Below are 144179 nucleotides of genomic sequence, written 5' to 3'. Positions count from 1 at the left end.
CGTTTTCTTCCTGTTTTACGAAGCTTCTCTCTCTCTCTCTGCTTCTCTGTCTTTCAGTCGATTCCGTTCGAAGAGAACCAATCAGCGATCCCTCGAAGCCCTCTTGCACCCTGCAACCCGCAGCCACGCCTGCCAATATAGGGTAGATACCCTCGTCAGATCGACCCTTATCCTTTTTACCCGCCTTCCTTCTTCTCTCTCTGCCACCGTTGTTGCTGGACCCGATTCATTCCGCAAAATGGATCCTTCCTCTGTTCTTTCCAATGGTATCCTTCGATGCATTGCTCGTTTACAGAATCCTTTCAGATTTCTCTTTGAGAAATTAATCGAGAAATTTTCTCATTTAATTTTATAATATTCAATTTCTTCATGTGGAAGGTACACTAATTCCATAGAATGGTTACTCCTACTGATGTTTTTTGATACATTGCCCGTTTAGAGGATTCTTTGAAATTTCTTTGTGAGAATTAAGTCGGTGAGTTTCTTCATCCAACTTAATAAAATTGTAGTTATCAATATGTTCCTATATTTAAAAATTGATCAATAACATAAATTTGTCAATGAATCTCTTCATCCAACTTAATAAAATTGCAATTATCAATATGTTTCTATATTTAAAAATTGATCAATAATATAAATTTGCCAATGAATCTCTTCATCCAACTTAATAAAATTGCAATTATCAATATGTTTCTATATTTAAAAATTGATCAATAACATAAATTTGTCAATGAATCTCTTCATCCAACTTAATAAAATTGCAATTATCAATATGTTTCTATATTTAAAAATTGATCAATAATATAAATTTGTCAATGAGTTTCTTCATCCAACTTAATAAAACTGCAGTTATCAATATGTTTCTATATTTAAAAATTGATCAATAATATAAATTTGTCAATGAATTTCTTCATCCAACTTAATAAAATTGTAGTTATCAATATGTTCTTATATTTAAAAATTCATCAATAATATAAATTTGCCAATGAGTTTCTTCATCCAACTTAATAAAATTGTAGTTATCAATATGTTCTTATATTTAAAAATTCATCAATAATATAAATTTTCCAATGAGTTTCTCCATCCAACTTAATAAAATTGTAGTTATCATTATGTTCCTATATTTAAAAATTGATCAATAATATAAATTTGTCAATGAATCTCTTCATCCAACTTAATAAAATTGCAATTATCAATATGTTTCTATATTTAAAAATTGATCAATAACATAAATTTGTCAATGAATCTCTTCATCCAACTTAATAAAATTGCAATTATCAATATGTTTCTGTATTTAAAAATTCATCAATAACATAAATTTATCAATGAGTTTCTTCATCCAATTTCTTTCTTCTTCATCCAAATTCTTCGAAAATATTTATCGAGAAATCAATCGACAATTTTCTTGATTTAATTTGCTATTTAATAACGTAGTCGTTAACATCCTTTTGTGTAATTAGTCGCGAATATAAATAAATTAGATTTAGTCGTGTGTGGAAAATTCGTGAATTTTTTTAATTACTTTGTTGCCATTTCGCGAATACATCGGACACGAAGGAAACGTACAATTCATCATTGATGCAACTACAGTTACGAGTTACTGAATATTCGAACATGCTCTGAGAACATACCGTTATGATTAATATCAAACACCGCCATACTGCAATGTTCCCCGACATGGAGTCTAAGCTATAATTTTCCTGATGACCTCGTGTCCTTCCACACGTACGATCCTTTTCTAAAAGTCATTGTGCGAAATTGGACTTGGAATCTAGGCCCAATACATATTACGTTCGAAGTTTAATCAACGACAGAATTGCAATTTCGTGCGAAATGACTGAAAGCCAATTTTTAAATTAATGTTCCAAGTAAACTTGAGCCTTAGATGAAAATTAATCTGAAACCGGAGACCAAACAAAGAAATATATTTGTACAAAATTGGATTTGCTGGAATGAATTCTTAAAATGGAACCTACATTGGTAAAATTGTTTCAGTCCACTGAGCTATAATATCTTGAAAATTTACCTCAATGTTTACACAGAATAATCTTATTATATATTATACAATTCAAATGAATTAAAAGTAGAATAAAATAAATTATAATTAGTTTATTAAACTTATTGTATATTATATGACGCCATTAGTTTTTAATATTTTCCCAAGACATTTCCATATTTTTGATAATTTAACTATAATTTAGCTATAGCTAATTTGAATTTAACTATAGCTGACTCAACTAACGCTACTTTCTTCAAAAATTGCACTTCAATCAATCTGTGCACTGTGAACTCGTTTTACAAATTGTATCAATATTTTCCTCACTTTTAATCATTTTTCTTAAGTACCTAAAATATATAATATTCTCTCATTCTTTCTCTATTATATTAAACCTAACAAAATAAATCTCATAATATACAACAACTCTAATTATTCCATACAAACTTCAAAATCTAATTTCAAGGTATTGAACTATAGCTAATTAACTCTACTTTGTTCCAAAATTACACTATACATCAATCTGTGCACTGTGAACTCGTTTTACAAATTGTATCAATGTTTTCCCAAGACATTTCCTCACTTTCAATCATTTTTCTCAAGTACCTAAAATATATAATATTCTCTCATTCTTTCTCTATTATATTAAACCTAACAAAATAAATCTCATAATATACAACAACTCTAATTATTCCATACAAACTTCAAAATCTAATTTCAAGGTATTGAACTATAGCTAATTAACTCTACTTTGTTCCAAAATTACACTTCAATCAATCTGTGCACTGTGAACTCTTTTTACAAATTGTATCAATATTTTCCCAAGACATTTCCTCACTTTCAATCATTTTTCTCAAGTACCTAAAATATATAATATTCTCTCATTCTTTCTCTATTATATTAAACCTAACAAAATAAATCTCATAATATACAACAACTCTAATTATTCCATGCAAAGTTCAAAATCTAATTTCAAGGTATTGAACTATAGCTAATTAACTCTACTTTGTTCCAAAATTACACTTCAATCAATCTGTGCACTGTGAACTCTTTTTACAAATTGTATCAATATTTTCCCAAGACATTTCCTCACTTTCAATCATTTTTCTCAAGTACCTAAAATATATGATATTCTCTCATTCTTTCTCTATTATATTAAACCTAACAAAATAAATCTCATAATATACAACAACTCTAATTATTCCATGCAAAGTTCAAAATCTAATTTCAAGGTATTGAACTATAGCTAATTAACTCTACTTTGTTCCAAAATTACACTTCAATCAATCTGTGCACTGTGAACTCGTTTTACAAATTGTATCAATGTTTTCCCAAGACATTTCCTCACTTTCAATCATTTTTCTCAAGTACCTAAAATATATAATATTCTCTCATTCTTTCTCTATTATATTAAACCTAACAAAATAAATCTCATAATATACAACAACTCTAATTATTCCATACAAAGTTCAAAATCTAATTTCAAGGTATTGAACTATAGCTAATTAACTCTACTTTGTTCCAAAATTACACTTCAATCAATTTGTGCATTGTGAACTCGTTTTACAAATTGTATCAACGTTTCACGTGGTCTAAAAGGTGAAGCTCGATGAAGATGGTTCGCAGCAGATTCAAAGATCGTACAATAGCTCTGATTTTATCCTAACGTATGGACAAAAAACGTGACGATAACAGGGGACCTCATCGATATCTAGCGATCGGTCGATCGAAGTACCAGATGAAACGTAAGAGTTATAATAATCCATGATAGCAACGGTGGCGATGTCGAGGAGCGGAGGAGCGGTCGTGCTGTCACAAAGGCATGCGCCACCCACCTCGACCTGGACGCTCACATCGTTAATCAACTGCACCGGGACCCTTAACTTTCGAGGCACCGATCCACAGGTATGGCTTCGCCTCTGCTGAACCCGACTGAGTTGCGCGAACGTGCTTTCAAATAGACCAATGAGACTCTGTTGTCTCAGAAATCTCGTCTCTTTTGTCAGCAAAGACCTTGCTGGTGAGTCTCGTGTTCGATCTTTTCCAAGGAGATCCTTTTGTTTCTAATTTTTCACTGGTCGCCTAGAAATAGAATTATCGTTATGTTAGTTTCTTTCAATGAATATGAATATTTTGTAAGAAGAATTTTATAGAAAATGGGCATATACAATGTACTTTTTAGTGAGCTAGATGACTATCAAATTTTTATTTATTTTGTTAATAAAGAAAACAGTAAGAGGTATTTTTGTAATTTTTAGTACTTTCTACTTGTACTTTTTAGTGAGCTAGTTGACTATCAAATTTTTATTTATTTTGTTAATAAAGAAAACAGTAAGAGGTATTTTTGTAATTTTTGGTACTTTCTACTTGTACTTTTTAGTGAGCTAGTTGACTATCAAATTTTTATTTATTTTGTTAATAAAGAAAACAGTAAGAGGTATTTTTGTAATTTTTGGTACTTTTTACTTGTACTTTTTAGTGAGCTAGTTGACTATCAAATTTTTATTTATTTTGTTAATAAAGAAAAAAGTAAGAGATATTTAAATTAGTTCAAGGAATATTCAGTTTCTGAAAAAGTGAGATTTTCAATGTAATTTATTCATAGATTCTTTCTTTCAGAAAACTTGTTAATTATTAAATTAAGTTTGCCAGATGTAAATTATATTTCTTCTAAAGATAAATTTCGATGTTTGCCTGAATTAGACGTCGCTTAGTTAAAAAATAATAAACCTGACACTTATTACACCAAAGGTCAGGATCGCGAAAGAGATTCTGAAAATACATTATTCATTTGTTGTTGTATCAAGCGTACACCATCTTGTACTGTTTCCTACAACGTTAATAGCTTGTAAAATATCACGCTTTGTAATCTTACGTGACTCACTTTACACTTCCATTACACCTTCAGATCATAGCCGTAGCATTAAACCGATATAAAACACGGCGAAACATACCTACTTGATTAAGCATGAAATATTAACAGTAATTCTTATCATCTTACTATTATTCCTAGTTATTACGTAACATACACTAAATGTATATCTTATTAATGCAATCACCATAAAAAATTCCAAAAATTATACTAGCAATAAGAATTCCTGGAAGCATCACAAAAAGGGGAAAAAACGATTCGCACTTCCATCACTATTATTCCTACCTATTACGTAACATACACTAAATGTACATCTTATCAATCTAATGCTCGTAAAAACATTCAAATCTATTAGCAATAAGAACGTCGCAATTCCTAGAAGCGTCACAAAAAGGAAAAAAGAACAATTTACACTTCCATTACTATTACTATTATCCATCACTATTATTCCTACCTATTACGTAACATACACTAAATGTACATCTTATCAATCTAATCCCCATACAAAATTTAAAAAATTCTGCTAGCAATAAGAATACCTGGAAGCATCACAAAAAAGAAAAAAAACAATTCATATTTCCATTACTATTATTCCTACCTATTACGTACCATACACTAAATGTACATCTTATCAATCTAATCCCCATAAAAAATTCCAAAAATTCTACCAGCAATAAGAATGCGCAATCCCTGGAAGCGTTATAAAAAGGAAAAAAAAACAATTCACACCTCCATCAATATTACTATTATCCATCACTATTATTCCTACCTATTACGTAACATACACTAAATGTACATCTTATCAATCTAATGCTCACAAAAGCTTCCAAATTTATTAGCAATAAGAACGCGCAATCCCTGGAAGCGTCACAAAAAGGAAAAAAGAACAATTTACACTTCCATTACTATTACTATTATCCATCACTATTATTCCTACCTATTACGTACCATACACTAAATGTACATCTTATTAATCTAATGCCCACAAAAGCTTCCAAATCTATTAGCAATAAGAACGCGCAATCCCTGGAAACGTCACAAAAAGGAAAAAAGAACAATTTACACTTCCATTACTATTACTATTATCCATCACTATTATTCTTACCTATTACGTAACATACACTAAATGTACATCTTATCAATCTAATCCCCATACAAAATTTAAAAAATTCTGCTAGCAATAAGAATACCTGGTAGCATCACAAAAAGGAAAACAGCAATTCACACTTCCATTACTATTACTATTATCCATCACTATTATTCCTACCTATTACGTAACATACACTAAATGCACATCTTATCAATCTAATACCCATAAAAAATTTAAAAAATTCTACTAGCAATAAGAATACCTGGTAGCATCACAAAAAGGAAAACAGCAATTCACACTTCCATTACTATTACTATTATCCATCACTATTATTCCTACCTATTACGTAACATACACTAAATGCACATCTTATCAATCTAATACCCATAAAAAATTTAAAAAATTCTACTAGCAATAAGAATACCTGGTAGCATCACAAAAAGGAAAAAAGCAATTCACACTTCCATTACTATTACTATTATCCATCACTATTATTCCTACCTATTACGTAACATACACTAAATGCACATCTTATCAATCTAATCTCCATAAAAACTTCCAAAAGTTCTCCTAGTAATAAGAATTTTTGGAAGCATCACAAAAAGGAAAAAAAACGATTCGCACTTCCATCACTATTATTCCTACCTATTACGTACCATACACTAAATGTACATCTTATCAATCTAATGCCCAGAAAAAATTCCAAAAATTCTACCAGCAATAAGAACGTCGCAATCCCTGGGAGCATGACAAAAAGGAAAAAAGAAAACGATTCGCACTTCCATCAGCCAAGTTTGACCCATGACAAGGGAACAAGGGGACAGTGCGACATCTCGGTTGAGGAGAAAGTTCCCGAATCTATTATTGGTATCTAGAAAAGGCTTTTACGAAGGGGCATACGATACGCGGAGAAAGAAGTTGCCAGCCCTAGTTGGCGATGCGCGCCGTGTCGGGGGTGAAAAGGAGGTTGAGGGGTTCCCAGAAAGAGGCGGAGGACAAGGGTTTCCTTTTCTACGGTGGCACCCCTCTATGATATTTCCGAATAGCCGGCATCTTCGTATGTGGGGGGACAGCAGCAGCCCTTCAAGGGTGGTAGAAGATTGGGGGATCAGCGAGAGGGGTAGAAACGAAGCCACCCCACCTCTGTCTGTGCTACCCTCTTTCTTTCCCCTGCAAAGCTTCGAGGTTGGCGTTGCTGCAGGAATCCGACGTAACAGCAACGAACCACGAAGAGAAACGGAGAAAGGGTGGGGAAGAAAGAGACGGAGAGAGAAACAGGCAGAAGGAGAGCCATGCCGGCGGTGCTGCTAGTCAAACCAAAACTCGGCATGATTAATGATCGCGAGAGAGGCACAGCGCTGCTTCAAACAACAAACTTTTCCCAAGGAACGCCGAAGAATATAAGAAAAAATATATAAGAAAGAGGGAACTCTCTTTCTTCGCATCCACCCTTCAGACCAACTAATACCCTCCTAGAGCTCTTTCTCTCCCTCTATTTCGCCTCGCTTCCCCACGACCGTTCGCCTTCGCTCTGACAGCCTTTCATTTCTTTTCTTCCTTCTTTATTTCTTTCTGCCGGTGCTCCGCCACCGCTCTTTTCCTCTTCTTTCGTCTCTCTTGTTCTCCGCGGTCCGACTTCGCGCGATCAACACCTCCGTATGCTTCCTCTCGCGGCCAGTTTGCTTCTCGTTCACGCCACGGATAATGCTCCATGCCCTGGTCAACGTATCTCCAACTTTGTACAATTTTTTATTCTGCACACGTCCTTGAGACAATAACAGAAAAGGTGACGGGAAAGCATGTTCTTTGATCATAATTATGCCGTGTAGTTGAGAATCCTAGTGACAAATTGGCCACACAAACGACACTGTCTTCCTGCAACGATAGACTCACAGTTAGTACAGAGAAGTTGATTTTCTATTTTCAGAATATAAATCAAGTTCTATATCATCGGTTCAAATGGATTTTCATTACCTCGCTGTAGCTTTCCTCATTACTCAGATAAGTCAGATTTTACTCTATTACTTTCCATTACAAAACCAATGAAATTAACAGAACCTCAACTAACAAAGTTTCACTTGCTGTCTAATTAAATGAATTCTGTCAATTAGATCCAATTACTGCAAGCCTGTTACGTACATAAACAATCAGAAGCAACGGAGAGAATAATTTCTACCGCACAAAATGTGTGTCTCCCGCTGCATAAACAGAATTCCGCTGCATTATGAATCTCAAATTTCAGTCTGCTCTGAGATACTTCCTTTGTGAACGTCGACTGCAATCGCCTAACCACGGAATACTGACTTCAGAACGCGTGTAGTCGCAGCTGGCAGGAAAATTGGATCGTCGAAGTGGACGACGTACTCGGTAAAACGGGCAACGGAGCGTCACCGGTGCGGCTGTTCCGTGCTTCACGGCGCGACCTGGCGTCCGCTCGAGGGTAGAACCTTCAGGACGAATTTGCTCGGTCATCGTCGGACGGCTGTGAACGTGGACGGCGAGCTCGGCCTGTGTAACAGTAACTTTCTCTCTCCTCTTTGTGGCCGCGGCTCGTTCTTCCGTATTTACGTACAGTCTCGTCCACGTGCACGGACACCGGTCGAATAATAAACACTTATTAGCTGGCTACCATTTGCGGCCGATTCACCTGATGAGCGGCATTCTCCAATGTTATCCGACATTGTGTCGCGAATCAATTGGCGGCACGGAGCCCTTTCGCAGCGTCGAATTGAAGAAGAAGCGGAGGATAAACGGAGCCGACGCGTCGAAAGGAGGCAGCACGAATATGCGTAGATTGGGACGCGTGAAGAAGTGCATCGAGTGCACAAGTTGCTCGTTTCCTTCTATTCTGTCATTTTCTAATATTCCTGCAAAGGATTTGGTATTTGTAAATTTTGGAAAAATTTGAAATTTCGTACGTAGATAGTTGTCACGGTGTTCGGAATACCTTCGAGCATGTCCCATGCTTTCAGCATTTCGTGTCTCGCTGAAGGATCCTGAGGACGAAATGGCAGGGTATTAATCGCGTTACGTCGGTACCATTTCCAGCCGATTCACCTGATGAGGCTCATTCTTGACCGATAATCGCCGCGAACGGACGAGATCCGTGTAAACCTTGTACTCACTCTGCAGCCTCTTCCTCTTCTTCTTCTTCTTCTTCTTCTTCTTCTTGCACGGTGTATACGAAGGAGCTACGAGGCGCGCGGGCGCGCACACGCCTCACGATGACTAATGACAGACATCGTAAGTCACTCACAAATTGAATTAAACGCGACTGTAAAACCGTGACGCGGCGCAAACAATCAGCGGCTATTCATTGCCGGAAATCGGGTGCCCTGTCCGCGGACTTACGGCCGTAAAACTATGTTTGTCCCTTGCCGATTCTATCGCCTTGTCTTTTCATTATTCGTTGCAATCTTGTTACGATATACCAGGCATGTAAATATGAAACCGGAATTTTTCTATACAAACTACACGTTTATTGTATGGAAATGATTGAAAATATTTTGTTCGAAGTACTGCCCATCGCTAGCTATACATTTTTCCCACCTGTCTGGCAATTGGTGGATGCCAGGCCAGAAAAACTGTCGCTCTTTCGAGGCAAACCAGTCATCGAGCCATTTTCGTACATTTTCGTAAGAAGCGAAGTGCGTGTCCCATCGATGCAAATAAATAGTAATCGGACGGAGCCAAGTCTGGTGAGCAAGCCGCGTGCGAAAGTATTTCCCAACTGAACGCTTCGATCGTTTCCTTGATCGGTTTTGCTGTATGCGATGCTGCATCATCGCGAAGCAAAATTACTTTGTGCTGCCTTTTTTCATATTCTGGTCGATCTTCACGCAAAGCTTGACTCGAATCGATCATTCGTTGTCGGTAGCGCTCGGTATTAACGGTTTCGCCAGGTTTTAACAGCTCATAATGGATCACACCCTTCCGATCCCACCAAACATAGAGCATCGTCTTCCGTCCATAGCGATTTGGTCTTGTAGTCGATGTCGCTGGTTCGCCTGGAGCTACCCATGATCTTTTACGCTTAGGATTCTCAAAATATATCCACTTTTCATCGCCAGTCACAATTCGCTGGAGAAACGACTTTCTTTTGTATCTGGCGAGCAGCATTTCGCAAGTGGTTTTTCGGTTTTCCTGCTGTCTTTCATTCAGTTCGCGTGGAACCGATTTTCCCACCTTCTGCATCTTTCCCATGGCTCTCGAACGTATGGAGACGGCTTCTCGCGTCACGTTTAATTGATCAGCGAGTTGTTGTTGCGTTCGAGCGTCATCCTCATCCGACAATGCTCGCAATTCGCTGTCTTGAAACTTTTTCGGTGGTCTTGCACGTTCTTCGCTCCTCGCGTCGAAATCGCCACTTCTGAATTTTTGAAACCGCTCGAAGCACCGTGATTTACCAAGAGCATGCTGACCGTAAGCTTCGACAAGCATTCGATGCGATTCTGCGGCAGTTCTCCTCGAATGGTAACAGAAAATCAATGCTGTCCGCAAATCGTAGTTTCCAGGCACAAAATTTGACATGTTCAACGCTATTACAAACTATGCTGTTGCGTGAAACTTGTATCGTTCCGAGTGGAAAATGTTGTGAGATGTCAACAAAGACTTTTGGCATCAATGACGCAGTTTAGTGATAACTACATCTATAGGCAAATTCCGGTTTCATACTTACAGTCCTGATACCGCTTTAACTGTATCGATTCTGTCTTCAATTTTAATTGACAAATCCACGTGGCAATTTCGATGAGAAACTCTCCATAAAACCTGCAACAATATTTCCTTCAGATATCTCAGACGCTAACGTATGCAGTAAGAAGGCACGAAGAATACTTGGATCAAATTTATTACCACTACGAAGTTCAGTTTACGGTACAGTTGGAGATGCGAGTGACTGTCGGTCCTCTCGAACGATGAGGCTGTTGGAAATCGAGCGAAACAATTTTTTTCCTGGGCGAAACACGACTGGTTCACGCGCAATGGATTCTGGTAACGCTGTACGCGCACGATGTTCCGCTCGGTCTTCTTGATCGATCATATATTAGAAGGTACGAAGTGTTTCAGTACACCTACAATGCCGCAGAGGAGAGACGATCCATCGTCAATGAACGTCGGAATTACACGGCTAAATGAGATTCTAGCGGCGGTATCAAAGTGGCAGCAGGTGGTCAGGGCCACGGCCATTTTTTCCCGCTGGATACGCTTTGCTGGCTGCCTCGCAGCCCACGGCCATTTCTATCTCTCTCCTGTCTTGCAAAATCCTGAAACGATAAATAAACGACTAACCAGCTTCGACTTCCTTCGTCACGCGTTGCATTTGCATTTCCTGCACAACTTTTTCTTCAATTTTCCTGGCAAACTGGTTCGCATGTATTTGAAATTTGCTTCACTTAAAAGAAATCGGACGAAGTTCTATCAAAAGTTCTGTAAAGCAGATTTTAAATGCATACGAACTAGTTTGCTAGGAAAATTGAAGAAAAAGTTGTGCAGCAAGTGCAAATGCTACACGTCATGAAGGAAGTGGAAGCTGCTTAGTCGTTTACATGGTTCTACTTAAAAGAAATTGGACAATGTTCTATCAAAAGTTTCCTAAAGAAAATTTCAAATACATATGAACTAGTTGTGTAGGAAAATTGAAGAAGAAGTTGTGTAGGAAAATTGAAGAATTTGTGTAGGAAAATTGAAGAATTTGTGTAGGAAAATTGAAGAAGAATTTGTGTAGGAAAATTGAAGAAGAAGTTGTGCAGCAAGTGCAAATGCTACACATCACAAAAGAAACCAAAGCTGATCAGTCGTTTACATATTTCTACTTAAAAGAAACTGGACAATGTTCTATTACAAGTTCCCTAAAGAAAATTTCAAATACATATGAACTAGTTGTGTAGGAAAATTGAAAAAGAAGTTGTGCAGCAAGTGCAAATGCTACACGTCATAAAAGAAATCAAAGCTGATTAGTCGTTTACATATTTCTACTTAAAAGAAATTGGACAATGTTCTATTACAAGTTTAAAGAAAATTTCAAATACATATGAACTAGTTGTGTAGGAAAATTGAAGAAGAATTTGTGTAGGAAAATTGAAGAAGAATTTGTGTAGGAAAATTGAAGAAGAAGTTGTGTAGGAAAATTGAAGAAGAAGTGCAGCAAGTGCAAATGCTACACATCATAAAAGAAATCAAAGCTGATTAGTCGTTTACATATTTCTACTTAAAAGAAACTGGACAATGTTCTATTACAAGTTCCCTAAAGAAAATTTCAAATACATATGAACTAGTTGTGTAGGAAAATTGAAGAAGAAGTTGTGTAGGAAAATTGAAGAAGAAGTTGTGTAGGATAATTGAAGAAGAAGTTGTGTAGGATAATTGAAGAAGAAGTTGCGTAGGAAAATTGAAGAAGAAGTTGTGCAGCAAGTGCAAATGCTACACATCATAAAAGAAATCAAAGCTGATTAGTCGTTTACATATTTCTACTTAAAAGAAATTGGACAATGTTCTATTACAAGTTTCCCAAAGAAAATTTCAAATACATATGAACTAGTTGTGTAAGAAAATTGAAGAAGAAGTTGTGCAGGAAGTGCAAATACTATACGTCATGAAGGAAGTCGAAGCTGCCTAGGCATTTACATATTTCTACTTAAAAGAAATTGGACAATGTTCTATCAAAAGCTTCCTAAAGCAAATTTCAAATACATAGGAACTAGTTGTCTAGGAAAATTGTGCAGGAAATGCAAATGCTACACATCATGAAGGAAGTGAAAGCTGGTTAGTCGTTCAAATGTTTCTACTTAAAAGAAACCGGACAATGTTCTATTAAAAGTTTTCTAGATTAAGTATATTCGATGAGGCGATTAGCGAGATGTAATTTAAGTTTTTTGTAACTTTTGGAGATTTCAGGTAAATCGACATTGGGCCGTGTTCGACGCCATTTTACACGAAATCCTCCGTTCGAAGGATCGCTAATTATCTTCCACCGTGGCTTACCAACGGTACGCTCCTAAGCCAGTGGGCTGGGCGTCCTCCTGGTTCAGCTGGCTAGAAATGGTCACGTAAGAACCACGCTGGAACCATCTTGGCTATTCCATTTTTTTTCCTTTTTTCGGCTCGCTTAGAACCCACAATTAATTATATTTCCGAAGATTTTTCTGACCTCGAGTTGATGGATTTTACAGAGGAAGAGAATGAAACTCGCTGCTGAGGATTCTTCTCTTCCTAGAACTTCACGTGTTTACGTTTATTCGCTCGTTTCCAACGTTTACTTTTTCTCCATTTCTTCCTTCTCATATTTCAAACTACTTATTTGGCATGAAATGAATTTTTTTCCAAGCTTCTCTTCCATGAAGCTTTTTCAAGATTACTTTAATGTTGCACAATTTATTTCACGAAGACAGAAACGAAGAAGAAGAAGATCGTAATTGAGACTGCGATCAACGACGCAAGACAAATAATTGTTCATAAATCAGTGGAATTTCATGAGATGCGCGGCAGCATGTAGCGAACGCATTAAATATTTATGCACTCGTCAGGAATCTAGCGAATTTCCTAAGTGGTTCTCTCTGGACAATCATTAATCGTTGTGCACGATCGTGGAACACTCGATGACATTATTCTTACGGAGTTTCAGCAAATATTCCGTTGCTGCAAAAACAAATCCAACAAGCAAGGTGAGTAATGTACAAACGAACAGACCGAAAAGATTCGTTGGCAAACGTATCTACCAACGACGTTCCACCAATGTGCAACGTTTCATTGCAAACTTCCACTGCAACATATTTCTCCTATGAAATATCCTCTAAGTTCCAGTGAAGAATTTTACAAATCTCAAACTTCACACGAATCTATTTACCCTGTATTCGCAATTCCATGCACTCCACTTCATTCTGATTAAATAGATTCTAGAAACCAGTCGCAATAGTCGAGTAAAGTAACACGAAATCATGCTGAATAAACTACGTCGATCAGATGCGTGAAAAAATAGCAGACTACTCTTAACCTTACTCTTATCCACGTCACCGATACCCATCGCTATTAACAGACTTATCAATATTAATATTAAGCAGCTTATTAATATTAACGAGCACGAGCCGGCGAATCGGCGAGTTGGCCGCAGGAGGACTCGAAGAATTATCGAGAAATTGCATCCCAGTAGAACAAGACAGTCCGGGACAGAACGAAATAGATAGGCTCCTCTAAGGGGGCAAGCCAGTCATCATTAATATTATAGTGCAGCGGCGCTCATCGCATCAGATCTATGCCGACCTCTTTCTGTCCACGTCCGATCCACGTAGATCCACGCAGAGTTCCGAAGGCCAAACGCATCAAAGGGCCCACGACCACCACCTTCCTTCTTTCGTTTCTTCCAGCGATGCTTGTGGTGGTCGCCGAACGTGCGCCACTACAGTTCCACGTCTCTGCCAGACTTTGCGTTCATTATATAGTCTTGATCCTAACCTCAAATTGATGACTATCTGTCCACCTGAAAATACCAGATATCAGTACATCCGGTCCGAACTGATAGTCTTGAAGACCTGATGGTCTAGAAGACCAGTCTTGCTCGACTCTCGTACGCGGCTTCGTGCATAATAATTAAGAATTACGGGGAATAATTAAGAGGAAGACTGGCGAGGGACCAGTTGTGAGATGCGACAGGATAGTGGACCACCTCCGGGCAACGTGCTGCTTTATATTTATTAAGCGATGTCTCCGCGACGAGGGAAGAGATTGGAAGCGCCGAACAGATCGTGCGCCCCTTCGAGATCCATTTCGTGATGGAAGCTTGATTTGCATAGCTATATTGGGTGCGAGATTGTACAGTCTTTAGGTTGTTCTGCAACGATATAACATAGTATAGAAGATGTTACGATTGAGGATCGAACAGTAGAATAGTAGAATATAGTAAACCTCTGTTTCTATGAACTCTATTTTTGTTTGAATGAAATTTTAGTTAGCGCTCAATTATACCTACTATTGTTAATTGAATCCATTTATCTTACTTGTGTGTATGAAACGAAGAGCGACGTGTAGTGGAAAGAATCAGCGAACTTCTGTTACATGAACTCTAATTATATCTGTAAAGTACTTGTCTCGCAAAAGGTTTGTGTAAACTTGAATCTGCACTAGCGTGTGTTACTCTGTTGATAATACAACTAAGATCACCTCCTAGCCATCTGTAAATACGTATAACAAAAATTAGATTACTTCCCTATACGAAATCCTCATCAAAAATAGCTTCATCTTCAACATTCACATACCAAAGTCAATTAATCCACGTAAGCGAAAACCTTCGCTTTTTTAACGGCTAAAGAGTTCAACAAAGAAAAGGAAATATCTAAAGCGGTGAATCACAAAAGATACCAACATCCTGAGCCATAAGTTAGACGTTGCAGGCAGACAAGTTCTGATCAGAGTGACAACTGATGCGGAATTAGCATGATTTGTATCGAACGTGCCTCTGCATAACTCCTCCCTCTTCAGTGCCTCTTTCTGCCGGCGTGTGGCGACGTTTCCAGCTGTCGGAGGATCCATCGTGATCGAGGACGTGCCATCAGTCACCAGCGACGAATCCGACGAGGGTTGCGCTGTTTGCGCCAACTCTCTGTTCAGTTAACCCCGTTCGTTTGCTCCGTTAACCACTCGACGTGACGACGCCTAAGCGATTTCGTACTGCACCACGAAACGATTTCTTCAACGTTTGCATAGTGATGCAAGTGACGATTTTATTATCGAGGCGCCATCAGTCTGCACGATTTTATGACAGTCGATCGTTTCTGTACATTTTGTTATTTAAAATTGATCTACAGTTGCAGTTGGCATTTCTTGCAATTTTTTCTTTGTACTGTTCTTCTTCTAACTTGTTTCCTGTGCCTTTTAAAACTCATAGAAATACCACCAGATATAAATATGAGTAGTATCTTCGTGGAAGGAAGAGTGGAGAAGTAGGTGGAACTTGTAGGTATTTATTTTGTGATTCTTCACAACATTGTTCACATTTAGCGTTTTCTTCTGCCTGGACAATTGGAATAGTAAATTAATAAGAAAGAGTAATAAAATGAAGTTGACAATTGAAGAAATTCTGACACATTTAAATTAAGGAAAAAGAAAAGTAATGTTTTACTTTATTTTCACTTCACTTTGCTTAGTGTTGTACGTGATCATGGTTAAGGGTATTTAGTGTGGCATTCAGAAGATTGAGCTTTTTGTCAAGATAAACAATCTAAATACAATAGTGTATAGAAAGATTGTAGTGCTGACAGTGATCAATGATTTGCTACGAACAAACAAAAGGTGACTGCAACATTAGCCTTAAGATTTATTGCGATCAACTTAATCCACTGGATATTCAATTAAACTCCTTGCCGTTGTCATTAAAAGCAATAAATTACCGAAACCAATCGGTTTTCAGAAATAGATTCTACAAAGAGTCATTATAAAAAAAAATTACAAGACTTTTTTCTCTTATTAAAGCTACGCGATGTGGACAACGCTGTTTTATCAACTGCGCGATGGTAAACAACGGGACGTCCTTTCGAGAATTACTTAATAGGAAGAGAACGTATGAATGGACTAAACGCGGACGATTTGCAACTAATAAAACGGTTGAACCGCAGTATTTTTAATGCAGCGCGGTACAATCCTGCCAGCTAATGAGTAACTGGTGTCAAGCTGGAATGTTAATCGGCTAGAATTCATCAATCATTTCCACGAAGAAAATGTGGAACGACGTAATTTACGAAAACTAATCAGATACGTACGCATTATAACAAGAAAACGAACAGATATAAATCATAATTAGACCGTTGCAAAAAGTCTGCACTCGATATCGTTTCCATCGTACCTTTTTTTCAGTCTCTCTTTTAATCTTCTCTTTTCTAACCCTTCTGTGAAGAAAGCGGCAATTATTATACACGTCGATGGGGCATAATTTGTGAAACTATATTACCTTTGACATTCTTCCCAGTCGCAGTTCAAAAAGCAGCTATTTCAGTTATCGATTAGAACTTTTCAACAACGTTGAAATAAAACGCCAACATGACAAATCCATTTTCGTTAATTGCTTCATTTCAAACAATTTATTACACTCACAACTATAAATTTCCTGAAAGTAAGTGATATATATCTATGAAATTTACCATAACGTTGATAATAAAAGTTAAGTAAACAATCTTCCAAAGAAACATTTTTGGAATGTTCGATAGTAATTCCACAATCGATTAAAAGAACAATTGTGGTAATACATAGAATCGATTATTAAATTTTAAAATTGTTTGTCATATTTTTGTGCTACGATCATCTAGGTTATAAAAACATAATACTTCCTGACAATTTCAAGACAGTAATTAATTACTTTAATAATACTAATATTAATTATTTTAATAAAACTAATTATTTTAGAGCATCGTGCAAAGATAGCTTTAAAAGATCAATCTCGCCTCGATATTTCCAGAATCACATCAACGATCTTTCACATATTCCCAGAAGCAGCAAAAAGAGAAGAAACTCCCTGATATCGAGGTAACGCGAACAATAGCATCATGTAATATCCAGCAGCAACGTTTCATGGAAGAAACATCAACCTCGTAACGGCAAACGCGCAAGGTGTCGCTAGGTTCTCGGCAAATGATTGACAAGCATGGAACTCGGCCGAAGCAAAGGACGCGGCAGAATGAAAAGTAGCAAAGCTATTCCTGCGGTTGGTGTTTCCTCCGGCTGCTCTCGACGCCAGACTCGCCAACCAGCCAACCAGCACCCTCTCCCGCGTGTCAGGCATATCATCAATCTTGTTATGTTTTCTCGCGTACTCGGATGTGGATTTAGACTCGAGACTCCGCCAAGATCTCTGGAATCGTAGGTGAACGCGCCCATCGCCAACCGTTTGTCTTCATTCGACCAAACTGATCAAAACCTGACTGCTGCTCTCTTCCGACGCGACCCATCCGCCGGATGTCGCGAGTGCACCCATTCCAACAAAAATTCCACGAGGAACGCTGCAATTTCTTTTTTGTGAGTGGATCGATGAAAGTTTTGAGTTTTTCAGCGATGTTTTCGTCGTGCTATCACCTCAGTGTGATTGTGGTTATGAAAAATTGCTTTCCAACGAGTGGAAGAAGTATTTTTGGAATAGTGGTGCATTTTATTCTTTTTATACGCGGATAAGACTTTGTTCTATGGTGGAAGTATTGGTTTAAACATGTGTAAAGGTAATTTACATATACATATACGATAATTTTGTGAATGTTTGTAGGTAAATGTTCGCTTGATTATTTTATTCACAGTTAGTCTCTGTCATTGCTATTCAAGAGACTGAGCTGACTGAATTTTATTCGGGGCTCTTCAGAATTCCAAGGCTGCATTTAATTGGTCATGGTACGATTATATTTCAGAGCTGTAATACCAATTACAGCGCGATTTCAATTTCATTTCTTCTCCATTCTGATCGACTAAAGCTACGTACATAACTACGATGCAATAACTTCACGCTTCTTTCACTCGGAGATATCAAACGGAATTACAAGTGCAACGTTATTCAATTTACCACGTTCATTCGTAATTAATATAAATAATGCTACTTCGAATGCCAGTCATTTTCGTAGTTATTCCTCCTTCAGAATATCTCTTGCTTAAGATTGAATCGCGTTGCTGCATAATTGGATCAATCATACAGGACATCCCATAAAATATCAAAGTAAATTTCCCCTATCGAATATAAAAAATCTACTTTCAATCTACCATCGTTGTTCATACACAATATACAATCAAATAACATAGCTTCTATAACTTTGGCTTCATAACCTCAATCTAAAATCATGTCCTTAAAATAAGATTCACCTACCATAAAACACCTTGTACCATGTCACCATGCGTTAAACTTAATTTCCACTGATGACGTAATCGCAACAGACGATCAAATGTGAATCAGGTCATGCTGTTCCCAAACGCTTATTCTGTGATATATCGCATGGAAGCGCAGTTGAATCTCGAGCGCAGGTGCCGCTCGAAAAAGCGCTCGAATAATAAACCTACCGAATGAGAAGCGCGCGAATGCCGGAACGTTCTTGTAAATCGAGTCTAATGGAGAAACGCGCGCATCGAGTTGATGAACGTCCGGTTAGCAGTAACGCGGTTTTTACCGTTTATCCGACACCGTTGGCTCGCGACCATTTTTTTGCAATTTCATATAACTGACGACGTTTTGATGGGGAACAATGTTTACAGGTGAGTTAATGACCTCGAAGTCGAGCTGCTGATTCTAATGAAGAAATTCATGTCGGACCGTTGAGAGAGGCGCTAGCACGCTCTTGTGAAACGAGAGAGTTCTTCTGCCGGCTAAGGACACTTTGATGATGTTTGCGTATTAACTAATGATCCTCTCCACCTATGTGCATTCCCTGATGAAGGAAATTATGGTTGAAATTGATGCGCGTGCCGCTGTTAACGAGCCGTGCGCATCGCATGTTGCCATTTTTGTTTTAGGTTAGTGCAGCTGTTCCATGTTTTCCGAAACATGAAATTCGTAAGATTCTTGATACGAATATTTTGTGAATAATATTATGTTATTATGTAGGTCAACGTTACATACGTTCCGAGTTATTATTCAGGTAATTTGAATTTCTTTGGCGATGATTTAAATCTGAATTGGCGAAGATTAATAAAAGAGAAGAATAAAGGTTAATAAAATTTGAAAAGTAATATGGAACAGATTAAGATCCGAGGAATAAGAAAAAATTATATAATTCCTCGAAAATGACGTTAAGGAATAAATAAGTCGCAGGAAGTTAACCGCCATTATAAACATTTCCTCGTTAATCATAACGACCGGTGCATTGAAACATGCTTCATCGACCTTTGAGCAGGTTTTCTATTAGTCGTGCTCGAGTTTTTCCACGGCTAGCAATTCGCTCTGAATTGCAGATTTTCCATTTTCTTAATTGCAACGCGCGCTGTCACCCCTTTTTTCTTCCTATCGTCCAGGCAATCTGTAATGTGTCAGGATTACATACCGCGATTAGGTACTCACATATCGTAAATACATTAATACATTTTATCGATGGCTTACCTTGATAATTTTTTTACAATGCAAACGGTTTAAACAAGATTTATTTAAAATATAGTCGCATCCCGTCAGCGTAACGTTAAGTATGTGAATTAATCATCATAAATTATTATTTTATAAGAATAAATTAATTTTTCTGTAGGTTTAAGTAAAAGCGTAAATAACTTTGATCTTCACCTTACTTGATTGAGATACGATTACCTGATCACGAGATAATAAAAGTCATCTAACTTACTAAAATCTTCTTAATAGTTATCGAATTGCGAATTTTATAAGTGGGCTGTGGATTTTTATGCAAATTCATAGTTTTATGAACACAACTGAAAAATAGAATCTACATAGGGATTTCTCCACATTTATAAATGTTACGAAATCCTTACTCTGAATAATTTATATATTTTTATAATTTTTGAATTTCGATAAATACACAGCCAATTTATAAAAATACTATTTTACAAGAATATTTTATTGTAATCATAAGTAACAAAAGTGTAAGAAACTTCGATTATCATTATATCACTGTCAATTGAAACAAGGTCAATCAGGAATATTATTGTACAAATAGAATTATTAATCAGAAATATAAAAAAATTATTGAGCTTGTAACTTGATCTTCAGCAATGATCCGCCACGTAATGTATTACATTCGATCTAATTTTACAATTCCGCAGTTCAGCTCGTTTACAGGTTATCGATGATATCATAAACATTGACTAACATTAGAAATAAAAACGAGTCGAGTTGCTCAATAATATCTACTCTCTAACAAGTTTCCATTCCACCGCATTCCAAGTACAATTTCACACAAAGGAAATCACTGGTCATTTAGAAAAATGTGCAGCGCGTTTGCCGCCATCAAACATTCTTTTTCCATCTGAATCGTTACGAAATCTATGGATTTTTTCCCCCTTTTCCTTCGCTCGGTTGTTACGAGCTCGCGCGCCTATGGATAGTGGGCAGGCTACTCGACCGGTAATTACGGCCGTGTATGCACTTCATTAGCACTTACGAACGGTTGCGTAACGACCGGCATGTCATTTTAATGTGAGCACGATCAAAGATTAATGGACGCGTCGCAGCCGTTACCGAAGGATGCAAGAAAACGCGCGCGCGAACGCCACGGCTTCTCTTATGGTCGACCGTGAATAAAAGGATAGGATCTCGAATTGAAAAAGATGAAACGACGGGCCGACTCTTACGCCGTGAACGAATCATTTTCTTTGTCGCTCTTCTGGAAAACGCAATCGGCTTAAATTCGACTTTTTTGTCGGATTGAATCTGGACAACGAGGATTCTTTAGACATTTAAAAATATCAGATAAATTGCATAGTTGTATGGACATTTATAGAATCGCTTACTTAATATTATTACAGATTCTTTGAAAATATGCCTTTCTATATTCAGTATTCTTCTTTTTCTATCTAGAAGCTGTAATGCATCTGAATTCTCAAGAAAGTACATATTCTAACCTTAATTTAAGAATACTATAATCTTCATTGTACAGACAATTAATATATGAAGAATAGATTCAATTCATCGTTATTATTCTCCTATTACAAAACGCATATTGCAAGCCTAATTTTAGCTGAATCTTTGTTATACAAATAGTTATCACTCAACAAGTAAAAAATGAATTCCCAACCGACTTCTCTAGGTCTTCGGCATTCTTTGCAACGTTACACAATTACCGAATTAATTGTAGAAAATAAGAAGCGTTTAACAGACTAACAAACCACGAAAATAGTAAACTTTGTACATGCATCGAAATATACAATATTTCATTCATATTAAAAATAATCGACTGCCACAATATGTAATGAAACTTTGAACCAGCTTGTACGACGTTACAAGAATGTGGACGCTATAATGCAATGTGTGCATCGTGGCGTCAAGTCGGGTCGCCAATTGTAGAGCGCGGTTCATCGTCGACTAGCCTTTCTCTCTCAGTGTATTGTGTGTAGTCGTGGAATCGCGACGAGTTGCTATTAATAACGGTCATTAATTCTTGATCGCCTCTAACAGATTTTTTTTTAGATGGTAGAATCAGTTCGCATAGTTGTAGAACGCGTGGTTGAAAAACGATCGCGAGCAACGAACATGATGTAAGTCTTGTTAGACTACCAGCGTTATTTGCGAGTAATTGCATACCGGGATTAATGAAGACGTTCTCGCTTATGGCAACTGCGTTCTTGCCCCTCGCGATCTCCCGAACGAAGATCGTTCAACGAGAGGAAACGCTTGGAATTTGAAGTATTCCGCGTAACTGTGATTTTAATGATAAAATTCTTCGTTCAAGGGAACGAAATATGCTAGAGAAATCGTGTTACATCAAGTTGATTGGAGACGTTTGTATTACGCAATATGAATTGTTGAAAATTTGCCACAGTAAATTGATTTTTATCGTATTTTTAGAGTACTGTTTGCACTGTTGTTTACATTGAAGATTAGTTTTAAGATTCTTAAAATAGTTATTGGTTCTAATCCAGTTTGATCTATTTAACTAGTCATCTCGACATTCTAGTTGCGATACGTTCTTGTACGCACTTCAGTGACTTTCGCTTTCGTTAATCAATTTCTTATAACCGATTGATGTTTTGAACCTTTTTCTGTTTCAAGAATTTCGTATGAACTCGTAAATTGTGTAATAAAAAATACATTAAATCAAGAAACGGTCGAAAAATTATAAGAGATGATGATTAAAAGTACTCCAAAGATCTATCTAAAACAATAAATTTCATGCTTTTTTAAGTAAGTGAAATTGAAATGTCCTCGACATAATTTTTCGACCTCGATATACAATAATTGGATAATTCCATTGAGACGTACACGCAAAAAGTGTGACCGTTGTTTCGAGACCGCTGTAGCTCTGTATGCACCACACAAACCTCTCTAGAACCGAATTTGTCGCCTCTTATCAAACAAATTCGGATCTACAGGGTAGATGTAGAGCATTAACTGGGCCTTCTCATATCGGCACATAAATCTTACGACACATGTTCTCTTTCCTTATAAGCTTCTTTACGATTTTTAGTAACGCACGTGCCGCTTTTAACTTCTTCGTTGGCCCAGTATGTGATCGAAGGTGTTCAGCTGTCTGTTGCAGTTGAGCTCATTCACCTGAAAATATTTTGAGATCAGTATACTGAAATTTATCATTGAATTTAACAAACTTAAAAGCATAGTGTCTACAAGCAGTTTCTATCTAATACATGCGTTTCGATACGAATTATTCTGTTCCTGTTCCAAGAAGCGAGATGCCTCTGAAAGGATTCGATGAACAGTTAAAAACTGGCGCTCTCACTAGCCAGGATCGAGAGTTGTTGAAGCGCGAAGTCACTCGAAAATAGACCTGTTATGTCAAGTCACCGTTACAACGAACAGGGAAGCATCTATTTCTGCTAAACGTATGGCGAAACGAATATTCTCACAAAGCAAACCTGGCTCGATTACAATTTTCAGAAAAATTATTAATCAAAGAAGCAAAAAAAGAACTAAATGATATTTAATAGAAAAATTTCTAACGGGAAGCTAACTTTAGCATTTGAAAAAGATTTCGATTTCTAATCCAAGCAAATGTTTACAATTCTACATTCAAAAATTCTATGTTTCACCTAAAAATTCATCATACTTTCTTTTAAATTAACCTAAAATAAAACTCCAACCCTTGAATGCGCCGCAAAGTTATAACCCTAAGTTCAACAGTTCAACCCTCAACAGTTAGTTAACAAAGAATAATATTATTTCCATTTTCTCGTTGAAACTTTCTAAACATAGATCGAGTGGATGCATTCGAAGTAAGCCACGAATCACCGAAGCCAGAAACGCAATGGCGGCGCTGGTGATTCGTTCGTTCTCTACTCGAAGGCTTCGATACGCCGTTAAAGATAAATCCTGTTATGTCACTTGGCACACTTCTCGGACGTATATCATAGCAGGTTATCTTAGCGACAATAATCATATTACACCTGCACTACCGATAGTGATTGATGCTCGTCCCTGAGTTCGAAAGCACCTGAGCGTTAACGGCTCGCGGATGACACAGCTGAATGCAGGCAAGGCCGTGTTCTCCTTCGTCCTCTTTCTCCTCCCATTCCTTAGCGGTACAGCTCCTTTTATTTGAGCACGCGTGTCGATGTACCTTGCGTTTCCAGGTTACTTGGTCATCGCTGTTGTGTTTACCTGAAAATCATCGCGGGAACCTCGTTAGATTCGTTGTCTCTTCAACAAAATGTGGATTGATCTTTTAAATGGATTTTGTTATTAGAATGTTGGTAATGAAAGGAAGAAGAGACAGAGGTTTAAGAAGATTGAGTTTGGGAAGCGTTTTAGGACAAATTCACCAAAGTACACTGCATTGCAAATACATGCATATCAAGAAAACACTTTGAAGGGTTAGGTTGGGGTTAGGTTTAATGTATAATTTAAAAAATATTTAAGAGATTGAAAATGTTAATATTATGAGTAAACTGCGTTTATGACAGATTTAAGCGTATAAAAATATATGTATGTATATTACATGGAAAAATGTATAAAATATCCAAAGTATAGTAGCTGTTGTCTGCATAAATATTTGCAGCTTAATTAGAAGAGTTATTCGATTCGAATTGTATAAATATAGAAGAGTAATTTGCTGGATTAGGTGTGTTTCGTAGGTTGTCGAAACATTTAACCTAACAAAATTATTTCGCCTGGAAAATTGAAACCGATAGGTTTGCGAGATTCTACAAGGGTCAATCCTCTCAAAACCTAGCCTTCCCTTTACGAATTGAGATTAACTGGAATTAAGGCGGGTCGAGTCAAAAACCTGGCGTTAAAGTAGACGTTTTATTTGTATGTTTAAGATCTAAAGATTTTCAAAACTTCCAATTACAAAGAAGGAGCTCCTTAATCTTCGAAGATTTCTCAACATTATGCCAATTTTCGATTGCTAATATACGTTACAAGGGGAAAGAAATCGAGCCGTTCCAGCTAGAGATTATATTTTAACAAGCTGTCCGAAATTTGTCAGAAACTTTAATCCCTTGAAAGCCGACTTTGACGATGACATCCGAAACGATTCCTTGGGCGCATACATATTTCTCGCCAGACGTTGATTTGTTCCCATGGGAAGGTTGTAATCTCTCCATGGGGATCAATAAGTCAACACGAATATATATCTAAAGAAGCTCGATCAATTTTGTCTAGGCTTCTGATTACCTAAAAAAACATTCAGAATTTTTCAAATTGAGAAACCTATATTGGGATTACATAATCTATAAAATTATCCCAAATAATAACTTTCCAGAATATTTAATACTCCTTTAAACTAGCCGAATAAGATACACATGACAATCTTGAAAATTTACTACCAATAGTTGCATAAATAACTGGAAAGTTATTGCGAATAATTTTTTAGCTAAAACTGAGTAAACCATATTTCAATTCCACAATCCATAAAATCAACACTATTTCTTCATAGAATTTTAATAATATTTAGCAGTTCTTAAATCTAACCAAAAAAGATATAGGTATGTAGCTGTACATAAGCTAGAGGACAATTCGCTGTTGTTTTGCCTCGGAGTATCAATATCCTTAAAATATACATGATGTAATAATGAACAACTCCGAGCAAAGCAATGTCGTCGCCACGTGTAACCGTCTAACAAAGACGAATGAAATGTATCAGTATCCGCTCGACCAGTATAAGTAAACAAACATGATCGTAAGATGATCTGTTTTTCGGTCTCAGTCTCGAGCGATTTTATCAACACACAATCTTTAGCGAATCATACAGAGCAATCTACGGTTGGCTCTGTATTTATAATTATTTTAAAATATATTTGCCGGTTTCAACATCGAGTAATCTCGTCATTAAACTATCACACGACTAACCATCCCCTGAGATATATGGGTCTATTGAATACTACCAAAACTACGAACTATTTAAAAAAAATAATGATAATAATAAATAATTAAAAGGATATTGAACAAATCGAATAGGATCCAATGAGAATCGTCGAATTTTCCAAAAAGCGTAGAGGGCGTACTCTTGCAGGAAAAGCTCAGCATTCGATGGGTGGAGCGTCGTCGAGTTTCACGATGTCTCCCTCTATCGATTCACCCCCTGGCACGCCATTACTGGCTACGCGGACCGATGTCGGCGACGCTATTATCGCTGCCCCCGCCCCTCCACCGTATTCGCATAATTATCGGCATTAGAACTGTTGCGCAACGGCCGTTGAAAGCTTTCTCGTTGGACTTAACATACGATCGCATAATGGAACTCATGTGAACGACATACACACGCCAATTCCAATACCCGAGAAAATATGATTCGCGGCATGAGCAAATGGGGAGCAGATAATAAGAAAATATGTTACGCATGAAGTACAAATACTGGAAGATTTACATTTCTTGTTGATCAGTTAATAATTACTAGACTGTGGATTTTTAAGTGTATATGGAAAGTGTATACACAAACATATATAAAATATGAGAAGTATAATAATATTATAATATTTCATAAATGAGATAAATCACTGCTTCGATTCCATTTCTTGAATTATTTTTATGAAAATATAAATTTCCATAAATATTATCAACACAGTCTAACAATTATTTAAACTATCTAAACTTTAAACTTCCTATTCCAAATCAAAGTTTAGATAGTTTAAATAATAATGAGTTACATAGGTGGATATCAATTTTGGGAAATTTCAATCTACTTGGAACTATTAATTGGTAATAGTAAAAGACAGAGGAATAAATGATAATTTGGAGAGTTGTTAAATTATGTCGGGATTAGAATTTAAGTTTAAAAATGCTATTTATATACCTGTGATACGAAGACTTTTGTAGCAGAATGTAGCAGAAATTAGATGAAGTTTTGTAATTTGATGGTGAGTGAAGTCACTCCTGAAATAGAGTACAGAGTTAATTTACATTGTCGTTTCCTTTCATTTATATTTACGTACCTGCCGATTGCACAGACGTAATCCAACATCTGTAGAAAATGTTTTGACTCCAACGGTGATGGCCACTTTCAGTATCTAAAATGAACGATTCGAATACATTCAGAATTTCTCTTATATCTGAATTTGCAATTCACTGAATTGAAGGCGTATAAGTTAGAATAAACTCTATTTGAAATGTTGTACAAAGAACATAAACGATATATAGAGTACCGTGTAAGTGGCGATAAAAGCAGTCGAGTCAGCATCAATCAACCCTTTCACCGCTCGAGCCCCTCTTCAGACAATCGACATCCGCACCCTGCCGCCGCTGAAAAATAAACCGACCGTCAAACTTTTACCTCATCAGTGCGTTTTTTAAACGGAAACTTTCACTTTCACACGACGAACGTTCCAACACTCAGGAATGATCGAGAAAATACTATCTTGCGATAAGAGTACAAGTAAAATGAAAAGTAGTACGTCATAAACTACAATGCAAAAAATGTCTACATCTCTAAACAAACATTGCCAAAGTTCTAGAGAACAATATATATTACAATACAAACTACAAAACATAACCACCACATCATAGACACACACTGTCAACCGTCAAAAATATAAATTCACATAAACAGTATATAACAATATTGAACGATTTATCACCTTCAACATTTTATGGCTTCTAAAAATACACAAAAGCACGTGCAATTATCAGGAAAAATTGAAAGAGCAATTCTACCACGATACACCACCATTCACTATATACCATAGATCCAACTAATCTTCTTCTGAACTTCTCGAGTGCTAACGATGTTCTTCGACAACGCAGCCGTGTTTTCCTGACGATCGATGCACCATCGTGTCGCGGTCAAAGTAGAGTAGATAAGACCCGGGCAGTTAAGTCGATCCTCCTCAACGTGAGGAATATAAAGAGGAACACCGGCTGGTCTGATGGCTGGACGGGACGTGATGGCTGAACCGACGAATAAACCAATAAACGGCGCAACCATCTGCTTGCCAGCCGGCACGTCTCTGTCTCTGTTTCCGTCCCTTTCTCTCTCTCGTTCCACGGCCTTTCGTCCTCTCCATTCTTCTCCCCTCGATACTTCTCTCTTCCTCACCGTCTCTCCCTCTCGCTCTGTCTCTCTCTCTCATACACTGTTCTTGTTTCCCCTTGCTCCCCAAGCAGCGTCGTCACTGGCAGCAGCACCATTTTATGCGATCCTGAAATGAAATCCATGCGAGAGGGCTCAGCATTCGTGGGGTACTCCCGCAGCTTTTATTCCACGACAATGAACGAAGCCATCCAGTTTCCCCCGTCTCTTTCTTTCCTTCTTTCACTCTGCCTCTCTTCTCTCTCTCCCTCACTTTCTCTTCTCTCTCTCCCTCTCTCTCTCTCTCTCTCTCTCTTTCGGTTGGTGAAACGCGATTTTCAGTCCGTGTCGGAATTTCCAGCGATAACGCGGGCCCCATGGTTCCTCAAGGGGACCCTCCCTATGGTTTCTATCCTCATCCCTGTAGTTTCTCCCTTTTTGGGGTAGCGGAGAGGCAAGTTGCACTGGGTTTGCGAAAATGAAAGTACGGGCCATGAGATGTTTGAATGGTTGGATAGACAATCGATCGTGAGACTGTTTCCTATTGATGACATAGCGAGATGAAAGTTTGTGTAACTGCGATATGATAGTATTTGATGAAGTTTCTCTGTGTTGGAATTGATCTTTGCTGAGTTTTCATACTGAATCTTTTGAAAAGCAGCTTTACATGTTATAAGTAGGATTTTTATGCATTTGTGGAATGCAAATGCACATAACCTAAAAGTATGTACGAAATGTGTAAAATACAGGTTTCTAGCTGGCTTTACCTAGCTTCCATCTTTTTGCTTATATTCGTAAAAATATGAATTTGCATAATTATCCGCATACTTATGTGCTGGATTAAACAAGGGATTATGTTACTATATAGAACGTAATTCTAAGTTACGTTTATCTTTCTCCGTTAGTTAGTGGATGATCATGGTTGATGGTGTTTTTCAATGTTGTAACTGGTTTTTATTTTTCAGTGGATTGTTTGAACGATCTGTTTCACGTGTTATACCAGTACCGGAATAAACGAGAAACTATTATATGGGATATAATTGTGGGTCACGTTTATCTTTTTGTGTTAGCTTAAACGTATCTTTAATTTGACACGATAGAAGTAATACTACATGATATTTAATATGATCTTGGAAAATATACGCGGCAACCTGATCGTAGATCTTTCAGCGGTAAGCTGACCGAGACTATGCATTATTCATGATAATTAAACGTAACGAGACTAGGCCGACTCGTAGAATAATGCATGTATCAGGAACAAAGCAGACAACTTGTACATATTATAATAACATCTGTACTGAATATCTAATAATAAGAAAACATAACCAGATTTCAGATCTATAACTAAAACTAACAACTCTACTTCCATTTCCTCGACAATTAAATTGAAGTTTAATAATATATGTATCGTTAAAATTGCTGTACAAAAGGTAAAGGGATAAAAAGAAAGAGAAATAATACTTTCTAAGAGTAAAAGTCAACTAAAGTTAAATTTCGAGCATTTGGAAACGTGTAGCTGGCCAACGAATCGAAGGTCAATCGACCGCCATTATTCCCTGCCTATTAACTGCTAAGGTCCACGATACCTGCTCCCAGTCAGGACAAGGAAAAAGTTGAACAATAGTATACACCGAGCATCCCTGTTACACTGCCGCAATAAAACTACGCTGCATTCGTAAAACCGGACGCCGAATTCTCGGAAAATTTTCAGGGGCCCGTTAATTTTGCTATGTAACGTAGTGTCCAACGCTCGTCTAAAAATATCTTTCACAGAAAGCAATAAACGCGAAGATTTATTAGTGAAAAATATTTAGACGCTGTTGCTTTATAGTACTAGTTTCAAACTTCGTATTGTGGAAGTTGCAAAGCAAACGTTTGAGTAATTCTTTTAAAAGAATATATTCCGTTATTGATATTTGTAATCTTAAGGTGAATGATAATACGAAATGTTAAATTGTGTAAAAGTTAATATTCAACGTTTTAAGAAAAATGATTATTTCAAGTTTGAAATTTTGTAAGAGACTTTAGAACAATTTTAGAATAATTCCCATAAAAATGCACGCTTCATTGTTAAGTTTTTTTTTCTATTTATTTATTTAAATTTTACAGTTTGTCCAGTAGGACATTTGGTAAAATGTTATATCTTGGTGTTGTAATAATATAACATGTGGGTGGTTACCCCCAGCGGGGTACCATCTTCGTGTTTGTTAGGTTATGTTCTTTGTGAGATCTCATTGTTAAGTAATAGTCGAAATTTAAAAAATAGTTATGAAGCAGTGTTGCTCAAACTTTATATCGCCCTATATAACGTACTTTTTTAAATTTACAATTCCGATGGTAGAACGTATTTATGGTTAGCAATGGACCAATCCAGAATCGATGATAACTTTTTTATCGAGGATCGCGTACAAAAAAGTGACGGATACTCGGACGCCGGGTAAATTAACGTGCAGTTTGTAGCAGCGCGTATCGGTGTCAGTGGTGGGAATCGACTTGTGCCCATATGGCGAACTATAAAAGACTAACAAGAACTCGTTGCGAGTCCCATGGTCGAATTGCGGCGCATGACGTCACTTCTCGCGGAAACGTGTTAATTTATTGCAGCGATGCTTTAATTTCTTCACTCCAGCCGTCCGTCGTGAAATTGCGCGGAAACAGCGGGAAAGCTTTGCGGGAAAACATTGCATTAAAATTCAGTTCCGTCTTCGTTAGACGCAACACTGCTTCTTAAGAAGAAATTACTAAATTCTTATGTTTCTATTCTTATCAAAGTCCAATTCATTATCAAGGTTCGACATTTTTCGTTTGTGCAAAAATCTTCAAATATTTTACTTTACTGATACTTTGAAACTATAAAATTACCGAGTATGTTTAAAAAAAGAAAGAATATTAGCAAGTTTTTAGATTTCCAGTTCTATCAAATTTCAAAACACTAAAGACCAGTTTGCTATATGAATGCAAAACTCTTACTATTCACAAGTCATTGGTTATTCCAATTTATTTCTATATAAGTATCACAAGTACAAGACTTCGCATCTGAATAAAAAATAAATCTAAATGTCGAACTGGTATCTCGATTTCATTCATTTTTCATCGACACTTTTATCGCGAAATCGACAAGTCGTCACGCGAACGTTGGGGCAAGCGGATCGTTAAATGTTTTAACGGTAGGACGAGCAGCTGTACATTTCAATGAATTCACCGACCACGGTTTAACTTTCGTTGAATGTGCATCGCGCCTACGTTCATTTCCATTTCATCGGAATAAAAACAGGACTCTGACGAGATGTGGCAGCGAACGGTTGGCAGTGGCGGCCTCGCGTGTAGTTACGTTAAAATATTGAAACGGTTATTGGCTCGTATTTCAGACATGATTGCTGGCCGAAAATTGGATCGGTTATTCCAATATCCTATTTGCATGTGAATTTCAAAATTGCTTGAATTATATCCGATTTTCTTTTCATATTTCTATCAAGCGATAAATTCTACATTTGGTAGTAACAGAAATAATATGAACTAACAGTATAATTTAGAAATAATATATAGCCTTGAAAAATCTTGTAAACAGTAACAAACGGATAGTGGAAATAATTTCAAAATGAAAATAAACTTTTCTATAGGAAAAGATACGATATTTGAAACGATAAATTTAAATTTAGTAAGCACGCAGTTATGAATAGAATTACAGAGTGTTGGAATGACGTGTTCAACAGAGAAACAGGTTGAAAGATCGTGAATGGTTCCTTCAATGTGCAAAAATCACGGTGCTTTATATTTCCGAGGACATCGATCATCCAACAGTTTGTCATGTCATGCCATTTTTTGTTCATTCAGGTGCCGATTCACCGGACCTGCCGATATGTTTTAACTAATAACACATTCGAAGAACGGCGCCTACGGTGTAGATCGATTTCACAGTGTCAGTAAACCGATTTCAAAGCGAAATTGAGATAAAGGTGCTTGAAGAATCGATTGAAATATCAACTATCCTTCGCATTCTGTTTATTTCATTTTCATATTCTGATCCTCAAGTTATTTTCGTTAAGCCTAAGTTAGTTTCAACTTTTAATAGCTTCTATTACTCTTCTTCAAATAAATTGACACTGTAAGGATCAGGTCACAATGTCCAGAGAAGAATCATCGAAAACTGTGAAATAATGAAGCCAGGACGAAGATGGACCATAACGTCGAACGTGCCGACGAGTTTAGGGATCGGTGGACTAGACGTGGAATGTGGACCGAGCCGAGTGAGTCCTTGATTGGAGTTATAGCCGGTTTGCCCTCATGCTTACGCATCTACCGAATATTGTCGTTTTCTTGAACAGACTCGAAAACGGCTCATTAAATACAGTCACGTAGGGCGTTGCAAATGTTTTTTGTAGTTGGAAACTCGTTCTAAGAGAAATCATTACGGACGTCATAAAAAAGATATAAGACAAAAATAAAAGTATCAAGGCAATACTATTTAAATCAGATATACTTATCATTCCTCCACTTGGAAGATTATGATCGGAAGATGGTTTTATTATATTTTGCGAATTTTGAAGTACTCTGCTATTACATGGGTCACAGTTACATTCTGCAAACATGGTCAGCCATTGTTCAGAGACTCACAGCGCCATCAAAGATTAACTCACACATTATCTTGAAAAATATCACGGAAAAGTTCGGTCGTATTCGGGTCGAGCGAAGATCGACTATGATACTGGCAATAATGAAAATAACTTTGTGTCTTCCTGAAGTCGAATGTGAAGAACAGATTGGTAGTAATTGCAGTAACTGTAAACACAATAACTTGTTATTTTTTTACTTCAAAGCTTCTCTCGCGTTCTAATGGTTTATTCTTATTATTATAATATTATTAAGAAACAAAAAAATGTACCATTAATCGATATATTGGGTTGGGAACTAAGTGATTGCGGATTTTGTCAATAGATGGTCTTGACACATTCTTTTATTTTGTCAACCTGTTCAAAGCACCTAACCTATTGTACGTCTGACTAAATGACATCGTTAGCATCCTACGTATTCAACAATAAGCTGAAAAATTGACACATCGAGTTTCGTACAAATATTTTAAAAACAACGTCTAGCACTGTTACAAATACCATAAAAATAAAGCTACGGGAAATGAATAGTGTTTCATGTGTAACGAACTAAGTAACTGAATAACTTGTAAAAGAATGGCCACTGTAAACCGCGAAATTATCGGGGGGAAAATGAAAGAGGTATCGCGCAGGGGGTGGTGGATCGATCGGGTCGGCGTATAATTCCGCGGTCACCTTTTCGTTGGTTGCGAAACGAACCGAAACCGAAGTGTGCCGCGGTTGAGGAGCAGATCGATCAGCGTCCCGCCAGATTCCGAGATGTTGGCCGAAGCTCATGAAATCCACCACCGTCGGCGCCACTGAGCTGACTTTTCGCCTGTTCCAAATAGAAACGTAACGACCAACCGGTCCCCGATCCGACGACGACGAGATTTGACTCACCGGACTATTCATCTTTCGCAAAGATTTACAAGGATATCGGTTTATCTGGTATTCTTTGTGTCACAAGGTAGAACTTTATCGTAGAATAAATCGTGAATGCACGAGGTTGTATAAAAAATTAAATGAGCAATAGCAGAAGACTTGGATATTTGATCTAAAGAATATATATATTGAGTGTACAAGAACATTCACATTGGAAGTGATATTTTTTATGATTCGACTGAATTATACTTTATTGTAATTAATTGATCAGCTATAAAAGTCTTAGCTAATTAATTAGCTAACGGTAATTGATTGCTAGACTATAAAAACAATTTTATAATTAGATTTGAATGTATTTCAATTAGATAAATGTTAAACACTCGTTACTGTAGATGATTATTCACAACAATGGAATTAGATTAGTTGGAATGAATGCGATATTGATTTGGTGTTACAACAAATCGGATTTCAGTAGAGAAAATACTGTACAGTTTATGATATGTTAAATTTTGTAAAAACAGGTTGTAACGATAAAATATGATAATTATATAGTTCCATAATAACTTAAAGTAAATTCTACCTGAACCTGTACATTATAAAATAAATTCTATTTTGATAACAAGCATCAGAAAAAATGTAATTCTTTAGAGTAAATAAGCAGCCGCTATCTAGCCCAATAGGATTAAGATTTAAATGCAAGAAGTATCGATCATCGATCATATAAATTAGAGATCGTATACTCACTGGAACGAAAAACATCGGCCCTTTGATAATAGTTTCCAATACATAACTAAAAATTTGCTAGACGTTCCATCAAAATTTCCACTATGTCTGGTCTCGTCCGAAGTGAAATGGTAGCAATGGATTTTCCGCGAGTCTGCGCTCTGAGGGTTGAAAACACATGCATTAACATCGACGTAATTATTGTGACCTCTTAAGGTATCTTCGTACTCTTCTATTTCTACCAACTGAACATGCATATCATCACCAAAAGATCTGCATACAGACAAAAAAGCAGAAGCAGCAAGTGATATTCGTTTCTTCGACGTATCTTCATCCTTGACAATTCCAACATCAAAACCACTATTCACTTCAAACGCGAAACCAAAAAATCAATTTACCAGCGTAGAACAATTTCTTCGTCCACCCAATGACATCCATTTTGTATCTTATCAGCACACAAGACCAGAGGACACCCTTAAACGTCACACCACATCATTCTCTTCTCTTCCCTTAATTACACCATGAAATATTAATCACATCGACAAAATTGTTAAATACAGATTTTTCATTACTATCAATCAACGATTTGATTATTTAAAATGACATTTTAAGGAAACGTTTGGACACGATGCAAGCACAACGCGACATTTGTAGACGATCACGGGTCACGCACAAGCGCCATGGGACGTGGATTCGGCGAGTTTGCGTGGTAGACAGCTGGATCGACGCTGGGCGTCGCCATCGTGGGGTTGAAACGAACAGTATACAGCGGGGTGGCGTTGCTTCAGGACTTGAGAGGGGGAAGTCCGGCATAGTTGCACCAGCAGACAGTGGCGTGTCCGATCGGCTCCACGGAGACTTGCAGACTGTTTCATGATCCGGCCTCGTCCCTCCTCGGGCCAGGAACAGTCATTAACATAAATTGTCTTCGGTGACAGTTATATCCACCACTCTTCGCCACAGTCTCTACCGAAATAATATTAAGCCGCGGAACTTCTGCACTCTGGAGAGGACTCATAATCAATTCGATTTTCTCAAATCTCCGTACGAATAGAACTGGACCGTGTTCTGGTTAAAATATGTAACTAGGTTGTCATGTATTTTATTATTTTATGCTTCTATCGCGGAATATTATGGAATTATGACATGAATGTAATTAAATACATAAATAAATAAATGTAATAAATACATAAAATAAATGTAATGTTAATAACTAACGCTTATAAGAATAAAATATTGCGAACGATATTTACATGAATAATTTTCTTGTAAATATGAAGCCTGTTGTTGCATTTAATCAATTCTACGGTTATATCATTATCGAACTTGGAATCCTCGTTGCTTTGATAACATGGCGTTCGAAATTGTTTGCCATGATTCTTGGTTGTATCGTGTTCTTTATGTTAGCTATTAAACGATGCTATCGAAGATGCTTTCAGTGGCCTTCTTTGTGTCCCGTAATCAACGCGTGTCAAGAGCTTCTTGAAAGCGATAAGATTCTCTCTTGGTAGACAAAAAAAAAGGTCGACGAACAAAATTTGTGCAGTGATCTTGATGCGCTGACTGGTCTGGATCGAGACCTTTTCTTCGCGATTATGCGTCTATTATGCGTCAAGAATGGCTATAGGTTGTTACAGTTATGATTTAATTATTTGGAAGAAAACATAGAAATATTCAAGAGGAATTAAGATCTGCGAATAAATATTATTTCTATTTATGGAGATGAAGTGTTTGTAATGAGATCATAACAGATATGATAAATCGAACTGTAGAGACCGTAAGTGCAATGCAGTGTAAAATAAAAATTATATTTCGAGGTCATTTATATACCGAATAATTGTATGGTGTAGATTGCGGCATCTTGATCCTATTTATATTCCGCATTCCTTATAGCAGTAACTCGTTCGTGATAGTGACCATGACCTTGAGTTTGTCGACGTTTTCTGATGGATAGCCTTCGAAGATTGCATAGTCACGAATAGTATTCCAGTCATTGATCACTGTTGCGAGATATTCCGCTGCGATAGCGGATATTGCTCACCGTGTTTTGATTTAAAGTCTGCGAGCCTTCAGATTTCTATTTTAAAGCCACTTTTAGAATTATGTCATTTTATCTGAATGTGTAACGTAATTTTGGATCAACATTTCTCCTTTCTATTGATCTATCACGCATGGTACTAACACTTCGTTCCTTTCATCCTTAATTTTTCTCTATTCTAGTATTAATATTAAAGAGCGTTCAGAGTAAAAATATATTTCAGAGTAAAGGAATTATTAGTAAATAAAAACATTTCACTAACAATAGGAATTACGCTATTAAACAAAAATACTGTTTACTTTACCAATGTAGCTCTTTAAAGATTGTACAATTGTAAACTATATTAACAATCGTCAAAAAATCAGAAATTTTGCTACGTCGCAGACAAACAATGGTAGAAAACAAAAGACATGCGACTTTACCGATCGTAGATGATATTGCGTGGTCCGTGATCATTAACGGGACAGACGTTAAATGGAACTTTGTGCCTCAAGCTGAAATACCGACCTGGAAAATATCTGGGTATTTCTTACGCCCTCTGTGATTTTATACGGTGAACACAAGAAATAGAAACAGATGTCTGACTCGTTCAACCACAGACGAACCTGCCTTAGGCATGGTTGCACTCGTATAGTCATTATCATGTCTATTCTTATCCTAGTTAATGGCTGAAGTCGAACTGCGATAGTGTTGACGGTCGGTACCTATCTATCGATACAGAAATTGAATATTACAGAATGATAATTTATTATACACATACATAAATTATACGTACATATACGTAAAAGTGTTGTATATAATATAATATTTTTATAGTATTAATAGTTTACTAGTAATAATTACAGATTTTCCGGATGATGATTTTCTGAGTGATGAAAGTTATATTATATTATTAACAATAATGAATATTTTCATTACAAAAAATACATTGATCGATGAGTGCGTTGTGTTTGGTCTAAATAAATATGTGTATACCTTTATTGCAAATTATTATTAATAGATGATATAGTTTTTAATTGAACGAAAATAACAATTGTTACCGACGGGTTTTATTTCAAAATACAGTTCCTCTGGTTCGTCATAGTGTTGCATTTAAAAACGTGCGCTGTGATCTTCACTAACTGGAAATTCGTCTATGTATTTGTAATGTCATAAATGACATATTATGATATAATATCATGTGTACAGAAACAATCTAAATTTGTAAATTCTTTTGTAAATATTGACATAAAAATTAAATTGCTGTCGTATTTACGATTTACATTTATATACATCTACGTATTTCGCGTAATAAGGGGGTTGTTTAATTAATTAGAATAGATCAAAAAGTTTAGTTGGTTTGACGTAAACTTGGATCACAGACAAGTATACTTAGTGCGTGAATTTTAACATTCTTTCGCCAATGTGGTGAGCCCAGGTGGCCGTAGGTCACGCGTAGCCGACTCCACCCTTCGAGTAGTAGGCTTAACCAGAAAGGCCCACCTCTCGTCAACATCGCCCCCCACTTTCTCTTGACATAATTTGATTCATGATGGCTGTACGACGATCAGTGCGCCATCTTATAACGTGTCCCTGAATTGTTGAACATTTCTATCGCTTGGTACTGTAGATCACGAAGAAACATAGATCTACCATCGGCTACGAAACACGTACATACTGTGCTTACAAAATGGTTATCGTTGCTTTCTCGTAGATGGCAGAATTTTTACTTTGTCCAAGTTTCAGCTTTCATACAATTTAGCATTTCTTTCAATGAGTTATAACGTTAAAGTCATCATTTAATTTCTCTAAGAATATCAAATATTTCTTATTAAATAATTATTCTCATTAAATAAGTTGCTGCTCTTCGTATCGTAAGATTCTTTTCACTTATTGAATTTTCAACTTCGATAACTCAAATTTAATAGTAAAAAAACTGAATTCAATGTTAAATGCTATTCTAGGAAACTTTTTAATATGGTATAACTTATAATTAAATTTGTAGGATATCAATTTTATCAACAGATATAACGAAAGTTTTATCATCAACTTTGTGTCAACCACATTTTTAACATTTCATACGGCGTGCTTCTCGTCGTACGTCCAAGCATTACGCAATCTCATAACAACGCTCGTCGGCCTAAACGCGCGAGCACGTGTCACATCACGTTTTCAGTCTTCCTGACACCAGAGCAGTTTTGTTGGCTGAAGTCTTACCTTCGTGCTCCCATGGGGCCAGTATTCTAGAACATGTAACTGACACTGGTCAGAGGAAAGGCATGGTTCCTTCCTCATTGAAACTGACGCTGACTGAATCCGCACAACACAGCAACGTCTGCCCTTTCCTTTGAATTCCATCAGAACAAACTTAGAACCATCCTTGTTGCGATTTAAAAACATCTCGATATCTTGTTTAAAATATTTTATTGCTATTTTTTGATGTCTATTTGGCCCTCAGACGACGAAGGCTGAATCAACTTTCACTCATACGGATATTTCATGTTTATTACTTTCTTTTAGGTTGGTAACTAAGTGATTGGCGATATTGTCAATACCACCTAATGACAAAATCCACAATCACTTAATTGCCAACCCATAAAATGTAACATAAGTTACATTTGCATATCACAATTTTCTGAAATAATACGAACGATTTTACTTTTTAAGTTAATGTAATTATCGCAATGATGTAAAAGGCCTTCCTAACCTATGGTTACGATCAGATCTAGGACTAAGATTAAGATTAAAAATTCCATTACTTGATCACGTATACCAACTGAAAACCATAAATTTGGTTTATAGTTCAGAAAGCCAATCGTAAGCGTAATTCACAAGAGTGAAACGATACTCGAAGCCAACGAGTTAAAATATTCACTACGCATTAAAATGGAAACTTTATTTATTCACATGAGCGTTAAACACGAATCGAGAAATCCTAGATTAAAAGGATCAAGGTCTTGAAACGCAGAGCGTAGAATTTCAGAAGAAGACACGTAATATTTCGCAATGTTAGAGTGGCTGCCAGGCGACGCTGTGTCCCGAAACGAAAACCGTGGCACAGGCATAGTTATAAGAAATGAAAATCGATTAATCCGCAGACAAGTTCTCCCACAGTTTCTCAACGAGTAGAAGTAGAAGGTTCAGGTTCGCTGCCAAGATTCCGGTGACTGGAACACAACGACAAGAAGAAGCGGCATGACAGGCCTGGTCGGAAAGACGCGACAGCTCTGACCCAGACCACGACAATAGCAGTCGGCGTTGACACTTCGATAACTCGTGAATCAATATAGGAAAGAGAGGAAGGCTTTCTTAGAAAAATGACGATAGAATGGACGCAGTTGTTCGCGGCCCCCGCGCTCTTCCCCCTCCTCTTTCTTCCACGCGTTCCGAAGCTGCTGCCAAATCTCAGCCCGTCACCGGCCCGCGTGATTGATATCTACTTCGTCTCGTACGCGGCCCTTCCCTTTATTCCCTCCGATTCCCACCGCAGTCCCGAGGAGAAAACTATTCCCGTTCGCGCTTTTGTTTTAAAACGAAAGCCCCAACTCGATTTCACTCGGTTAAGGGTAGCTCCTGTGTCTTTTCTGAATCGTAGTTCTCGGGACTTCAATATCGATTGAATATCGATTCCTCGATTTTACAATTTGTGGTTCTGCAAGTTGCATTCGGAGATTCGAAGTAAGGTTAAGTCGCATGAAATTTTTATGCATCGATCTATCTTGTCTTTTCTCGATTTAATCTGTTTACTAAGAAGGAAGGGGTAACTCATTATCTCGATAATAACTCCTTTACGATATTTTTTTTTTAAATTATGTCTCTCCACTTATTTATTTATTTATTCGACGCTAGTTTGCAAATTGCGATTTATCATTTGAATATCGATTCCTGGATTTTACAATCTGTGGTTCTGCAAGTTGCATTCGGAGATTCGAAGTAAGGTTAAGTCGCATGAAATTTTCTATCTTGTCTTTTCTCGATTTAATCTATTTACTAAGGAGAAATAAATTTCAAAATAAAATACGTGTTTTAGATAGCAAGTTATCTACGACAAGAGTCTGATCTAAAAATCAGAAAGAACATGGAGATCATTTACGAAAACCTCATAATTTTTCAAACTCTTCAACGCGTTCTCTTATTCTCCGATATAAATACTATCGTTCCATCGTATCAAATCATTTCACAATCCACAAACCGGTAACTCTTTTCTCGGGTCAGTAGCTTTAGTTATGTTAAGAAACATCGACCAGACCGCGAAGGTTTCAACGTTCCATCCTCATCATCGGTACGAACGCAATCCTCGGGACGACGTCGACAGGTTAGGCGATGGAGTGCTAGTCGAGTTCCGCGGCCGTCACGTCGCAGTGACGAGTGCCCTCCCTCTGCATCCCCCGACACTCTGGCAGGCCATCGAACGGGCCAACAACCTAACGTCAGGCAACGCCACCTACAACCACCCTCGGAGGCAGAGGGCCCTCCAGGTTCTCCAGAACCGCGGGCTCACTCCCCCCTTTCACTCTTTGCTTCTCTTCTCTTCTCTTCTCTTCTCTTCTCTTCTCTTCTCTTCTCTTCTCTTCCCTTCCCTTCTCTTCTCTGCTCTGCTCTACTCTTCGTCCGCTGTTCGTTCCTTCAGCCACGGCCGACTAGTAGTCGAGGAATTCGAGTTGCTATAAATCTCCCTTGACGGGCGCGATGCCAGAACGCCGTGGGGGGAGGGGGAAACGTGGGTTACGGAGGGCTACGAGCGTGGAGGAACGGGTGCCGATAGGATGGGCAGACGAAAAGGGAAGGGAACGCGCTTCAGCCGCACCAGGAATTGTAATAGTTTTGCTCGCCAGGGTTAACGCAGCTTACAAATCTACCCCGCGATGGGTAGAAAGAACTCGAAGGTCGCCACTTTTCGCAACTCCTCCCTTTCCTTGTAATCCTCTGTCCGCTGATCGCTTTTGTTAAGCTCCGGTCACCTGTGTCCATGCGAACGTGTTTCTATGAGTTTTGAGGGCAGAAGTTTGGATGAGATCGAGTTAGATGGTTATGGTATCTTTTGTGATAGTTTTAACAAAGCATTGATTAATATGCTATAGTAATTCTATCGAAAATTTCCTGACTTCTGCTATTCGCGTGTTTACATTTTTATTAATTCAATTAGAGGTTAGTTTATTCACCTGTAGAATGTTCAATATCGATGTACTTCTCCCATGTAAATACATATTTTTATTATTACCAACTTCTTACATTACACTTCTGTCATTTGCGTGTTTACATTTTTATTAATTCAATTAGAGGTTAGTTTATTCACCTGTAGAATGTTCAATATCAATGTACTTCTCCCATGTAAATACATATTTTTATTATTACCAACTTCTTACATTACACTTCTGTCATTTGCGTGTTTACATTTTTATTAATTCAATTAGAACTTAGTTTACCCATCCGTAAAGTGTTCAATATCGATGTATTTTCCCCATGTAAATACACATTTTTATTATTACCAATTTCTTACATTACACTTCTGTCATTTGCGTGTTTACATTTTTATTAATTCAATTAGTTTAGTTTACTCATCCGTAAAGTGTTCAATATCGATGTATTTCTTCCATGTAAATACATATTTTTATTATTACCAATTCCTTACATTACACCAACTCTTAATTTCCTGACTTCTGCCATTTGCGTGTTTACATTTTTATTAATTTAATTAGACTTCAGTTTACTCATCCGTAGAGTTTTCAATATCGATATATTGTGTTGGCAACTAAGTGATTCCGGATTTTGTCGTTAGGTGGTATTGACAAAATGTGCAATCACTTAGTTGCCAACCTAAAAGAAAGTAATAAACATGAAATCCGTATGAGTGAAAATTGATTCAATCTTCGTCGTCTGAGGGCCAAATAGTCAGCTTTATACACCAACAGAAGGCTTTTTACACCATTGCAATAATTACATTAACTTAAAAGGTAAAATCATTCGTATTATTTGAGAAAATTGTGATATGTAAATGTAACTCATGTTACATATTATAGGTTGGCAACTAAGTGATTGCGGGTTTTGTCAATACCACCTAATGACAAACTCCGCAATCACATAGTTGCCAACCCAATATTTTTCCCACATAAATACATATTTTTATTATTACCTATTTCTTACATATTTCAGTATATAAATTCAACAATGTATGTTGTGTATCGATCTTTGTTTCCTGGTAGTCGTCTAGTTCTTCATAATAGTACACCATTAAGGAAAAAAACGCGAACGAGCTACAATCCAATGGGGCTATAAGTCGCTCGCAATGAGGGTAAAATAGCAGCGAAAAGTTTGCAGGTGTCGAGCGAGTCGTCGCGGCACGTAAGCCAACAGACAGGTCCCGAGTTCATCAAGTAAGTTGAATTGAAGAAGGACTTGTTTTCTTTGGCTGCGATCTGGTCTTCCGATAAGGCGGTCGTGATTCGACCGCCGCTCTATCTCCTAATGACCCCGCGGTGAATTGCGGCCATCTTTAATTTGCCGATGTTACGTCGATAAAGTTTCCTTTCGGCGATGAAAGCCTGCATTTCTCTGTTGCTTGTAAAACAACGATAGGAACATCGTTGACACGACAATTTCTCTTCTCTCGTTTATCTAATCTTATTGTAGTCCCCAAATTTTTCACGTTCCAATCTCGTTTTAGTTTCAACGAAGAAAACAACTTACCGTACAAATTCCATATTTTTTTCCAATTTAAGAAACTTTTTATTGATAGAAAAAAACTAAAAAATGGTAATTTCTTTCCAGATGCTGCCGTATCTTTCAAATAAACATTTATCGAAGGAAACTGGGAATAATTTTCGTTAGAAAATGCAGCCTAACCTTACCCTTCTTTCATCGTTAGTTTCACCGATAGTAAATTATGCGAGAAAGTTTGCAAAGCATCGGAAAATCGGCACTTTTGATTTACGGTCCAAACACTTTTGCTCGATATTTGTGACAAGGTAGTGGAAATACATAGAAACTGATAGCAGTACAAAAGGAAGGGTTGTCATTTGCATTTGCCACGAGTGACCCTTTTCAGGCTCTCAACGTCCATCCATGGAAAACGAAAATCAATTTGACCCGCTGCGGACCGCTTGCCAAGATTCCGTACACAACTTTACACTTTACGAAGTCTTGGAAATATTTCAAAATTTTCCAACTAAGACAGGGAAATGTTCTTCGATCATAACCTTGAAGATATAACAAAAACAACAACATAAAGGTACAAATACTTTTACGGATGATAACATATCCATCCTCTTAATATTAAATAATATTAAAATATTGAAAACCATCGAAATACCAGAGATATTAAGGTACTGTTCACAATCGCTAACAATTCTATTTTAATTAATTATTTAATTTAATAAATATTTTTCATAACCGCAGTATATTAAAATATATATTTTTAGTCACCGGACATCAAACTGAGAAGACGAAGAAAAATGTGTTTATCGCGCTTCTTCTTTCCTGAGATCTCCGAACGAGACGTTCTAACTATTAACACTTCTTGCGCAATAGTAACGACGGCCTTCGTTTCCCATTAAGAAGCACGGCAATAAACAGGAGAAAAAGTGTTGGTTAAGACAGGAAGGTAGAGAATTGATAGATCGAGAGGGGTCCAGAGGCGGTAAAACGCGGTTGTAAATCGGATTCGCAGCGGGACCGTTATCCGAACCGATGTTACTGAACGGTACTTTTCTCCAAAACGGAGTACCGTCGCTGTATAACCGCGGCCTCGGGCATAAATCAATTAAATTATAAATTACTATACAGAAGTTGAGCAAAACGACCACCTGTTGAGGACAGCAGCAGAGAGAGAGAGAGAGGGAGAGAGACAGAGAGAAGGTAGAAGCGAAAAGGGGGCAAGTAAGGGGGTGGGGGTGGGGAGGCCAGCTATCTCGTAAATTCTCCGCTCCTGCCCCGCTGCTGTATCCATGTGTAGAAGTGTTTACTCCTTACTTCCTTTCTTCTTTCATCGTGATCTCCTTCTAGGAAGTTATTTACGAGCAGCCTATTGTTGCCACCTGTGTTACGAATGGTACGCTAATTGGACTGTTGCGTTTACCGCCTTTGTTTCATTTGCGTACGACGAGTGACGCCTTTAAATCAACTTAAACATAGCGTTTTTGTCGATTTAAAATTGAGTGACAGGTTAATTCCATGAATGGATACTAATGATTCGTTGATCGATGAACATTGTAATCTATTAAGGTAATATATGGCATTGTAATCTATTAGGGTAATATATGGCTTTAAATATAGCTTTTTCAGTGATTGACAGTGTACGAATGTTGACCGAGAACTTTACAGAAACAACTGTCTGTGACAATCATCTTTCATCGAATCACTTTGCTGTCAAAGAGTTGCTACATTACAAGAGACTCGTAACGTAACTCGCTTCATCTTCCAGGATATTAAATTTCAATTTATTTCACGCGTTACGCCTGGCAAAAATTAATCGAACAGAAGAAAAAGAAGCAGTTTTCTAGAAGAAATGAAACGAACCGATAAGAAAGTTCGCTGGAAAATATTTTTACATGTAAATGCGTACACGTAAATTCTCTTTTGCCAACACAGTTCAAATTTCCAACTCTCAAGAAGGTCGTTTATGTTTAAGCTTTGACGCGGATTTGCTAGATAAGCGTATAATTGGGAATGCGAAGAAAGTAGTAGGTAGGGACATTGAGAGCTGCCAGGGATGATTAATTCTCGGCAGGAAAGCGCCAGACCCTTTGGAACTCGCTTGTAGCGCCCGCTCCACCCCGTCTTCTCTACCATTCCAACAACCCCAACCACCGTCACTTCGAACCTCCTCTTCGCTCCTCGCGTACACCCGACAACCCACACCCTCTTCAACCCTCTGAGCTGCTCTTACCACCAAGCAGACTTTCTCGTTTCGTTTGTTCTCCGGCCGTGTCATTCGTTATTACATCGTAGAAACTCGCGGATATTTGGAATTCCGAGTGACGTCTAAAGGCCGCCCTCGTTGCTTTAACCGGTAACCCGGCTTCTTACCGCTTGCGCGGCTTCTTTGTCTGTCTTGACTTCTTTTTTCTTGCCCTGCCGCACCAATTTCCCATTATTGTTAGTCCTTCCGTCATTTTAACACGGAAGTTTTCAAATGATTCTTTTAGGACAAGGACGTGGCTCGCTATAAGTTTGATAGTGGATTGATAGCTGGGTTATTGTTGGATTAATGTGTTTCTTTAATGAATTTTTCTAATTAGCAACGAGATAAAATCGTTTACTATGAATTAATCAAAGAATCTTGAAGATTTTATTGGTAGTCTGAATATTTAAGAATTTACAGTACACGGTAATTTACTAGTTAAATAATAAACCAGAAGTTGACTTTTATTGTTTTAATATTTAACGTGTCATTAGGTAAATAATGGAGTGTTAATCTAATATTTAAGGTTCACTAGTTAAATAATGGGAATTCAGAAGTCAAAACAATCTGTGTATTTTCAAACGCAATGGGCTGCCGAAGGTCCATAAAATTTTATAGCTGGAGTTTATCATCTTCCATGATAATCCGGAAGAATATTTCCTTATTTCGTATAAATTTCTTCTTCAACGAATAACAGTTTATCGAATAGCGGAAAAAACCAATTTGCATGCCACTAGATAACGTCATTGCCAACTTCAGGTATATGTGGAACAATTAAAAAATTAAAAAATTTGAAATCTGAAAAGTAAAAAATTCAAAAATTTTTTTTGTCTCAACAACATCATCAGAATGTCAGGTGGACTTTTAGCCTAAAAATGTTATGGTAAAAATGTTAGGTTATGTGAGAACGCATATATACGTTCATAGCGCTCAAAAGGTTAAAGTACAAAACCGCGCTCTTGTATTAGGTTAGCAAGTAAGTGATTGCGGATTTTGTCAATACCACCTAACGACAAAATCCGCAATCACTTAGTTGCCAAGCCAATATCAGTACACGAAGCTTCCACCGTACGTCTCCTTGCAGAATAGAATGGCGAGGACCATGTATTCTGGTTTTCCCAGCAGCGTGTTGGTAAAATTTTTCCCCGGGTGTCTGGACGAGTAGAGAACGCGAGCGAATCCGGCGTGGGGCCGTGGATGGGGCAGGTTTCTGCCGTGGCCTGCTTCTCCATCAACGAAGCGGGTCCGTGCGTCTCGCGGGGAGTGCTCGCGATATCGCAGCTATTTGCATAAGGCTATCGTCTTTCCTTTGTTGCGGGTTCGCCTCCCACATACGTGGCGAGGCTGTCACTCAGCTCTCGGGCCTCTTTCCACGGCGCGGCCTTCAGTCACATCAGCCGCGGATCAGGGGCTTCTCTCTATCTATCTTGTCGTCTTCTCTTCGCTCTCTTCGTCTTTCCTGCTTTCTTTCGTTCCCCGCTGCCCTGCGCCCTTCTTACTGTTCCGCTCGTCCTCGTTCGTTCGATTTCAAACCTCCCTACGGCAGCAGAAGACCGTACACCCTGTCTTCGCTACCTTGCCTGCATTCCTGCATACAATTACACGGGGCTGTGCTTATGCATTTCGTGCGTAACGTTCGCTGTAGCCGGACTCCAGCGAAGCGAAATAGTCGCTGCGTCGATTTTTGGCTCGAGTTACGCGTTCCGTTCGATGTATAGCAGATGGAGACGATACGGTGAGATTGAGAAGTCTGTCATTGGTTTAGGTTTACATCTGCCAATGTTCGTAACAATCTGTTTGTATTGGTAGGACACGGAGATTCGTTTAGGGCAAGACAAGTTAACACTTTGACTGTTCTAATGGGTCTTGCTTAAATTCAGCATCTAACTAACCTACAAAGTATCTGTGAGAATACCTTGAAGATAATTTCAAGGTCATCAATTCAGTTTTGCGTGTCAATATCTATTTCTTATATCATGTATATAATGTTTTAAGCGACATCAAGACGAATTGAAGATAACTTGGCAACGATGTCGTATGTAACGTTAGTAACTTTTCAAAATCTTCAGTAGCAATAGAAATAATTGAACACTTTGAAATCACATGTTTCGCTGAGGACGCCACGGGGGAATTTTTATTATTCAAAGCATATAATGGCAAAATAATAATAAATTGATGACGTAAGACAACATTCTTCCCCAATGGACCGTTTATCTTATTGGTGGTCACGGGTGGCCACCGTGGCGCCTTGGTAACAGTTGATAGCGACATATTATAACAAGACTTCGTTTATTTCAACAAACCATTCGCATTCGTTGTTTCGTCGTAAGCAAAACGTGCAGAATATATTGTTGAAACGTGTAGAAGATGTTAGTAAACAGTATTTGCTCGTTCTATATATAACAGTAAGGTATGTTCATACTTCTAACCTCAATTATATGATTATAAAGAAGCATGTACGATTATTTTCTATGGTGTGTTTATAATAATATTCGTAGACTACCCGTAGACTACCGTTAAAAGCAGTTCATCCTTTTTTATTCTTTTGTAGTATATGTGAAACGATTTTTCTCCTTTGTATATTATTTTTAATTTATATTTTGGAAGCTCTTGTAATTACTAAATATGAACATTCAAGCGTATTTCTCACATTTACAAATTGTGTCAAAAAAAGATGGCTCTTATCAACAAAAAATGGCAACGATGAAGGAAGTGATACAATGTCATTAAAGGAATGATTTTTTAGTTTAGTTATAAGGCGAGTGAAGTTGAAAAATAACGTTATCCTAGTTCAGGTTCCCAGGAAAGCCTTCCATAGGACAGGTAATTTAAAACACACGGAAAGTCGACTCCTGTGCAGATGTTTTTTATGAGTATCATAGGCTGTAAAAGATTACGTTTAAAGTGGTCATGGAAAATCGTGTTTTTCGAGCGTTTCACCGTGCTTCCAGCTACTTCTCTACTTTCTAACGTTCCGTCCGTGAATCCGAAAGTTCTGGAGCTAAAAATTAATCGCAGGACGTTGTCCAATTAATTACGCACTTTTTATCATCATCGAGTAAATTGTTTCATCGTCAAAGAAATTCAACGTATATCAGAAACATAGCAACGAGAAAGTTACTACCCATTTCATCAACTTTCCACTAAAAATCATCAATGATTTTTTCTACTAGTTAAATCTTAAGACTTTATGGTATGAGTCACATATAACGCTTTAATTCCAATTATACATCAGATACCGAGTTATGGTTTACAAATATAGAATTATTTTTATTCCACTTGATATTTAGCACAAATTCTATGATTCTTAGCTTTTTTATTATTTCCTACTATTTTATTATAAATCTCGTATTCCTTTTGACGTCATACGTATCCTACAATTTAAAATACTAAATTAAATTACAATTTGTTTCTATTTCTCCAACGTGTAAACGTAACGAGTATACGCGCTGATATTTGTGAATTTAGTTCATCTCAAGGAGAAAAGCAGAACATTCAAAAGTTGCGAAAAAGGCAAGGTATGTTAATTACAATATGGTTGGGTATCAGTGGACCGGATTGATATAAAAATTTTGTAATAAACGCAACCGGTAGCCACGGGTGGTTGCATCGTCGCGTACATGTCGATGACTATCTCGCGGACCGATGACGAACTGGGTAACTCGGTCAAACCCATCGGCTCCGCGGGGATTTACATACAAATTGAAGTGGCGCGCGAGAGAAGCATCGATCGCGCGCGAATGCGAATATGGTAATCGGCTGAAGTTGCAACGTTAGCCATCGATGAGTTCGGGAAACGTGCCCGGCAAATTGAATTAGGTGGGTCCCTTGTGTCACGAGACTCGTCGCGTCTTCCACATTGGTTCCCTTCCCGTTTGACTCGACGTGTCACGATCTTCCTTCCGACAGAAAATATCCTTCGTTCTTATGCGAAAAGAGAAAAGGAATTGTTATAAATACAATTAGGAATACAAAGCACGGATTAATAATGCAGAAGGTATGGGAGTATAATAAAGTTCAATATATTCATAATAAATTGGAAAGTTTTATTAACTTACTTTATTCGAAGTATCCGAATATTTGTGTACTGTGTATCACTGTTTTTCTGGGTATGTTGGATATGCGTTTCCGAAGGTTAGGAGTTGATGATGTCATAGATGCAACGGTTAGATTATTCTGAGGATAGAATTACGCAGGATAGAAATTTCATATCAAATATGTCCTTTTATAATTTATATATTTGTTCGAATGTTAATGCCATTTGAAAGATATTTGGCAGGAGGAGAAACATTTTTATGTATATTTCAGTATTTTTTTTAATGTATATATTAGTTTGAATGTTAATGTCACTTGAAATATATTTGGCAAGAGGAGAAACGTTTTTATGTATATTTCAGTATCCTTTTAATGTATTTTTATGTATTTTTTATGTATTTAGTATCATTTTATCAATTATTTCCTCCTACGTTCTTTGCCACATTTTCAAATTGTATTTTCCTTTGGCCAGAAGAAGTTTTAAATGTAGGAAGAACGCGAAGGAATTGCTATCGTGTGCTATTCGCAATTTTTCATTCAGAATATTAACATTAAATAATCGTTGGTTAAAATGAAAGCAGTAGGATTGTATAAGCATTACTTACAGATAATACAATATGTACTAAATTCTACATAAACAATATGAATATGTAGTGGTACATGAGTCGACGGAAGATTCGAATCGAGGGAGGCTCACAGTGTTGTGACTTGAAGTGGCAACGTTGTTTTGGCTCGCTAGGCTTAAAGGTAAACAAACTCCGAGCAAAACATCGTCTTCATTACTTGTAATCGTACACCGGAGATACGTTTACGGTTTCTGTAATACCACCGATCGATACGAATAGACGAACGTGCTCTCTAGGACGATCATACACGAGTTTATACAGTCGACTAGCGAGCGTAGAGTTGAACAGTAACATTGAGCGAGTGATGATTACGACCGGCACACACTATCTCTGTACTTGTATTTAAAATGATTTTAATATACACTGATTATTACAATTTGAAATTTAAAATTTAAAATTAAAAATTTTAAATTTTAAATTAACCACCTCATTAGATAAAACGTTTTGCGTATTTTCGTTCAATCCAAAGACTGATCTCTAAACGTTTAAAATTATCAATCTTTTGAGTGCTCACAATTATCAAAAAACCTAAAAATCTAACATACCGAACAAAGAATACACAACCAATTTTAACCACACAAATCAATAATTCTTCTTTAGACTTATAGTATATTTCAGTGTTATAAACAAGCACAAAAACATCGAAAACTCCTTCATAACTCTATATATATCTCACAATCTCACCTATCGAACTGAACGATTCTTTATCTCTGAACCTGCATCGAATCTACCGGAAGCCTCGGTCCTTCGACCCTTCGATCCAATGCATCGCTTGCGAATTTTTTCAAAAGCGGGACTCGATCCGCGATACCGGGGCGTCAAGACAAGTATCTGCGGACGTTATGGTTGGACAGGCGATCAAAAGCTTGTCCGGAAGGGGGCGCACATCTCATCGGCTGGCAAAAAGCACAAAAGGAGAAACTGGAGGTTCGAGAGCAGGATAAGCGGGTGTTCCCTGTAGCGTGCTGATACTCCACCGGTGGATCGGCGCAGATCGTCGAGTTTCGTTGGCCAGAGGAAGAGTTGCGCCTGGTGTCCGTCCGAGTCTCTGCATCTGTGGAGTGGAATGGACTCGGCGGAATGGGACGAGGACGGAGGCCGCATTAATAAAACATTAAGGTTTTGTAGACGATGTATCGATGTAGTGTTTATATTATCTTCTTTGATGTCGACATGTGAATTGGACAGATTTGTTATTCAGACTCCGTACATAAAAGTGGTGAAGTCTTGCTCCGCTCCGTTTGTGGACAGGGGACGCGGCCACGGACGGACAAACGGACGAACAAACGCGACGCGGACGGACGGACGGACAGACGGACGGGCTCTGCCTCCTTCGTCTCTGACTCTTTCTCTCTTCTTGGTCCCTGCGTCGCCTGTCACTCAACCGATCGACCGCTGATGGAAGGAGAAAGGGCCGCGGGATCGAGGGCCGCCTTTCTGACTCGCCGCGGAAAAACTCACGCTGCCGATCGAGTTATCGAACTTTTCCAAACGCGGATCATCTTGCCGGTGTCTTAGCGGGAGCCTGTTAATGGCTTTCCGGCCACATCGTGCCGCTTTCGAGAATTGCGATACTTTTTCGCCATAGACGTCTGTCTTTCGCATCACAAACCTATCATTCGTTTGCTTCGATTTATGGCTCGCTGTTTCTATGACGAGTTGTCACGTAGTTATAATCATTTTACGACAACATTACAAGATTTTACCATTAACGCGTTCGGAATAAAATCTTATTCACGGGTTGTGCTTTGTTCTGTATATTTTTTACAATAACTCAGATATATTTTTATTATAAATTTTAACTTCACATGCTTCTATTATTTTTTTAATCTGTGGCAGCACTCGACACCAACTATCGTCGAGCGACGACAGCGCAGTGGTTAGCGCCTTAAATTACGAACGTTCGGGACCCGGGATCAAATCCCGGCGACTGTAGTTCGATTTTTATTCCACGATACAAAAATGAGAAGAAAAGCAGCAGTATCCCAGCAGTGACATCTCTACACCAGCAGCAGAACCTATCTCGGCTTCTATACATTGCAACTATCCAATCATAACGCCTCAAATCGACTACTATAGTTACATACATCAATATAAATCCTAATTCGATTTAAAGCGTGACACGTGTGTGACGTTGAACATGTTGATCAAAGATGCCCTGATGGATACTCCAGTTTATCAAAACTAGAAAGAAACCCGAGCTTCACGAATATAATAACGATCGTACGAAAGATGTCCATTTCTTGATACAAACTCGGTAACATAGAAACAACGACTGTAACAGAATAATAACTCAAGTTCATTGCACGAGGCTAGAAGGGCTAACGATTGGCGCTCGTCTGAAACAAACACCGGGCATTCCCTGTGGTTGCACGCGCGACGAGCACGTCTCCGCTTTATTCCCAAGGAACGTGCGGTATCGATACTCGTCCCTCTCGAGAGCTCTCCCGTCGTGTCCCCTACTCTGAACTCGGCACCGTGATCCCGAACCTTGACTCTTCATTAATCACCGCGCGGTATCAATGACTGACTGAGTGACTGACGCCAGCCCAGAGGTATTATATACCTACGGCGTTCTGCGCCAAACGCTTCACGCTTTCTGCTACGAGTTTTCCCGGAGACGAGGCTCGCTTACCCACCAAGAAAATCCTACCTCGAAATCTTGCCAATTTTCTATCGTTTCATGTAAACTACTTTGTTTCTAGCGTTTAACGAACACACGAGGATTTCTTCAGGCTTTTACTAGCAAACATGGTGGCGAACAGCCTTTACGAACAGGACATCTGTAAGATGTTTAGACACATTTTATGGTTTTATAATTGCGGTATTTTTTAAATGCTATTTGTCATAATTAATGGTTAGAAATGGTTAGAAAGAGTCGGAAATGAACAAAGATATTTTATAATATGGTTGCTAGGCTGTGCTCGTGAGAACCTTGATCCAAATGCATGAGAGACCATTAAAAAGAATCTGGACACTTGTTTATTATTAAGATGTATTTTATTCCTTATAATCGTTTTATGAGATTAAATTGATTTGCAAAAGCCAACACACGATAATGAAACTGTTCTTTGTAATTATCAAACCTTGGAGAATTATACTGTTACTTGACAAACTCTCTGTCATTGAATTCCTTCATCGCCCTATTATGCCAAAATTCATACTCTGTTATTATCATATTTATGAGTAGCAGTATCACGAACATGTCTTCAAACAGTGAAAATCCACTATTACCCGTTCCTCGACTAGACGAAGAGTGTAACGAACTCGTTAGACGAAGTTTCAATGTCGATAATCATCGACTATCAAATTACCAAAGTCCTTTACGACTTTCGATTGAACCATCAAAATGAGAGGTTGGTAGAAATGAAAATTCTACGTTTGCCAACGAACACTCTAGTTAATGACTATCATGGATTCATGGTTGTCCGCGTAAGACCGGCCACGGATCCAGCGGAAAGGAAGGGATCGATAATTCGACGGCGCCATGCTCGTTTTATCCTTCGATCCGTGCGGTCTATCGTTACAATCTGGACAAGGAAAGTCACGATCGTTGAGTAGGCGAAACGTGCAGCCTGAGGAACCGGTGGTGGATCGAAACTTGCGCTGTCATCGTCGGTAGCATGGTCAAATCGTAGGATAAACAGAAAGAGAGAGAGAGATAGAGAGAAAGAGAGAGAGAGAAGCACTGCTCGAAGCATAGATCGTGACTTGCGTTCAGTCCTCTTGTCTCTTGTTGTCTCCTTGTTACCCGACTCCTGTCCGTTTCGGTAGTTTTTGAGGGTGTGAGGCTGCTTTATCACGCGCGACCTCCCGCTGTTGTCACGCGATCTTATCGCGCTACTCAAGCGGATTCGACCGTTCACGATCGCCGATCTCCACCAGTTTCTCGATCCTTGCCCTTCGAATTACGTCACTGTCGCATACAAGTGGTGCTCGTGGGTAGAAAATATTTCTTATCCAATTTATTGAACGAATGGTCGATATTGGACAAATAAAAGGAACAAGGCAGGTAGCCGAAAACGAAATTATTTTTCACCGCCGATCGACCACCGATCGGATACGCCCGATTACTGTCATCGATGCGATCTCTTATTAAAGAAGGCAATTATTCGGCTCGTTTCAATGTTAACGGGCAAACTATTATTTTCTGATGCCGTGAAATATAATCAGCCAGCCTTGTTACCGATAATTACGGATAATTCACGAGCTCTCGGTAGATGGAACCGTTGTTCCGTACGATTGAAACGAAAACTCGTCAAACGTGTGGCCAATTAGAGAACGATCCATCTACACATACCGAACGTTATTATAGTCGAAGAAAAATGCGCGTGTACACGCGTGCACTGAATCCGATAACCTTTGGGCTGGGCATCGCTCGATCTTTCGACTCGAATGTTATCGCGGCCTGGAATTTCAGCAACGGCTGGCCTCGTCCTATCGCCCGTAATTGTAAACATAATAATTATCGTTTTACGAGCTCGCCGTAATTAACACAATTTTTATGCGTTGCGTCGTGTTATTCCACCGATTAAAAGTAATTCAGGATTGCGTTATCGGACAGTTAAGTCGTTTGGTATCTCGTAATGCGCAACAATTATTGTTGCACTCGGAGGGAAAGTAGTTTTTTCCTTAAGTGATCTTAATATTTTTCGTTAACCAAAATGTGTACAGTTTACGAGCAAATATGGCCGAAATTATTGGACCTTGAACGATTTCTTGCTTCTGTAATTATAGGTTATGATGGCTTTTAGAAGCCATAATTAGTAGTTTGATGAATTTAATGTATCGGAATTGTCAGGTAGTGAATAACGATCGTATGTTTCTGTACGTCATATCATTTAATAATTACAATTTAAATTATATAATTATGCGACCTTACACGTACGGTGCTCTAGGTTACGTAGATGTATTAAGTAGGTATTTTTAGTTAGACTATTACGTATATTACATGGAATGAAGTAACATTTGAGTTGACGCTACACGAACGTAATACTTGAGCTTAATTTAAAGTGGAGAACGCATCCTTCGCACCTGACGAGTAAATAGGCTTCTTCTTCTTCTTCTTCTTATTCGCTTCGTTGACCACTGTTTCTTTTCATCCTCGATTTCTACGGAGTCGGCGACGCGTGTTTACCGAACGACGCGGTCGACTTGAAGAAAGTAAAACGACGAACGTCGAAAAGACACGCGTTCCGCGTCTCCCATTCACGACGGATTCTTTTCCCTTAAAGAGCGCGAAAAACCGAACTCTGCATTCATAGGTACGGAACGTGTTGTGTACGACACGCGGCGTGAACAACAAAAAAAAAAAAAAAAAAAAATAATAATAATAATAATAATAACGAAACAAATAAAATACAATATTAACACTGGACCAAGTCATTAGCAACAGGCTCACTCTCAATAGAATAATAGCAATAATGTCAATAATTTCAATAATTGTAATAATATTAATAATAATAATAATAATAATTACTATTATAATCCTCACTATCTTTTTCTTTAAATATCCCTATATAAAGTACCAGGCGATAACGAAAGATTCTGCAACATAGGAAATATGCTTCGATTCGTTCTTCGAACAACTTGTATCCTGCATCTGTGCCAGATATCACAAACAATTACGTTCCACGAAGCACGGATACATCATTTTTTGTCGCTTATCGACTGCAAAAGAACTGGAGGAATCGGCTCGTTCGTTAACGCCTCGTACGATAATAACGTCGTTCAATATTGTGTTGCCATATATTCAATAGCTATGTACAATTCAACATTATAGCCTACACTTACATCTCTCTTTCCGCCTTGTTCGTTTTCACCTTACATTTCTAATCTTTTTCTCTCTCGCTCTCTCTCTCTCACTCACTCTCTTTCTCTCTCTCTCTCTCTCTAAATATCGATAATATATACTTTTTTAGATCCCTGTATTCTTCCGAATTTGCTTCGCATAAAGTTACGCAGTTCACGACATCTTACTAAGCACGGAGCGACTGCTAGCTGTTTATCTTATTTTTTTCCTCGTTTAATTATAGCTTTTCTTTTTTCCATGTCTTCGTATCACAAGATAAACCAATTAACGCGAGCGCACGAACGTGCGCGCACCACGACCGCGAACACATTATCTAAATTCATTTATACACCTGCCGTTTTGTTCGATTAAGTAGAGGAATCTTTCTATTCCACTTCCTCTTTCTTTTCACTCTCTTCCTTAAAGGACAATTGCTCGTTTTTTGTCGGTTCGTCCGTTTTGCTGTACAAACTCCGCTTCATTCGCTCGTATTGCAGGCGGCGTCGCGTCGCTATGCGCAGTTGCGACCGCGCAGGCAAACGGCAAACGCATGCGCGGACGCGGATGTGTTTATCTCACATATGTACGTGTGAACAGCTGATTTGGAAATCTCTGTTACCTCTAGACGAAAAGTACATTCTTTAATCCTTGTACAATTTCCAACAATATTGTATCGTATGTATAATGCACCGAACATTTGCAACTATTATAAACAACGACGCGACGCGAGAATTCTGCGAGTGCAACGAGACTCGACTTCATACGGTTCAATTGTGTTGCTCTGGTTGAATCGCACGCGTACTACGCCTAAAGTTATCGTCGTAAAAAAGAACAGTTCATATCGTAATTCGTTCTGAAACGACGATCGTTAGCTGCCATAGAAAAACACGGACCGCGGTATTTACAGAGAGCTTGCTGTATATCCGGCTGCTCACCGATTTCTTCTTAATATTCTATCGAAAATTCAAAACCCATCAAGCGTTACCTTCGACAACTTGGTTATGTTCGATGAAGACATAGGAAATAAAGAAACATATATTTAAAAAACACGGCAGAAAAGAGAAAAATAAGAGGAACATGGAATATCGTGTGAAACAAGTGACTTGGTGTATTAGATGTGTACATTTAGCATGTTGTAAATTGAAGAGGAAAGCAGTGATACTTTTCTGATCGATTTGGCTTAACGAACTGCGGTACAAGGCGCGATACAACAGCTTGTTCTTAACTATCGGCTGTTCTTACTCGCTATAAAGTTAACACGCGCTTTGTCGCATCGATTTGGCGACTTATTTCGCGTCGACCTTGAAAATTGTCAGCAGCCTCTATCGAAAAACGGCAGAGAATAGGCTCGAGTATTAATAGGCACCTTACGTACTATGAAGTAGAGACTTTAACGTGCACATAGAAACTGCGCGGTACGCCGATGGAGACTGCGTGGTTCGCGAATCTCCATCGACGAACGCGCCCTCGCAGAGAGATAGACTTCGAGAACGAGCGAAAGAACAGAAAGAGAAGAGAGGAAGTGGAAGAAGAAACAAGAAGTTAAGTAAGTACATCAGCGCATCCTCTGTTTTTCTTTCTTTTTCTTTTTTAGTTTCTCCTTCGTATTCGGAATATAGGGAACGATGTGCATAGGTTGGATACGGGGGCCAAGGGGTGGGGAGGAGGAGGGTTTGGATAGATCCAGAGGTGCGGAACAGTGCGCAGCCAGACAAGATAATTAATTAATTAGTCGCTCAATTAATTAATTTCTTAGACTGCTAATTTCTAAGCCTTAAAAACTACTGATGCGGTTTTATCTCACCCGCTGAGGTGGCTCCTCGTCCGCGTTCAGCATCGGTACGTTTGTAATCCAGCCGCGGCGAGAGCCCCTCGGAGCGCGTCCAGTCCATTTAATCGGGCGCACGGCGTGCTTTGCAGAAAATTTTTGGCTTCCCTTCAACTTCAAATAGTTGTATTGTGACGGAGTATCTTATGGATGGACACAGGCACAGACCGACGAACCGTCGAATTCCGATCGATCGTGTAAGAAAAAGGTACCATAAAATATGGTAAAATCACGATGAATTTCAGGAAGTTTCGTTTCTTAAAGTTTAAACACGTCAGGTCGAGGTTGCTCGTGATAAAAACTCTAAAACCCTTTCTCGTCTGAACGCAACGCGTGTAGTACTCGAATACCAACAAAAAGACGATGGGAGAAGACGACGGAAAGCCCGGGAGGGGGAAGAAGAAGGAGAGGGATAAGAATAAAAAGAACGAGAGAAGTAGAAATTCTGCTTGACGAGTGACAATCCGTCGAGGCATCGGTGGCCTGTGTCAGACCTCGTCGGGTCTCACCACGTGTCCTACTGGAAGTGAAGTGTCCCGGGCCGCCAGGTCACGCCAGACTTGCTATAGTCTTTGGTGACGGCGACCGAGCCGAGAACAGGAAAAAAGCCTTTTAGAAGTTCTGCTCGCCGTACATCCCGGGGAACCGGACAGCGTGTGCTCCGAGCTCGGCGGGCGAGAACTCGTCCTATGTGGCCAAATGAGCGAACTGGCCTGGGTGGGGCGCGAACTGGTAAGGGTGGCCATACGGCGACATGTGGTACGGAACAATGTTCATGCTCGCCATCTTATGCTCCTTTTTCCACTTCATCCGCCGATTCTGGAACCAGATCTTGATTTGACGTTCCGTCAGGCAAAGGGCATGCGCGATCTCGATGCGACGCCGCCTCGTCAGGTAGCGGTTGAAGTGGAACTCCTTCTCCAGCTCCAGCGTTTGGTACCTGGTGTACGACGTCCTCTGTCGTTTCACCTCGCCATTCGCGTTCACCGTGCCTGCCAAACAAATATATCCATCTGTTATTACATGATCCTTATATGTAGCTAGTGTTTGTTGGGATTCTTTTATGGAAATTGGAGGATTTTCCTAAATAAAAAAGAATCTTCCTAAATAAAAGAGGGTCCTCCAGGCTGTTTTCAAGGCTGAGCTTCGATTATGTTGTCTACGATCAGTGATCATTGGGTAGAACGACCGTGAGCGGCAATCAACTGACACCGCTTTCGATCGACTTAGCTTAAACAGGTTGCATAGGATTATCAGCTAAAGGCAATCTTCTAGGCATGTTTCTATCAAATTGACCTATCGAATCGGGAATGTGTCATAACACAAGTCGAGGAGAAGGCGACAAGATCCGCGATTATCCAATGTATCGAAGCGTTACGCACGGACGATGCAGAAAGAAGGGACAGGGGCAAGAGGATGAAACGCGTACGATGCATAATAGCTGGGCTGAACGCGTGTAACGCTTCACGACTTGGTTAATTATTTCAACGAGTCGCGGCTAATACATGGACCGTGGCTACCGGATCGCGAACTGGTCACTTGGCAGCTGTTTTACCTATTTGCTCAGCACGCCCGAGCCATAAATAATTTTGCAACGCTGTTATTACGATACTCCGCCTATTACACCTATCCTCTGTGCGTTGCAAAAGACTCGGTAATGAATAGCTCGGGCAACGAGCATCAGGAGAAATCTCGAGGTCGCCTTTAAATACCAATAACCTGTTACTTCTGCTTTTCCAGCCACGCAATCAGCGGCTCGCGGCTACACTCGCCGATTTACTGCTAACATTTTAATATCCCAATTACAATAACGCTCGATACTCTCATTATGAAATCGGTGAATCATGTGTCGTTGATCGCGTAATCTCATCGATTCAGCAAGCCTGATCGATGGAATTTGCTGCTCACGATTCCTGTCGTTTAATATACATCTGGTCGTTAGATTTCTGTCTGATAAGGTTGATTTACAAGGTGACCAAGGAGAACTAGAACCGATGCAAGATAATAGAATTCACTTACAAGCTGCTGCAATTTCTACCTGTTCTCTTTTTATTAAACGCTATATCGATGGTTTTGGATCAGCGAATCGAGCAGGTGCTAAGCGGATCGAAACTGGAACCCCGTTCCCCTCGCGATCATCGTAGATCCATGTGAATGCGGATATTAAAGAATCGGCTCATTTACAGCGATAATGAGCGGGCTATTAATAGCAGCGTGCAAGGGAGAGCTCGGCTCTCAGGGACGGCGACGTAGCTAAGCTATTGCATGGTGATGTGCGCGAAAGGCAGGCTTTCCAAGCGGTGGGAAAGCACGTGAAACGTGGTGTCCTAAGAAAATCTTAATTTTCGTGAAACAATCGTTTCAACAATTCGATGTTCATCGTCTAAAAATTTCCTACGATCTTTTGTAAATCTAATTAAAAATCGAAGGTCAAAAGTTTTAAACCGACCACCTCGCAAAACCTATGACTTTCATCGGGTAGAATTCTCACAGGAAATAAATGCTGTTCGCGTGGAAACTCGTTGGCGAGGAAATCAACTTGCTTTTGGAGATTCCAGAGGAAGGTTTCCAGTGACGCACCTCCTGTCCAGCGAAGCTTAATGACCGCACCTTTCGAGCCGCGTGTTATCACTTTCCTCCCGATGTAGCACGTCGTCGAGCTGACTTTTTAATAAATAGTGGCCCGACTGGAGAGAACCCGCATATCGTTTATCCAGCGCGCACCTAGCCGTTTTGTAACGGCCAAACGGAATTCCTTTTTCTGGCTGGCTCATTATTATACGACAGTCGAACGCGCGAACTATAAAGCCGGCACGCGTACCGACGTCGCTGAACGGGGCACCGAGGGACACTCAGCGTGCTCCTCCCGTAGATCCTCGCTGTGGATCCTTTGCGGTGATTAATTGCCAGCCATGTCCCGCTGACGTCGATACGCCCTATGGCGCTGCGTGGAGACAATCCGCTTGGCCATCCGCACGCTCGAAATATCCTCACGCGAGTAGTTCGATACTGTTACCATGTTAACTCCACAGTCATCGGTATGTTAGTTTGTATTATAAAATGGCAATAGTTTGAGGGCAGCAGAATTGGTAAGAATTTAATACGTTTGAGTAAAATGTAAGTGGAACAGATTCAAATGAAGAGGTTTTTGGAGTACGTTTTTGGTCAGAATTTTTAATTAGAATTGAGAAACTGGAGAAATTTTTGGAAAAAGGGCTCAGGGTATTAGGTAAATTGCTTTGACAGTTTTTAAATATTAGCAAGTCTAAATTGTTAATTATATGCAAATTTTAAATTATACAGGGTGGTTGGTAACTGGTGGTACAAGCGGAAAGGGGGTGATTCTAGGCGAAAAAAGAAGTCGAAAATATAGAATAAAAATTTTTCGTTCGAGGCTTTGTTTTCGAGAAAATCGACTTTGAATTTTCGCTCGGTACGCGTGCACTTTATCGCGTCTCGTTATAACGGATCTCACTGTAGATCGTTGTCTCGATGGAAAAATTAAAACAAAATTCTTATTCTATATTTTCGACTTCTTTTTTTGCGTAGAACCACCCCCTTCCCGCTTGTACCACCAGTTATTAATCACCCTGTATACAAAATGGCAATAGTTTGGGGGCAGCAGAATTGGTAAGAATTTAATACGTTTGAGTAAAATGTAAGTGGAACAGATTCAAATGAAGAGGTTTTTGGAGTACGTTTTTGGTCAGAATTTTTAATTAGAATTGAAAAACTGGAGAAATTTTTGGAAAAAGGGCTCAGGGAATTAGGTAAATTGCTTTGACAGTTTTTAAATATTAGCAAGTCTAAATTGTTAATTATATGCAAATTTTAAATTATACAGGGTGGTTGGTAACTGGTGGTACAAGCGGAAAGGGGGTGATTCTACGTGAAAAAAGAAGTCGAAAATATAGAATAAAAATTTTTCGTTCGAGGCTTTGTTTTCGAGAAAATCGACTTTGAATTTTCGCTCGGTACGCGTGCACTTTATCGCGTCTCGTTATAACGGATCTCACTGTAGATCGTTGTCTCGATGGAAAAATTAAAACAAAATTCTTATTCTATATTTTCGACTTCTTTTTCGCGTAGAACCACCCCCTTCCCGCTTGTACCACCAGTTATTAATCACCCTGTATACAAAATGGCAATAGTTTGGGGGCAGCAGAATTGGTAAGAATTTAATACGTTTGAGTAAAATGTAAGTGGAACAGATTCAAATGAAGAGGTTTTTGGAGTACGTTTTTGGTCAGAATTTTTAATTAGAATTGAGAAACTGGAGAAATTTTTGGAAAAAGGGCTCAGGGAATTAGGTAAATTGCTTTGACAGTTTTTAAATATTAGCAAGTCTAAATTGATAATTATATTTTAATCAAATTTTAGGTTATATTCAAAGTGGCAAACGTTCAAATCAAATAGACAATGGATGTATTTTTCAGTCATTCAGTGATGCTTCAAAATTATTAAGAGAAATATTCTTCTAATGGTTGCTACATAAATTTTACAAAAATTCAACTATTCAACTAGAAAATAGATTATTGGTCTCTTTCCCAATTAACCAGAATAATGGGAATGCATGGAGAATAAATATGAAGAACAAATTCTTGCAATGTCAATGTTCTAGAATAAGAGGAAGAAATAAAATCTGAAAAGTTCAATAAAAAGAAATACATGTGTTTGGAGTCTATCGCCACGTGCATCCCAGGTATAAATACTCGAGATAGACTTGGAAGTAAGAAGAAGCAACATCCAGAAAACGGAGGCGGCGATTAGCTAAAGAAGAGAAATATTCTTCCAATGGTTGCTAGATAAATTTCATAAAAATTCCAATTCCCAATTAATCAGAATAAAAGAAATATATGGAGAATAAATGTGAAGAAAAAATAAATAAATAAATAAATATGAATAATAAATATGATAAGTATAAATACTCGGGATGGACTTGGAAGTAAGAAGCAACAGCCAGAAGACGGGGGCGGAGATTATTGATGGTGACGATGCACGGGAGATTTGGAAATTAAATGCGGGGGTGGAGTTGGACCGATCGGATGGTAGCGTTGAAAGCGATTGCAAATTGAAAGTAGTTGATTCGACGCTGAAGATTCCAAAGCCGATAATCACCGCATTCAGAATCTGTTACAAGCATAGTGATTAGTTGTTATTTCTGGTGTATCAATCTACTTGCAAATCAGTCTATATGTCATAAAATCGTTGAATATATGTTAGCATCTATTGTTCAATGTTATTTCAAAAAATATTCTTATCCGATCTCTAACATTAAAGCGAATGAATAACAAGAAAAGAATTCTCTACCTGATGTATCTTAAAGAAATAACCTTGAACAAGTAAAATTCCGCGCTCTCTAATCCCTAATCTAACAATGCTGTTAAATGCTATTCAATGAATACGAACTTTCCCTTCATGGCCTTGTACCACATTGTCTGTGTTAAACAATGAAACGAACGCGACATATCATCCACTGTATCCTTTAACTCTGTCGCATTCTCTGAATAATTTTACACCCAATCGCATCTTCTTACTTTTTGCAATTTTTTAAATGCACGAAAAGATCACTGTCAATATCCACAATTTTCCACCTTTTAATCGCGCGTTGGTGTTTCTAAAAATATTACAGATTTCTTAGTTTACCACGAAATTTGAAGAATACAATGAGATTAGATATCCCACACAACAAACAATATCGGACAATATAAACAGTCGGTAACGTCTATAAAAACGTCGGTAAAAAAGCGCGATTGAAAAGCAACGAGGAAAAAAGAACGTGGTTGTGTCGATCGAATAATAAAATCACGGTTCATCGCGTGCGGCATAAACGCGTATCAAACTATTAGCCAGAGAACAAGCTGTGCCTAGGCTCTGTCATCGAGAAGGACACCGGTCGGATGCTTTTTCTAAATCCTCCGCCACCGATGATTAATGACTCGTCCGCGCGTTTCGTCCACGTCGCATCGGGCCAATGCTGTGAAAGAATGCCACGACCAAGGATTTGCAACAACAGAGCCCTCTCGCAACAACTCTGACGCGAGCGTGCACACGCGTACGAGCCCGAAAGAGAGAGAGAGAAGAAAGAGAGGGAGAGTAAGGACCGCCTTTTGAATAATCCGTGAATGCGTCCGCGGATTCGTATTCGGCCACGGGTTCGTTCAACCGGCGGAACAAAGAGAGCTGGATAATGATCCATTATCAGTCGGTGATAAAGATACGGCGGCGAACTGGCGCGATCCACCGTGACTGGAATACACGGGGCTAAAACTTTCTTTCTTTTCCCGCACGACGCGATGATTAATCGCTAGCCGCGTCTTGTCAACGTCGATGCACCGGCCTGTGTGACGGAAGAATGCGGGTCCCGGTGAAAGTCCAGCCTCGTTTCGTTTGTTTCGGACTCGCGATCGACCGTCCTTCCTTCCTTTTGGAACAAGCAAAACTGTTGTAATATTGTCTGCCGGACAGTAATCTATTTTTTTTTTCAGTCCTTTTAGTGCTCTTTCACGCGCTTTGAACAAGAAAATTTCTTCTGTTTTATGTGCAAATTTGAATCACCTGATTGGCAATGTACACGTTATTCTTTAAATTCCAGTGTATGAATGATAGAGGATTTTCTTCATTTCTATACAGATATAAAGATGATTTTATTGTTATTAAATAGGTTTTGGAGTTCGATATTTAATTGATTCGCACAGATTCAGTCTTTATATTCTGTATTTCACCATCATGTACAGCCATATGAACGCACCGGATACACTGAGATAATTAACACGTGGCGAACGCCAAAACAAAAGAACATCGTTAGAAGTCATGCCAACTTTGCATGTAGGAACTAGTGATCATACCAACCTAATATTTTCCTCGACATTTATGCGATAAATTGTAAATTTCTATTTATTCTTTGAAACTTCCTCCCATTCGCTGTATATATTGAGATATGTATAATTTTATGTGCTAGACTAGGTTAGCTGCGTAGTATTAATACTTGTATGTGAATATCAGTGTGTGGAAGTATATGTATGCATCTCCAAAACAAAGGAATGTAAACTGTTCAGTCAGTTAACAGTCGGATATGGAAGAAAGTGCAGAGACGCGTGCAAGTGTGTATCGATGAATATCTTTGAAATCGTTTATCAAATAAATATATAACTATTGTAATATAAATTCTAAGTGTAAATTTAGTGTTCCTATACCATTATTTCGGCAATTAAGATCCAAAATTCTCAACCGTATAGATCAGCTTTTATCGCTCTTTGATTTACCTCAGACAGCTGTATATAGTACAGCAATCTTCCATTCCGATTCAAATTCTATATACGAGTTGTGTAAAACGTGCATTTACTATTCGAAATCTTGCTCCATTTGTCATATATAGCTGACTGTCGGTCCTCGAAAGACACTTGGTCCACGCGAACGTAAACACGTAAATCATTTTATTCCACGACAAGCAAGACAAAGAAGGCGAGCACGAGACTAGCTTTTCCTCGTAACATTATCTCGAACACCGAAAATAACCGGCGAAATTAAGCTGGTCGCTGGATCACACGACGATAATTGAACGGGTGTGGGCGTAAGACACGACATCTCTGATCGGGTTTCCGTAGCGAAAGAATAAATCTGTTCGCTGGGCGGACGAAGAATCGCGATCAGTTCAACGAACGGAAAGGCGGCAAGCAATTAACGACACGCGTGCCTGTTGTTTTTCTTTTCCTTCTAGGTGAGCAAGGTATCACGGTAATTAGAGAAAAACTGGCTGGCGCGAATCGCCGTGGAACAACGTTTTATTAAGCGTTTGTTACGAGAGCGTGTTACTATTAATGGAGGCCAGATCGGATCTCTCGAACGCGAATGAATCGGCGAAAAAATCTCCGCTAACTACTGGCAATCAATCTTTCTCTGCAATTGCTTTCGCTCTGAATAGTGCATTAAGCGTTTTACTTCTTTGCATTCGTGCTGTATTATTAAAATTCTCTTTCTTTCTTTCTTTCTTTTCCCTTCTTCCTTTCTTTCTTTCTTCCGAACGAAAGTGTGCTTCTGGTCAGATCCTATGTGTTAAATATTTGAGCTGTAAGTGTTAGTTAGTAGTTGTTGAGATAGGTTCTGCTGCTGGTGTAGATGTCGCCGCTGGGTACTGCTGCTTTTTGTCTCATTTTTGTATCTTAACGTTCGTAACCCTAAGGCGATAACCACTGCGCAGTCGTCGTTCGACACTAGTTGGTGTCAAATGCCGCTACATATTAATTAATGGTTTTTTCAGTTTTATTGAAATTCAAATAAAGTATCATATGCATCTTTTTCCCTTCCTCAATAAAATTAAGGATAGGGGATAGTTGTACAACTTTAATTATGTTTGTATCGTTCCTATCGTTACTCATCGAGCATTTTATGGCAAAATATACGGACCGTCAACGATGTGTGTCTTACCACTCGCAGCAGCTGCAAGCGTTCGCTTTTGTGTTACGCTAGACGTCCGGATAGCTCAGTATAAACAAAAGAAAAGGGGAGGAAGCAGCGATGAAACGTGGTCGTGCAAGAAGAGGATCGTAATCCTCACCAATTTGCAATGGGCGTTGGTAATTATAGGAATTGCAGCTGTTAGCATAATACCACATTGATAGCAAATATCAAGCGTTACAAACGAACATGTTTTTATGTTCCTTTTTTAAATTTCTTAGATTCTTCAATTAAGAGGGAGAATATATGAAAATAAAATACAATTAAAATACAATCTAGCAAAGACTAGATCATTGCTAGTTAGATGAAATTAACTAAACTGAAGATTCATATTTCTACGAATATAAATAAAAAATAGAACCTGGAGAATTATTATAACTCAAAGTGCTACATTTTAGACGTCTTATTACAATATGTTCTTACATTATGTATTTTTACAGCTTGAAATTTCCCACAATCCTAACAACAGCACACAAATATATCAATGAATCAAACTTGATTGAAACTTGTTGGAAGATACACACAAGAAGACACACAAATATATCAATGAATCAAACTTGATTGAAACTTCTTGGAAAATAAAAAAATACCACCGTTCCAACCCACCAAACTGTCTACAAACTCTGAAAGATTTACTCTCTGGAAAAGCAAGAGGCAGCGTCTAGCCTAATAATAATTCCCGAAGAAAATCGGGAGTTTGCTCCATCGAGCGTCACCGAGGGAGTCTCACTGCGTAAAAATGTTTGACGTGGCCATAGGGGAGAAGAGCGAAATAACGACAGGGTCAACGAGTCGCATAGCTGTCGGTGCTGTTAAGACACCAAGGCAACCGGTGTGGTGTAGAATGAAAGACTGCGCGCTAAGCGCAGGCTCGTGTCGTGTCAGGCATCTCGGTGTCACCTCGTGTCGTCTAGCGTTTTCGTGGCTCGCTCTTAATAGAACGGGCCTCGCGGCGCGTGTATTCGCACTGAGCCGAGCCTGTGTACCGAACATGTCACCGGCTGCCAGCATCGGGACTGTTCCTGACCGGACTGACTGACAGATCGGCTGGTTCAGCCTGACTAACGCGTGACCGGGATAACCTCGCCAGATCCCGTTCTCCTTCGGTTCTGCTGTCCTTTCTGTGTCTCTCGTGACAGCGTGATCGGGGGTGGCATCGCCAGTTCCACGTATAAACAAGATCCTCCATGGATGAGGATTGTTTAAACAGCTGATTTTTAGTGTGCAGTAATAGAGGTTAGGTTGGTTTAAGGCTATCGTGGATGGCACTATCAATTAAGGGAATCATTAAGTAACCCTTAACCTTTTGCACTGATATGTCCATAGACAGTTCTTATCTCAGCAGCTCCTTTGTCAGGTCTCACTCGACATTCTTTCAGTCCCAGCTTTTTTGTGAAAAGCAGGATTGCATCCTGGAAATTGTTTCAAGATATATCATACGCTTAAAAATTAGAGAATACAATAGTGTGAATAAAAGTGGTATTCAAGTGAATTTCTTTCTTCCTTTATTTATTGAAATTCTCTTATTTTTTAATTAAAGTAAATTTCAAATAAGACACTTAAAAGCGTTGGAAGCTGCTGCTAAGGAAATTGAAATAGAATTCCTAGTGCAAAGGGTTAATAGATTTTCTGATAATGAAGATTCTAACCTATTAAACAATCTCAATTTTCCACTGTATTTTATCAACCCAGGAACATCAGAGTCATTCTACAGAAAACATGCTGCATGCAGATTGCTTGCATTTTAACTAGAAAATAAGACAATTTAAATAAATAAAGGAAGACAAAAATTCACTTAAAGTAAATTTTAAATAAAATACCTAAAAGCGTTGGCAGCTGCTACTAGATAAATTGAAATAGAATTCCTAGTGCAAAGGGTTAATAGATTTTCTGATAATGAAGATTCTAACCTATTAAACAATCTCAATTTTCCACTGTATTTTATCAACCCTGGAATATCAGTGTCATTCTACAGAAAACATGCTGCATGCAGATTGCTTGCATTTTAACTAAAAAATAAGATAATATAAATAAATAAAGGAAGACAAAAATTCACTTAAAGTAAATTTTAAATAAAATACCTAAAAGCATTGGGAGCTGCTGCTAGGGAAATTGAAATAGAATTCCCAGTGCAAAGGGTTAACAGATTTTCTGATAATGAAGATTCTAACCTGTTAAACAATCTCAATTTTCCACTGTATTTTATCAACCCTGGAATATCAGTGTCATTCTACAGAAAACATGCTGCATGCAGATTGCTTGCATTCTAACTAAAAAATAAGACAATTTAAATAAATAAAGGAAGACAAAAATTCACTTAAAGTAAATTTTAAATAAAATACCTAAAAGCGTTGGCAGCTGCTGCTAAGGAAATTGAAATAGAATTCCCAGTGCAAAGGGTTAATAGAATTTCTGATAATGAAGATTCTAACCTATTAAACAATCTCAATTTTCCACTGTATTTTATCAACCCTGGAATATCAGTGTCATTCTACAGAAAACATGCTGCATGCAGATTGCTTGCATTTTAACTAAAAAATAAGATAATATAAATAAATAAAGGAAGACAAAAATTCGCTTAAAGTAAATTTTAAATAAAATACCTAAAAGCGTTGGGAGCTGCTGCTAAGGAAATTGAAATAGAATTCCCAGTGCAAAGGGCTAATAGATTTTCTGATAATGAAGATTCTAACCTATTAAACAATCTCAATTTTCCACTGTATTTTATCAACCCTGGAATATCAGTGTCATTCTACAGAAAACATGCTGCATGCAGATTGCTTGCATTTTAACTAAAAAATAAGATAATATAAATAAATAAAGGAAGACAAAAATTCGCTTAAAGTAAATTTTAAATAAAATACCTAAAAGCGTTGGGAGCTGCTGCTAAGGAAATTGAAATAGAATTCCCAGTGCAAAGGGCTAATAGATTTTCTGATAATGAAGATTCTAACCTATTAAACAATCTCAATTTTCCACTGTATTTTATCAACCCTGGAATATCAGTGTCATTCTACAGAAAACATGCTGCATGCAGATTGCTTGCATTTTAACTAAAAAATAAGACAATTTAAATAAATAAAGGAAGAAAGAAATTCGCTTAAAGTAAATTTTAAACAAAATACCTAAAAGCGTTGGGAGCTGCTGCTAAGGAAATTGAAATAGAATTCCTAGTGCAAAGGGTTAACAGATTTTCTGATAATGAAGATTCTAACCTATTAAACAATCTCAATTTTCCACTGTATTTTATCAACCCAGGAACATCAGAGTCATTCTACAGAAAACATGCTGCATGTAGTTTGCTTGCATTTTAACTAAAAAATAAGACAATTTAAATAAATAAAGGAAGAAAGAAATTCGCTTAAAGTAAATTTTAAATAAAATACCTAAAAGCATTGGCAGCTGCTGCTAAGGAAATTGAAATAGAATTCCTAGTGCAAAGGGCTAATAGATTTTCTGATAATGAAGATTCTAACCTGTTAAACAATCTCAATTTTCCACTGTATTTTATCAATCCTGGAATATCAGTGTCATTCTACAGAAAACATGCTGCATGCAGATTGCTTGCATTCTAACTAAAAAATAAGACAATTTAAATAAATAAAGGAAGACAAAAATTCGCTTAAAGTAAATTTTAAATAAAATACCTAAAAGCGTTGGCAGCTGCTGCTAGGGAAATTGAAATAGAATTCCCAGTGCAAAGGGTTAAAGAATGAAAATTTTGTCGCCATAATAAACAATATTGTCAATAGGAAGAAATTTGCATGATATTGAAAACATATTGGAAAATTAAAAATATACCAACATCTCGCAGATTTCAAATATAAAATTTACACTAACAGGGTAATTATCTGTAACTGTAAACGATTAAACAATTAACTGGTTAAATAATAAAATTAATCGATACGTAAACGTTGAGGGTTGAAAAGGGTGAAAAAGTTCTAATCAGTCCTAAGAAGAACAAAAAAAATCATTTAGAAAGTATCATCTTCAAAACCTTATAATTATATTCTTAAAAAAAAAAAAATCGAACCAAAATTCACTGTAAATCACCTACTGCCATCAGTACCACGTCCATCGTTGCGAAAAGCCAAGCAACGTCGTTTGATCAAACGTACGGACATCCAGCGTGATTCAGATATCCGCATAAAGGAAGGCGGGATTATCTCGGTGGACGTGCAATTAATCGCGTTGGCCGCGGCAGCACTATCGGTGAGGAGGCGAGCAACTGGTGAGCCGCACAAGTAGAATTGCTCGATTAAGCGAGCCGAACAGCATCAGAATCTGAAACGGCCGCGTGTCGCATTCCAACAACCGTCGCGAGCTCTACGCGCAAGCATGATAGAGCTTCTCTGGTCGACAGCGGACTCGACGAATGTATATTTAGAATACTCACCACCGTTAACCCTCGCCGCCACATGCATCTAAACGATTATCTGATAGGTATAGCGAGTAGCGGCGGTTTATCGTCCGTTTCTATCTGACCGATCGATCGTGGAATTCCAAGGAAAGCAATAAAACCATCGACGTTTGGCGACCTAATGATAACGAGCAGATCAGTTTACCCGATGCTTGGAAACTGTAGAAGTTTATGGGTCGTGTGAGTGGAAGCTTTATTGTTAGTCGAGCCTCGGTGTTTCGTTGACCAATCTCTTCTGTCGTTCGTGAAATTTACAATTTTCGATATTAATCTGCAGTATAATATTCACATCTACAGCTCATGAGAATAAGTTTTATTTGGAAGAATTTTACAATCAATTCTCATTGACAGTTGTAAGTAAATTATTATGGCGTGGTACTATGTCGTGTTTAATAAGTTTTTGAATTGAAACTAATGCTTAAAACTAAAGGGTAATGTCTTTTTAACCTGCGGATCTGATCCGTCGTGATTTTTTCGTTTGAAATTGTATTATTGAGTTGGCAACTAAGTGACTGCGGATCTTGTCATTAGGTGGTATTGACAAAATCTCCAATCACTTAGTTGCCAACCTAAAAGAAAGTAATAAATATGAAATATCCGTACGAGTGAAAATTGATTCAGTGTTCGTCGTCTGAGGGCCAAATAGCCAGCTTTATACACCAATGGAAGGCTTTTTACACTATTGCGATAGTTACATTAACTTAAAAAGTAAAATCGTTCGTATTATTTGAGAAAATTGTGATGTATAAACGTAACTTATGTTACATATTATGGGTTGACAACTAAGTGATTGCGGATTTTGTCACTAGGTGGTACTGACAAAATCTTAGTTGCCAACCCAATAGAAGAGCGAGACATGCAGTCGAATAGCGAGCGTAGAGTTGAACAGTAGCATTGAGCGTGCACACACTGACTATTACAATTTTTTCACTCGTCTCTTTATTAAATTAACACTTATAATGAACAACCTCATTAGGTAAAATGTTTACCTAAGATGTTATGTTTAAAATTATTAATGTTTTGAGTGTTCACAATAGCGCAACCTAATAGTACGATTATTTCTCCCACGCCCTCTTTATCTATCTCGTTACAATTATGCGTTTCTAGAACGATAGGAGAAAACAATTATGAGAACGAGTTACAAGAGCAAATAGATTCGAAAACTACAGCGTGTATCGAAAATCGTGGACGATTTCTCGTGCGAAAGTCGAAAATGTATTGTATTGGGTTGGTAACTAAGTGATTGCAGATTTTGTTATTACCAACTAATGACAAAATCTGCAATCACTTAGATGCCAACCTAAAAGTACGATTATTTCTCCCACGCTCTCTTTATCTGTCCCGTTGCAATTACGCGTTTTTAGAACGATAGGAAAAGACAATTATGAAAACGAGTTAGAAGAGCAAATGGAAATAGTTGTCGATTCGAAAACTACAGCGTGTATCGAAAATCGTGGACGATTTCTCGTGCGAAAGTCGAAAATGTATTGTATTGGGTTGGCAACTAAGTGACTGCGGATTTTGTCATTAGGTGGCATTGATAAAATCCGCAACCACTTAGTTGCCAACCCAATAGTACTGTAATGAGACCTGGCTATCTTTAGTAAAGTTTGGAACAAATCTGTAAACATATGTAGAAGTTGAACAAGATAATGAAGACACTTTTTATATGTTTTATGTGTTATACGTACACATATATGATAAAATAATGGGAATATCTCTTATATGCCTATGTATATGACATATAAGGGGTGTCTCCATTATTTTATCTAACCCCTGTACGAGATATTTGGTGCAAGTATACAATTGGCAGAAATCACAAGAATATTTAAACAGTTAATTATAAATTGTATTAATAGGCCAGAATGGTTTCTTCACTTGGATTATTCTTAACACTTATGAAATATAATCGTATTGTTCGAAAAAATCTTCGACGATTGCATCAATTTGACATCGTTCTATAATCCGTTAATTTTTTTATTGAATGTATATTATTCATATACGTAGTCACTTTTTATTAACTTTCCATTGGTGGAGAAATTAGCGATGCAAACATGTAGCCATGTGCAACGCTGCATTTTATATAAATAGAGCTCAAAGTAACAAAGCAGGTCTTATGGTTAACATGCAAAACGACCATTCTTGACGCACGAACATTCTCTGTGAAAGCGCGACCGCGAATGCTGCGCATTCCGAAAACGTAGACAAAAAATCCAGCGCTCGTTGAGCTACGCGATGCAAGAGATGCTTTGCATTTCATTAAACGAAAACCTCGGTGTGGAATGTACGGAAAGAACGTCGTGGAATTCGGCCTTCGGCCAGAGAATCAACTTTCGTTGTAAAGGAGAGAGAGAAAAAAAAAAAAAAATTAGAACTTCGAAGAAGGCGCGAGTGATAAGGTGCAAACGTCGCGCTGCGATCGCTTTTATTTTCTCAAAATGGCCGTTGCAAAGCGAAGAACTCTATAGAGTGTACGTTGCATGATGGGAACTGACGTGGCTAACAACGATGATAGCGATAACGATGGAAATGCGGAGAGCAACATGTAGCCGATCGAAGTAACAGTATGATTTGCGATGATCGCGACTCCTGAGTAAACTGAGCACTTCTATGTGTTTAAGGAAAATTTAGCTGTAGCTAAATGTAGCTATTTATATTTAAAAATAATCATACGATGGATCACGTGAGTTCCAATATGGCGCCCTTTTTTAAAGAAGAATTCGCAGAAAGAAGAAAAGAAACTAATCGAAATACACTGTAAGTTATAAACATTGGAATATTTATTCATTTATTTCCTAGCTATTTTATTATAAATCTATTATTTCATTCGCGTCATATTTTCCTAACGTTTATAACCTGCGCTGTATATCAAATATTGAGGTTAGGTTTGCAAATATTCCCTAAAGCAGCGTTTCGAATGGTCGATAAGAGCGATCGGACAGAGCAACGGTTGTTTATCAAGGAAAATCAGGCCTCAACGCGGCGAACGCCAGAACAACAAGTATTTATAACTACGAACAGGAATCTGAGTCCGGAGAAATTATAAATCATCAATCCTCGACCGAAGAGATTAACCGAACGAGAAAGAGAAGAGGAAGAAGAGGAAGAAAAAGAAGAAGAGACTGAAGTACCGCGTGGCACGACGACAAAGACGATGTAAATCTAAAATCTACTCGGGCCCGACATCGTGGCCCGATCCACTGAAACACATCCAGCACCGTTCAAATCCCAGCTCCCCATTGACACGGCCGACAAAAGAAGAGTGTAGGTTCATAAATAACCCGGCCAGTTTATCGTGCCTATTATGCAATTACGATTGCATCTTTCAAGCCTAGGTGGTCCACGGCCTCAAGATCTCAGGGCCGAGTCAACGAGATAATGCCTCTTAAAAAGTTGTCGTTGTTTCGACTCTTGGATACTGGGCTAACTGTTTCGCGTGTCTTTTATTTCTCGTTTTGTTTTTTATTTCCCTTTTGGTCCGTTCTCTTGCCAGGTTTCAAAACAGGAATTTCTATTTTCCATTTAGTATACGTGGAAATCTTAGAAGAAGGAAAGCGTGGTATTTTTAGTCGAAATCCGATTTCCCGTTTCTCAACCATGCAGTATTTACTTTTCTCTCGTGGCGCTTTTAAGACAGTTCTTAGCTGAGAAACGAAAGTCCCGAAGAGATCATACGTCGGGAATATTTCATTATGAAAGTATGGCCGACATCGTGATCGATAAAGAAATCATTGTGTAATTGATAATTACAAAACGTGCATGGAGGGAAATGGAACAGATGGTAGACTATGACTAACTTGTGAAAAAAGCTAACCCTCCGCTGGTGTTCGTTTCTTGCAGCACGTGTCTGATGTCTTCGAGCCAACCTCGAACCGCCGTTCGTGGCTAATGAAAATATTGCAAAACAGAGAACTGATGTTTTCTCGAGCTTCTAATATCTCGTTGTTCAATCCTTCAGTTCACACGATCTAGTTCAGAAACAACTTCAAACAACCAGAAGAAGAAAATCATAAGAGAAATTACCGAAGAACATTCTAATCTTTTCACAGTTTTTCAACTTTTCTCGAGCTTCCAATATCTCGTTGTTTAATCTTGTAGTTCACATGATGCAGTTCAAAAACAACTTCAGACTGAAGAATAAAATCATAAGAGAAATTACCGAAGAACATAATCATAATCTTTTAACAGTTTTTCAACTTTTCTCGAGCTTCCAATATCTCGTTGTTTAATCTTGTAGTTCACATGATAAAATTCAGAAACAACTTGAAACAACCTGAAGAAGAAAATCATAAGCGAAATTACCGAAGAACATAATCATAATCTTTTAACAGTTTTCCAACTTTTCTCGAGCTTCCAATGTCTCGTTGTTTAATCTTGTAGTTCACATGATAAAGTTCAGAAACAACTTCAAACAACCTGAAGAAGAAAATCATAAGCGAAATTATCGAAGAACATAATCATAATCTTTTCACAGTTTTTCAACTCTTCTCGAACTTCCAACATCTCGTTGTTTAATCTTGTAGTTCACATGATGCAGTTCAAAAACAACTTCAGACTGAAGAATAAAATCATAAGAGAAATTACCGAAGAACATTCTAATCTCTACACAGTTTTTCAACTTTACTCGAGCTTCCAACATCTCGTTGTTTAATCTTCTAGTTCATATGATCCAGTTCAGAAACAACTTCAAACAACCAGAAGAAGAAAATCATAAGAGAAATTACCGAAGAACATGATCCTAATCTTTTAACAGTTCTTCAACTCTTCTCGAGCTTCCAATATCTCGTTGTTTAATCTTGTAGTTCACATGATGCAGTTCAAAAACAACTTCAGACTGAAGAATAAAATCATAAGAGAAATTACCGAAGAACATGATCCTAATCCTTTAACAGTTCTTCAACTTTTCTCGAGCTTCCAACATCTCGTTGTTTAATCCTTCAGTTTACACGATCTAGTTCAGAAACAACTTCAAACAACCAGAAGAAGAAAATCATAAGAGAAATTACCGAAGAACATGATCCTAATCTTTTAACAGTTCTTCAACTTTTCTCGAACTTCCAACATCTTGTTGTTTAATCCTTCAGTTCAGACGATCCAGTTCAGAAACAACTTCAAACAACCAGAAGAAGAAAATCATCAGCGAAATTACCGAAGAACATGATCATAATCTTCTAATAATTCTTCAACTTCTACCTCACATAACCAAGTTCAGGAACAATTTCTCAAGAACAATATCTCAATAAGCTGATCATAATCAAGATTAATAAACTATACACGTAATTGTACCACCGTGGTTCCACGTTAACGCAAAGCTTCATCCTGCGAAGAACTGTTCTTTTGAAGCTTCCCCCAATTGCATAACCAATCTCTGTAATGGAGATCACGTTGTTTCCAAGAAACCTCATATTTCCTAGCGCAAGAACTATTCGAGCAAAGGGTTCCTCGCATGGAGTCAGTTACCTCGTGGACGATAGGGATCAGGTCGGACCACATCGACGACTGGCTCTTAGCCAGTCGCGACCATCGCAACGGAGGTATCGCGAAAACGCTAGACCCGGCCCGGGTCGGTGCGCGCGATTTAAATTTATCTAGGCGTGTTTTGCGTCATTCAGACCCTATCCCGGTTGATTTGTGACCTTTCGGTGCTTTCGCAGCTGGCGGCCGATCGCCAGCCAAAGATCGCAAAATCAATGACCTGTCGACATTCCGCGACGAGGAAAACGCCGTGTCCTGCTCGACGCTCGCCTCCATCCGCTCTGGTCGTTACGCGATCCACCTGTTACCGTACGTCCGACAGCACAGCTCTAGGATCTGTCGACCGTGTTAAATCCGCGTTGCAAAGCCGGATCTATTTCCACTGATAAACAACGTACACGTTCGAATCATCACTCGTCCCGCGAACATTCCGGCCAAGCAATCATTTTCAAAGCTCTATATTTATGAGCCATGACGAGCTTCTTCTGAATCGACGAAACGACTTGAGAGAACAGTAGGCGAGCAAAGAGAGACACTTTGGACGTTACGAGCTCATCCATTTTTCGGATTGTCGAGCTACGTGGATCACGTGGGTGGAATGGGTTGGTCAGACAGCGGCAAAGTGTGGGCTGAACGACGACTGACGATATTGTGATCCGATCTGTATCATTGTTTTGAGCTGTTAATGGCTGGCCTCCGTGAAAGTTGTGACATCTCGTGGACGCTTCTATAATTAAAGCCATCGTCGCTTTCACGTAACACAGCCCTAAACGCGTTCACGTGTATTAACTTTTTCCAAGACATTCTGTCCACCCTACAGAGTTCAATAGGTGGCGCTGCGACTCTGTCAGGGAAATTTGATCTTAGTCTTTGCTGTTCTCTTCGTACATCTAACGAACATCACAGACCCGTAACCCATAACCCATAATCCTGTTGTATTACAATAAATCTACGCTATCTCCTCAACTCACGTTATATAACAGCGACATGTTTCGAGGTCAAATACTTTTCAACATCCACTGTCTGTACAATCTAATATCGCTCTTTACCTTTGAAAGAAAAGGAGAGAACGCAACGAAGAAGCGGTCTAATCAAATTAGATCATTCTGGTTCCGCGTTGGCCGTGTGAAGCGGACAGTTATAAATAGATTGAAAAACTATTGCTTTTCAATCCGCGTGGCACGGCGAGAGGTTTCCCTGAGAGAAGAGCGTGTCGGTGAAAGGGAGGGGGGGGGGGCGACGCGGGTAAAACGAACGAAAGAACAGCGCAAAGGGGGTTGAAGAAGGAAACGATGCCCGATCCCTCGACGAACAGGGAGAGAAAGAGAGGGAGAACGACGGGTTCTCTCTGCCGGTGAAGCTTTTATGCCGAAGTTTGCGAGCCGGCCGCCTCGTGGATCATTTGTTATCTTCCACGAGAAAGCTCCCCGACGCAAATAGGTTTGTTTCTGGCCGCTTTAAACGCTTCACAATAATCCACACGAACCCAAATTCAATTAACGCCTCTCGTCGTTGCTGACGCCAACCCCCACCGTTTCTGCACTTTGTAGCCGTTGACAGGCAACGAAAGTCGCACTTGGCTCTCCTTCTTTCGTCTCTTTTATGCGAGCTCGCGGACCGACGGAATATTGACGTACGTGCCTGGAATGCTCGATGACCTTGAACCGTTCGCAGCTCCTCCGGGACACGAGACAGCGACTGTATAATTTGCAGAAGAAACTTTATTTACTATCGAACCCTGTCGTTCTTAATTTGCTCATTCTACACATTTTTTGGGGTTAGGTTAGTGGTGAACAAAATTTCGAAAATTGGAACCATCAGAAGATAGATGCACACGATGCCCTTAGCGAGCCTTAAATTGGCCTAACATTTTCAAGGGAAAATAGTTGGCTACCGAGCTGGATGTGATGCACAATTTCATGAAATTTACGATTCTTGAAAATAGTCGAGGAGCAAGAACCTAGCGATCGTCGATTCGTCGACGACCGCAATTCGTTTCGAATTATCGTACGATCGCTCGTAAGCGCGTTTCTGATCCCCGTAATCCTTGTGCAGTCCTTGGGAACAGAGCACGATAAATCATAGCTGATCCAAAATTAGACGGTGTGCTTTCAGTGGGTCACTCAGGACCCATGAAATCCACAACAACACGTTAGCCATCTTCGAGTGCGTGGACGCAGGGGATCGAATTGACGCGCGCGCAACAAACTGTCCTGCGGCCGAGGGGTCACTTTTGTGCTACGAGAGGCACTGAAAGAAGAGAAACGGGACGCCTGGAAGATGGACCCGCGTGGCACATCTGTGTGTGCGTAGAGGGGAGACGATGAGGCAACGACGAACACGATGGAACGGGATTGAGGAAGAATGGTGTACAGTGGATACGCGTCTCCATCCATCAGGCAACGGTTCGATCGTTGGAAACACGCGACTCGAAGCTACAGACAACCTCCGAATGCATTATCTTGCGTTCGCAGTGCGCGGCTATCCCCCATGCTTTTTCGATAATAAGAGCGTTTAGGCCTCTTTATGCATTCGTGGAATAACGTATGGCTCGCCACGCCACCGATACTCATGTCACTGTCCTTGCCTTTCAATGTTCCGTGCTCTCTACGTGCTCTGCCTTATACGCTCTCACCGAGCCACAAACGTCCTTGGTATTCTGCATGGACTACGGGCGAAAATATAACTTTGGAATTTACTGCACTAGGAATGCGCCTAGGAATCTCGAAAGCTTTCAGTATTGCAGTCGGTTAAAAGAAAAGTGTTGAGTAATTCAGTCATTTTCATGCATCTTTGCAATTTTGTACGTCTACTGATGATAGATAATCTTCTGTGAAACGCTTGTATGCGTAGAGTATTGTTTGATTGAGTTAAATAAGTAGATTAATTAAATAATAACAAGTACTTTTTGAACGTGAAATAAAAGATTAAATTAAAAAGAAAGTAGAGTATTGTTTGACTGAGTTAAATAAATAGATTAATTAAATAATAACAAATACTTTTTGAACGTGAAATAAAAGATTAAATTAAAAAGAAAGTAGAGTATTGTTTGATTGAGTTAAATAAGTAAATTAATTAAATAATAACAAATACTTTTTGAACGTGAAATAAAAGATTAAATTAAAAAGAAAGTAGAGTATTGTTTGATTGAGTTAAATAAGTAGATTAATTAAATAATAACAAATACTTTTTGAACGTGAAATAAAAGATTAAATTAAAAAGAAAATAGAGTATTGTTTGATTGAGTTAAATAAGTAGATTAATTAAATAATAACAAGTACTTTTTGAACGTGAAATAAAAGATTAAATTAAAAAGAAAATAGAGTATTGTTTGATTGAGTTAAATAAGTAAATTAATTAAATAATAACAAATACTTTTTGAACGTGAAATAAAAGATTAAATTAAAAAGAAAAATGAAAAAAAATGGCAATTTAAAAAAAAAAATGGATTTTGGTATATGTATGGTATATAATTATAATATATATATTTAAAAATCTAAGTATATACATTTAAATTTAAATATATATATACTTAAGGCTTGAATTGAAAAGAAATTCATAATTTATAATCAAATATTTCAATATAATAATTTATATAAAATATTGTTATTTTATAATCTTGAGATATATAATTATATTATTATATATCTTGGGAAACATAAGTATATAATTATTTATCTATTTATATTATATATGAATAAATATATTATATAAAACAAAATAATATTTTATTATTAAGTATTTATACATATACAGGGTGGTTGGTAACTGGCGGTACAAGAGGAAAGGGGGTGATTCTACGCGAAAAAAGAAGTCGAAAATATAGAATACAAATTTTTCGTTCGAGGCTTTGTTTTCGAGAAAATCGACTTTGAATTGTCGCTCGGTACGCGTGCACTTTATCGCGTCGCGTTATAACGGATCTCACTGTAGATCGTTGTCTCGATGGAAAAATTAAAAAAGAAAAAAAATGTTATTCTATATTTTCGACTTTTTTTTTTGCGTAGAATCACCCCCTTTCCGCTTCATTGGTATCACCAGTTACCAACCACCCTGTATATATTTAAAAATTTAAGTATATACATTTAAATTTAAATATATATATATTTAAGGCTTGAATTGAAAAGAAATTCATAATATGTAATTAAATATTTAAATATAATAATTTATATAAAATATTATTATTTTATAATCTTGAGATATATAATTATATTATTATATATCTTGGGAAACATAAATATATAATTATTTATCTATTTATATTATATATGAATAAATATATTATATAAAACAAAATAATATTTTATTATTAATTATATATACATATATATTGATCGGGTTGTTATTTATATGACGAGATATTAAAACCGTCATGTGTGTTTAAAATAATTAATAAATAAATTCGCTAAAGACAGTGTGTAAATCGTAAATAAGATCGCTAACTCGTTGGTAACTAAAACTCTTACGGTAGCGTTTATTTATACTGGTCGGGGCAGCGACATTGTTTTGCCCGGAGTTTATTTATTATTTTACGTTAAGATACATTACGCGTATCCTAACGATATTGATACTCCGAGGTCAAAACATGATTCGGGTTGTCCTCTGGCTCATGTGCCGCTACATGTGTGTTGATTAACCCTACTGATCTCATTCTTCGTTTAATATTTACAGCAAGAAACCATACGATGCATATGAAGGTTTGTCAAACTTAAGATCAGATCGAGTCTGAAACGTTGCAAAAGAGTTGGGTGAAAAACGCAGCAAGTCGATGACACGACCGATCTGATCAGATTCACGAACGTTTACTGCATCTTGTAAATTCTTCATACTTATATTCGTTGATTTACTCTGAAGAACTCTAATGTTCTTAGTAACGGTGCCATCTAGACTTGCAATAAAACATACACCCATTATTCGTCTAGAAACGTCATTAAGATTCTCATGGAGCATCGACATCGCCATCTAACAGTGTAACCAATCAAGTAACCGCAACTATAGATCGTAGGCAATGGTACACGATGCCAAGCAGATTTTTAAAAATTAATTGGCAATGATCCTTCGAACATTGGTCCGTGACACACTGTACGAAGGCACGCGCGCGCATTCACACACATACATATAGGAAACGGTACACACAAACGACTGAGACAGCGTTGCTGCCGCGGGAAAATTAATGACTTACCTTCAACGGGAACAATACAGTCAGCTGCGACTCTTTACGTGTCTGCGAGTAGCGCGCAGGCCGCCGCGATGCTAGAGGCTCTCGCCTAAGGTGGAACAAAAACACACAAACGAAGGCAAAGAGAGGGACGCGTGTGTATCCGTGGATCGATTTATTTCCAGACGCGAGAATGCGAACGATATCATTTTCGTAGCAGTTTTTCGTTCGGGACACGCGTAATCCGATCGAGGCCTGTGTCTCTCTTGGCGCGCTGCGAATATTTCACGCGCAATTTGCCACGGTCTCGCTGGATTATCGCGTTGTATACCTCCCCGCGTTCTCACTACCCTCTCTTCCTCCTTCGTGCTACATTGTTGCCAGTTTCTACACTTCCTATCCTACAATTTTAGGACGTTCGCTCATATTTTCGGCCACCGGACGCATCTTGCCTCGCGGCCAAAGCGAAACGCGTCTTATTTCAATTTCAGGCTTCAATTTCAATTCCAGAATACCAGTGGACTCGCGTTTGTTTGAAACCCACTCACAGGCTAACTTTAGAGTAACCTGAAATCAACTATCCTGGTATTAGTAGGTAATTCTTCCAATGTTGAATTAAAATGGCTGGATGAACTGAACTATATACCCCGTGAAACTTAAAATAAAATTCTTTGACATGAAGCTTACGTATTTTTAATTAGTCATCGATTAATATGTACTTTTTTATGGTGTGTTTTAAAACAGGAACATAATCTCGTACGTGTCTTTGCAATGGCAAATTCGTATTTTTGCTAATACGTTACAGAAATGAAATCTAACCTCACATTTGTTTCACTCATTAGTTGAGTACTTTACTCTGGACATATTACATATTTTCGAATATTCAACGATTTTTGTGATCTAATCATTAACCTAAACAGTTATATTCTTCAGCGTATTCATACAACGTACCAACTCAATAGCAAAGAGTAATAGATAGGTTATGTTCTTGAGTAATTACAAGGACTAAGGTTTTATCAGGAAAATCATCTTTCAAGGAATATTTCCGCAGAATTCGTAAGAAGTCGTAAGCGACATCTGCTTCTTATTTTCCATGCAAAGCGCACGCGTTAGAAGTAGATATCATCGGAAACGCATCTTTCTTCCGAGGCCCTGGAGTTACCGCTCCTGTCCTCTATGAATCATGCAGTACCGATGTTTTAGGTCAGCTTGTTCCTCTTAGGAGGCTGTCGGTTTTGATCGGCCATGGCGTTCCTCCTGGTTACCCTAGTCGGGTGGTGCTCGAGCCTCTAAGGCCGACTTGTAGTAGTACATAAGCCTCGCGCGAGCATTTATTTATGGTGCCGGATCGCTAGGGTGTACGTGGAACCGCCTCTACACAACCGTAATGCTCTTCTCGAGCATCGCCTATCGAATGAAGCCGTTCCCCGTTCAATTCCGATTTCCCTCGTTTTATATAGCGAAATCTCGTTGCTGAAGGTAAACTTGATGATACTCTGCTAGCTTCAATTAATAGTATTTTCAACAGTGAAGGTCATTTTAAATAGTTTAACCATCAAATAATATAAATTAAAAAGTTTTCTCTAAAATTTTATGGAATTCATTTTCTACTTGGTGAATTAATAAAACATACACAGAAGAGTAATTTTCTATGAATTCAAATTATTCCAAAATTTACAGTTGATGTAACTTAGTACTAAGATGTTTATTGCATTGAACAATAATATATCAATTATCTGAGTGCGTTAAATATCTTTAGCTAATTTCAACTCCTTAAGAAATGTTTTTTACATTTAAACATTCATATTCAATTTTACATTCAATTAAAATGATTGAAATCAATTCTATATTAAATTAAATATTATATTCAAACATAAATATAATATATATAGTATTCTTGAATAATAAAAGTAATGCAGATATATATAAAATTTCTTAAAACATCTGTCTTCGACCTTTTAATAAGTGAACAAATTATATTCTAACATTTACAGTTGATGTAACTTAATACTAAGATGTTTATTGCATTGAACAATAATATATCAATTATCTGAGTGAGTTAAATATCTTTAGCTAATTTCAACTCCTTAAGAAATGTTTTTTACATTTAAACATTCATATTCAATTTTACATTCAATTAAAATGATTGAAATCAATTCTATATTAAATTAAATATTATATTCAAACATAAATATAATATATATAATATTCTTGAGTAATAAAAGTAATACAGATATATATAAAATTTCTTAAAACATCTGTCTTCGACCTTTCAATAAGTGAACAAATTGTATTCTAACATTTACAGTTGATGTAACTTAATACTAAGATGTTTATTGCATTGAACAATAATATATTAATTATCTGAGTGCGTTAAATATCTTTAGCTAATAATAAAAATGTTATTTACATTTAAACATATATACAATATTCATATTCAATTTTATATTTAATTAAAATGATTGAAATCAATTCTATATTAAATTAAATATTATATTCAAACATATATATAATATATATATAATATAATAATAAAAATAATGTAAATATGTATAAGAATTCTTAAAACATTTATCTTCGACCTTTTAATAAGCGAACAAATTGTAGCGACACATCGCTTTCAGAAAACAAAAACAAAAAAGGGAAAGAAAAATCTCCAAGCTGCTTTTTAGTGAAGTAGCTGACGCTTTCCCGAGGGCGATGTTTGAAAATCTTATCCAAATGGAAAGGACCCTCCAAAGAATTCACAGTAGTATGTAAACCTCACGCAAGCATTTATTTATGGTCTCGGGTCACCGGCTGTGCGCGGGGGCCGCCTCTACGCCGCACTTTACAGAACATATTTTACACCGAGCCATCAGCCATGGAATAAAGCTGTTTCCTACTTAATTCCGCCTTCCACTTTGATCCATGGGATGCGAAAGTGCCTCTGCAAGCGCTTGTTAATTGACGCTACTCCATGTGATAATTGGTGAACACAAGTTATCTGACATCATACGGTGCACTTTGTCTGGCGCGAACAACTAGGCCCTTTCCAACGAATCTGAGCTTGTTTAGGATGTGTAATCAACGATTTCCTTTAATAACAACGTCTCTATTATGTCATCGTGTCTGTTCTATAAAATAAAATATTTTCTCTTTAAACGTTGTAATTAATATGTCACACTTCCACAAGCCAAATTGATTGACAGTTTATAGGACTTTTACAGAATTATTTATACACCTTAAAATTAAGTTGAAGTTAGCTAAAGATATTTAACGCACTCAGATAATTAACACATTACTGTTCAATGCAATAAACATCTTAGTACTAAGTTACATCAACTGTAAATTTTAGAATACTTTGAATTCATAGAAAATTACTTTCCTGTGGATAGGCAAGTACTTATTATAGAAGTATAGAACTGAACTTCCAGTTTCAGAAGGTAAATTTCTGCCACAAGTTCATTTCTTGTGAGGAGTTGACATACGTTGGCACATTCAATTCTGGTTTCCTTCCTTTAATACAGTGACATCTCTTTGCTGAAGGTAAGCTTGCTGATACTTTGATAGCTTCAATTAATGGTATTCTCAACACTGAGGGTCATTTTAGATAGTTTAAGTATCAAATAATATAAACTAAAAAGTTTATGATATTGGGTTGGCAACTAAGTGATTGCAGATTTTGTCACTAGGTGGTAATGACAAAATCTGCAATCACTTAGTTGCCAGCCTATAATGTGTAACATAAGTTACATTCGCATATCACAATTTTCTCAAATAATACAAAATTTTACCTTTTAAGTTAATGTAACTATTACAATGGTGTAAAAAGCCTTCTATTGGTGTATAAAGCTGGCTATTTGGCCCTCAGACGACGAACATTGAATCAATTTTCACTCGTACGGGTTTCATGTTTATTACTTTCTTTTAGGTTGGCAACTAAGTGATTGCGGATTTTGTCATTACCACCTAACGACAAGATCCGCAATCACTTAGTTGCCAAGCCAATAGTAGACACTAAAGCGAAGAGAAAATCATTTTTTAAACATAACCTCGTTTCTCTGCTTCTCAGTTCATGCAATTGGATTTCTGAGCAGTTCATATTCTGCAATTACTTTCAAGTTATCTACACGATACCAACACAAATGTGAAGTATATAAACTAAAAATCATAAAACTATAGAAAATAATAATTCACACAAAACAAATACGTGCACCAAGTTTCAGTATACAACAATAAAACATCATGGCGGCTAAACGTGTCAAACAGTGGACATGTACAGTTCTTACTGATGAAAATTACCCAGCTTGCAGAAAACCATTAAGAATCATATGAAATCCCAGCCTAATCTGTCTGACCACCCTATCTCCGTGATAATCGTAAATCTTTCTTTGGCCAAATAAATATAAATAAGCATCGGTAAAGAAGAAAGCACGTATCAACGTATTTACCAACATTCCCTTCGAAAATGACTTTTACCGTGTCCACGGTAATCTCTGTTCCCTTGGAGGCAGTCGATCAGAGTATTCGCGGTACGCACGAGCCGAAAATAGTTGCTAGGGGTGTAAAAGGGGCAACGATGTAAGCTGAGCGTGATTCCGCGTGCGGATTGAAATATCCTAAGGGATAATTAAGCTGGCGAATGGCGCATGGTTGAACGTATGAATAAATAAATTGAATGGCTCACGCAAGCCCCGTAAGCGTCGAATTATGCAAAGCCTTTTTGCCCCGCAACATTTCTTTCTCATTAAATCGATCAGCCTGTGGCGATCTACGGATGGAAAATGTATGTGTTCGCTAAATTGTTACACGGGACGTAATGTGCCGTGTCATAGAACGTAGGTGCTAACGAATCGAGTCGGACCAACTCTGCATCTTACTCTTAACCACTAGACCCGTTAATGGACACGATTTGCGCGCGTTACCGTTTCACCGTTCGGTGATTAGCGTTCTCGGGCCATTTTCAAAGCGATTGCCTCTCCGGCAACAATTCTCTCAGTCTTGCAACGTGTGGTCGTTAAATCGCTAAAATCATGCTGCTTCTTCGTTCTTCAAGGAGAGGATATCTCGAAAGAAAATTGTTCACAGATCAGTGCGATGTTTGGCAGTTTTGCAATTAGAATGTCAAAAGAAAGACGTGGCGATTGCGGGAAACCGTTGAAACGACTAACGGAATGGCTGAAGCGCGATGTGGCTGGAAATGTAAAAGTAGACTCGACGTGTTTGTTACTTGGCATGCAGAATTCGGTGTTCATGGACGTCTTCATATGCACGACCTACTCCTCGCTAACCGTGAATGTCACCGTGACCAATCTTTCTTCAGCAAGCGAGCAGCTGACTCGTGCATTCTTTTTTATCACGCATCAAAGTAGGTGCCATACTCTGTTCCCCTACTGGCCTCGGTAGCTTTAATTTTCTCTTTTTCTCTCTTTCTTAATACGCGTTTCTTATCACGTTTTTTTTTTCTTTTTTTTTTTCAACCGACAGAAAGTTGCATTATACAGTTACTACAGGTGTTACGAGAGTTTTATCGTCACGGTTATCGCGGTTTTTCGACTAATTCTCTTGCAGCATTCGCGGAGCTTATTTCCAAGCATACATACGTTTTCCTCTCTAGCGTTTCGGGTTTCAACGGAGGGAAGAATTCATCGCCTTTGAAAATTATTCCGCTAGTTTCAATAGCCAAGTTTTTTACTACACTGTGTCGTCAATTTCAATAGGAAACGTCATTGGACGGCTAACCTAAAACAAAGCTCTAACTTTCGATTTTCCATGTCAATTTCCACGATGAATTCTCCATCTTTTTCTAATCACTTTTAATCGTTGTTTATGCTTCTTGAAATAAATAGACTGAGATGTTTGCAGACGATCGTCGAATTTTCTCTAGCCAAGTAAAATAAAAAGTTCGTTAAATAGCGTCGAACACTTTAGATCTGAATATCATCATCGAGAAGCTGCTAGTTTTCCAGCATAATTATCACAATTTACAATGATAAAAACGTTAGGTGATTATCATTTTTAAACGATTTGCAACCTCGTCCAATTATTACCATTTTTCTTCATCACTCTGAAATAGCTCTGCATGTGATTACGTTCACATTGCAATACCTTTTTGTCGTAGTTGTATCAATGGTAATTAGCGATTGTATTAATTATAAAATAACACCGTTACATCGAATAAACATTTATCTATCAGATGTTACACACGTAACAAGTTCGTAGAAATACGTTTCATGCACGTGTTCTCGTGTGCCTTGAACTTTTCTGCCACGTGTCATTTACGTAAATATTTCTCATCATAGCGCACGCATCTTCCTACATTTTGTGATCGATGCTCCAACAAATTCTCCGATATCTTTCACTGTAAACCAATCGCAAAAACGAAAAACAATTCATTCATTTTGAAAACCGTGTGGAAATAGATAAAATATTCGATATAAAAATGCAAAAATATACATCTGTCTGGCACTAAGATTATTTCTATTTGGAGGTTAGAAATAGATTGACAGATACAATTATTATCGTGTAATATCCTACTTTAAGCCCTTAACCTACAAATACGGGCATAGCCCGTAGTACGATGATCGAGCCAAACGTAAATATTACGGACATTCTCGAACGTAAATCATAGGTTAAGAGGTTAAGATGGTGTTCTGAATTAGAATGTTCTAAAACAGCGTCTTTTTGTGATTTTTTTTTTTTTAGGAGGGAAAGAAAGAAGCGAAGTTATTGAATTTTGGGCTATGGTTTTATATACAGGGTGTCGGTTTTTATATACAGGGGTTTTATATAAGAAGTCAAAAATATAGAACAAGAATTTTTTTTTCATTTTTCCATCGAGACAACGATCTACAGTGAGATCCGTTATAACGAGACGCGATAAAGTGCACGCGTACCGAGCGAAAATTCAAAGTCGATTTTCTCGAAAACAAAGCCTCGAACGAAAAAATTTTATTCTATATTTTCGACTTCTTTTTTCGCCTAGAATCACCCCCTTTCCGCTTGTACCACCAGTTACCAACCACCTTGTATAATTTAAAATTTGCATATAATTAACAATTTAAACTTGCTAATATTTGAAAACTGTCAAAGCAATTTACCTAATTCCTGAGCCCCTTTTTCCAAAAATTTCTCCAGTTTCTCAATTCTAATTAAAAATTCTGACCAAAAACGTACTCTAAAAACCTCTTCATTTGAATCTATTCCACTTACATTTTACTCAAACGTATTAAATTTTTACCAATTCTTCTCCCCTCAAACTATTGCCATTTTGTATACAGGGTGATTAATAACTGGTGGTACAAGCGGAAAGGGGGTGATTCTACGCGAAAAAAGAAGTCGAAAATATAGAATAAGAATTTTTTTTTCATTTTTCCATCGAGACAACGATCTACAGTGAGATCCGTTATAACGAGACGCGATAAAGTGCACGCGTACCGAGCGAAAATTCAAAGTCGATTTTCTCGAAAACAAAGTCTCAAACGAAAAATTTTTATTCTATATTTTCGACTTCTTTTTTCGCCTAGAATCACCCCCTTTCCGCTTGTACCACCAGTTACCAACCACCCTGTATATTTAACGGATAGAAAGAAATTTTTGTAAAGTAAGACAAAAAATTATAACAGATTTCTAAGCCTATTTCATGGGCTGCAGTTTTCAATCGGCGGAAACAAAAAACCAAAAAAAGTTTCTCGATGAACTAAAAAAGTTCGTCAAAAAGTTTATTTAAATAATTGTTTTTTATTATTTATTTATTTTATTATTAGTTATGTTTATTATATTTATTATTATTATTATAGTTTATTATATTAGCTATTTAAATAATTTTTTAAGTCTTTTTATAAAACACATTTTTTCATTAAACCCGCCAACATTTTTAATTTCACATTATTTTCTGCCTTTTTTTCCAGTTCATCGAAGCCCATGCAATAGGCTTAGAAATATGTTATAATTTTTTTTTACTTTATAAAAAATTTTTTGTATTCCTTAAATATATATAAAACCATAGCTGAAAATTCAATAGCTTCGTTTCTTTCTTTCCCTTCTAAAAAAAAATCACAAAAGACGCTGTTTTAAAATCACAAAAATTCAGGAGATCCCCTTAATCAAAGACGAAAACATAATATTGGTAAACACGTTACGAGAAAATGATGTAAAAGCAGTAATTCCTTTTCGATAATCGATCAACAATGACAAGGAAATATATTTCTCACTGTTCAAACGGCATTCAACATCCCTTGACAAATAATCCACGATTTTAGCTATGGCAATTTCGCTCAAGATTTCCTCTAGAAACTTGGCCCATCGATCAATAATAAGGAGCAATGGTAATAAGAGCGACGTTAATTTTACGAGTTTCGGAGATTGATCAAGCAACGAGAACACGTGCCGCGCGAAGGAAACCACGAAGTCGCGCAAATTGTGCGAGAGTTCAATCGCATCGAAGAACGTGTTCGACCATACGTTTTAAAACGATGATGTAAATGCGCAGAACCGTTGATCTCGTGTGATTTATTTGCAAAGGAGCGCGCGGCCAGCGAGCAGACGTCTATTACAGTTGATCGGCCGTAAATCAGGCGTCGCGACGCCCAATCTTCCAGAATAATTCTCAGATTGTTTTAACTTCGACTAATCGTTTAGCATAAACAATCGGCGCGGTACAGAATTTTGGCGAATTTTTATCGAGCGTTTGATATCTTTGCACCAACGCGTTTCAGAAAATAAGCAAATGACTAAAATTCTTAGAAATGGTGTTATAATACCGAACAAGCATATTTAAATGCATAGAGTCATATTTCAGTGTTCACAGTATAATACTTTACTGTTGTTTTCCCTCTGAAATAAAACCCTTAGAATATACAAATTTCGAAACGTGGACTTGCTAATTTTAAAATGTGGAAAAATATTCTAAATAGCATTTTAAAGTATACATACTATTCTGTATGTGGCGACACTCGCACACGGAACTTCCCAACGGCTTCGCGACACACAGCGCTATACCTTCGAAGCGTAAGGTCGACATGCCTAATGTTCCATCGATATCCCTACGGTTCTTTCGCCGAATATTCGGAAGATCGCGTACGCGGCAACCGTCGCGGACACCTAATAAACGCGTGCGTAGTGGGGATATGGAGGGGCAACAAAGAAAAGAATCCGTTTGGTTTCGAACCAAAGATTCATTCTGCCCGAAGCTGCGAAGTGCGAAAGGTTAGCGTCATAGCGAAGCAAACAACACTATTGGAGATACGTGATTATTGACTCTTGATAGTTAATCGTTAATTGTTGTGAAGTGCAATAGTAGTTGGTAGTAGTTGTTGTAGTAGTGCTCTACTGCTGGGGTACTGCTGCTTTTTCTTTTTAATTTTGTATCGTGGAAGAAAAATCAGATTACTGTCGCCGAGATTTGAACCCGCGTCCCGAACGTTCGTAACCTAAGGCGCTAATCACTTCGCTGCCGTCGTCCGACACTAGTTAGTGTCGAGTGGTGGTATTTGCTGTCGAGTGCCGCCATAGTTGTTAATCGTTAATCGTTATTTGTTGTTGATAGTTAATCGTTAATTGTTGATCGTAAACTGTTGATTGGTAATAGTTTAATAAACTCTTTTGTTGAACATCAAGAGTATTTCTTGTGGGACCTTTACCAACATACCACCTCATATAATTATTTACAAATTCGCTAACATCTGTCACAAAATTAGAGACACTTTAATACCAGTGCTCTTACAAATGCAAACTCGAAAAACCTGAAGAAGGGGAGTCGATTAAAAGACCAGAGGTAAAGACTTATTCTCTAATTCACATAAATAATCCAGGCAGTCGTGGTGTTTACCAGGTGGAATTATACGACGATGTTACGCCTTGAGGACACGCTAAATTGTTCTCGATACCCGGGTTGATACAGACTGGGTGCATCCGCAAGGATCATTGTGCCCGGTTGTTGCAGTGCTCGTGTCGTATCAAAGCCCAAGACGCACGAACAGACGCCATTCAAGAGCAGGCCATAAATTTCCTGCGGAGTGAAACACTGTTTTTTTACAATCACTCGTTTGGCCTGGATCGACGAACGCCCCGTTTTATACAAGCCTCGAATTCCTGCCGACCTTTTTATCGGTCTCGTTTAAATAGCTAGTAATACGTAGACAATTTGTCGGCCAGAGAGAACAAGGATGGTATCTGATCCAGACACTGCGGCTTTCTAATTGACTTCAAGTTAAATTTATAATAATTCCAAACTAAATCGAAGAGTTAAGGACGTGTGACCTAGTGTTAACCAATTTTTCCTGTGGTTTTCGAAAGTGTAAAATAGTTGAATAATAAAACGATCAATTTCTGACATTAGATTGCAATTGGTTAAATACAGGTTAGGAAATTTAATGTATAAAATATTCTGAAATTTCATTAGCATCGCAATAACGTGCAATTGGCATGATGATGTTGGTAAGAAATCAATCTTGCAAACATACATGTAGAAAGAGAAATAGTGTACAGCATGAATAATGACCTTAAACGTCTAATTAGCCAATACCACCTATACAATTAATAAATATGATGAATAATTGACTGTTCAAATACTTTGCTAATTGTTACGCAGTACAGACACATTTGCAATAAACATATTGCAATTCCTCTATACAGCTTCAAACTAGTTTCAAACTTTATCAACGTAATCACAATAACCAAATCTCACAACAGTTCTAATGAAATTTCAAAATGTATAACATGCATAATATATATTTATAAAATATGTGTGCAAGTGTTGGAATATGTTTGTAAGTCTGTGTATAGAAACATGTACTCAATGGGCCGTATGAAGATGTTTGGAAGCAATCGGTAGAAAAAGACATCAGGAGGTTTACGCGTCGGTTTTCCAACGACTTTTGTCGCGGGAAAACCACGGAACGCGTGTAACGTGGCGGCAGGCCAGCTAGAGCCATTCAGCGGCAGCTCGTAAATTTTCAGGAGCGGGAATCCTCCTTCGGGGAGGGGTTTGCCGGGGCCGAAAGAGAGCGACTGCAGGAGCATAAGGATCAAGGATCCCCGTGGTGAGCGGGCCACGCAGCAACAGGCGGCCCACTTCGCTCCCGGCACACATCCATTACCCCATCGGCTCATCCCGTTTGCGCTAGCTGCTTGCATTGAAAATTTATGTCCTAATAAGTGATTTGTACCGCGCTTCAAGTCTTTGGCCGCGCTGGATCTAAATTGGACAACCTGCCAGTATCCACCCTCTACCGAGGTGAACGCGTGCTTCAGCCATTATACGATTATGGCTTGGAATTTTTTCAAATGGCTGCTGTTCATCCTTGTAGTTTGGTCGCTTCATAATCGCTGTTTGTATTTTTCTAAATCGCCAGATTTTAGACATAAATTGTGTTGAGGTATTAGATTGTCCGGAGAGTGTCTTTCTTTCGCAAACGTGTTTTTTACAGTGCAGCTTCATACAAACGTGAAAGCAAGTCTGTGAAACGTCGCGGTGTTTATCTCAACAGAACGAAATGGGTCGTACGTAATTCGACAAAATAATATAAAAGCAAGAACGTTGTGCGTCTATTTCCTCATAAAACGAGAGAAACATTTCCGACAACTTAATATTTTTGTCCATTTAGGTTCTTAAGGTCTGAGATTGTATTTAGTGGCGAGCTATGTTTTTATTGAGATATGTGTAATTTCGTGTGTTACACTAGATTAGCCGCGTAGTAGTGACACACATATATGAGTACGAGTGTGTTGAAGTATGTGCGTGCGCAGCGTATGGTAAAACAGAAGAATGCAACTGTTGCGTACGCATGGTGATAAAAAAGATGGCGAGACAAAGAGAGTGCTGAGACGCGCGCAAATGTGTATCGACGAATATCTTGTAAATCAAATATTAAATAAATCGGAAACTATTGATATCAATTCTGAGTGTAATGTAAGTGTTCTCATACATTTATTTCGGCGATTAAAATCCACAATTCTCAATAGTTATGAATGTTAGAAAGAAATATTTGAAAAGTTGGAGCAAAGTTAGTTCCTTCTATCGCTGTGTCTACTGCGACACAGTTGCCGAACCAATATTTCGTTTTATCGTGTTAGAAACTTTGTTCGTCTTTGTTTATATGAAAAATCTCAAATTTTAAAGTTACTATTGAGATATGTGTAATTTCGTGTGCTAGACTAGATTAGTCACGTAGTAGTGACATACATATATGCTTGTAAAACAGAAAAATGCAACTGTTCCGTTGGTAGCACGGTAAAGAAGATGGCGAGACAAAGAGAGCGCAAATGTGTATCCACGAATATCTTGTAAATCACATATTAAACAAATCTGGAACTATTTTCATATCAATTCCAAGTATAACGTAAGTATTCTCATACATTTATTTCGCCCATTAAGATTCACAATTCTCCACAGGTTTCATGAAAGAAAACATGATAAGCGAAAGGTGTTGGGATAATGTAAATTATTTAAATTAGAGTTGGATATTCAAATTGGAAACACCTGATAGAACGACATTTTAGAAAATCGATTGGAAGAAAATACACCGAATGTCTTCGTTCAGGAATCATTCGACTCGTCTCATCCAGGATTCGACCGGATAAGGCCATTAAACATCCGCTACATCGCGGTTCCCATAAAAAATTCCATGAAGTAGCAATCCAGAGGGTGTAAATTAAGTATTGTTAACCGGTCATCTGCAAAGTTGAATCTCGCAAGGAAGAATATGATGGCCGCCGCGTGAATGTCCGAGTGCGTGTGTAACGTTAACACGGAACTAGCTGTATATTTGACAGGGTATTGCTTATGCATGCTGATTGATTAATGCATACTAATGAAAAAAAGTTTTTGTTGTTACTAAGATGAAATATGCGACGCGACTGGGAAAACCAGTTCTAGTCTAGCGTTCTCGTGTTAGTTTCGCCTGTTAGGCATGGTATAATCGTGAATGCGCACATACGTCTGCGCGTTCTCATCATCATGCGTGGCCGATACCGTCTGCCTCGACCATCCTTCGATTTCTACGGGCTTGTTAATTTCCTATTAGAAATCAGGTGGAAAAAGACGATCGTTCGACCAACTCGTAGGCGAGCTTTAATTCGAGATTAAACAGTGCGTCGAAGATTACCATAATAAAAGCAGGTAGATTCATTTTGCCAAGGATCTTGAGAAAAATTCTTCCATTATTCTCACACTTAACCACCAGCTAAATGATAAACTGAAATAGACCTACCCTTTTAACTAAGTCACACCATTATCTTCTACCTTTCACTAGCTAAATAATAGAAACCGAATAGACTACTATAACAAGGAGGTAACTGCATTTTCAAGTAATTTCAGTAAATCAGCAAACATTAATTGAAAATGAAAACGTGCTAGAAATTCATACTAGTAAACTTTTGCATTTTTCAACGTGGAAATCTATGTATTTGTTCTGGCAATAAATACGTTTGAAATATTGAAACTGCCTCCTTGTTGTTGTAAACCCTTTAATGGATTTCTATTCTTGCGATAGTTAAGTGAAATAATAAATTAAAAGTCGACTAGAGAATAGAACGTTTAACCTATTCCTGTGTTGCTGCCTACCTTGACCCAAACACGACCAGGCCGGACGCCGATCAATCGCAAATGCTTCGGCTATTTATTGCAATCGACCAAACAAATATGACCCCAAAGAGCTGACTCGTAATAGCTTCTCGTATTATCCGCTTGTTATCCTTCGCTCGAATCGCACCACCCTTTCCACAGCCGGTAACGAGTTCTAGCTACTCAAAACGCAACCGATGATCACCAGAACCAACACGTTAAGACGATCGAGACGGACTTGTTAAAGGGGGGAAGCAATCGCTGGTTGTTCTTGCCATCAGCCATTTTAACTGCTACCGATAGGCTCCTATGAAGTACAATAAACCTTAGCTCGTAGCACTTTCTGTTCATAGTCTTCATTTATAGTGAAATGATTGACTCGTGATTACGGGCTGCGAAGGTAGACGATCTTCAGATTGCTAGATGGCAAATAAATGAAGAATGAAAAGATATGGAACGCCAGATCGACGCTGAAGTCACGTACAATCATTTGTTTCCACACAAAAACCTCCATTGGAAAGGATTTTGTGTGGCATTCAATGATACTCAGAATAGTTACATGAATCTTTTATGAAAAATTACATGGCAGCCATAGAATGCCAGAGGAGTATTACGTGCTCATCCGTTTGTCTGTAATTGTCCTTATTATCATGCTATTTATTTATAAGATCGGATGTGTAGAGGTTACCTGATACAGGAACGCGTGCATGAATTTGTAATATTGGCTTAGCAACTAAGTGATTGCGGATTTTGTCATTAGATTGTATTGACAAATCCGCAATCACTTAGTTGCCAACCCAATAGAAATATATAGCAAAGTAAATACAGCTACAGTGTATACTGATGCCTATCTTCACTGCAGTGTCATATTACACTTGAAGGTGACAGGGAGCACGTCGATACATTTACAGCAAAGAACATTAACTTTGGTGTGTAACTCTAGCTGAAAGTTACAGCAGACAGCAACAATAATCTACTTATAGCTGTTTTGTTTTTAGGTTGGTGACTCAAAACAACATTCACATTCAAGGGCACAACAATATGGACCTCTCCTTTTTCAACTTCATTTACTTCAGAAGAAGTGATTACTTCAACAGGATTAATACGGCAAATGGCGATAGATTTTAATAGGAATGCTGCGTTCTATTTTATTGCTGATTAATTATGGAAAAAAGTAGCAGACAAAGTCGAGAAAGATTCGACTGGATTTCTATGAAAGCGGATGCGTCATTCTTTATAGAAACGTTTTCCTCGAACATCAATTGATTTATTAAAAATGTCTAAAATCTATTCAAAGGAAACACAGCTATTTCGATCGTGGCGTTTCTAATCAATATTAATCGATGCGCGTAATTTATTTGACATCCGAACGTCAAACTATATGGTTTATTTATGGAAAATTCTTTGGAAAAGTGATCATCGATAACTTTATTACCAGACTTTCCTGTTATTTAAATCACGAACCGTATGTGTGAAAAGAAAATTCGTTTCCCAAGCTTTTTCTCAAACATCAAGGGAAATTGCAATAAATGTGAAGAATTGTTACTTTGTTCTTGAGGAAGATTCTAAATAGCTAGCTAGTATTTCGATTTACTAATCGGCATTTTCCATTTTATTTATTATTCATAACATAGAAGCAAAAACTATTTATTGTAAAAACAAGAGTGTCCAGTTACCCAGGCATCTTATTTCTATAATCATGAGAAGAGAAGTTTACATGAAAGTTTTCCACGCGAAACTTTAATCTATGAGGCTTTCAGCGCCTGTTACAACAACTTTCCAATTACTCTTACAATTACAAACGTATTCTACCACTTCTACACCGAATGAAAGACCTGGTTTATGTCTTCTCCATCACACGGACATCGTTCTCCAATCAAATAATCCGAAACGTCCAAACAAACCTACTCACGACCGAACGATTACCGTCGGATAGACCAGAAGAAACATCCGGAGAGGACGTTTCTCTGTGTTTATTTACGAGAGAACGATCGGCTTGTAATTACGCGAACCCACCTTCCGCTTGCTTCTGCCAGCTTCTTGTGGAATCGTTAACCTCCAGGCAAAAATAATTGCGCGATCGTTCGATGGACGATAGCGAGTCGCGCGAGGCCGATTATCGTGCCGTTTAACGGCCAATCGACCGTTTCTAAATAGACGTCGAGTTCGAAGATGAGCCGCCATCGTTTACCACTGATTCGTTTCGTCGACGCAAGAGATCGTCGTGTACCGGTAGGCCGCGTTTCGCGATCGTTATCGCAAGTCTCTTAACGCTGCGTGCTTCGTGGACATTAACGCGGCCGCTACTTCGCTCTTCTCGTCAATTTTTCACCGTCCACCAGCTCACAATGAAGATTTCCGACTGGATTGCAACGAGATTTCGTGTTAATTGTGATTTTCGTGTCTCGGCTCTGATTGATTTTTCAGCTCGTTGGAGGGGAACGTCGATGCAAGTGTGAGAAATTGGTTAGGTTAATTGGCATTGTCTTCGCGTTCCATTCTATGAGAATGATCGTGCAGATTTCTATACATAGTTGCATTATACGCTAATAACGCTTAAGTCTTTCGAATATCCGTAATGATTCTTCCTTATTTTGAAGAGTAATTCGCCGTTTGTATCGTGAAACATGCAACTCTTTAAACTACAATCAAGATACATAATTTCGAATAAATTCCGATCGCGTATAATGGAAAGGATATTGAGAATTATACCGTTCTTGTATAAGATAATTATGCGTGGAATAAGCCAAGGATACCGGGAAGTAGGACTTTAATTGCGTGCATCATTTTCTCGGAATACTAATTACGTTCAGCATCTCCCAACTTTTAATTTGCTAACTTTTTGCACAGCCCAATAATAAAAAATACAATATCAAATGATGCCATCTTCTGCCCTCGGCTTCCAGGAAAAATGTTCCATCGAGTAAATTACCTGCCCTTGCAAGAATATTTACTTACTGGCCTTATGAAAGCCTATCGTTAATTCTGAATTTTATTATGATCAAAAATAAAATAACCAAGTATGAGAGCTCAATACTCGTCTGAAACCGGCAATTTTGGAAGTTTCGCCACAGAAAGTAAATTTGAACACCAACCTTCCACGATCTTAACCACTAAAAATCGTCTTTACCGACTAATAACTTTCTTATATCAAACCCGACGCGCTCAAACATACATTGTGCATCTATTAGTAGGGAAAATGACGCCACATTGAAATTCCTCGATCTAAAATAATCGATGTTCCCCATCTTCGAAGATAATCGTGGCTTCTTCTCTCGAACGCGGAAAATTCGATCGCGGAAACGTCTGACCCGTGGCGCGTTTATTTCTTCAGATCACACGGTTCAACGTTTACATATCAGCGCGTGTTTCAAAGCGTCGCGACGCTCCAGCTAAGATGCGTTACTGAATACGACCCTTGACGAATCAATTATTTCCTCCTGGATGCGGACATGCGAGATGTCTATTCTCGCGCGTTCTTTCGACCTCTTTCCAAACAAATACTACGCCGTGACGAGGATTGACGTCATCGTGTCGCTGCCACGGCTTCGAATCAGCGCAATTCCACGTGTTTTCGATCAGAAAAATTAGCCACATCTTCCCTTGAATTTCATGCGTGAAGAAATGCTCGTTAACTGTATCGACGATTATCCGGATTATTTGATACAGTGAATTTTATGGCAAAGCGACGGTAGGTTTTCATGACGATTTGAAAGCATGTGAAGTAGCATGCACAAAGGAATAACGTAAATATTAATGCGGGAACTGGTTCTGTGAAACAACCCTTACGAATGTACGTCTGACTTGTGGAACGAGGATAATATTACGAATAACATCTTTTGACACGTGTTTTCTTCAATGAGAAGAGAATATGTAATAATAAAGTATGAAGTCTTAGGTTTTTCTATAAAACGAAATTTTTCTTTTTTATTGCTAGAATATTTCCATTTTAGTTTTTGAACTATTTTTATTATTTATTATCACCATGAACTGAATAAAACGATGCATCTCTATACGAACACGAAACCTAACCTGTCGGACGTTGTGACCTTTGTTTTGATAGAAGAATTTTGATTGTTTTGAAAGAAGCGAAGATTTCTTCCATTTTCTAAAAAATAGTCAGTTCTTTATTTTTATTACTAGACTATTTTTCTCTCAATTTTTGAACTATTTTTACTATTTATTATAACGAGACCGTGAATGTTCATACAAATTAGTATTTTTCTGAAAGAGATTAAAGAAGCGAAGATTTCTTCCATTTTCTAAAAAATAGTCAGTTCTTTATTTTTATTACTAGACTATTTTTCTCTCAATTTTTGAACTATTTTTACTATTTATTATAACGAGACCGTGAATGTTCATACAAATTAGTATTTTTCTGAAAGAGATTAAAGAAGCGAAGATTTCTTCCATTTTCTAAAAAATAGTCAGTTCTTTATTTTTATTACTAGACTATTTTTCTCTCAATTTTTGAACTATTTTTACTATTTATTATAACGAGACCGTGAATGTTCATACAAATTAGTATTTTTCTGAAAGAGATTAAAGAAGCGAAGATTTCTTCCATTTTCTAAAAAATAGTCAGTTCTTTATTTTTATTACTAGACTATTTTTCTCTCAATTTTTGAACTATTTTTACTATTTATTATAACGAGACCGTGAATGTTCATACAAATTAGTATTTTTCTGAAAGAGATTAAAGAAGCGAAGATTTCTTCCATTTTCTAAAAAATAGTCAGTTCTTTATTTTTATTACTAGACTATTTTTCTCTCAATTTTTGAACTATTTTTACTATTTATTATAACGAGACCGTGAATGTTCATACAAATTAGTATTTTTCTGAAGGAGATTAAAGAAGCGAAGATTTCTTCCATTTTCTAAAAAATAGTCAGTTATTTCTTTTTATTACTAGACTATTTTTCTCTCAATTTTTGAACTATTTTTATTATTTATTATCGCGACACCGTGAATGTTCATATAAATTAGTATTTTTCTGAACTGATTAAAGAAGCGAATATTTATTCCTGTTTTATATAAAAAAACAGTCACAAATACTTTGAATATTTATATATTCTCTCAGCGTACTCGCTTTCTATATTTTTATTGCATATTTAATCTACTGAATCTATGATTTTGAAATCCGCATACAACAACAACATCATTGTTTCTTAAATATCGCCGTTAGCCGTTCGTAGATCTGGCAAATTTGAATGAAACTGCTCTAAATCCAGAATCTCTGACAGAGTAAAGAAGCGAAGAAGAGAACGAACAACGGGTTCTTTGCTTTCAAAGATCGTTTACAGAAGAAACGGACAGGTTAGAACTCACCTAGCGTAATTATCTCGGGCACAATTCACCCTTTGACGGCAGGAGGTTCGTGTGACTTTTCGTGATTTACGATCATCCTGTGCTTCACCCGTTTATTCACAATTCTGTGAACGAAGCTGTTATTACGACAATGTCAGTGCAATTAACGTAAGGTTAGGTTCGCTCAACAGACGTCCTTTCGACGCCAAAAATTCTCCACAGAGAGCGGTACCGTTCGCCGTGCGTCGCATTGGATAGCGAGACGAACTTTAGAGGACCGTTGTACCGTCAATGGAGCTTCAAACACGAACTCTTTCAGTACAACAAAGCTTCTCTACCAATACAAGCTGAGACGGTTCTAAATATAACCTCGTATATTAATTCGATTGAATTCAAGTACATCTCGATATTGCACGGCTCGCATCAACAATTCTTCAAAGTGTTTCTACCAAATGAAAATTTCAGAATCGTCAGGTAAATACAAAGAGAAGCTTGTAGGAGGAGGAAACTCGTGACGTTCCTCCAGCCTGTAAAAGATCGTCCAGCCGCAGTTGGGAAAATCCGTGTCGGTAATCCTAACCCCCCAGCGCAGCAGCCGCGCACTGGAAACCAGAAACGCACAGGCAACGTAGGGGAAAGAATGAAAGCGCGAAGGAGGCGTGAGCGCGAGGGAGAGGAAGTCGAGAGAGGCGCAGGAAAGGAGCTTTGGATTTCGTATCCCGTTTGGGAGGCCCGTCGAATGGGCTTCGGCCTTCGTTCGTGAGAGGCCGGACGCGCACAGCGAAAGACTAACAGAGAGGGAACGCGCAAGAGAACGGACCATGGAAACGGCGAAAGAAAGACACGGCGAGGCGACCAGACAGAGAGGGCCATCGAGAAAGAGAGCAAGACGACGAAGGAAAGGGCCCCCCGCGCCTCACAATGCAGCCTGATTTATGGCCCGGGCGCACATACATAGAGTTACACACGATATCATAATACCATTAATTCTTCGTCAAATTCCCCGCTGACTGAATCATACTGGCCACGCAGTAAATCACGCGGGGCGACTAATGTGAACGCGACCAGCGCTCGCTGTCTTATCTCCTTTGAACCACGGGGGCAGGTGGATCCAGTCTCTTGGACTCCGCTGAATTACTCTTGTCCTGGCCTCGGACTAGCCCCCTCCTTGTCCTTCCTACTCTTTCCTTCTCTACCAAGTCTAACCCCCTTGGCGTCCTCACGACGCGAAACCGACGCACTCTATTTGTCTCCTCTCGTTTCCGTATTTTTATAGTCGGTTATCCACGGGAGAATCAGCGAGCTGATTTCACCAGGGACTACCACCACGGTAGCGGCAGTCACTTGTCGGGACACCGTTTACGTAATCGCGGTTCCACACAGATCTCGAGGTTCACGGTGAGAAGATACCTTCTGCGACAGCACAGCGTGGGCAGTAGTGGGAACTGGTCACCGGCTTTCTTCCATTTAGAAGATGATTTCGTTTTTCACTTTTGCATTTCTCCATATTTGTTTTTGTTTGTTTGAAAGGGACGAGAGAAGGTAACGAATCGAGAACGTTGGGCTGCCGCGCTCTTTCACCATTTCTGGCATCATTAATTTTGCTAGACTTTTAGAAAGAGTGCGCAGGCTTTGAAAGAAAATATAGCATTGAAATCCTCCCGAATAACAAGGTCTCAATTTTAGATACTCGTATCGAAATTCTACGATAGGAAAGACGGTGGAAGAGAAGTTTCAAGTGTTTGTGTTACGGTTTCATATTTCTTTTCTTCCGAATTTGATCCCTGAAACCATTTAACCATGCTCGCTTCTATTTATGATTGCTGTTACAAATTCCGGTTATCAAAATAAAGAAGAAATTCTTAATAAGTTTTGAAAAACCTGTGTCAGATTTTTCACAAGTACAAAATTCCTACCAAACTTAGCAATTTTTTATTCGCCATTTAGAAGATGGCGCTGTAGTCGGATTTAACACATTTCTCGTTCATTACCATCCATGTCAGAATCCAAGCTAATATCATGTTACCCGCGTGTATCATTTTTCGGAATTTTGATTCGCTCGTCGCCTTTCCTTAGCTTCTATTTATTCTTCTTTTACTTCTGACACAATAGTCACGTAATTTGCAGCAAGTTTCGAAGAAGCGAGGCTATCCTATCGATTATTTTCTGCTATTCTTGCGCGTCGTTCGTCTTTACACGTCGGCCATTACGCGATAACGGGAAACATTTACAAACTACACTTTGCCCCGACGCAAATTGTTCCAAATTGCCCTCCGATAAATTTTTTCCGCCGCGTGCCAACCCATTAGCCGCTCATAAAGCGATACGCATTTATTATCGAAAAAAGTAGCCAACTTGTATCTCGATTTACCTACTAAACGATTATCAAAAAATTTCACAGAAACGATAAAGAATATTTGAAATAGTTGCGACACCGGGACATCACGGCGCATGATATACGAACGAGGATCGCTATCAGCGACGAGTATCGAAATTTATAATCGCTCGGCTAATATATTTTATGCGTGATTTAACGACGATTTAAGGTGGCGACCGCCGCGAAGTAATCACACAGCCAACTAAGACCCGCATTCCTGTTATGACATACTGGCACAAATTTCCGCGTCGCCGAAAAACAAATCACCGACTGCTTACTTTTACCCAACCGCGACGTTTCTTTCGTAGATCTACGCGATGACTTATCGCCGATCGGGTCCCAAGCCGACGCACGATTTACGGCCCAACAGAGTCGCCATTTTCGCGTGGTTCCACGTCGTCCTTTTTTGTCCATCGTGCGTGTGTGTCCGGAGTAATTCGTTTACGGTGGTCCACACACTTCCCGTGTTCCAGGAAACACGAGAACTGTTAGACTTCCAGAAATTCGAAACTTTTTTGCGCCGATCACAGTTAAGGAACTCGTGCACGCGTCGCCGGAAGCGAAAATTGGAGAATGACGAAAAAATGAGAGATATCTTGCGATATCTTATATCTTTTGCGATACTGACAATGTTATTTTATATTTCTTCTTCTTCGAATGGGATCTTGCTATATCGGTAAAAACCAAAATTATAGCAAGTCTAATTTATACGTTCATGTGAATAATCCTGTCCTACCAAGAAACGCAAAATAACCGTGTTTTAACGTTCTCCCCGCAAAACACAGACTATGCTTGTTTTGCAATAATTTCCTAACAACTTGTATCTCTTCGAATCGAACAGTCTACTGTCTTCAGGACCGATCCGCAGAGTAATTTGGCCCAAGTTCGACCTTAACCCGCAATTAAATGCAATTAAATGCGATCGCAGCGATTGAGTTAAGAGGAAGAAGAGTAAGAAGAAGAAAAGGTTCGGGACTTACTCTGTCCGATGTGCACCCTCTTCATCCACGAGTAGATCTTCGGTGGCTCGTTGCCGGTGGGGTTTGTCTTATTCGACGTGTTGTTGCCAGTGCTGGAGGTACTGGAGGTCGAGGATGCTGGCGAGGATGCGGATGACGCGGTGGTCAATGTGGAACTTCCCTCTGCTACAGGTCTGGAACTTCCGCTTGCGGGTGAAGCGGCCGATGCGGCGACCGACGACCTCGACGAACCTCCAGGCGGCGAGGTAAGGCCTGACGCGGCTTTGCTGGTGCCAGGTGCTACCAGAGGGGTCGGACTGTTCCTAGAGGTGGACGTGGTCAGATCCTGGGGCGACGCGACGCTGGTCGAGGACGTCGAGTCGGCGTACTTGCAGCTCGACGTGGACGGTGCCGATGGCGCGGACGCGGCCTGAAGAAGTGGCGTCGTCGGGTCCTGATGCAGCTGCTGCTGAGGATGGTGCTGTTGCGGATGATGCTGCGACTGCTGGTGCAAATTGTGTTGCTGCGAGGTTGTCGTTGCGCTCAATCGAGGTTGTGGCTGCAACTGCGTGTAGTCTATCATACCCGTAGGCGCTGTATGTTGCATTCCAGAGGCTGGTGTGGCGTACGGATGCTGAGGATAGTGTTGCTGAGGAGAGTAACACGGTGCAGGGTAGCTAGTCGCTGCTGCATTCGGATTGTAATAGTCTCCGCCTGCAGGCGATGCCGCCTGCATCGGTTCTCCAGGCGAATTAGCTGTGGCTCGTGGTTGCTGTTGCGTCTGCTGCCCCGCGTAGCAAGACGCCAGCGAATTGACGAACTGATAGGAACTCATGGTTCACGCGAGTAGTGCACCCGTCGTCAACGTCACTGTTACCCGATTCGTTTTCCACACGTGTTACGATTCGATATTCCACGACAACAACACCACCGGATCTAATCTGGATCTCCGAGTGGCGGCAAGATACGCGCACTGTCGTTAAATACGAGAGCCTGTCATCGCTGGTCGTTGATTTCACGACGACGACGACGACGACGACGAAGACGAGGACGATGACGGTGGGAACGGTAGCATGTCACACTTGCCGATAACAGAGGAACCTTGGATATTAGGTGCTATCACTTGGTTAGGAATAAAAACGAGCTCACCGTTCTCCTGTTCGTTTGCCGTGTTCACACCTATCGCGGCCCGTTACACGCGGATAAACACGTCCCTAAACGATTCGATAATGAACGAGGGGGATCGCGACGAATAGAAGGAGACGCAGTCGTGTACCGGCAGGCGGGCAGAGTCTAAACCGACCTGAGCCGTGTCGAGTTTACGAGGGCCACGTGGGCCTAGGCTATAAAACTGTCTTCTGCTTCTTTACGACCTCACGAGTCGCAATTACCTACAGAGAACTCGTCGAGGCAGCGTGCAGTAGCGCGTAACAGCCGGCTTATCGGGTCGCCCCATTGAAGACCAGACCCCATGCACTTCTTTATTTCTTTCTTCCTCGATGATTTATTCGCACGAATCACCGCGTGTCCTTTGAAACAGCGTATGCACGAAATCCGCGGTTGTGCTGGCGTTCGCGATACGACGTATCTCCAACGTAACCAACCGATGCGATGCGTCCGTATGACAGTGAGATTGACGAAAAAATGAGAACGTACACGGCGAACGAACAAAACGCGATCGTCGTATGACGGAAGACGGAACCGTGGCGAATGACTCTCTGTCCGCGGTGAATCGTCGGTATGCCGGTGTACCGATATCACCGCATTAGGGGGTGAAGCGTTATTGCCGCGGCTCGGCGTTCACCGTTCCTGTTGCGTGCGCGGAGGGTGGTTGGTATCGTACTGAAGGCCTCGCTACGATCCAACGGAGGCCCGGTGTATGCGGTAGCTTGTCACGTGCCCGCGCTCTCTGCGTGTCAGAGGAGCGCCTCGACCAATCCCCGTCGTTCGTCAAACCTTGATTGGTCTCTCCGCCGGCGTAGGATTCTTCAACCCCGTTCCTTGCGTCTCCGTCGGGTCTGTGTGGTGCTGGTGCTGCTGCTGGCGCTGCTGCTGCTGCTTGCTCGTGTGGTGGTGTTGCCTGGCTGCTACCCGACGTGACAAGAGCCGACGAGAGGGGTGTGCGAGCAGGACAGGAAATCCGTGGGGTCACAGAGAGGGGATAGCACCGTCAGGGGGGCTAATGGAGAGATATTCGGGAGCCCCGAGGACCGATGGTGGGGCGAGGATCTCGCTGCTTCTTTCTCTCTCTTTCTGCTTTGCTGTCGTTTTCTCCTTTGCAATCTTCTAGCCGCAACGTCACCAAGAAGTAGTCTTCCGCTTGCCGTCTCTGCGAGGGGGCAACGCGCGCACGCGCCCCCTTCCGCGTACACCCTCGTGCCGTCGAAAGAAGGAAGAAGAGGTGGTTCCCCGCGAGATGCTACCGCCGCGTTCTGCTTGATCGCCGATCGCTTCGATCTTTTTGCAATTTCTCGGTTTTCGTTACGTTAGCGGTATCGCGCGATCATCGTCGTTTTTAATTGCTACCTTTAATTTCCTCCTGTGTCTTCGACGAAATCTTCAAGATTGAACGAGTTTAAACGTCGACGGCCTTCGATATTTTCCGAGTTGAAAGGCTGCTGCTTCCACGGAATGTAGATTCTTCGTTTCTCTTAGACGAAATTTCTCGCGACCAAAGGAAGATCACTGCCATCGAGCCACTTTCGGCCGCATTTCGCGGGCCCCGTGCTTCAGAAGGAATACGCGTCGAGGAGCAAACGGGTCTCTAACCGCGAACGAAAGAAGGGATGCGCATAAGTCAGCCGGCCGGCCGCGGCTGACAGTTTTATGAGAGTTTGATAGTCTCCGGCGCGGTGTTCTCTGATGGCAGAGGAGCCGGAACGTGTCCGTGGGAGAAACGAGGCTGCTCTCGCTGGTGGGAAAGAGAGGAGAGCGCTCGTGCGAGCAAGAGGAAAACACGCGCGCACTACGCACCGCACTCTTTATTGTCCCATAAATTCAAACCTGTTGCCCATAGCCGAATGAGAGAGACGGACCGAAGGAAGGAGCAACAGAGATGGAAAGGCAGGGTGACGGATAGAGAAAGATGGATAGAGAAGACGGAGAAGGAGAGAGGAAAGCGTGCACGAGGTTAGGAATCCTCTCCCAATCGCGCAATCCGATTGACGCCCCCGTTATCGCACGTACGGCGAACCCGGACGCAACTCGTAACTCACTGAACCGACTGAGCCGGTCGAGAGGAAAGCCTCGGAGTTGGCGGCTCGAAGCAAGCAGAAGCATGTGTGACGTAGTAGCCAGTTGGTCAAACGGGGGGCACCGCGGGGTGGCGACGTGTCGGTGGGGTTCCGGAGCGAAGGGGACGGCCGAGGAGGCGGAGCTCTCCTTGCTTCTCGCGGATAACTCTTCGTGCTCGACTTCGTCCAGTTTTCATGCATATTTTCCGCGTTCCTCGCGACTACGCTTCGCGTAATTAAATTATCGTCTTCCTGTTTTCCCTTTGCTCCATCTATCTATTATTTTCATCTATTTTATCACCTGACTACTCGTTGTACAGTCGGTGTTGCATTTCAAACGATCCTGTTACATTCTCCTTATCCTTATGACTTCGAAATTTCGCCGGAACATTCTCACAAAACCATCGCTACACGTTTCGACCATAGATGGATAATTTCGAAGCAGGAGAGAAGCGAGCGAAAAGCCACTAGTATGCCACTCGCTCGCCAGATGTGGCAAGTGCGTCCGTTCCTGTTGAATTGTCGCGCGCGCCCGCCCCCGGTCGCCCCACCCTTCTTCCGCGTCCCCCCACCACTGCACCGTCGCGCCCCACCATCGCCGACCAAACTAGCTATCTCTTCCTCTTTAAGTTCTCTCGCGGTTGTGTACGTGTACGCTACTATCCCCACCACCTTTTCAGTATTCGCCACTTCGGAGCCCGGTATTTGTCCTACACCTACCATCCTTCTAGTCCTCTCTTTCCACGTCGCGGTGGCGTGCCCTGAACGATCGCGCGCGCGCGCGCGTCAACCAACTCGTTCGCCGAAGAGGAAGAGAGAGGGAGACGGAGGTTGACAAGTGATCGCGGATCAGACACGGTTCATTCTCGCCGCAAAACACCGTCGAGTCGTTGGAAGCGCGATCATTGCCAGGACGTTTGCGGATTCGTCATCGCGCCGACGATGCCGCTTTGTTCTTGCAGACTTGGGGGTCCGTGTTTCCGGTGTTCCGCAGGCTCCTTTCCAATGAATTCTCGCAGCCAGAACCGGATACAGTTGCACCGTTGCAGTTTACCATTCGATAATAAAATTCGGACGAATATCGATTGGCGAGAATAAGTCACGTCCGAAGTTGTTCATTCTTTGGACTAATGGAGATGGATGTGTTATTTGCAGGTATTTTCTTCGAACATAGATTTTCCATGCAGGGTTTATAATATTTTTAGGGAATTTAAAAGTGTAAAAATATACAGAAAGACATTTGTTATGATATTTAGTGGATGGAAGAAAATGTAATTTCTTTACATTGATAAAAATGTGAAACTGTAGAAAAACCCGCAATATACTTGTAATTCAGCTTATTCTAAAATACTCTACTTAGAAGAAGTTAAATTTTTCGTGAATTACTTCAAAATATCTTATAAATCAATTATGTTATAAATGCTTCTCTCGTCACAATCATTCGCCATTACGAATTATATTTGCCACATGTTCCATCGAATTTCGTGTCACGTTCGAATAGCCAAGCTGCAACAAGTAACAAATTATACTTCGATGAAAATTACGAACGTCCCATAGCATTCGGAGAATACTACGAAGAGTCGCGCTGATGTACGTTCTTCGGGACGTAGGCCGAGATAACGAAGTCATCACGTCAGGACGTCGATGTATTTCAGACTGACGTAATGAAAGCCAAAGCCATAGGGGGAATCGGTTTGGAAAGAAGTCGACCACGGTCGGGGCATTTCGGTCTGATCCGCATTGCCTCGCGGCCGCGTGTCACTCTTTTGTCGTTTCAAAGCTGTCTCTCTCCCGCTCGGCGTTCGTCCATTCTCCGCCTCTCTGTTTCTTCATTCGTCCCATTAGAAATTCTAATAAAGCCGTCTCAGGTGTAAAAAACGTATCGGGACCCCCATGAATCACGTGTCGCAAAGCAGAGCCGCCAGGACACGTGTATCTGTTATGCCTTCCTCTCCGCGACGCGAAAGGGGATGCTTTGCGCGGCGTTTTCTTCTCCTCTTCCTTCACCGGCGGTAATATTTGCCGCTCGACCAACCAGAAGTACTTTGGGGAAGTAATCATCGTCGTTGATAGCGGGTTTTAATCAACGAATTATCATGAAGTACATTTCTTATGACTTGTAAGTAGGAATGGGTTGAAGTGACTTGTAAACTACGGATGAGAATGGGTAGGTAAATCTGTGTAAAATATGTTTAACACTAGTTTTGGTAATCATTTCTATATTTTTAAATCTTTTTACAATTTTCCTTATTTCCTACAAATGCTACGTGTACATTCTCACGCAAAAGTTGTACAAAATTGTACATGTTAAACATTGAAACTCATATATACTCAATTGAACAATTTCAACTCTGTTTTCTCACAAGGATTCAAATATTTCACATATGCTGCAAAATACTTAATGTTATGTTATTTATTACATGTATAACTATTTTTTTATTTTTTTTTTATTTTTGAAACTCATTTACTTGTTGGATAACTACATTTCTATTTAGCATAAGAGTCCAAATACTTAACATATGCTAAACAGTATTTAAATTCTACTTATGACTGTTTTTTCTTTTCCCTTTTGAAACTTATACTTATTCAAAAAGTACAGTTCTGGCTGTCCACATGGTTTGAAATACTTAACATATGCAAAACAGTATTTAATGTTGCGTTATATATTATATAAACAATTGTTTTTGTTTTGAAACTTATACTTGTTGAATAACTGTCCACAGTTCTGGTTGCCCATAATGGTTCCAATATTTTGCATATGCTACAGAATATTTAATGCTATATTATATATTATATATACAATTGTTATATTGTATATATTATATAATATATTATATAGTATATTATGTAGTATACTATGCATTATATATTATATAGTATATGTATAATTGTTTCTTGTTTTTTTATTGATTTAGTTAGCATAGGATATATTAATTTCAATTCGCATGAACATATTGAACTCGGCACCCTCATCTATACGACATGCTAGATACCAATGATGCAATGATTCGTGCAAGTAAGTTTAGAAGGCAGTGGTTTAATGTAAGTAGATCTTGTCGTGGTTGTGCGCCTGTCACGATGCTCATATATTAAACCCCTGCGTGGACGGTTTCATGTGTTTGCATAAATAAGGGTTGCCAGGTCAATGGTTCTCTTTTTGTCGTTGGTGGGTCTGTGGGCTGATGTTTCTTGCACGGTAATAGAGATATGTAGTTGGAATATAACCTTTGAGATATTCCTTTCTACTCATTATTAACATTCAATATGGTAGGTAGTCTGGAGGATTGGTCGATAAAAGTAGTCTAACCTATAAAAGATATTAACCTATGAAAAATGTATAAGTAATAAAAAGTTAATATCTTGACTCTGTTTAAGCCGTTAGAAACCAATTCTCCCCATAACAAACATTAATAAATATCACAAAACCCACAGATAATAATAGTTAAAGTAAAGTACGAGTGTACATAGCTTCATTGTAACAATCAAATTATTTTCATAGGGCTACTTTCAGACATATTCCATCGTATCTTGTGAAAGTTCAATTTGATAAAATTGTCAAACATCATCATCAAAAAAAAAAAAAAAAAAAGAATGGAATCTTATAAACTCAACTAGAAACGGGAGGAAACGAACAAGAGGCCTGATAAATTCCGCGCGGGTTACCCGGCCAGGGTGGGGGGGGGAAAAAAAATATATTCAATTTCAGGTTCACAGCTAAGACGCGTTGCAGAAAAACCAATACGTATCCGCGTGCCGGCCATGATGGATTGCTGGAGCTATGGGAAACTATCTGTCAAGCACAATATCGACCCTAGCTCTCTTCGTCCAACCCCTAGAAACCGAAGGTTCACTCTCGCTGCCGGCGTTCGTCCCAGAGTTATGCTCTCTCTTTCCCCGCGATGTAGCTTCACCTATACATTTCTATACAAATCTTTACTCGGCCCCCCTTTTTCCTCTCTCTTTCTCTTTCCCTCCCCTCCTTTCTGGTCGAGAATCCGTGACCATTTCGCAAATGGCACGTCTCTCCTCCACTCCATGGAGCCTGCTGCGTTTGCATAAGAAAAGAACGCGAGATGTATAGTTAAAGGCCGACGAGCTGTCGTGCACGAGGAATCCTCACGATAAAGGAAAACCTCGATCCCATTAAAATGCTTTATCGATCGCCATCGATGCCTGGCGATCGACCGATAACGACGACACGACTTGCGATTCACCGGGCTCGTTTGTCGAATCGGTTTTGTACGGCTGTTGGTAGTGCACTGACGAGAATCTTCGCTGGCGGTCTAAATTAATTCTAGGGAAATGTGATTTCCGTTTACTGGTTTCTAGTTGTATTAGACAAATTGCTTCTGTTTTTAATTTATGATGGAAAGCATTACGAATGAAGCTAAATTGAATTCTTTGTGAATTCATTATTGAATAATGTACAGTAGCCCTGTGAGAAATAATTCATTTTGGTACAAAATATGTACAAAGTTATGTAACTGTATAATTAATAAATTAATAAATCCAAATGTAACGATAAACTATAAAAGACTAATGTAACTGTAAGATTTATACAAAACCGTGTTTTGCATTAATATATAGCAATGTTTATATTATTTAATTAATAGGAACGTTAAACGTTGCTCGTATGTATACTTCATAAATCACTGTCAACCTACAATTTTACAAAACCGGAATGTAGAAAAAGACTATAGATTTAGATAACAAGCACTGGGATTTTGACTATTAAATAAAGCAAAAACTCGAGGACTGACGATTACATTTTTGTAGAATATGTAAAATTCCAATTATTCAAAGGTGCACTTCACTTCTTCCGAGCAACGATGACAAAGTATTTCCAAAATTTCTGACCATTCATAGTTCCACGATTTGAGTAAGAGCTGTAAATTAGCCTAATTTATTAATTAGAAATTACTTAGAAAAAGGAAGCGCAAGATAAATGTTTGCACACGCACAAGAAACGTTCTCGGCCATCTTGTTTCGTGTGAACAGCGCAGCTGCCGAGCGTATCCCCACTCTTCTTCATCCCTTAACTTTACGACTCACCACGTTGTTCTATGCCTTCACTGGCAACCGGATATCGGTAGATTATTTTTCAATTATTTTTTATCTTCTAACGCGGAAGCGTTTTCCTACCGATAATTTTAATCATTGAAATCAGAATTGCGTTCGAAGAGGCGCGAAACCATCGATCAAGTAGACTTTTTGCGAATCTCTCGATTTCTGAAACCACGTTCAAAGGGTTATAACCAAAGCGAAAACGCTGAGTCAGTGTCATTAATCAGTTAAAATATAAAATTTAGCAGGCGCGTCAAAATATTTTCGAAAGGACGATCGCGCTTCTCTTCGAGATGGAGATACTGTGTGTTGTAACCTGAACCGATCAACGACGACCACGTACAGAGCGAAATGCGCCGTGAACGACCTCGCTTTCGGGATACCTGAGCCGCAGGATACTCGGCTGTTTAGCTCATTTGGCCATAAATCATAGTGGTTGCAGGGTCATCTGTCTGATCTTGTTCCGAACACCACGTTCTTTGCTCACGATCTATGTTAAAGCACGAACTTTCCTATTCGCAACTTACGTTTACTAAACAGTCTTACGAATTTAACAACAAACTGAATCTTCAAGCACTCGAAAATTTTTCAACATTTCGTACGAAATTACTTTACGTTCGAGCCAAGTTCTCGTGAAGATTATATCTAACAGTTTGATCATCAGTTTATTGTCATTACATGCATGCGAGTAATAAATTATGCAAATTTTCGCGAATATCACATTGTCCTGATAAGAGAAACCTCTATATCATGACACGTCAAACATCAATAGTGAAATAATATTATACGTAAATTGCTGTTAAGACAATTGTACTAACCATACCTTTATATTCCCCAATTCTTTTATCAATCGACTGATGGGAACTTAGTGCACACCGCTATAAGCGTTTAGGATTTCAACAGTCGATCCTGATTTCCCTAATTCTCTTCCTAAAAATAATCGTTATTGTTATACCGCCCATGTTGTTGCGGTTGTTGCTGTTGTTGCGGTTGTCGCTGTTGTTGCGGTTGTTGCCGTTGTTGCGGTTGTTGCTGTTGTTGCGGTTGTTGCTGTTGTTGCTGACAATAATACAAATATGCCTCGTGGATCCTGTCTTGCCTGACAGCAATTGGCTGACAGGGCATCACAGCTTGTCCTGGCTGCATCATTGGTGCGGCGGTTGGTCTTATCGCCAGTATCCTATCAATGGGCGAAGCATTTTGACTCCGCGAACTGCTGTCTTCAGAAGTGGCTTCTAATATACTATCTTTCCTTGCCTCTTCTAATGCTGACTGAGCGAGTTTCCCATCTTTCTTCGCCTTCATTCGCCGATTTTGGAACCAGATCTTGACCTGGCGTTCAGATAAACAGAGAGTCTCAGCTATCTCGATGCGACGTCTTCGAGTGAGGTAGCAGTTATAGTGGAATTCTTTTTCCAGCTCCAGAGTTTGATGCCGAGTATATGTTTGTCGAGTCCTCTTCTGTCCAACGCTGTTTCCGTCTGTAATGTAATTTTGATGTTCAGTGTCATATCGAATAGAAAGAAATGTATACCTTTTCAACTGCCAAATTAGTACAGCAAATGTTAACCAAATTTCCGAAATTCAATGGGAGCAACGGTTAATTATTCCCATAGAATTCGATAGGCTGAAATTTGTTTTTATAATACTATAAAAAATTGTTTTTTATAATATTTCAGTATTATAATATATTAATATAATATTGTTGAAAATGACAACGTGAATTCGTGCTCGCCATCCATATGCAGATACGTTAGTTGTAAGAAATAGTAACTAGAAGATAATCCTAGTTACAATCGATAGATTTAATCGATAGGCTTAAGATGCTTTTTTGTTTTTATCCCTAGTTTTTGTAAGCGCCTGCAATAAAGGTCTTTTTGGCCCACAACGGTGTGATACATTTATCCATTCAATAAAATAATAACTATTGTGATCTTACCTCTGAGTGTAGAAATAACAACAAATAAATCAATATCATAAAAAATATCATAAAAAATTGATTTTTATATTTCAGTGGTCGCGTGACTACCTTTATGATTTTATAATATTATAAAAATAATTTAGAATATCATAAAAAATTGTTTTTTATAATATTCCAATATTGTAATGTGATATTAATATAATATTGTTGAAAATGACAACGTGAATTCGTGCTCGCCATCCATATGCAGATGCGTTAGTTATAAGAAATAGTAACTAGAAGATAATCCTAGTTCCAATCGATAGATTTAATCGATAGGCTTAAGATGCTTGTTTGTTTTTATCCCTAGTTTTTGTAAGTGCCTGCAATAAAACTTTCTTTAGCTCACAACGGTGTGATAGATTTATCCATTCAATAAAATAATAACTATTGTGATCCTACCTCTGAGTATAGAAATAACAACAAATATAACATATTATAATATATGTCGGGATGACGTCAAGAATAGGGTTAGGGGCGTTTAACGAACTTTCGCTAGGATTAGCCATGATTGTTATACAATAGCGGTAATGTTTATAATCGCAATTTTAAGTATTACGACATTATCGAGTAATCGCGGTACTTAGACACGAATGACGAAGGCCTAATTTCGATAACGAATCCATGATCAACAGGACGACAAATGCTATGTGATACATGATCCTGATGTCGCTAAAAGTGCAAGTAGTACTGCTCTGGATAGACTTTCTCTATGTCACCTCTCGAGTTGATCTTTGTTTTTAAAGAGAGCTATATAATTATTCCAAACCTCTGTTAGATACACGTCCCTCCCGTGACCGTGGCTACGTTCAGTCACCTGGTACGTACCTCGAGCCCAAGCCCATCGTCAAATCTTGAGCACAACTATTTCTTAGTTTTATTACTTAAGTGTAGCTATAGTAAAAGCCTAGATTAGAGTATTGGAGTTTTCCCCAATATTGCAAAAGGAAAGCCCCGATGTCTTTTCATTTTCGACATATACTATAATATATTCAAATATTATAAAAAATCGTTTTTTATACTATTTCAGTGAACGCGTGACTACCTTGTATAATATATAAATATTTTTACTATAAAAATTCCGTGAAATTCAACAAATTTCAATCTATGCAGGCTACCGTCTACGGAAATTTGGATATTTTTCATACAAAAAATAATATAAAAATTCTACAGAATTACATTACACGCAAATACGAAAAATTAAAACTGTCCTACAAACCATTAGAAGAAGACTTCATCCACGGATACTCCACCTGCTGGCGTGCCTGCTCGTCCGCGAACTTGTTAGTTTCGTTAGGGTTACGCGTCTCATTAACTGGATCATTCGCGTAAGCAACGTAACCGCGTTGGGCGCCATAGTTTATGGGCGAGTTGGATGCTACCATCATAGATGGGGTTACGTAGCTGTTAGAATATTGTTGTGCAGGATAAGCGTGGTAGTTCAGCAAGTATCTATTTTGAATTTGTTGCGGTTGAACTCGTTCTCGGGCATTCGGTACGAAATCAACAATAGGTGACGTTCTGTCAGTCGAGGACGTTGGTGTGTACGGAGCAGACTGACAGGAAATATTGGACATATTTTGTCCACCTAGTGGTGCTCCCGCGTTTCCACTAGGATTAACGTAATCTTGGTCGGCTGTGTTTTTCCCTTGGCGTAACAGCGTCTCCAAAAGGCTGGTAGATGCTGAAGAATCCTGGTTGGAACTATTTTGATCGGAACCATCTTGATTGTAATTTGGATCCGTATATACATGCTGTTGTTCTGTCGGATATGAACTGTTGGAAAAGTCATGCTGTTCGTTGATAGGTGGCTGGTAAAGCCACAAGTCCGCGTCGTCGTTGGCGAAATACGCTGTATCTGCCATAGTGTTTGATAATAAAACTTAAAACAACAGAAATGTACTTATCAAGATTCTCCGAATGGCACTGATTGGAGCACTTAAGACAAGGCGACAGGTCTCATACGCCACTGACACAACAGATGCTCAAGATACTCGTTAGAACGTGAGATATTTTACGTACATATATATGCATCATCAAACGTTTACTGATGTTAAACACGAAACACTTTTAACTTCAGCAGGAAATCAACTGGACGAGCAGGAACGAGGAGACGCTCCTTCAGCACTGCGTGAACTATCCATGTAATTTTACAGAGGCCACGGGCACAGAGAGGTCGACGGCAAGCCAACTTCCAATGAAATGAAACGATCTTGTCCCTGTGACGATTTCGAGCGTTTACTGTACACGGGGGTTCTACGTGTGCCAAAAAGGGGCTCCCCGGCAAACTTTCACCGGTTTATTACGGTACCACGTGGACGCAGGCGTATCCGAGTGGAGGTGGAAGGGACAGGGTCAAACAACCCTCGTACCCGACGTTGCACCTACCGTGAAACTCCGTGGCTACCACAGGGGAGCTCTGTTGCTTCTGTTGCCTCTATCAGCTGCCCTTTGATTCAGAGTTAAGGCCACCCCCGATGTACGCATTCGCTTTTCGATCTGTGCCACAATCCCCTCCCACTATTAACACTATTCACACAAAACGCATATTGGCTCCCCTAGCACACGACCTCGCACAATGTCTCTGCCATGTGTGCATGTCCCTTGGTCCGCGCGCACCCAGTCGTCCTATCGCCATCGAGCAACCCCATCTCATGAGATACACTGAAAAAATTGAACGAACTGATAAGCCAGGTTTGAGCGGCTCTGTGAGATTGAACAGGAGCGAAGATCGTAAGAGGAACACACGATGGGTATGAGTTTAGACATAATGTAAAATTAGAACAGTTCCGTAACGGCACGTCAGTTAGAGAATAATTTGAGTTGTTTTGTTTTGCCTCGAAATATTAACACCGTTATGATATACAAACTCCGGACAAAACAATGTCGCCACTAAGAGCAACCGTCGAGCTAAGTCGAATTCTAAATTTTCGGTTCTCTCTCGATCGGTAGAAATAAACGAACACGATCGTTAAAACGATCAGTAGTCGATCTTTAGCGAATCAATTTTCTCAGTGTTCTCATTAAACATTGTTATCAGTATAGAATGATCTACGGTTGATTTTGTATCACTTGTATTGTACGGTTGTTTCTGCATCATATACAGGGTGGTTGGTAACTGGTGGTACAAGCGGAAAGGGGGTGATTCTAGGCGAAAAAAGAAGTCGAAAATATAGAATAAAAATTTTTCCTTCGAGGCTTTGTTTTCGAGAAAATCCACTTTGAATTGTCTTTATTAAATTGGCTTTTAACTTAACTTTAACTTTTGACTTAAATTGATCTTTATAAAATTGCCTTTATTATGTCTCGTTATAACGGATCTCACTGTAGATCGTTGTCTCGATGGAAAAATTAAAAAAAAATTTTTATTCACACCCTTTCCGCTTGTACCACCAGTTACCAACCACCCTGTATTTGTATGTGTTTTAAAATACATTTTTTTTAATTTAGTTGTTTATTTTATTTAGTTATTTAGTTGTTATTATTTAGTTGATTATCATATGGGTGGCTACCCCCAGTGGGGTATCATCTTCGTGTTTGTTAGGTTATATCCTTTGTAATAAAAAAAAGTACATTCAACGATACAAAACTTGTCACATTAATACAAACACCAACTGGTTTAATCATCCTCTATAAATGTTTCAAGGTCAAGGATCTTAGTCTTGTGAATTGTTAAGTTGAGCAGGTTTTGCAGAAGCCCTTGTCAAAAATCTGATTATTGCCTTCTCTCTGTAGTCTGTGAACGTGCTATGAGATAAAGTAAAATAAAAGAAAATACACGTTTAGCTTCTAAATCAAAGGAGAAGGTAATTTTGCTAACTGAATTTTGTAATCCTATCCTTGTCAAAAATACAAAGTCTGACTTATCCTGACTTTAACCTGTAGTGTATTTGATGAAGTAAAGTACAAGAGGTTAGTTTGGGTGATGTGATATTGAAAGAAAGTGACTCTTAGGTTAGCTTAGATTTTTATTCAAATATCCATAGTTGAACTTTGGAAATTTTTAAAGGGTGTTTTGCAATACTTCTAGAGAAAGAAAGGAGGAGACCAGAAATAGATATTTCGAGCTGGTAAACAAAGAGCATAGCAAAGCTAGACGCAAGCAGTCTTGCGAGTGACGTCTCTTTCTAGAAGCCTGACCGGCAACGATTAATCAACCCTGCTGAACCCTCTCTCTCTCTCTCTCTCTTTCTTTCCCTCTTCTCTTTACTGTTATATACACGTGCATTTAGCACGTCTCTTCTGCCCCGTTCACCTTCTGTATTTTCATTAATCCCACTTTCGTTCCGGTGCATTTTCGACCAGGGAAACAAGCAAAGGAAAGGTCGAGGAAAAGCTGAAGAATTATGAAAGTAGGCTCAGCTACCTCCATTGAACGCATCGACCGTATCGGATCCTCACCTCTGAAAATTCTTTCTGAAATTACGAAGCTGTAAATTTAACATTTTGATAAAGGCTTAGTACTTTCTTCAAATATTCTATTGTTAATTAAATCCTTAGACCGAGAGGTATTCAACTCTGTCTTCAAAATTACATTCATTTCTGAGGAATTTTAAAAAATAACTTTTTTTTATTTATTTATTTAAATTTTACAATTTGTCCAGTAGGACATTTGGTAAAATGTTATATCTTAGTGGTGTAATAATATAACATGTGGGTGGCTACCACCAGCGGGGTACCATCTTCGTGTTTGTTAGGTTATGTTCTTAGTGATATTAATGAAATAACAAGTTACGAGTTGCAGGTTATAAAGCTCTTCTCCACAATTTGACGATTTCACGTCACGTAGAATAACTCGATAGCTTGAAATTTTGTGAGATTTATTTTTTTAATTTCGTGTCTTTATATCAAAATCACACAGAATGTAATTAAAGAGTAATAGGTAAACGACATATAAAACCGAAAGCTCGTCCAAAGCCTAAAGGCACGGACTAAGTAATAATAAATCAAATAAATAAATAATATATCAAAATCGGTTACAATAATTGCAAAAGAATTTACCAATACCAACATATTAATAAAACACAAAATACTCCTAACCTGTAAAATTTTACTAACAATATTAATTCAATTGTCTTAAAGTGTCTTTAAAGTGATATTCCATTGAGCTTCCAACTTACAGACAAATAGTTTAATTAAAACAGTCACACTGATGTACCCTGAATTACAAAATCTCGTTTGATTCGAGCACCTTGCTAAAACCAGGCTAAAACCAGGATTAAGTGAGATACAACAGCGCAGCAGACGCTAATGATCAGCTTATGGTTAAAGGTCCCGCTTCGAAACAATTATCGTCTAGCGAAGATAATAGACGACCATGCGAACAAACTATAAATAGTAAAGTAACCCCGAAAGAAAGTGATTGATGTTCCGTTCGACGTGGTGACCAAATCAACGGGGAATCCGGCCATCTGATCAGGATGGACACGCGTCCACACGCGTACAAGCAGACCTTTTGTGTACATAGACACGTTTTCACGCACACCAGCACGCAAATGATGCTGGGAGAGCTCGGATCGTGGCTCGCGTGCCCGACAGAGAAATGGCTGTGATGATAATAAATAATAATCCGCAAAGGGCGATACTTGTGGGAAGGAACCGAGGGTCGAAAGAACGTTTCGCGAACCATAATTTTACCTACTGACTTAATTTTCCTCGCTCGCGGTAACCTTTGCCATCAGGCTCGTCGTTAATGAAAGCTTGAGCGACACGTGAGGGATTGAGAGATTTTAGATAAAGGAAAAGTGATGTTCTCGGTCGGTGAGACGCCATGGAAATGGCGTTGGTCAAGCGGGCAATTCGAAGCAGGATATTCCATAGGAATTTTGAAATTGATAAAATAGACAAGAATTGCATCGAATTGCTTTTTCGATCTTTGGTGTTCCAAAATAATTACTCGACGACTCTTGGAATGATGAAATAAATGATACGGATGATTTAGGACATATTTGGGTGAAAAGTAAAAAATTCTACCAAATGTCCAAATCGGACAAATTGTGAATGTAAATAACTAAATAAAAGAAAAAAAAAAAAGTAAAAAAGAAGATTCTTAGACTTGACTATTCTTGACTATTCTTAAGACTTGAGCAATTATTTTGCAACATTAAAAATTAAAAGTGCAATTGTAAATAATCGTTGAAACTCGATTTAACTATATACAGATGCCTGACCAGCGTAGCACCGACCCACCTTAAGGTCCCTAACCCCAAGAGCAATTAAAATGTCAAAACTTTCAAATGATTTGTTGAGCCGTGTAAAATGTTCACAGAGAACGTCTAAAGTAACTATACGACCTTGCAGCAGGTCGAGTGCGGAACAGATTTCCGGAAAAAACGAAGTTAAGGGTGGCGAGTGAAAGTTTTATTGTTCATTGTCATGAAATCTTTGGAAAGTAATTTTCGTTTCGGGTGAACGTCGCGTCCCTTGGTATACCTGGCTGGCACAAAAACAACGGCAACAGCTGGCAATAATTCTGTTTATGGTGTTGCATCGTTGAGACCGTGCTGGCGACACTAGCGACGTAAAAATAAAGACACCGTGGCCACCACTTCTGGCTTCTTCTTTTTCCTCTTCGACGACAACAGGGGTGGGGATAACGCGTGGGGAGGCGCGTGTCTTCGAGCTGCTCGGTTGTTAAGGGACGCTGCTATTTATGAAGCGGACTCATAAAATATAAAGACAGCGCACTTTGGCTGCAATACGTCATCCCAGGTGTCGTTCAGGTAGTTTGCTTAATGCTATGTCTGGCCTGGTCCTGCTGTAAATAAGAACCTGTGCGCTTTTTTCCCTTCTTTCCTTTCTTCCTTCGCTTCTCCTTCCTTCCACGAGATTCTCCTTGCTTCACTGTCAATAGGAAGACATCCAGGTTTATCCGCGAATCTACTATGCAATTAAGATTTCCGATCATGCGCTGTGCCTCGTCGAAAACGTTGTGACGATAATTACGCCGGACCCAACGGTTCAAGGTATTAATTATACGTGAAAAAGCTTATGTGCCTAACCTTTCGATCGAAGCATGTGACGTATCACAACCTAACCCCAATAATTCCGAATTTTTTATTTTACACCATCGAGATTCATAACGTGCACACCAATCATTAAAGAGGATTTTTGTAAAATTAAAGGGAATTCGGGATCTTTTCCGCTCGAGAATGATCGCCGATGATCTTTCGCTTGCAAACAGGCTCACGTGATTCGAATTCTCACTAAAATCTACGCTTGCGATAATACGTTTACGATATATATCGCAGTAATGGGAAATAACGTAACGATGGATTACTCGTTTCTATTAGGTTGACATCTAACACAATATTTATCCTTTCAATGCAGTCTTTGACGTAGAATATTCTACACTAAAACGTTCTATAATTTCACTTATATTAACTTATTATATATAATTATATATAGCACAGTATTAACTTATTATAAATAATTAGCCATCACTGCGCCACGCCAGAAAAAATTACTAAAAATTCTTAATGCGAAAATTGAAGTACTATTTATTCAATAACAATTTTTGAATTTCCATCGATAGGTTAATTCGAAGCACAAGTAAAAATTCATTCCTTGGAATCATTTTTCAGGAAATATTTCGTCCTAAATATCTAAAAATCACATAATTCATCCTTTCCCCCTTCCATTAAGTAGCAATAAGTTTCAAAGTCGGATTTCTCCAATAAACATATCGAAAGAAATATTGGGTTGGCAACTAAGTGATTGCGGGTTTTGTCATTAGGTGGTAATGACAAAATCCGCAATCACTTAGTTGCCAACCCAATATTACAATTAAGCAATTTCTAAATTACTTTCTATTAGAATTAAGAATTATTGGCAGGGTGTTTCGCTCAAGGACGATCGCTAATGTTCTTTTGCTTGCAAGATAATCGAAAATACGATACACATCACGTAGAAATGAAAATTAAAGCTTCGATAGAATATTCGTTTGCATTGCTAGGAAATTAACGGAGCAGAAGCATTGGATCGAGGTGCGTGCGCACATCTGTGCAATGGGACATGGGGCGAACCAGTTACTTTGAATAAGGATTCTCACTCGCACGACAAATTAAATTGGGGCTACGTATTGCGTGAAATGGCGCGGCATCTCCGAGGGTAACATATGTGTGCCCTCGTCCGCCTCGTGTACCTTCCTCGAAAGGGACGGAATTTTCACCGCTAGCAAGGGCGGCGTTTGTGACCATTTGGGAAAATTGGGAATATTGGGATCAAGCCAGACGGTCTCTATTATTGTTCGATTGATTTATATTTTGTTTGCGTTGCTGCACAACTAACTTTATAGTTCTGTTCGCCTGAAACTTCACTGTTTGTCACGTACAGTACGTTTCACCGAGATTCTCTTATTTAAAAAAGCTTAAAGGCTTGACACAGATACCGCGCGAGCGAGGGTTAAAATACGCGGTAAAAATTGTTTAAAGTCAAATGACAGTGCTATTAGAATATGGAAGATGGTTGCACACGTATTAGAAAGTTCAAAATGGTGGTCTGCATGTAGCATGCCAAGGGTTTAATGGCAGCGAACTAGAGCAGGCGTTACGGGGCGGGGCGGGAAAACTGCTGAGCAATCGTTCAAAGGGCGGCCGATCTCTCGGTCAAAGAAACAGGAAACTGGAGCAAAATACGATACCCTTTGTCACGTTCATTGTGCAGTTATACGTCTACTTTCATTTCAACAACCTATGTAAATGGATACATTTTTACAGCTGTGATTGTTAGAAAAAACGATGCTCAAAGTTCTTTTGAAATTTCTAATTTCCCAAACCTGAGAAGATCGAACTACAAACTTCGTATAAATAGAGTCCTACTGTGCATTAATCTCTCGAGCTTAGACTTCTTGTCGTAAACGATTTAGAGGATAATTCTCTTCAACGTTAAAATATGAAAATTCATTCGTTTTTGTTATTAAATAGGTTTTGGAGTTAGATATGTAATAGATTCACACAGATTCAGTTTTTATATTCTGTATTTCACCACCATGCACAGCCATATAAACACACTCAGATAATCATTGTATGGCTATGTCGTACCGTCACGTATCGGTACTTTTGTCTAAACCATCCCACAACCGAAATTCATTATTTATTGTGAACAATATACACATGTAATACTCATCTATTGGTGAATAAACGTTATAGAAAAAAAATATACTCAGATAATTAACACGTGGCAGACGCCAAAAAACAAAAGAAGAACCGTTAGAAGTCATACCAACTTTGCATGTAGGAACTAGTGATCATACCAACCTAATATTTTTCTCAACAATTTTCATATAGTTTTTTGTAACTGAAATGAAAGAACAAACATAAACGAAGTTCCATCGTATTAGAAAGTGTCTGTCTAATGATTTGAAAAAACACAACAAGGCCTATGTTTTAAAATAATTTTTCTTGGAAAGAGTGCGGAGAAAGGTAACACCAATTCGTCACGTTATATATGATTCCACTTCATTGTTGGCTCCCCAGGCTGCAGAACTGACGCGTTTAACAAGCTTTCCAGAATTTAATAACATCGAACGCAGGTATGAGGTCCGTTTATGGTGCGGTATACCTTTCTGCTGTACGAGAAATCCCAAGCGACTATTCGAAAGGTTATAATGAAAAGAGTAAATATTGCCACCTATTATACCTATTAGTCGACGACTATTTCTTCGACTCTTAAGTACCTTTATAGTTTCCTGTTTCCAGGGATATAAATTATGTCGAAATCTCATTTTGAAATTTTGGAATTTCGGAGGATTTTGAAATTTAAATACTCCTAGTACCACCGTACTGGTTTATGAACACGGAACTTTTGTAAAGGAGACTTTGTCATAGGGAATTTACGATGGATAGTACTCAATAAACGTATAACCCAAGTCGATGTCAATCTTCTCGCTGGGTATTATTTATGCAGACACCTAAATGATTTTTATATATTTTGATACTTTTCCAGGTTTATTTTTCCGAAATTTCGTACATCTGAATGGAAATTGACTTGTCCTTCGAATCCCCGGGATTATCTATGTAACAATTAAGCCTTGTTGGAAAGAACAATCTTTTTATACATTCTGTATTTTCTTATGTTTTATGAAAACCGTGAACGACGTTCCCTTGTTCCACACGTTCATATATACACACATTATATTCATATAAAATGAGAAATAAATAAAGCAAATGGCCAAGATATCTTTTCAAAAATACTAATAAACCTCTAAAGTTGGGATGCTTCAGCTGCAGTTTGTAACAACGTAATTCACCCCGCCGACTACAGCAAGTATTAACTTCATTGCCTGCAACCCTCCCACCACCGACAACGATCTCCACTTACACCCCCGTCGGAAATCTCTACGTGCTGCAAGTAAATCATTTTCCTCGATAAATCGGAGAATTACATTGCAATATAACGTTATTGATCACGGAACATCAAGTGCCCCGCGGACTGGTATCCTGCGATATCTAAAGAGAGTCTATTCATCGAAAGAGAAGACAGTCGCACTGGAAAAAGCACGTCCCGAACGATGAACAGAGAGAGAGGGAGCAAGACGAGAGGAAAAACGAAGAAAGAGGAGACGAGTACGTCTTCACGGGATTCCGAGCAACGCTATCGATCCCGCATTCGTTTGTATAACGTGTTTACTTCTCACCGCGGATATCTTCTCGCATAGTCTCTCTCTCGGCGCTGTCTGTTGAGACTGCGAGCGGTCCGAGGCACCCTCTTCCCGATCCAGCTCTCTCCCAGCAGGGGTGGATCGACGGCGAACGCGGAACTACCACGGGGAAGAGGGACCGCTGGAAATATCATTTATCACCGGCGGCACTGTCAATCCAAGGCGCATTGATACGATGATGGTCCAGCGACGCCACCACGGTGCCGCTGATCTTTCCCACTCTGAAAGATCCAACTGTTCGATATTGGAAATTAAAGCCGAGAGAAGAAACTTGGCGAAGATGGTTTTCGAGGGGATCGCGAATTTTAGTGGTAAGGGTGAAGGAAGTGGCGAGGGGTGGCTCGTATTATTCAGGTCCTTGAGGACTGTGGATTTGCTGGGTTAATGTAGAGATTGATACTGGGTTACTCGTGTACTTTGGTCTGAAGGGTTCCCAGGGCTGGAGGAATGAGAGTTTCAGGCAAAATTCGTGATTCCTCGTTAAGCATAAGTTGGATGGTTAAGCTACCTTAGGAAAGATTTTGAGTATTACAATTTAAATATTCTGTAATTAGATGTCTTAGTCCTTTGAGCGCTGCATTGTCCGACGTTAAGCGTGCGCCATGGATGGCCCACTCTTTACGAAGAAGCACACCGTAGGCTGCGTATATTTCACGAAAGAACACAAGTTGAGCAGACTGAATTTTCATTGCAAACTATATCGATTGTGGCTAAAATAAATTATGTAGTGACCTGAAAAGCCTTGATAACAATTTCTTTCATTAAGCAATAATAACATGAACAATATCAAAGTTTGAAATTATACCTTTTAAATTGAAAATTTAATAATTTCGTATTGTGTGGTAAATCTCAAAGCAGAGTTCCATACATAGCCAATGTTACATTTTTTGCATTGGTAACGCGAGCCAGTCCTGCGATTATGTTTAGTGCGAACAGCGCATCTTCGTCGTGAAGAACGTTTACTATTTTCTTTAGTTACGCAGAATGCAGGGAAATGCCTCTCCGTTAACCGAAATGGAAGGTTGTCCGAACGAACTCTTCCTCCTTTAGCCCTCACTCTGCGTGGTGGGTATTTCTGCAAAATATCTTTTACGAGAAGCAGATGAAAATGTTCAAATGTTCCAGTTTTATTATTAGCACTTTTGTAAAAAATATATGCGTTATATATAGCGAGGTGTAAGAGGTGGAAAAATATTTTTTATACCATTTTGTGCTTTTTCGAACGCAGCGAAGTGAACACAAAATCATATGGATTTTATCAACTGCACCCATCAAGGCATTGTAGTCCGCTACACACTTTGCTTTTCGCTTTGCTTCGCCAGTTTGATAATTAATTTTCTTTGTTTCAACGAAATCATCAGAATGTCAGGTGGATAACATCCATACGTCTCTTTTATCACGCCACTTTAACGCCACTTTTAGCCTAAAAATGTTATGGTAAAAATGTTAGGTTATGTGAGGACGTATATATGCGTTCATAGTTCTCAAAGGGTTAAAGACACACATTAAAAGTAAAATTATATTAACATAAAGAACGAGTATAAAAGTCCAGGTGACATGAAAAACGACCCTCTAATTATTTTGAGTATTATATATCTTGTAGACATATATTCATTCTTCGTGTCATACGTCTTTCATACGTCTTTTTTATCACGCCACTTTTAGCCTAAATTGAAGAATGGTCATAGCGTTCAAAGGGCTAATATTTTAATTTCTACATATACATTCTCAAATTAGCTTCAAATCTATCAATATAATCACGAAAATCGAAGTTTGGAAAAGATTCCTATAACGAATGCAATATATTCAAAAAAATTGTCTCGTGAATTACTGCGTGTCAGATTGTATACATCAAATTTTGCGATCCAAAGTTTAAAAGTTTTCTTTGGTGAAAGAATATTTTCCGTATAAATCGAAAGAATGAGGAATGAAATTAATTTCAATACAAAGCGGAATTAATTTTATTCTTTTAATGCTACAACTTCAGAACCATTACGCAAACAAGGCGTAAATCAAACCGCGTGTTATCGTGCATTTATCACCGCAACTACGTTAACAAGATACTCGCAGGTCTGCTTTATTAGGATAATGTGTTCACTTTTAACGTAAAATCGTTTACTAAGCGTAATGTGTGTGCAACTATTTAGATAGGATCCCTATCGAGGTTTCCGGACATCATCAAACTGGCACGCCAGGCTCAATATCACAAAGGCTTGCTTTTTAGTTCGGTTCTTGTACGGTACGTCCTTTTATCGCGCTATTCCCCTCCTCTCACCCATCTTTAATTAATGTACATTAATCTCGTTTGCGCAGAATTACCAGTAGCGGAATCGGCTGGGCGCAAATAAAATTAATGCGCATAATATGTATGAACGTAATTGATGTCGGCAAAGGTGTTACTCGTAATAAAGAAGACCGTGTAATAATTTCAATATTTTATATTGATCCGCCTGCACGCCATACCAAAGTGTGCACGCAAAAGTAGCAGTTGATTGCGAAATTCTTGCAAATTATTCGGTTGTAAGGTGAACACATAATCGGTGTATAAGAAAGGCTGAAAACCTTGTAAATAATCGTACGTGTTATGATTATTCATGTTCAGAAGTAACTACATGTGTAGAATGTCACTTTGTAATGGATACAATTAGATATTGAAAAATTCCAGCGAATATTTCTGCAATTCAAAAACAAAATTCCACTCACCATCCTCGTTACAGCTTGTAATTTGTTCATCATTTTCCAATGCCAAATTGTAAATAAAATACCAAACGACGATTATTCGTGTGAACGATATATTAGGTTGGCAACTAAGTGAATGCGGATTTGTCAATACCTAATGACGAAATCCGCATTCACTTAGTTGCCAACCCAATAGATTGAACGTAACGCATAGAAACGGACATAAAACACAATACCACTAAATATTACATGAAATATCGTATGCTTTCAGTGCATGCTGTTGCCAGCATAGAAGCGTTTGAAAGTTTCCCATTATCGCTTAGTGTACAGAAGAAAAAAAAGTACAAAAAGTAAGAAATAAGAATATTTAGCAATCAAATATTCGTCGTGCGATCTTGGTGAATCGTATTTGATACATAGGAACAATAGGTACGCATAGCAGGGAATTTTATCAGTTAACAACGAATTCTATGAAATATCGTACGACTGCAATGGATAGTTCTGTGATGCAGAAGCGTTTGAAATTCGCTCATCGTCCTCCCTTGAAGAGTATCGACGTTGTCGTTTGTGGTGGCACCCATTAAACTCCGGTCTCCGTGGTTGGAACTTTTTTTAAGTCGTTGCCGCCGCCGCTCGCAGCCGGCGTCTCCGCTCCAAGGAGCGTGGAACGACTTTAAAGCGCAATACAATATCGCGCCCGGTCGAAGTTAATGAGAGTTTCGCGTGTTGCGGAAGCGACCGGGCTCCTCTGTCGCCGGCAGAGACGACCGCGCTTCCACCCTCTCGCACGGCCGCGCGCGCCACCACGTGCCACTCCCAAATTTTACACGCACCTTAAATATCCTCTAGCGCAATTAGCGAACTGTGCCATGGGTCTCAACAAAAACTATTTCACTGTTTTTCCTTCAACACGTACGACAGAGATAAGACACTAAGAGTCTCCTCTTCGTATCTTTCTGAAAGATACTGAAAGGCAACGTCGACAATGCGCATTGGTGTGAACGAGCAGTAAAATTTGTCTACAACTATGAAATAAGCGTTTGTTGTTTTTGATTTGTATACTTGCACCTGATTTGTTATCGAAAATATTAAATGCGGATGAATTGGCATGGTAGGATATTACATGGAAATAAATTCAGGTGGTAAAGTACAAAACCGCAAGGTGAATAAAGTCGAAAACTTTAAGAGAGGGAACATGACAATATGTTAAAAGTCAGGGCCGACGCAAGGCAGTTTTTAAAATTACCCAATTAAAAGACACCGATTTTGATTAACTTTTTACAGAATGACGATACCATTAACAGATGCAAAACATTATTTTAGTAGCGATGATTCATTAAAGGAGTGAGAAAAATCATGAAAGTTCAGTGTAACTCTATAAAGTGCTCATATCCTGGAAACTACTTTAGATAAAAATATCCAGGCGTTTTCAGAGAAACGTACTTCTTAGAGAAATTAAACTACATCAATAGCTTTTTGCAAAAGTCACACATGATTACAGATTTTCTACTTTCATTGAATTTTTTGCCCCTTGAAAGCGAATTATGCATGCGAAAAAATATTACTTGGATTTGCTTAAAAAGCTGCTTACAAAAATATATAATATGTAACAGCATTTGTAGATAAATAATTCCTCGTTGTAAAAGTCTACTTTTAATATCGCAAGATGTAATGTTAATATACATGTGTCCTAACAGAGAATGTATATGCACTCAAAGATCCAACAAATTTGGTTTCAAGTATCATGGTCCGTGTTAATTAACATAAATACAGGGAATCCTGGTCTTCATAGAAATTGCTCATGATTAACCTCCATGTACTTTCCTATAGGGAAACATAATAATTTTATGAACAGTGGTATAAAATTGCGCAAATGCAAATTAAATTGATATTACCTTAAGTGCAAAAGAATTGTTTGAGAGGCATCATAAAAAAAGATGGAAATTCCAGACGAAGCTCGTGCAGGGAACACGAGGATACCAGGACGCTCGACCAACAAACCGGCAATGCATCGTTAGCCGGAATGGTTGGCAGATAAATGACGTGGTCGCCTCGCATCTGACGTGAATGAAGCCAGGATGGCTTACCTACGTGTCCGTCGGATCGTGCGTGTACCAACGGGACCCACGGTGATCGCAATGACTACCTAATGATACATTGAACCGCGTGTTGCCTGGTGCATGCCGGCAACTTTCCGCGGTTTTCGCTTCAAACGAGCTTTCCTACTTGGCAAAAGGACACGAATATACTAGGAAATTACAATTGTTTCAGAAGCAAAAGAAAAGAGTATTATACTATTCGAATGAAGAACTTTAGGGGGTACATGAATCAAAGTAATTTCTTATTTCAGATCAGTAGGAGATCATGAGAATATAATTTTTGAAAATTTTGTTTGCCCTCTCTGGCGTTTATGTCGACGTCATGCTCGCGTTGCGCGCTTATGTTCCTTTGCTCCTCCATGTTCACGCTGTACCGTGGTCATTTGAAAGACATCAGTGTAATGAAGTTTATTATGGTAGCATGTGTTACATTAGAGCATAACGTTATGGCGGCGTCGTATTTACGTTATTTCATAGACACAGCAAAAAACAATACGGGACTTTATACTAAATTTTGATTATTCGTTTCTATCAAAGTTTCTGCCATGTTTTTATTCCAAACTCATTTTCATTTCGGTATTAATCCCTGGAAATTGAATATTTTGTTATTTAATATTACTTAGTAACTTAATACTTAATTACTTAGTTATTTAATATTATATTAACGTAATTCAATATATTCATTTCATTACGAGCTATGTATTCGCAGGCAGTGAGAGCTGTTTAAATTATCACCGCTTTCGCGTAATATCGTGCAAACTATTTTGTACTTCGTTTCCAACCACTCTCGCTACTTATCGCAACAACTTTCACAATCGTCGTTTCAAGGAATAAACCAAGTCTGGCGAACGCGTATCGCGGTTCAAACGATACCACAATCGGTTATTGACCGCGAAAATCCGCTCGCCGCGAGTGATACCAGACTGTGGAAAGAAACGAAGTACCGCGAAAAATCGCCGAATGACGTAAAACTGGGTGACCATGCTACCAGTTATCAAGGCCGGTATTTTAATGGTCAGTCACGGTTGATGTACTCGAAGAAGCTATTCTAGATGATTCTCTGACAGTATCGCTAACTCTTGTTTACTTGAATGAAACTTACCAACGTTGAATTTCATTTAATGCAATTGTTACGTGGTTTAACTTAATTCCTTCTCACTCTGTACTTGTACAGGATGTGGCAAAATATTTGATGGATATTTATATACAGGCTGAATTGCAGACATCAAAACGATGACAATGTTCATGTGCAAACACGTCGTTGGAGGCTTATTTTTCAGCTTGTAAACAATTTTATTTTGCTCTGAAAATATATACTGGTATCAATGAATCATCAGGCAAACCTGTCCCTTTATCTCACTTACACTTCATATACTTTTACGAATATGAAAAATTTCTCTACGTACTTGGAAGAATATACGTGGGTGGGCGGAAAAGTGGTAGAACAAAAATATCAGGACGCAGAGGAAAAGAAGAAAAGGAAGAGGAGAAACGAAAGAAATAGAAAGAAGTGGGAAATAGAAAAAAGGAGAAGGAAGAAAATGATGTAAGCAGGGGAAGAAAGAAAAAAGAGAAGCGAGAGACACAAGAGAAATAAAAGAGGAAAAAGAAGGGGAAAGAGCATTCGAAAGAAAAGGAACAAGAGTAGGAGAAAGAGAAGAAAGACAAAGATAAGAAAAAAAGGAGAAGAGGGAAGAAATACAAGCAAACGAAAAGAAGAAAGGGAAGAAAGAGAAGCAAAGAAAGGACAGAAGAAAAAGAAAGCGGTGGAGGAAGAAAAGAAAAGATAGAAAGAGGACTGTACAGTATGCAAATTCAACTCACCCCCTTTTCTAGTTTCCCGAAACGAGATACCCGCAACATGTCGGTATTTTTCACATGGATCTGTAGAACGATGGTTCGATGACATACGAATCGTAGGGAAATGGCGCGGAGGCGAGACCTTGCACCATCATAATTTTCCATGGAACTGCGTTTTTATGCTGTGACGGAAATTAATCGGCCCGCATTAATTAATAGACAGTTAAATTCAACGGTCGCTGTAAAACCGGTAGCCGGCGCGAGGCTCAGGAAAAAGGAAAAAGTACGTAGCGATATCAACGGTTGCATCGCGAGTTCGTGCGGTGTCCGAGGAAGTAATTAGGCAGCTACTTTCAAACCCATTTATTATCACTCGGCTATCTCACCATAGTTGAGGAATATAATACTCGTACCTTTTTATTTATTTCTTGCAGAAACTGTTTATTCGAACGAAATTGTCGAACGAGTTATTAGCACAATCACCTACGTTCTTCGGGTTCTTAGAGATTGAAAGGAATTGCAGGTCTGGTTACTTTGATATCTGCAAATAATGTTCCGCAAAGATTGATTTCTTGTCATGTCATGATTTTTTACTGGTAATACAACGCATTATACCAAGTTTTATCAAGATTCTACGCTGCTTACTTATATTTATTATACTTGCTGCCCTTTCTTAACCCTGTTGCTATTTTCAAATCTTCATGCTCCAGTTATTAAAAAAACAAGAAATCACGGTTACTCACTGATCTGCTATATTTTTCTCAGTAATTGTGTACCAATGGAAAAACGCAGTTGGATAGAAAATATAATTCCACCTGCAAACACACCATTGGTAAAAATGCTTAAGATGATTACATTAGCTTGAAAACTAAAAAGAATTGAGTAATGATAAACGTAATAACCTGTTCTTAACCCTGTTGCAATTTTCAAATCTTCATGCTGCAGTTATTAAAAAAACTATAAATCACAGTTACTCACCATCTGCCATATTTTTCTCAGAAATTGTGTGATAGAAAAACGCAGTTGGATAGAAAATAAAATTCCACCTGCAGACACACCATTGGTAAAAATACTTAAGATGATTACATTAGCTTGAAAACTAAAAAGAATTGAGTAATGATAAACGTAATAACCTGTTCTTAACCCTGTTGCAATTTTCAAATCTTCATGCTGCAGTTATTAAAAAAACTATAAATCACAGTTACTCACAATCTGCCATATTTTTCTCAGAAATTGTGTGATAGAAAAACGCAGTTGGATAGAAAATAAAATTCCACCTGCAGACACACCATTGGTAAAAATACTTAAGATGATTACATTAGCTTGAAAACTAAAAAGAATTGAGTAATAATAAACATAATAACCTGTTCTTAACCCTGTTGCTATTTTCAAATCTTCATGCTGCAGTTATTAAAAAAACAAGAAATCACGGTTACTCACCATCTGCCATATTTTTCTCAGAAATTGTGTAATAGAAAAAGGCAGTTGAATAGAAAATACAATTCCACCTGCAAACATATCATTGGTAAAAATGCTTAAAATGATTACATTAGTTTAAAAACTAAAAAGAATTGAGTAATAATAAACGTAATAACCTGTTTTTAACCCTGTTGCAATTTTCAAATCTTCATGCTGCAGTTATTAAGAAAACTGTAGATCACAGTTAATTATGTGATAGAAAAACGCAGTTGGATAGAAAATAAAATTCCACCTGCAGACACACCATTGGTAAAAATACTTAAGATGATTACATTAGCTTGAAAACTAAAAAGAATTGAGTAATAATAAACGTAATAACCTGTTCTTAACCCTGTTGCAATTTTCAAATCTTCATGCTGCAGTTATTAAAAAAACAAGAAATCACGGTTACTCACTGATCTGCCATATTTTTCTCAGTAATTGTGTACCAATGGAAAAACGCAGTTGGATAGAAAATATAATTCCACCTGCAAACACACCATTGGTGAAAATGCTTAAGATGATTACATTAGCTTGAAAACTAAAAAGAATTGAGTAATAATAAACGTAATAACCTGTTCTTAACTCTGTTGCAATTTTCAAATCTTCATACTGCAGTTATTAAAAAAACAAGAAATCACGGTTACTCACTGATCTGCCATATTTTTCTCAGTAATTGTGTACCAATGGAAAAACGCAGTTGGATAGAAAATATAATTCCACCTGCAAACACACCATTGGTGAAAATGCTTAAGATGATTACATTAGCTTGAAAACTAAAAAGAATTGAGTAATAATAAACGTGATAAAACATGAAGGAATTAATCTAATATGTAATATAGAAGAAGATCTAATATAGAATTTATCTAATAAGTAAAGTATATGCTTGCAATTTAAAATTTATAATCGAGACCAAATACTAAAGTTTTCCAAATACCAAACTTCAATGAAACAATTCCAACAGCATTCGTAAATTAACAAAATGGCGACCTAAACGACCGCGACTATTATTGAATAACCGACGAATCAGTTAGGGGAAGAAGGGATCAAGTTGCAGTAGATCACTTTCTACAATTATCGTGACGTGGACAACCGGTAGAAGAAGAATTAGAGTTTGGCTGTCGCGGTAAGGGGGACTTGGTGGTGGATAAAGAAGGTGGGGTTAGAGGCAAACGGGTCTCGGTTACGTCCAAATAGAAATTCAATTGATCTTGTCCGGTAGTGTCAGGCAATCCATCTTGTTCCTTCCGCCGCGTCCGAAGACGCGTCTTCTAGACCGCTTCCACGCAAGGTTTTCACGTTTCTCGTTCTGCCGTTCTCGGTACCGCGACTCCGTCCATCGCTGGGTTAGAAAAAAAAAACGGGACAGCTGTCCGGCCAACCGCCAAACTGCTCATTAATTACATTCCCGTGGCTCACTCACACGCGACCGCTGCTGTTTGTCTTTCCGTTCCATTTTATTCCTATGCTGGCCGAATAAAAATGTCTGAATAAAAATCATCCTCACACAGGATACGCACAGATTGCTTGTCCTCACTTTAGCAGACTTCCGATCAACTTCTTTCAAATCGAACACCAACATCAACTGCAACAGAAACTCGGTCTGATATTTGTTCTGTATTTTAACAAACATTCGATAATTATCTACCAATGAATAAAATGAAGAAAGAAATTCTTATTTGGTTAGGAAGAAACGTATTGATTTACTCTACAATACTCTAAGTGTGGAAGGAATACTTTGATTTTGCATATGTTATTTATAACTATATTAATAAATTAATTATTTTGTTATAAAGTAACAATGAAAGAGTTTCCTTATTTAATTTTATCGACGCTTATTTTAGCTGTTCTTCCAATATTCCACACAAATGTTTCTTTATTGCATTTTATTCTCTGTTATTTTTAATAATATTAGGTTATGTGGAAAGTTTCTTTCGTTTCATAAGATGATAATAGATGAACAACAATTTCTCTTTTATATTATTTTATTGAATCACGTATGATCTATTTCGTTATACTTCTATTATTACGTTCGTACATAATTCAATAAACCAATATAAAACAAAAAACATGGTGCGTCTATTATTTCCTTATAAAACGAAAGAAACTCCTAATAGAAAAGTGTGACAAAATTCACATGTCAACTCTGACCATGCTATCTTGCAATCGACTCAATCTCAACATCCAACTGTACCAACATCAATCACGATTATATATACTTTTCCTTCGTAGAAGAAAAGAACTCTTCTATACACAATTCCTATCATCTATGAGATACCCGATCTGCGTTTTAGCAAACATACAATGATCCCATGTAACCACCTAGCGCCTCCCCAGACATCTTTTTCGAAGCAATGCCCGATGGCTGTGTCGATCGGTGGAAAACAGTTGTTTCCGGCACAGCAATCGAACGTCAAGTAAATTGGCAAGCAGCGATCAACCATTTTCTCGAAGCATGATCGATTATGCCGTGCATTGGCATAATAACGATTATTCTCGGATTACCGATTTTATGCCGGACGATCGAAACGAGATATCGCAGCGATAGGTCGGTCGCGATACGCAAGTACAGCTACCGGCTCCGCGTCGTTGATGCGCGTGCTTCCACGCTGTCGACTAATTGGTGGTACAACTTTATTACTCACCGTTAAATAATGACGGGCCATGCTAAGTGCGCCGGTTTAAAGACCATGAAAGGGAGCGTGAGTACGCTGATACAGGCGGCAGATAAACCTGCCGCAGCGCCACGCCGCGTCCGGCTTAGGACGCCATGCAAGTTGCCCCTCTCTAATAAGGCGATAAGGGTCGCGATTCCAGCGATTTCCGATGGCCCGCAGCCACCTCTTCCCGCCTCCAGTCAGACGCCTATCGAGGACGACCATATCCGGCTCCGCCACCACATGCGAATTTTCTTTCTTTCTTCGTGGTGAGATTAAAAGGTAACGCTCCAAGTGTGCCTCTCAAGCACCACAAATATACCGCGCTCTATTGCAAATGTATTTTTCGCTCGTTGTCGGTAATTGTCTACAGAAAAAAAATAATACTCGGCAGTGAGTACTGCGACACCTGTGGACGCAACCCGGTTTGCATCCGAATGAATGTTTTAAAAAATTCCACGATTATAATTAATATAAATATTGTAATCAAAGTTATATTACTTCTCAGATGAATATTGTTTTGAATGACTTTAATGTTATTACTTACACGTCACTGTAGCGTTTCAAATCTGACAGTTAAAAACTTGCAAGTCGAAGTATGATGAGAATAAATTGAAGTTGCCGGTCGATATTCACAATTAAAAGTTGAAGTGTTAAGGGTTAAGTTTCAGGTGAATATTAAACGTATTGGTTTGTTTAATAAAGAGACGAGTGATCAAATTGTTAATATCAAAGTGATTAATTGTTAATTGTTAATAGTTAATCATCTTAAAATCACTTTAAGCACAAATATAAAGATCGTAATCGTTACTCGCTCGATACTACCGTTTAACTCTACGCGCGTTATTCGACTGTGTGACTTGTTACAATAATCGTACTAGAGTGCACGTTCGTTTGTTTGTATCGATCGATGGTATTACAAAAAGTTGAAACGTAATTCCAGTCGACGGTTTCAAGTAACAGCGATAACGTTTCGCCAGGAGTTTGTTTACCTTTGAAACTAGCAAACCAAAACAGTGTCGACACTGTAAGGCGTAGTAATACGAGCCACTGCAAATATTTCGTCGACTCGTGTGCCGCTACCAGTTCCGTTTAGCTGTCGATGGAGGCGATACATACAAAGGTATGTCTTGAAATTTTATTTTCTATTATTAGCGGGAAATGGAATTAGGGGTTTTTGACGTTGAATATACACCGTAGCATTATATTCATAGTTCCAGTGAAATCGGGAACGTTCTGTAGCTTAATAAAGTAGGAAAATAAAGTTAAGAATAACGTAATTGCCTTGAACACCTCACTTTCGAGAAATTCGAGTTTGGAAACTTGTCAAGTATGCGTGAATTTACACAGCTCGCAGTTTGATGGAAATAGATAATCGGTAGTTTCTCAATAAATTTAACTATCAGATTTTGCGTATTGCATTTCTGATTACACTTTGTTGTATTGTATCTGTTCTGTATCTATACAAAAATTGACAATTTTTAAGCGGTTTCAATGCAGTCTGCTTTCTGGTTCTGGTTCTACAATTTTATAAACGTGTCAACCCTCGTTTAGGGACGATGATCCCAGATAGATTAATAATACTAAAAATGTACTACATAACATGGAATTGTTTCTGTAAGAAAGTAATAAATCAATAAATATGAAAATATTCTATTATTAGGTATTTTTTAAACACCAATCATTTTCATTGGTTTTAATAGAAAATCTGTCAACTATCAGTAGTTCTAATGTTAACAATAAGTTTTATACTTATGAAATTCGGAATGTTCCGAAGAAAATGATCCGATATCCAACCGATTTCGAAACCATTGCAATGTTGAGTCACGGGTCAAAGACACGAAGGTTCTCCGCACTGGAAAGTCCGTGCACGGCTAGAAAAAAGAGAGCAAAGCGTCTAGCAGCTACTTGCGGATAATTAATAATGTCGGGATCAAAAGTGTGCCCATTGAATGTTCGCTCATTCACAAATGATCTCTCTCCGCCCAGATGAATGCCGGACCAGATCGTTACAAGGGTATTCTACGGGCGTGCCTCGCACGGGTGTCTTCAGGTCAATACCGGCGGTTCGTTGAATACAATTATTAATGCCGTCATTAAGAGCATTTACCATTTTTAATGTGAACGATCGGAAAGAAATATAAATCATATCTGTCCGGTCGGCCAACGTGCCTGTACGAGCAGCCTCTCTTCTCCGATCTTTGGCTTCGCGCGATCCTGTTCCCAGCTTGCGTGCGCTCTTTGCCCCGTCCTTCCCTTTCTTTTCTCTTTTACCATCTCCTTCCGTCGATGATTCGGTAAAGGGGAAAAATTGGTCCAGGATACGTGCAGCGGATTAAAAGGGCGTGAATTGTGATGAAATGGTGTATTGGATATTAGCGTAGTTGATGTATAAGAATATCACAATCGCGTGATATTTCAAAGCAGAAGCTGAGCTTAGAAAATGTCTAAATATATAGAAACGTCATCTGTAATATCTTAACACTAGAAATGTCACGCCAGTCAACTTGACTGGTTTTACGATTTTATTTTAAAATTCTTATATTATTGTTATATGCTATATGTTATATGTTATATATGTTATACGTTATACGTTATACGTTATACGTTATACGTTATACGTTATATACGTTATACGTTATATACGTTATACGTTATATACGTTATACGTTATATACGTTATACGTTATATACGTTATACGTTATATACGTTATACGTTATATACGTTATACGTTATATACGTTATACGTTATATACGTTATACGTTATATACGTTATACGTTATATACGTTATACGTTATATACGTTATACGTTATATACGTTATACGTTATATACGTTATACGTTATATACGTTATACGTTATATACGTTATACGTTATATACGTTATACGTTATATACGTTATACGTTATATACGTTATACGTTATATACGTTATACGTTATATACGTTATACGTTATATACGTTATACGTTATATACGTTATACGTTATATACGTTATACGTTATATACGTTATACGTTATATACGTTATACGTTATATACGTTATACGTTATATACGTTATACGTTATATACGTTATACGTTATATACGTTATACGTTATATACGTTATACGTTATATACGTTATACGTTATATACGTTATACGTTATATACGTTATACGTTATATACGTTATACGTTATATACGTTATACGTTATATACGTTATACGTTATACGTTATACGTTATATGTTATATGTAGTGTTATATTTTTTCCCACAATTACGTTGACTATCTAACTAACACTACTGTTAACACTGGTGTTAACTATCGATAGTTCTAGCGTTAATACGTACGTGGTAACTTTCATCAATTTCGTGCGCTCTCTTAATCGACCGTATTTTGTCTGACTGAAATTTTCCAAATTTCAATGAGCGTGTGATATTTTTGGAAAAAGATGAATTTACTTTTAATTTATTAAAATAGGGGGGACTTTCGCGTAGGAAATTATCCCGTTTCCACCTCCCCTCTCCCCCTAGAAGCTAACGTTTCGATTCTACCAAAATATTTGTATATTTTTCTAAATTTAGTTTTCCAAATACAAGAAATAGTTTAATGTTTCTTGCAACATGGTTTCCATTTCATGTTTAATAAAGCTCTCGGTGAGACCGGATCACAGGCGGTTATAAATTACGACGAAAGAGTTAACCATTTCACGGTAAGAGAACGGGGTCCACGGAAATTCGGTCGTTCTATCCTCGAAAATGTATTTTAATCGCGGTTAAAAGAGAGGCCGTGCACAGGGGCGAAACGCGTCTCGGTAAGAGACACGTGTCAACGCGATAAATCGTGCCGATGTCCGACATACGGTTTGCTTTGCACTGCAAATTCGGTACTACGTATATATAACGTGTACGCGTGTATAGTGTAAACTACCCATAGGCGCCGTTATTAAGTTGTACAATAATTCGTTCTAGTTCATTCGCAGTTATATCTTCAATCCCCGTGAATCTTTCTGTACTCGGTGTTAACCCTTTGCACTGCTATGTCGATTGTGACTCGACATTGGTTTTTATCTCAGGAGCTTCCACTCTTTCTTTGTGAAACGTGCGAAATAAAAGACCGGAATTGCATCCTGGAAATTGTTTCAAGATATATCATAGGCTTGAAAATTAGAAAATACAAGAATAGTGTGAATGAAACTTGTATTTGAGGTTAGGTTTCCCCCTTTATTTATTTAAATTGTATTATCTTTTGGTTAAAGTAAATTTCGTTGGGAACTGCTGCTAAATAAAAATAGAAATAAAATTCCCAGTGCAAATCTCGTCGAAAATTGTTAATCAAACATCTCCATTGGAATCGATCCAATTTTGAAAATCGTTAATATACCACTTCAGAAAAGTAAAATAATCATCGATGGTATTATCACAAGATGATATAATATTAAAATAAGATTTGCATGAGGTGAGATTTTACATAACATGACAATTTAGAGGTTAGCTGTTTTAGGGTTTCTAACGATCGATTATCTTCTGGTCGATACAGTCATTGATCAATTTAACCGATATATCTATAGTTTCTGGAAGCTGACAGGACGCATGTTCCGCGACAATGGATCAACACACGAAATCGTAAGTCTGACACAATGACACGAGCTCGCCGCTCATAGACGATGACTCTTCGACACAGTTCAGGGATGATCTCCGAGGCGAAGAGAAGATGACTCGAGAAGCATCGCAGAAATTATATGGGCCGCATCCATTCTAACGTGTTTCTCTATTTTTCGACCACTCGTTTCTCTCTCTCTCTCTCTCTCTCTCCTTCTATCTTTGTCTCTCTCGTTCTTTGTGCCTCACGATCGTTCTTTCCTCGTTTTCGGTATGTCACCCTCCTTTCGATTCACTTTCGTCGTCCTTCTCTTTCTTTCCTCGCTTTCGCGCGACCGGGAACCACGTTACGCGCGGTTTGCATCCGCACCTTGGACGATTATTTGTTGCTTCCGTTCCCGAGGAACTATTTTCAACCGGTCGCCTCTGTACGACCGCTTTATGTGCAGAATTGAGCAATTAACCGAGATTAAAACAGGTACAAGCTAGGGATTTGGCAAGAGATAAATATGAAATAATAGATTTTTAGTAAAGTAACTAGAAAATGAGAACAGTGGAAAACGTGCAGTTTATACGAAATATCGTCGTGTCTCGATATTTATGGCACGGTAATGTACATGTAGAATAGTGACGCAAAAAAATAGAAAAGAAATTTGAAGAGTAAAATGTTCTTTATCTTCTTCGAAATGGATACTACAATCCCTGCAACAACGTAAAAATTCAGAACTATGTACCAAGACATCTAGTGACTTTAGCATTGTTGATCAAATCTATTAAATCCTTTTTACGTTTCCTATTTGTATTTTATTAAAAAGGGTAGTAATTTTCTAAAATAACAATCTTCAGATACAGAAACATTCCATGATTACCAGACGCCAAAATTCTCTGAGATCATGGAACGATCCTCAAGAATCGAATCGATGAAACCCAATGGCGCTTGATGCGACTCCTCCCTCGATTTTGGTCTCGTTAACAACTTCCCGACCATCCACGCAATCTCAATCCGACCTTATAATTAATTATCGACGTGGTTCAGGGTAAGCAAGGAATCGTTCGGGTTCGCGGAATCGATAAGAGTGTATTTTCATGTCCATCCAAATGTCCCTATGTTTCACGACGTCTCGAGCGGCCGCATGCGTGGCGAATAAAGTATCCTCGAATGAAAAATCGGTACCGATGATCCAGGTAGGCGGTCGCAGGTTCTCCAACGAACGCGAACGTCAGGATCGTGGCTCGTTCGTTCGTAACCGCGTCTTGCCACGCTAGGGAGTTATGGCGCCGGCTGGTGGTACGCCTGCGGACCGCTCTCCTGGAGAGGGCGTTATCGGTCGGCTTAATCGAACGATTAATGACACAGTGCGCGTAAAAGTGGCTGAACGAAGCAACGCGAAAAGGAAACAGAGTGGGAATTAACCGGCATGAATGAACCGTGCGCCGCTTGTTAAGCGTTGGCCCTCGACTCGAGACCGTATTTCAATAAAACAACGCATACCGCTGACTGATTGACTAATTATCAAACCGGCCAGTGGACCCAACCGTCCAGATCAATACGCCTGTTAACCACAAGCTTACAGCCTGCCTTCTCCTTTCACAGATCCCCCAGATAATCCCAAGACACGGGGAATTCGGATTTTTATCGTGCTCGACGCGCGCTCGAACCGTAATTGTGACTTTTCGGTTAATTAACGCTCTGCAGTTGCGAGGGATTTTTCAAAGCGGAGCAACCAGATAGCAAAGGTGGCGATTGATCGTTGGTTATGCTTCGTTGATTCTAAGAACCCTCTCGTCCGCTTTCGATATTTGTCTAAGTTGAACCTCGATGGCCGCTCATTTTTTACATTGTCAACTCTATTTACTAGGAATTTTGACACGTTTAAACTTTGCTTTTCTCCTCTCTATCAATATCAAACAACCGTTACCTACAGCTTTCTCTCCCGCTCACAAAAGTCTCTATGTTCCTTACAAACTATTCTTTCGAAATGCTTTCCAAATGATCCCTTCTTCCACACTCATTGACTTTTCTCGACAGTTTTTTCATTATTATTTAATTTGCACTTTACAATTTGTCCAGCTGGACATTTGGTGAATTTTTCTAGCTTAATTGTCAAATAAAACGTAAATGGCTAACCCCGGAAGGATACCATCGTCTAGTTTGACTATCTCATTTCCTTAGCGAGGTCAGTGTGGTGTTCTCTTCTTAGTTTTCTTTCTTTGATTCTTCTTTCGAGTTTTGCTCGCTTTAGCAGCCAGATTTTCTCGAAAGAGAACACCCGGTACGAACGAACGTGCCCGAATAGGCGAATCGGTAATCAACGAACATCGATTGCAGTCGACCGTCGAGTCGCAAGTCTCAGAACTAGTTCTCTAATCCTGCTGACCAGGTGTCGAGATATCGAAAGGTGATGGAACGGCTCGAGACGCGTTAAATATTGAGCCAGTCACGAAGCACACGCGGCGTGGCCCGTAATGAGCCCATCCTCCATCCTGCTCCTTTCGAGGATGATACTCGCACGTTTCCACTCGGCGATCGGACGGTGCTCATTAGCGACGGATTAATAGGATCCAGACGAAGGAACGAGCGGACAAATGCACGGTAGCCGTGTCCACGACGACGCGAGTCATTCGTTTGGAATATTTTGCCACGGTGGACGCGCGTCTGCCGGACGCCGCATCTATCTCGACCCGCGATCGCCGCAACTCTGTCGTAAGGTCTTTATCGGACATCTGGATATTAAGTGAACGTGAGCGTTGCTTAATCAGTGTCCATGGAAATTCGAGACGGCCCAATCCGCTGCGCTGTTGCATCGTCGATTAACGATGTTGCGAGTGCACTCTCAGCCAGAGTCGTCGATCCTTCGATTTTGGTATTGGGAACTCGCGTTAATTCGCACTTGGCCTGGTTGCTCGGAAATTAGGTTAGGCGAAAATAGTACTACGCTACATCTATTTCAATTATATCACTTTAATTGCAAAATCACATTGCAATGATTTTATTCTTTGTAATCGCCATAGCTGAGTGTAATAAGACATTTGCGTATTTTTGACATGATGTAGTTTAATCACACAATTATGAACGTGTCACGGTGTAATTAATTTTATAAATTTTGAAATTGTGTTTCACGCTATATTATATTAAAAAATACATCGCATTGTACATTACAAATTATCACCGTAATTGTCGAATTATGTTGTAGAATTTATTACAAATCGTACAATTTTTAATCATGCAATTATGAGCGTGTCAAACTGTAATTGATTTTATATATTATATTAAAAAATATATCGCATTGTATATTACAAATTATCACCGTAATTGTCGAATTATGTTGTAGAATTTATTACAAATCGTACAATTTTTAATCATGCAATTATGAGCGTGTCAAACTGTAATTGATTTTATATATTATATTTTATATATTGTATTAAAAAATATATTGTATTATACATTACAAATTATCACCATAATTATCAAATTATGTTATAGAATTTATTACAAATCATACAATTTTTAATTATGCAATTATGAGCGTGTCAAACTGTAATTGATTTTATATATTATATTTTATATATTGTATTAAAAAATATATTGTATTATACATTACAAATTATCACCGTAATTGTCGAATTATGTTGTAGAATTTATTACAAATCGTACAATTTTTAATCATGCAATTATGAGCGTGTCAAACTGTAATTGATTTTATATATTATATTTTATATATTGTATTAAAAAATATATTGTATTATACATTACAAATTATCACCATAATTATCAAATTATGTTATAGAATTTATTACAAATCATACAATTTTTAATTATGCAATTATGAGCGTGTCAAACTGTAATTGATTTTATATATTATATTTTATATATTGTATTAAAAAATATATTGTATTATACATTACAAATTATCACCATAATTATCAAATTATGTTATAGAATTTATTACAAATCATACAATTTTTAATTATGCAATTATGAGCGTGTCAAACTGTAATTGATTTTATATATTATATTTTATATATTGTATTAAAAAATATATTGTATTATACATTACAAATTATCACCATAATTATCAAATTATGTTATAGAATTTATTACAAATCATACAATTATGAGCGTGTCAAACTGTAATTGATTTTATATATTATATTAAAAAATATATCGCATTGTACATTACAAATTATCACTATACATTAGATTTAATTAGATATTTATATTAAGTAATATTTATGTATGTACAACACTTACTTATAAACTATATTAAGTAAAATTTACTTACTTATAAATTATACTTATCTATAATAAGTATTAACTTATTATAAATAATTAGCCATGTCACTGCGCCACGCCAGAAAAAATTACTGAAAATTCTCAATGCGAGAACTGATTATAAATTTCAATAAATAAAAAAAATAAATAAATAAAAAATTATCACCATAATTGTCGAATTATGTTACAGAATTTATTACATATCATACAATTATGAGCGTGTCAAACTGTAATTGATTTTATATAGTATATTTTATATACTATATTAAAAAATATATCGCATTATACATTACAAATTATCGCCATAATTATCAAATTATGTTATAGAATTTATTACAAATCATACAATTATGAACGTGTCAAATTGTAATTGATTTTATATATTTGTCGGAGAAAGGTTGGAATTTTTGGGCGTTCGATGAACCTTTACTTACTTTACCATTGCGGATTTTTTTTCTATTTATTTATTTAAATTTTACAATTTGTCCAGTAGGACATTTGGTAAAATGTTATATCTTGGTGTTGTAATAATATAACATGTGGGTGGTTACCCTCAGCGGGGTACCATCTTCGTGTTTGTTAGGT

At 38.4% G+C, this 144179-nt stretch overlaps 2 protein-coding genes and 3 long non-coding RNA genes across 11 annotated transcripts; 2 read left to right on the top strand and 3 right to left on the bottom strand.

Moving 5' to 3' along the window:
• The first annotated feature begins 17733 nt into the window (after positions 1–17733).
• Positions 17734–20339, top strand: LOC138189049 (uncharacterized). Its single transcript, XR_011175836.1, has 3 exons — positions 17734–18152; positions 19168–19425; positions 19517–20339. It is a non-coding gene; the product is annotated as an uncharacterized LOC138189049 (long non-coding RNA).
• A 1754-nt stretch (positions 20340–22093) lies between these two features.
• On the bottom strand, positions 22094–34743 carry LOC138189039 (uncharacterized). Of its 3 annotated transcripts, none has more exons than XR_011175818.1 (7): positions 34247–34373; positions 27677–28161; positions 27169–27265; positions 26959–27033; positions 26820–26899; positions 23977–24184; positions 22094–23122 (listed from the first exon to the last, which is right to left on the bottom strand). It is a non-coding gene; the product is annotated as an uncharacterized LOC138189039 (long non-coding RNA). The 3 variants fall into 3 exon arrangements; XR_011175817.1 differs by lacking the exons at positions 22094–23122; positions 23977–24184 and adding exons at positions 24966–25201; positions 34624–34743 and having other exon boundaries at positions 34247–34498; XR_011175816.1 differs by lacking the exons at positions 22094–23122; positions 23977–24184 and adding exons at positions 24966–25201; positions 34454–34549 and having other exon boundaries at positions 34247–34386.
• Positions 34744–42057: 7314 nt separating this feature from the next.
• On the top strand, positions 42058–45959 carry LOC138189036 (uncharacterized). Of its 5 annotated transcripts, none has more exons than XR_011175809.1 (5): positions 42058–42196; positions 42396–42616; positions 43011–43564; positions 43661–44096; positions 44244–45959. It is a non-coding gene; the product is annotated as an uncharacterized LOC138189036 (long non-coding RNA). The 5 variants fall into 5 exon arrangements; XR_011175811.1 differs by having other exon boundaries at positions 43661–44462; positions 44523–45959; XR_011175810.1 differs by having other exon boundaries at positions 43661–45567; positions 45636–45959.
• Positions 45960–54631: 8672 nt separating this feature from the next.
• On the bottom strand, positions 54632–106357 carry LOC138189025 (homeotic protein Sex combs reduced). The gene is made up of 2 exons (XM_069131195.1): positions 103143–106357; positions 54632–58413 (listed from the first exon to the last, which is right to left on the bottom strand). Exons 1-2 carry the CDS (start codon positions 103954–103956, stop codon positions 58109–58111), a joined length of 1119 nt encoding a protein of 372 aa, XP_068987296.1. The 5' UTR covers positions 103957–106357; the 3' UTR covers positions 54632–58108.
• Positions 106358–112348: 5991 nt separating this feature from the next.
• LOC138189161 (homeobox protein Hox-C5a-like) lies at positions 112349–115243 on the bottom strand. The gene is made up of 2 exons (XM_069131311.1): positions 114598–115243; positions 112349–112899 (listed from the first exon to the last, which is right to left on the bottom strand). The coding sequence occupies exons 1-2, from the start codon at positions 115241–115243 to the stop codon at positions 112349–112351; spliced, it is 1197 nt and encodes a 398-aa protein (XP_068987412.1).
• Between the last annotated feature and the right edge of the window lie 28936 nt (positions 115244–144179).

This window comes from Bombus flavifrons, chromosome 18, assembly GCF_040668555.2.
Source record: "Bombus flavifrons isolate JBK064 chromosome 18, iyBomFlav1_principal, whole genome shotgun sequence".
NCBI lineage: Eukaryota > Metazoa > Arthropoda > Insecta > Hymenoptera > Apidae > Bombus > Bombus flavifrons.
Note: the sequence above shows the minus strand (reverse complement) of the source record. Positions and strands in the feature narration are given on the sequence as shown.

What these genes read in the sequence shown, in the direction of transcription:
- LOC138189025 (XM_069131195.1), bottom strand. Translation starts at nt 103,956, where the DNA reads ATGAGTTCCTATCAGTTCGTCAATTCGCTGGCGTCTTGCTACGCGGGG. An exon ending in GAGGGTGCACATCGGACAGA is followed by an intron (nt 58,414 to 103,142) that starts GTAAGTCCCGAA and finishes TTTGTTTGGCAG; the next exon opens with GCACGGTGAACGCGAATGGC.
- LOC138189161 (XM_069131311.1), bottom strand. Translation starts at nt 115,243, where the DNA reads ATGGCAGATACAGCGTATTTCGCCAACGACGACGCGGACTTGTGGCTT. An exon ending in GATGAAGTCTTCTTCTAATG is followed by an intron (nt 112,900 to 114,597) that starts GTTTGTAGGACA and finishes ATTACATTACAG; the next exon opens with ACGGAAACAGCGTTGGACAG.